At 40.4% G+C, this 107,283-nt stretch overlaps 2 protein-coding genes across 8 annotated transcripts in view; both read right to left on the bottom strand.

Annotated features, from left to right (window-relative positions):
• The window catches only part of LOC148351124 (uncharacterized), a 7,776-nt gene extending 724 nt beyond the window's left edge, over positions 1-7,052 (bottom strand). The window contains exons 1-2 of the mRNA XM_088320189.1: positions 6,844-7,052; positions 1-3,475 (exon numbers count right to left, since the gene is read on the bottom strand). The exon at positions 1-3,475 is cut by the window's left edge and continues 724 nt beyond it. Of these exons, the coding sequence (XP_088176315.1) occupies positions 2,472-3,475; positions 6,844-6,973 (1,134 nt within the window). The 5' untranslated portion in view covers positions 6,974-7,052 and the 3' untranslated portion in view covers positions 1-2,471. The remainder of the gene's footprint in view (positions 3,476-6,843) is intronic.
• Positions 7,053-19,473: 12,421 nt separating this feature from the next.
• On the bottom strand, positions 19,474-105,484 carry LOC148351123 (uncharacterized). Of its 7 annotated transcripts, none has more exons than XM_088320192.1 (4): positions 105,255-105,484; positions 97,993-98,301; positions 19,821-19,879; positions 19,474-19,738 (listed from the first exon to the last, which is right to left on the bottom strand). In XM_088320192.1, exons 1-4 carry the CDS (start codon positions 105,370-105,372, stop codon positions 19,697-19,699), a joined length of 528 nt encoding a protein of 175 aa, XP_088176318.1. In that variant the 5' UTR covers positions 105,373-105,484; the 3' UTR covers positions 19,474-19,696. The 7 variants fall into 7 exon arrangements, 5 of the variants coding, with proteins under 5 accessions (XP_088176318.1, XP_088176317.1, XP_088176319.1 ...); XM_088320191.1 differs by lacking the exons at positions 19,474-19,738; positions 19,821-19,879 and adding exons at positions 52,000-52,516; positions 56,035-56,093; XR_015847120.1 differs by lacking the exons at positions 97,993-98,301; positions 105,255-105,484 and adding an exon at positions 22,594-22,717.
• Positions 105,485-107,283: the final 1,799 nt, after the last annotated feature.

The raw sequence follows: 107,283 nt of genomic DNA, 5'->3' as shown, positions 1-107,283 counted from the left end.
GGTTGACATCCTTGAAGATACTCTTGGCAGACGATTAAGTTTCCTTGAAGATACTCTTGGAGACGATTAAGTTTCCTTGAAGATAGCGTGCAAGGGACGGGACGCTCTGAACTTGATACGTGATACAGGACCGCCTTTTGGGGTGTAATCGAAGCGTAATCGTCGCTACCAGCTTTAAAAACATTGTCATGTTCCCAGCTCTCGGAGAAACTTCATTGATGCATCAATAAAAGTTGTATCTCCCTCCGACGAGGCTGGCTCCTGTCCATTTTCCTTATCCACATATGAGAAGACTTTTCTCTCGATTATCGAACCTGCAATTTCTCCAACAGTTATGTGTCAATGTTGGGAAGAGTAAGGTGATGAAGTGTTCACGTGATGGAGTGGGCATGGCGTTAGAAATAAGGCTGCATGGACAGGTGCTGGAAGAAGTTGAAAGGTTTAGGTACTTGGGTTGTGATGTGGCTGCAGTTGGTGGAATAGTGTGCGAGGTATTGCACAGAGTGAATCAAGGTAGCAAGGTTTTGGGTGATCTAAGGAGAGTGATGAGCAACAAGAGTATGAGTATGGATTTTAAGAGGGGACTGTATGAGAGTGTGATTGTGCCGACTATGTTGTATGGTGCAGAGACTTGGAGCCTGAACGCAGATTTGAGAAGGAAACTAAATGTTTTTGAGATGAAGTGTTTGAGGAGTATGTTAGGAGTGTCAAGGGAGGGAGGCTGGTAGGTAGGTAGGTAGATGTTACATTGTGTGAAGAGGAACAGACAGTCATCAAAAGACATTGTGTTTCATGATCTGCTTTTAATGCACAGGGAGTAACTCACCAGGTTGTAACGCCAAGTAAGTTACAAAATATAGTTGATAATGCGTTACAGCACTCGTTACTGAGGAAAGTAATTGCGTTCCCAGATCACGTCCTTTTGCAACATCACACTACAAAGAACAGCAGGATGATTGTTAAACTGTGACAATAATTGGTTGATATTTTTCTTTTTCGTCTCTCTACATCAAATATAAAGTTACATTGAATTCTTACTCAACAACTTTAATAGACGATTGAGAAAACAAAGGAAAAAAAGGGCTGACGGGAAAAAAAAGAACAAGAACTCAATAATATTCAAAATAATACCTGGGGCATTATAAGAATGTGTTTAATCATCAGAAAAAGACAGCCTGAGGCGGAGTCGTCTCTCGCGTGAGTGTGCAAACAAGACAGGATAATTATAGTGACCGTTTTAGATAGGGCAGACTTATTCCTCGTCATCCTGAAGAAAGCTGTGTACCCCATCCAATAAATGGTTAATGAGGATAGGCCGTCTCCTGGTTCCTATTTATGTGTAGAGTGGTTACTGCGTGTGCGGCACAGTTCTGAGGTCATGCGATCAAACTTCCTGTGTGGAGTTTGAATGTTTTTCCTGTGCTTGCGTGGGTTCCTTCGGGCACTCCAGTTTCCTCCCATATTCCACAAACATGTCAGGATAATTGGCTGGTCCAAATTGTCCCTAGGTGTGAATGGGTGAGCTTATTGTCTGTCCCTGTGTGCCCTGTGACTGTGCTGGCAACCACTTCAGGGTGTCCCCTGCCCACTGCCTGAAGATAGCTGGGATGGGCTCCAGCACCCCCGCGACCCTACTGAGGATAAGCGGTGCAGATAATGGATGTATGTGGAGGCTGTTCTAAAGAAAAAAGGCTGAGGTCCACAAATAACCACTATGTGTATGAAGCCGATGATGAGCCATTCAATGATGCTTTTAAAAAGTTACAAATAAAATTATTCAATATTGTTGTTAATGCAGCCACATCAGCCATGCACGAGAGGTTTTCCACACTGTAAAATGTGGGCGCTTGGGAAGATCTTAATTTAGTGTAGAACCGCTTGCTGCGTGGGTTAGGTTTACCTGCTGTCGTGGACAGAGTGTGTTCTTTTTATGCCTTCACCTTCTTTTGAATTCTTTTCCTTTTGTGTTTTTTGCTGCGTTTATTACAATTAATATAATACTGTCCAGATAGCTGCCCGTTAGCATGCGGGCTCCAAAGCTTCCAGGTTAGCCCCCTTAGAAATAGCCTAGCTGGCTAGCCTGCCATTCTAATTTCCCCAGCTGTGTTTGTGTTTGTTGACGTAATTGTTTTTTTGTTGTTAGCTCCAAGTTAGCCTGGCTACTTACTGCATAATTTTGGTTGGCCAGCCTCCCGTTTTTCCGCCTATCGGTCCAGGTTCGTCCTCTCTGGCAGTCGGCTAGCCTGCTGTGTTGCTGCTGGTTTAGCCCATGTTTGCTCTCTGTGTGTTATTCTTGCAAGTTTGCCATTTGTTGTACCATTGCATTTTTTTCACATTTGTACGTTTTAGAATTTGGGTATCCCTTTAACATGACTTTAGAATCTTTAACTGCAAACTGAACAAAAAAACGGTTTCTCAACATTTTACAATTTTTGAGTCTCCAACATGATGCTCCCAGTTATTTCTTAACCTCAAACTGAGCAGAAAAAATGATTTTCCCCAGTGTGAGTTGTTGTGTGGCTTTTAAGATTCCCTTTCCTGCTGAATTTTTGACCGCAAATTGAACAGGCAAAAGGTTTCTCACCAGTGTGGGTTCTTGTGTGTCTTTTCAAAGTCCCGTTGTGGGTGAATTTTTTACAACAAACTGGGCAGGAAAAAGGTTTTTCACCAGTGTGGATTTTCGTGTGGCTTTTCAGATTCCCTTTCCTGCTGAATTTTTGACCGCAAATTAAGCAGGAAAAAGGTTTTTCACCAGTGTGGGTTTGAGTGTGGAATTTTAAGTTTTCATTCAAAGTAAACCTTTGACCGCAAACTGAGCAGGAAAAGGGTTTCTCACCTGTGTGGGTTCTCGTGTGGCTATTTAAATGTGCTTCTCTGCTGAATTTTTTACCGCAAATGGAACAGACGAATGGTTTCTCCCCGGAGTGGGTTCTTGTGTGGCTTTTCAAGTGTCCTTTTTCGCTGAATTGTTTACTACAAACTGAGCACGAAAATGGTTTCTCACCAGTGTGAGTTCTTGTGTGTCTTTTTAAATGTCCTTTATGGCTGAATTTTTGACCGCAAACTGAGCACGAAAATGGTCTCTTACCAGCATGGACAATTAGATGAATTTTTAAATGAGACTTGTATCGAAACATTTTCCCACATTGTGAACATGTTTGATCACCTTCCGAATGTACGTCGCCATCAGTATGAACAGAGTTGTATGTGTCATCATCATCTGTAATCTCGTGTTGACACGAGCTGCTTGGAGGCTCCTTTTTGTTGTTCTCTACATATTGACTTCCACTTTTGGAGCTTAAACCGGTCACAGTGACTGGCAACTCTGTGGAATAATCTTCCTTTTTAATGTGAACAGGCTCCAAATCCTCCTCCTCCCATTTAACTTGAACAGGCTCCAAATCATTCTCCTCATTTTTAACACCAGGAAACTTTGGCTCCTGTTGCCAAGGAAGAAGATACTTTTCACAGACGTCTGCAAGACACAAGACACACATTATTGTGTAAAATCACCGTTTTAGATTTTTATGATTTCTTAGTTTCTTAAAGACTATCAAATTAATGAATTGACCTAGTAACAATGCAAATTAGGACTTTACTTCTCATTAACATATTTTCCAATGACTTGATTTTTAAACAGAAGTTTGAAACTGACTATTTGGCTCCTGGGTTATTGTTGGTGATCAGTTAGAATGCATTATCATTTATTGATTTTATGTCGGGGTTTTTTTTGTAAGTCAAAATATTTTATAGTTAAGGATTTAATCTAATTTTTGAATTTCAAATGAGCTTTAAATATTTTCTGTTACAGTTGATAAAACTGTTTATTGTTGCAAATTTGTCCGTGTTTCTTTCTTTTCTTTTTCTCTTATATGTTAATAAGGCCCCGCGACCCCAGTGAGGATAAGCGGCGCAAATAATGGATGGATTGGTAAAAGTGGGTACTGTACTGTATTTTTGACTTTGTATCCGTAAACGCCTTAGTAACTAGAGGGCAATATTTTCCCGTTCGGGTACTTTGTAACCTGCAATTTTTGTATGTAGAGACAATCCTAAGTAGAGGTACCACTGTATGATGAATTAAATTTACGAAAGCCAATGCATTTTTTCGCGTTTGATCCACTTGCACAAGATGTGTTTCATTGTGTATTTGTTTATAATGGAACATTTCATCCAATTGGTTTTAAAATGCACAAAATATACAAATAGTTACATTAATTTACAAATAAAAACTTTCATTAACAGTAAGAGCAAAGTAATATCTCTCTTTTTCATTTGCATTGAAAAACTCAATGCAATAAAGCTACTTCGGAAGTGTTTAATTGCATGCTTGGTGACCTCCTGCGGACAAATTAAAAACTGCAGGTCATTTTTTGACTAGAAGAGGCATATTTTTTCTTATGCTTCTCTCAGAATTGTCCATGGGCTGGGTTAAATCTGTTGGCAGGGCTGAAACAGCTTGGAGATTGTACTTTAGCGACCCCTGCTGTAAACTTGAAACTGTGCCCCATATTTTCTGGACCAAATTTATACGTAACAGGTGTTGTGCCCAAATCCGACTCCTGTGCAAATTCCTCTCCCCCTTGCGTGAACACGCATTCTGCTGCGCTTCCAAAAAAAGCGATCGTATTCTATATAAAACGCTTATTAAAACAATAAAGCGAGCTAATTATAACAATTGGGAGATCCTAGTCTATATAACGCGTTTATCTAAACAATAAAGCGCGATCTTATTCTACAAAATGCGTTTGTTAACGCGGATGAAAAAGTCACCAACGTCAATGTACGCTTCTGACAAAAGCGATCGTATTCTATATAATACGCTTTTTAAAAAAATAAAGCAAGCTAATTATAACAATTGGGAGATCCTTGTCTATACTGTATAACGTGTTTATTTAAACAATAAAGCGCGATCGTATTCTACAAATTGCGTTTGTTAACGCGGATGCAAAAGTCACCAATGTCAATGTACGCTTCCGACAAAAGCGACCGTATTCCATATAATACGCTTTTTAAAAAAATAAAGCGATCTAATTATAATAATTGAGAGATCCTAGTCTATACAACGCGTTTATTTAAACAATAAAGTGCGATCGTATTCTACAAAATGCGTTTGTTAGCGCGGATGAAAAATTCACCAACGTCAATGTACGCTATGATTTCCGCAATCACAACTAATTGTACACAAATAGTATTTATTTGATTTACTATAATATCCGTATGTAATGTCTTTTTTATTGTGAATGAAACCCTGGTTGCATTGGATCCCGCGGTGTAAACAAATTGTTGTTGTTTTTTTTTCATTTAAAATCGGACTTCCCTGCCTATACTGTTTGCAAAGTAAGACACGCTTTAAACCTTACTATGTTTTTTGGTTTTGGGATCCAACTACAGAGGACTACCTCCACTTTGCCATGTGTTACTGAATAGGTGTTCGACCAATCTAGTTCGTGTTTATTACTACTATCAATAATAATAATAGTAGTATTATGAGAAACGTCTGAAAGTTTTCAAATTCACTGTGCTGACATATTGATGCCACAGAAGGTTACTCTACAAGTTACAAGTCTGTATCTCCAACAGAGTCTGTTTTAGCAGGGTAGTCAGATTTTTCTGCCTGCCCAAATCCTCCCCCCCTGCTAACTCCTGAATTAAAAACTCCAAATGACCCTAAATTCACTGCACTGACTTATTAATGCCACAGAAGGTTACTCTAGAAGTTACAAGTCTGTATCTCCAACAGAGTCTGTTTTAGCAGGGTAGTCAGATTTTTCTGCCTGCCCAAATCCTCCCCCCCTGCTAACTCCTGAATAAAAACTCCAAATGACCCTAAATTCACTGCACTGACTTATTAATGCCACAGAAGGTTACTCTAGAAGTTACAAGTCTGTATCTCCAACAGAGTCTGTTTTAGCAGGGTAGTCAGATTTTTCTGCCTGCCCAAATCCTCCCCCCCTGCTAACTCCTGAATAAAAACTCCAAATGAACCTAAATTCACTGCACTGACTTATTAATGCCACAGAAGGTTACTCTAGAAGTTACAAGTCTGTATCTCCAACAGAGTCTGTTTTAGCAGGGTAGTCAGATTTTTCTGCCTGCCCAAATCCTCCCCCCCTGCTAACTCCTGAATAAAAACTCCAAGTGACCCCAAATTCACTGCGCTGACTTATTAATGCCACGGAAGGTTACTCTAGAAGTTACAAGTCTGAACTGCTTTGGGTTCACATGTACATTTCAGCTTTACACATACTAAAATTGAAACGACGCAAAGAAGATTTGCATGGGGCCGTACATTATCTCTGAGCCAGATGTACTCGTGATAGAGTCATATCTGGCTCGCGAGCCATACGTTTCCAAACAAGCGTAGCCCATTTGTTAGCGAGCTCCACACCGACCAACATGAAAGCTGACTGAGGTAATCGAATGACATACAGATTCAATTTGGGTTTCAATTGAATCGTATAATGTGTACGTTTAAAGATGTACAGATAATTGAACAACAAACTGCAGTTTACTGTCCAGCATTGGCAACTACTTCTGCCATTAAATATATTTTTCTGGAAAAAGTTCATACGGAAAAACCGAAGAGATACCAACTGAGAGACTCACATATTTTTAATTACCGTTGGATTTTATTTAACTGCAGTGTTAATTTATATTTTGGACATATAGGCGTATTTTATTTTGTCTCGACGCCAATTGAATGGATTCACCCCTATCCCTCTTAGCAGGTCCAAAAAGAATAATAATTATTAATATTCCAGATGAAACATATATCATGCAATGGACTTCCGGAATCGAAAATAAAATGTCAAATATGTTATCAAAGGTGAAGTGACCAACCTGCTCTGTTCAACAGAACTCGAAGCTGCTTGCTAACACCGTCTGAGCGTCGATGTTCTCGCTTTGTCTCTTGAGCTCCCCATAGATTGTCTTTGAAAATGTTGTTCTCTCTCTCGCATATTTTAGCCATCTTTAAAGCGCACGATTGTTTTTTTACAATAATAAATAATAAATGGAGACTATCCACACGGCTGGAGCAGAAACAAAAAAACAAATAAAGTGGGCGGGGCTACAACGAAGGAACCTCCGGGTCACAAAATAGATCACCTAAACTGCTGTCGTGTTAGGTTGGTATGTTTATAAAACATTTTTTATGACAGCATTATGATAATTTTCCAACAGAATTTTCACATTGTATTTAAAAGGACTGCAAACTGTAAATAGACCCTGGAGGAGTAAAAGCCCACATTAAACCACACACCAACATTGCATATTACCGTATTTTATTACAGCGTGTATTTTATATAGCACTATCTAAATATTCGATATCATCACGTTACATTGGGTATTTTTGTATTATATTCCTTTTACTTTATTATTGTTTTATGTTCAACACAATAATACTGCTGGAAGTGTGAATTCCCCTACGGGGATGAATAAAGTATCTATCTATCTATCTATCTATCTATCGGATTTCTTTTCTAAATGGGGTCGTGTGTGACACCTCGACTGTCAACTGTTGTGGGTAATGTATGTGGTGCAACAAGGTCTGCTGACTAGTATAAATGTTATATTTTGGGATTCATGTTGTGTAATCCGTATTTGACTGTTGGGGAAAGTTTATTATTTTTAGGGTATTACGTTTTGTGCAGCAGAAAGGGTAAGAGAAGTACCAGTAGATCACCACTAGATGGCAAAGTCTCACAAGTCAGAGAAGAGTCCTTGGGCCAAGTCTCACGGGACCTCACGTGATTTCGTGATACTTGCTCAATAAATGAACCTTAATGTCCGCTATTAAACTGTGTCCAAATAAGAGGAGAGTTGTTTTGGAAGGTACAGTTATGTTACAGACCAGAACGGACACAGGACTCAATTGCATGAGTTTCTCTGATTTTATTGATAGAGTGAGAGTAAGGCTATCTTGATTGCTTGATCCGAAGACTGGCGGAGAGCGGGAACGAGCAAGGCGGGAGTGACACTTCCGTGTCGGAAGAAGGCAAGCGGGAATGGCAAGTCGTTTGACTATGGCTGGAGATCGGAGGCGATGTAGAGTTCGTAATAGTGGTCGTAGGCAGGTGGCAGGCAAAATAGGCGTAGTCAGGTTCAGAAACGGGTCGAAAAAACGGGAATCAGGCAGGAAACACGTTTTAACAGGGACGGAGTCGGACGGGAACGCTCACTGAGTGAAACACAACAGTTCGCGACGATCTGACAACATTTGAATTGCAGTCGGGGCCTTAAGAAGGGTGTGGCCACCAATCAGCTTGTTGGCGCCAATCAAGCTGCCACAGGTGTTCCAAATAGGGCAATCATGACAAGTTATGGTGACGAACTGATTCCTGAAAAGTACCAATTGATGGCAATGTTATTTTGTAAATTTTAAAGGCATCTCACTTGATTGAGTGTGACTTGCTCAATAAATGAAGCTTAATGCCAACAATAATATTGTGTCGTGTGAGACTGACATCTATAATCTATTTTGCGGATGATGTAAAACAATAAAAACAAATATATAAAACAAATGTGTAACACCAGCCTGAGCTAGCCCGTCCACCTGGGTCCCGTTACATGTGCTCTTTATATACTGGACCAAACCGTTTATAGCAATAGTGTTATGTCGGCTGTGCGCGCACTAGACTATACTCTGTGTGTATTATAATTGAAAGGCTTTACAATAAATCTGCGCAATCAGAATTTTATCTCTGAGCTATATGTTGGCTACTCATGAAGAGAGTCATTTCTGGGACGGGAACCATAAATTCCCCCCACAGATGATGCAACAGTGCTCAATCGCCACATGGTAATATTGTACTTAGAACTCGGGGAAACGGAAAGAAGCAGCAGATGAAGAAAACGGAAAGGAAGCACATGGAGAAGGAGAACAATGAAGCAGAAAAGACCTGCAAAGTAAAAAGAAAAAGAAACAGGGGTGCGGGGAAAAGAAAAGAAGGGACAGGACCATGAGGAAAATACAAGGCAAAACGTCGGACGAAGACTGAATTTTGGACTAGCAAAAAAAGCTGTGAACTTTACCTGTGACATCCCAATATATTTGTTCACAGGGAACCATTCGGTCTCTGTCTGCTCCACCTCATAAAACGTTTGTCCTTTACCCCATTTTTTTCTATAAGACACATGTCTGTTATTTTCTATTTGTAAATAATAAAATATTTTTTCATCAAACATTCAAAGACTGCGAGTGTTTCTTTTTACTTTTGGGGAAATTCAATTTAAAAAAACATATAGATAGATAGATAGATAGATAGATACTTTGTTCATCCCCGAAGGGAAATTCACATTTCCAGCAGCATCCCTGAGCTGAGAACAATCGAGAACAATCGAAAATAACACGGGAGCTGCTGGAGTGGCTGCCATTCGTGACGGCGCCGGAAGAAAAGATTCAATTTGAATCATGTACAAACAAACAAACAATTGAATCATGTACAAACAAACAAACAAAATATTCATGTTTCAATAAGTGGAGTGTTAATAAAATGGGGGGAAAATAATTTCTGATACTGATATAACCAGGTAAAACTAATTTTAAGTTACCTGACCAGATGAATGTTGTGCCATCTCACCTTTCCCTCTCTCTCTCCTCTCACCTTTCCCACTCTCTCTCCTGCAGTTGACTTGCTGCTCCTGAAACTAATACTTACCTCTTTGTGTATTGTGTCATTAAGGACACAGCGTGATGTCAACATTGTATTTGACACATTTTCGTGTACTTGTTTAGGGTGATGTTGGCCCTGCCATTCCAGCTATATGCCGGTGAAGCAAGGCAAGAATCACACACTTTGCATGCCAGATGTAAAACTAGCAATACAATTTGTTCACGGTGAAACAAACCAAAATAACCATGCTATCTGGAAAACCAAGTTGGCAAACTCGCATTGCAAGAATTGCAACAGTTACCGAAAGTAAGTTAATTGTATGTGATTCCATTGGCTCGGGTTTCAAATATAAAAAAAGGAGCCTTCTTCCTTTATGCACCAACACATTAACTGTTAACCTTTAATGAGTACATGTTTGAAAACAAATGGAACAGCCGGAGTGTTATGACATTTCTATGAGGAAAAAACGTCAAAGTACTGAACTAATAGAACAATTATATTGAATTCAACCGCTGATGAATTTACTAAACTTCAACCTAAAGTACTTAAATAGAAAATTCATCACGAACATGTAAACGCTGTCAGTTATACGAACAAAAAAAACAACCTCACGATAGGGCTTCTTGCGCAACCGCACCATCTTGTGGACTAAAGGAGGGGGAACATGCATCCAAAAATGGAGGCCTGTCGCTTTCGAGGAGAATAAATGATCACCCATCCATTTACAGGACTTTTAAAAAATGAATTGCTGTTAACCCTCCACATATTTTTTCTTCAGTATTTCGGAAATACCGAGTCATGCCAAGCATTGTTGTTACAAATGAATAACAACAATATCCTTAAAGCATCACGTGTCAGAAAGTCATAGACAGCAGGGAAAATAATGCAAAAATACAAACAGGAAACGAAGTACATGGACATTTCTGTAGAAACTAAAATAATACACCAGACACGATTTTAATTAAAGACGTCATTAATTTATTACTTAAAACAACCGTCCATTTTCTTTTATTGATAATGTATTGGCCAACGTGGCCAAATGAAAAAAATGAGAATAGTCACATGAGACATTCAGCACAAAATACAAATTTGTGCAGCTTTGATATAGTTTTGGCAGTTAGTTGGTTGGTTGGTTAGTCAGTCGGTCGGTCAGTCGGCTGGATCCCTTAACCATTTGGGTCGTAGGTGCACGATTTTGAACAAAAAAATAATCTCAGGACAGGGCTTCTTGCGCAACCGCACTAACTAGTTGACTAAAGGAGTAACATGCATCCATAAATGGAGACCTGTCGTTTTTGAAGAAAAAAAGATTGTCTGTATGCATCGTCTTTAAAAATAAGAATTGCTGTAAGTCTTTGAATTTGAATCCACATATTATTTCCATCATTTTTTTTTAAATACTGAGTCATGCTACCCATTGACGTTAGAAATCTAAATCAAATCATTTACATTCTGACTTAGTTGCAATTTGTTAAGATTTGTCAATTTAATAGCACTCTCACTCGTGATATTGCAGTAAGACGTTTGTCATTGTGTGACGTAATTACGCACACACCATATTTCGTTTTGCTATTGTTGATTGCACTTATAAACATCCATACTTCTACACCCCACTTTACCCCCACCCACATCAATCTGGAAGATATCTCGTTCCACTCCACCAGTTTTTCATTTGCTTTCTCACTCACAAGCACAGCCACTCCTTTTCTAACATGTCCACCTGTAACTCCAGACTTTCTACCAGACATGCCTCCAAAATGTAATTCACACTTTCCTTTCATCTTTGTTTCGCCCAAGGCGAACACATAAACCTTCCTTTTAGTCATCATCCTTCCGATCTCCTCTTTCGTCCACTCAGTCGCTTTACTTCCACATCCTCACCCATTTAGTGACCCTATAACTAGGGTTTGCGAGACCTTTCGGTCTCCCGCCCCCTTTCTTTGCCTTGCTGTCTCTTAGGGAGTAGAGATAGAGAGGAGAAAATCCCCAGTCCTCTCGCTCCCTCCACTTAAATCGCCTCTTACGACACGCAGCGGACCACGATGGGAGAATTCTCTTACCTCTCACGAGGAGAGGGCCCCTCACCACAATGTAACATACAACCCTGAAATGGCCAGCTACATTAAAGAAGGGTGGGTGTGTATAAAATGACTTGCAAAATACAGCTGAATAGATTTGGTGGTAAATGGAAGGGGGACCAAGAGGAAGGCCGCGATTGACGTGGATGGACGGTGTTATGAGTGCACTGCACAAAAGAGGTCTAAATCTAGTGGAAGCTGGAGCTCTTGTTGGTGATAGGAACGAGTGGAGAGGTGTTGTAAAAGGTTAGCATCCCACTAACCTTTTGGACGCGTTCTAAGGGATGGGCAGGGCACCTGTATGACGCGGTAGGGGTAAACCAGTGAACAAGAGTGTGTTGTGTCACCCTGACTTGAGTGACATGGCCGCTTTCTTGTGTCGCATTTCATCTGGAGGGACGAAAGCATGACCAACGTAGGTGCCGAGGTGCCTAACTTGTTTGGGTGTTTGGGCATTTGGGTTGCCATGGTCCAAAACTGCATGTGCGTGTTTTTTGCTATTTTTTCCCATTTTTTATTTTTTTATTTTTATTGTTTATGTTTGTCTTGCTGTCAGTCACCTCTATTGAATGGAGTCGTGTTCTTGTTTGCTTGCTGTTGAGGAATAAATGTGCTTAAAGGCTGAACCACTGATTATCTTCTCATGTATAAGGAAACTGCACACTCTGACATATCCTTACCTTCTTTAAGATATGAAATAACCATTTGATGAAGACTAAATGAAATCAACAACAAATACAAAAATAAGTGTTGTGTTCAAGAAGGTTTTTAAAATCAATATTTGTTCAACAGTGAAACCAACTCTGAACAACATTGTAACTGAAAGGGATATCCCAGTTAGCAGATGGTTCTGCCGACTTCCACATTTTTAAAGACTGTTCGTTGCAATTTATGTATTTTATTATTATTATTATTATTATTATTATTATTATTAGGAGGGAGCAGGTTCGCCACAATACACAAGGGCGATCCCATTGTGCGGCCAGAACATTCAGGCAGACTCTCGCCGTTACTTTAATCAGTAGCCTAGATGGTAGTGTGCCCGCTTTGAGACTGGGAGGTCGCTGGTTCGCGCCTCGACCGAGACATACCTAATTGGTATAATGGCGGCGCCCTCTGTTGGCTGCGGCTGCATCGACTCGCTACAACGGGTCAGGTGTATCGACATTTCGTTCTGTGTACATTGTTACAAAGAATGACAATACAAAGGAAATTATTATTATTATTATTAATATATATTCTCAGGCGGACTCAGTTAGTGTTATGGGCATAAGGGTGAAGCCAAGCCACTGGTGAAATGGAAACCGTTTTCCCGCCTGAGATTTGCTTCAATGTTTTGTGCCGCCTGGAAGGTGATAAAAATGAAGGAAAAACAACTTAAAGGAGCTGTGGAGGACATGTTCCAAAGACTGCGGCAAGTGGAAGGATTATTATTTATCGCTTAATATGTGTGAGTTTAAAGTTCTCATCTCATCTCATTAGCTGCACCGCTTATCCTCAGTATGGTCGCGGGGGTGCTGGAGTCCATCCCAGCAATCATCGGGCAGTGGGCAGGGGACACCCTGAACTGGTTGCCTGCCAATCGCAGGGCACACAGGGACAGACAACTCGCTCAAAAAGACCACTATTCACGTCCACAATGAAGACAGTAGCAAATTTTTGAAACCCTTTATTTCTATAAATGAGATGCCGTCACACGATTTGGTGTTTGCGTGTGTTAAATGCTATGTGCAGGGAAGCTATAATACAAGCAATTATTTATTTCTAACATATTTTTCAGTGTGGTAACATCAGGGATCAGAATGGAGAATTTCCTTTTCAGCTGAAATCGCCAGGGTCCAGGGCAGAGCCTGGTGGGGGGCGAAGCCCCCCTGAAGCCAACAGCATTTATCTTATTTGCTATGTGAAAATTGCACTAGAATGAATTAAATCCAACAAAACAGAAACCATGTATTATATATATATATATATATATAAATTTAAAAAAATAATAATATATTGACATTAAAATCATTTGTAATATTGAACATGATCATGATGATACAAAATAATTTATTTTAATCATGTTTATAACAAAATTTAAATTTTGTTTATCCTGTTCTAAATATTGTATAAACACAAAAGATAAAATCATTTCATAAATCAATAGATTTATAAATACCTCAGATTGGGATTTTCTGTCACACAGGGGAACCAGTGGTTGACTGCTGCTAGTATTTGAAGTGGAAGGATTTGGAACGGCCAATAATGTTGAACCGGTGGTGTTACTGTTAGTTTCACTGCCGATTTTAAATGCGGATCTGAGTGCATAATTTGATCACCGGCAAGCAATTTTTGCTTTGTGCTTGTTCATTTTAGCATGATCGATCAGTGCCACACAACCTCGCGTACCATAATTGATCAGATCGACACAGTATAGACACTTTGCTTTCCCTGGAACATCACACTTTGCGATGAACTGGCTCAAAGTTTCTGTAACTTCCTAAATCTTTGCGCCGATTTTAACGCTTACTGTGACAGTCTTCTCCAGCCATGACCACTTAAATTTATTCTTGATTCCTTTATCAATCTCGTTGACAAAACCCTCGTCTTCTTTTCTTTGTATTTTCATATTTACTTTTTCAAACACTCATTCCACCGTTTGAAAAGACCGGAAGGAGCGCCATGTTTGAGAAAGCCAATGCTCTGAACAAAAGCTCCGCTGATTGGTTATCAGCGAACCTATCGACCAACGGTAGGAGTCGATCTATTTATTTGCTAAACCACGTTGTGTGATGAAACAGTCACGTATCATACCTCACCCCCCCGCCCAAAAAAAAAGGTTTTCTCATCGAATTTAGACAATTTACGGAAATGACCTTTGGGGTTCAAAAACAGCAGAAATCCGCGGATCTGCGGAAAATTCTGATCCCTGTAACATGTCAAATATACATTCTAAATCTAGCTAGCTCGCTAGCTAGCTAGCTAAATTGTATGGGGAAAATATTTAAAGTTAAAAAACTATCATTGGGGACTCAATTCTAACTCCAAACTTAAATTAACTGTTTGTTAATGATATAGTACAACAGTTTTTGTGCAAATAATGACACAAATTGACATCAAGTGAGTGATGTTATGAGCCGTTAACAATGTATGGATTGTGGCCCGTTGCATTGGCTTACATTGAGTGAGTATGTATGATTTTTCAACAAGGAATTGTTTTATGGGGGCCTCGCCTTGTGAGAGGTAAGAGAATTCTCCCACCATGGTCCGCTGTGTGTCGTAAGAGGCGACTAAAGTGGAGGGAGCAAGGGGACTGGGGATCCTCTCCTCTCTATCTCTACTCCCTAAGAGACAGCAAGGCAAATAAAGGGGGGCGGGGGACCGAAAGGTCTCGCAAACCCTAGTTATAGGGTCATTAAATGTGAGAGGATGTGGAAGTAAAGCGACTGAGTGGAAGAAAGAGGAGATCGGAAGGATGGTGACTAAAAGGAAGGTTGATGTGTTAGCCTTGAGTGAAACAAAGATGAAAGGAAAGGGTGAATTACAGCTTGGAGGTATGTATGGTAGAAGGCCTGGAGTTACGGGTGGACATGCTAGAGAAAGAGTGGCTGTGCTTGTGGGTGAGAAAGCAAAGGAAAAACTGGTGGAGTGGAAAGAGATATCTTCCAGATTGATGTGGGTGAGGTTGAAGTGGGGTGTAGAAGTATGGATGTTTACAAGTGCATATGGACCTGGTTCAGAAAGAAGCGCTGAGGAGAGAGGAGTTCTCGAAGGACTTGTCCAAATGTGGGGCAAGTGCAAAAGATGGGTGGAAAGTTGTGATACTAGGTGACCTGAATGCTAGAGTGGGTGATGAGACAGTTGAAAATGTGATTGGTAGATATGGAGTACCAGGAAGAAATGAGAGTGGGAGGAAATTGATTGAGTTATGTGTGTAAAATGAGTTTGTTATTGGAAACACATTGTTTAAAAGAGGGATGTGAATAAGTATACCTTTGTCAGAGTGGATAGTGGCAAGATTTTGGACAGAGCACTGATGGATTATGTAGTGATTAGGAAAGGGATGTTAAGTAGATTGTTGGATGTGCATGTTTACAAAGGTGAAATGAGTGGTATGTCTGATCATTTTTATGTGGAAGGAAAACTGAGAATAGATGGATCGTGGAGGGCTAGTTATAGGAAGAGTGTGAGCGAAGAGGTGAAAATGTCAGAGTTGAAAAAGGCAGAAAAGGAAAAAGAGTTTAAAGAGAGGATAAGGGAAGAGTATGAACGGATTAGTAGAAGAGAAATGGAGAGTGTGGAAATTGAATGGAAGTGGTTTAAAGAGGCAGTGTTGAGGAGTGCAAAAGAAGTGTGTGGAATGAGAAAAGTTGGTCGAGGTGTTAGAAAAGGAAGTGAACGGTGGAATGATGAGGTATCAGAGGCTGTGACAGAAAAGAGACGTGCCTTTGAGGAGTGGATGCAAGATAAGAGTGGCGATGCGTATGAAGGATATAAAGTGAAGAAAAGGTTGGTAAAAGCGGCAGTAGAAACAGCGAAAAGGAAAGCAAATGATGTCGAAAGATAGGAGTGACCTTTAAAGAAAGAGAGTATGAACGGATTAGTAGAAGAGAAATGGAGAGTGTGGAAATTGAATGGAAGTGGTTTAAAGAGGCAGTGTTGAGGAGTGCAAAAGAAGTGTGTGGAATGAGAAAAGTTGGTCGAGGTGTTAGAAAAGGAAGTGAACGGTGGAATGATGAGGTATCAGAGGCTGTGACAGAAAAGAGACGTGCCTTTGAGGAGTGGATGCAAGATAAGAGTGGCGATGCGTATGAAGGATATAAAGTGAAGAAAAGGTTGGTAAAAGCGGCAGTAGAAACAGCGAAAAGGAAAGCAAATGATGTCGAAAGATAGGAGTGAACTTTAAAGAAAGGAGAAAAGTGTTCTGGAAAGAAGTGAAAAGAGTAAGAAACAGTGAGTCTGGAAAGGAGGAGAAAGTGAAAGATAAGGATGGTAGATTGCTGGTTAAGAGTAGTGCAGCTAGGATGAGATGGGCAGAGTATTTGCTTAATGTGGAGGATGGGAGAGAAGTGAGAGTCGAGGCGATCGATGGTATGGAGAGAATGCCCGTGTTGGGTGATTTAAATGTGAAGCCTGTGGAAACATGGGAGGTGCAAGAGGCAGTGAAAGAAATGAAAGGGGGTAAGGCACCTGGGTTGGATGGTTGTACTGCTGAATGCCTGAAAAAAGGTGGCACAGCTATGATTGACTGATTAGTACGTTTGTTGAATGTATGCTTTTTAAGTGGTGTGGTTCCTGTTGATTGGTGTAGTGCATTTGTGGTGCCATTGTATAAGGGTAAAGATGATAATTATGAATGTAGCAATTCGAGAAGTATCAGTTTGTTGTCTGTAAGCTGTATGGAAGAGTTTTGATTAAGAGAGTGAGAGAAAAGATCAAATGAGGTAGTGATGGAGGAGCAGAGTGGTTTTAGGAAAGGAAGAGGATGTGTGGAGTGTTTGCAGTACGACAGGTGTGTGAGAAATATTTTGCAAAAGGTAAGGATGTTTATTTGGCATTCATGGACTTGGAGAAGGCGTATGACAGAGTTGATAGAGAGGCGTTGTGGCAAGTGATGGTGATGTATGGAGTGGGTGGAAAGTTGTTGGAAGCATTGAAGACTTTTTATATGAACAGCAGAGCATGTGTAAGAATAGGGAGTGAGACAAGTGAGTGGTTCCCTGTGTTGACTGGTGTGAGACAGGGGTGTGTGATGTCACCATGGCTGTTTAATGTGTACATGGATGGCTTGGTGAGAGAGGTGAATGCAAGAGTATTTGGCAGAGGTGTAGAGATGATGGACAACAGTGGAACAGTGTGGCAGGTAGGTCAGTTGTTGTTTGCAGATCACAGCGCTTGTGGCTGATTCTGAGAAAACATTGAGAAGCTTGGTAAAGGAGTTTGGAACAGTATGTGATAGGCGTAAGTTATGTGTCAATGTTGGGAAAAGTAAGGTGATGAAGTGTTCACGTGATTGCGTGGGCATGACGTTAGAAATCAGGTTGCATGGACAGGTGCTTGAAGTTGGAAGCTTTAGGTACTTGGGTTGTGATGTGGCTGCAGTTGGTGGAATGGAGTGCAGGCAGGCAGGCAGGCAGGCAGGCAGGCAGGCAGGCAGGCAGGCAGGCAGGCAGGCAGGCAGACAGAAATATGAGCTAGTTCTCAATACGACTTTGCACTCGTTTATGATTCCTATTAATAATGTGCTTGGTACAAATATTTTTATGCGAATAATGACACAAATTTGACATGAAGTGAGTGATGTTATGAGCCATTAACGAAACATGGATTGTGGACCGTTGCATTGGCTTACAATGAGTATGTATGATTCGTCGACAGGGAATTCAAAGTTTGTTTTACGGGGCTTAGAAAGATGAGCTAGTTTTCAATATGAAACGAATTTGCACTCGTTTATGATTCCCATTGATAATGTGCTTGGTTGCAACTTTGTTAAAAAAACAAAACTAAAGTTTCAAATTGTTGCTTGAAAATAAAAATGAGAGAAAAACCAGAACATGTGATTTTTGTGGGGCAAGATGTACCTGTACTTTTTTCTCAGGTATTCTGTGTCACTTGTCATTCCTCTAAAGTTCGAATCAACAATGCTTCGCTTGACTCGGCATTTCCAAAATACTGAAGAAAAAATATGTGGAGGGCCAAAAGCATTTCTTATTTTTAAAGACGGTGTATAATGTTGTCTATTATTAGGATATTTTATATTGACGTAATCCAGAAGTAATTGAAAGTAATCAAATTACAATAATATTATGGTAAAGGGATTACACTGCTGATAACATTTTCCAACAGGTAACTAGTAACTGTATCAGATTACATTCATAAATATTTTGTTTGTTTGTACATGATTCAAATTGAATCGTTTCTTCCGGCGCCGTCACGAATGGCAGCCCATCCAGCAGCTCCCGTGTTATTTTCGAATGTTCTCGATTGTTCTCAGCTCAGGGAGGCTGCTGGAAATGTGAATTTCCCTTCGGGGATGAACAAAGTATCTATCTATCTATCTATCAATCTATCTATCTAATACATAGAATGGATGACTTTATTTTCCCCGAAAGTGGCAGGCCGCCATTTGTGGATGTATGTTCCCCTATCTTTAGTCCACTAGATGTGCGGTTGGGAAAGAAGCCCAATCGTGTGGTTGTTTTTTTTCATATAACTGACAACATTTACATGTTTGTGATGCATTTTCTATTCAGGTATTTAAGGTTGAAGTTTAGTAAATTTATCAGCGGTTGAACTCAATCCAACTGCTCTGTTAGTTTATTTTTAGACGTTTCTTTCTCATAGAAATGTCATATATTTTTTCAATTGAATTTCCCACTTTCCCACACTTGCAGGCTTTGAAGGGTTTGATGAAAAAATATTTTATTTTATACAAATAGAAAAGAATGGGGGTAAGTGGAGCGGACAGAGACCGAATCGTTCCCTGTGAACAAATTTATTGGGATGTCACAGGTAAAGTTCACAGCTTTTTTTGCTAGTCCAAAATTCAGTCTTCGTCCGACCTTTTGCCTTGTATTTTCCTCATTGTCCTGTCCCTTCTTTTCTTTTCCCCGCACCCCTGTTTCGTTTTCTCTTCAATTAAAAAAAAATCAAAAATCACTGACATCTCACAATTTCTCTGTGAGGAGTCCTTGCTCGTATCGGAATTTTCTGGAACCACAGGTTTTAGTTAACTTGGAATAAATAACATTTTAAGAGGAAAAACATATTTTTGTCCTAACAAATGGATTAAAAAGTCCCACACAATATTTTTATTCAACCATAGTATGTGCACGCAGTTAAGTCCGTTTTTTTCATATTGGCAAGGGCATTTTGGAACCTTCTATTTTTTTAATTTAGTCATCTCGTGTGTTCTGCATTTACAAAATGAGATTGAAATTATTATTGAGGAATTCAGGTGACACAAAAAGCCTACAAAAAAGTACATCTTTCTCCACAAAAACACAAGTTCTGTTTTTTTTATCTTTCCCTGAATTCCATTTGAACTCCGAAACTTTGAACCTAGAAAACATACAGAATTCATCCAACTAACCAGGTAAATACACAATAATAGTTAAATCAACTATATTCAATGAACACTCACGGGCATCAATTTGTTGAGGCGGCAAACTTGGGACTCCTTGTGCGTTCCCTGGATGGCCTCTGCACACAAAATAGAAAAAGTTTCATGAATAGCATCATATGTTGGAAAATGTGGTGGAAACAAGTCTTCATGAGAGCATTTTTGTTTTCGAGTAACAATTTGCATTCTTAGTTATTTTAACAAAGATGCAACTAAACCCATAATGAATAAGAATCACCAAACAAGTACAGTACTCCCTGTAAGCTAACGCAACGGGTCACCGCCATACATTCTTAACGGCCCAAATAATCACTCATTTGACATAAGATTTGTGTCATTATTTGCACAAAAATATTTGTACTGGATCATTAACAAAAACTTATTATAAGTTGACTTTCATTATTTTCCCCCATACAAGTTAGCTAGCTAGCTCGATAGATTTAGAATGTAAATTTGACACGTTACCGAAGTGAAAAATATAATAGAAATATAGAAACACTTGCCTTCTAACTTTGCTGTACATTGCATTTAACACACAAAAGCAAAATTTAGCTACCGTCCTAATTGTGGACGTGAATAGTATTCTTTTGGAATCTTTTGTCACAATCACATGTATTGAGATCACCTGTGCTCAGGTTTTGGCGTTAACAGCCAGGACAGCTGATTGGCGCACCCTGTACATTTAAATCCCCAGCTTCCGGTAACCCTTTGTCTGATTGTACTCATGCTACCTGTTGCCTTCAGCTCAGTAAGCCCGTACCTCTGACTTTTTGCCTGTTCCCTGTTTTCTTCTGATTGATCTCCGTTGCCGACCCCTTTCTGTAATCTGCCCTGCCTGTCTGACTCCTGAACTCTTTTCCGAACACTACGATTACGCCTATCCGCGATCATTCCAGCTAAGCCTTCACCCGCCTGTCAAGTTCCGTCAATCCGCCAACCAACGGATCGAAGAATCCCACCTTGTAATTTCCTTCCTTTCAATAAAACCAAGAAACGAGTGCAAGCTATCTCAGTCTTCTTTTTGTCCTTTCTGACATCTTTGTTTTATTTTTTGGTAAAGTGGTCTATAGAATGAAACCGCCTGAGAGTGAATTTCCCGAAAAAAACTTTGAACTCACACATATAAAGACATATAAAAGTTTAATAGCGTGTCCTTCACAGCTTTCAAAAGTTGATTTTTCTCCATGATTATCAACTTCCAGTCGGAGAAATTGTTCCCCTTGAGCTTCACCTTTTATGCTTAGAACACAAACCTGATGCAGCAAGCATTCGGCCCAACTATTCTGGCCCCACAATGGGATTATGATTGTGTAATGTAGCTAAACTGTTGCCCCCTACCAATAATAATAATTTACAATAATAGTGATAAAAATAATAATTATAATAATAATTATAAAATGTTAGTGATAAATACATAAATTGCAATCAACAGCTTACTGGGTTATTCGTTTCGGTTACAATTTTGTTTCAGAGTTGGTTTCACCCTTAAGCAAAAATTGATTTTCAAAACATTCTTAAACACAACACTTAATCTTTATTAAACTATGGTATGTGCACACAGTTGAGTCTGGTTTTTTCATATTGGCAAGGTCATGTCTGATCTTTCTAAACTTTAATTTAGTCCTCTGGCACCCTCACGTGTTCTGCATTTACAAAATGTGTTTGGAATCATTATTGAGGAATTCAAGTAACACAGAAAAACCTAAAAAAAGTACATCTTTCTCAATAAAAACACAAGTTCTGTTTTTTTTCTCTTTCCCTGAATTCCATATGAACTCCAAAACTGAACCTAGAAACACTCGGAATTCCTTTAAATAATCAGGTAATACACAGTGATAGTTAACTCAACCATATTCCCTGGATGGACTCTGCACACAAAAACAGAAAAAGTTTGGTTCCTACCAAAACTTACACTTCCATCATGAATAGCCTCTTATGTTGGAAAATGTGTTGGAAATAACTCTTGATGAGAGCATTTTCTTTTTTTGAGTAACAATTTGCATTCTTAGCTATTTTAACAAAGTTGCAACTAAACCCATAATGAATAAGAATCACCAAACAAGTACAGTACTCCCTGGAAGCTGACGCCACAGGTCACAGCCATACATTCTTAACGGCCCTAATAATCACTCATTTGACATCAAATTTGTGTCATATTTGCACAAAAATATTCGTACCAAGCACATTATTAATAGAGATCATAAACAATTGCAAAGTCGTTTCATATTGAGAGCTAGCTCATCTTTCTAAGCCCCGTAAAACAAACATTGAATTCCCTGTTAACAAATCATACACACTCACTCGCCAATACAACGGGCCACAAGCCATACATCGTTAACGGCTCATAACATCACAAACTTGATGTCAAATTTGTGTCATTATTCGCACAAAACATTTGTACTATATCATTAACAGACAGTTCATTTACACCTGCCGACATGAAGCAGTTATAATTGAGTCCGCAATTATAGTTTTTTTAACTTTAAATTTTTTCCCCATACAAGTTAGCTAACTAGCTAGCTAGATTTAGAATATACTAGTGACATGTTACCGCACAGAAAAATATGTTAGAAATAAATAATCACTTGCCTTGTAGCTTTCCTGCACATTGCATTTAACACGAGCAAACAACAAATAGTGTGACAGTATCTCATTTTTAGAAATAAACGGCTTTGAAAATTAGCTACTGTCTTTATTGTGGACGTGAATAGTATTATTTTTGATTTTTTGTTTTATTCTTTGATAAAGTGATCCAGACCGAGAGTTTATTTAACGAACATAACTTTAAACTCACCTAAATAAATACATGAGTTATATTCATTCCACTTGCCGCAGTCTCCCGAGCGTGTCCTCCAAGTTGACTGTTCTGGCCCCACAATGGGATCATGCTTGGGTAATGTGGCAAACCTGCTCCGCCCTAATAGTAGTAGTAGTAGTAGTAGTAGTAGTAGTAATAATAATAATAATAATAATAATAATAATAATAATAATAATAATAATAATAATAATAATAATAATAATAATAATAATAATAATGATGATGATGATAATAATAGTAATAATAATAATAATAATAATAATAGAAATAATAATAATGATAACAATAATAGATAAATAGATAGATAGATAGATAGATAGATAGATAGATAGATAGATAGATAGATAGATAGATAGATACTTTATTCATCCCCGTAGGGAAATTCACACTTCAGGAGCAGTAATAATAATAATAATAATAATTATTATTATTATTATTATTATTATTATTATCATTATTATTATAATGGTTTAAAAAATAATAATAATAATAATACAGCCACTAAAAAAGTGAAAGTCGGCAGAACCAACCGCTTACTAGGTTATTCATTTCGGTTACAATTTTGTTTCAGAGTTGGTTTCACCGTTAAGCAAAAATTGATTTTTTAAACATTCTTGAACACAACACTTAGTTTTATATTTGTAGTCGATTTTTTCATTTAATCTTCAGTAATTGGTGATTTCGTATCTCAAAGTGTTAGCAGTGATAGCAGCGCTTGAGCACTTTACTGCCACGCCCCTTGGCAACGGTGACAGACGTCATAGCCGTCGCTAGGCCCGATCAAGGAGGCTCTTTGATGTTTCCCAATATATATTGGAGAGTTTGCAGGCCTTCCCTCCAAATTTTGCTCAGACACTTCAGCAGTTGACACGACAAGGAACACAATCAACACCCGTCCAACTGCCATGTCGTTTACGACTAACAACATGGTAAGTTAATTTTTGACACTCACATCGAACAAACTCTGCCATTTTTTGTTTTTGTTTGAGTAGCATAACTGCAGGTTGAATTGAATTGAACTGGGATGTGTGAACTTTTTGACGTCTTTCCTCACCCAAAGCCGTCAGAGAGAGGCTTTTGCTCACCGTTGACTCTAAACACGACTAGAAAATGAAAGTTTAACGAACTGATGTCTCTTTCTTTTTTCATTCAAGAGCTCGAGCGATTCAGAGGATTTCATGGAACAGTGCTCGATCACCGCATGGCGACACCTAGAACTGATTGTGGCCCTCGGGGAAAAGGAAAAGAAGGAGCAGATGACAAAAACGGAAAGGAAGCACATGGAGAAGGAGTACAAGGAAAGGAAGAAGCGTGAAAAGAGAGAACAGAAAGACCTGCAAAGGAAAGAGAAAAGGAGGCAGGAGTGCGAGGAAAAAGAAAGTAAGAGGCAAGACAATGAAGAAAAAGCAAGGAAAAAGCTTGGACAAAAACTGAATTTCAGATTAACAAAAAAAGCTGTGAACTTTACCTGTGACATCCGAATATATATGTTCACGGGGAACCATTCGGTCTCTGTCCTCCCCAGTCCCTAAAACGTTTGTCCCTTTACCCCATTTTTTCTATTTGTATATAATAAAAATATTTTGCCATGAAACCATTCAAACCCTGCAAGTGTTTTCTTTTCTTCCCTGGGAAATTCAATTAAAAAACACTATAATATAACATAACATTTCTATGAGAAAAACACATCTAAAACTAAACTAATAAAACAATTGGATTGAGTTCAACCGCCGATGAATTTACAAAACTTCAACCTTAAGTACTTAAATAGAGAACCTGTAAATGCTGTCAGTTATAAGAGCAAAAAAACTCACGATAGGGCTTCTTCCTCAACCGCACCATCTTGTGGACTAAAGGAGGGGGGACATGCATCTAAAAATCTTTCGAGGAAAATAAATAGTCATCCAATCTATGTATTTTACACCGCATTTATAAATAAGAATTACTGCCAGCCCTCACATATTTTTTCTGTTGTATTTCGGAAATGCCGAGTCAAGCGAAGCATTGTTGTTTAGAACTTTAGAGGATGACAAGTGACACCGAATACCTAAGAAAAAAGTACATCTTGCCCCACAAAAATCACATGTTTTTGTTTTTGAGCAACAATATGCATTCTTAGTTTTGTTATTGAACAATTGCAACCAAGCACATTATTTATGGGAATCAAACGAGTACAAAGTCGTTTCATATTGAGAACTAGCACATCTTTCTAAGCCCCGTAAAACAAACTTTGAATTTCCTGTTGACAAATCAAACATGCTCCCTGTAAGCCACATATGTCAAAGTCAAGGCCCGCGGGCCACATCAGGCCCGCGAGAGGGTTTTACCTGGCCCGCGTGACGATATCAATATATTATTAGATCCGGCCCGCAGGCCGCTGCAAGCAGCAGCCCACAGTACGCATGAATACTACATTTCCCACAATGCAACGGGGACGCGCCGAGCGGGAGCAAAGCGGGGGGCGGTTTGATTTATTCAGCAGTGGATCAGCAGCAGTCATTAGCAAACAGCAAAAATCAAAAATGGCTAAACGGAAGGTGGACAATGAAAACCGGGGCTTTCAAACAAGGTGGGAGTTGGAGTACATGTTCACGGAGGTAGCTGGAAAACCTGTGTGTCTGCTATGTGGAGAAAGTGTGGCGGTGATGAAAGAGTATAATATTAGACGGCATCATGAAACAAAACACACGGAGAAAACCAAGATTCTGGACATAGAACAAAGGCTACAGAGGGTCGAGGAATTTAAACGAGGTCTCAAATCTCGACAGGGTCTGTTCAGAAAAGCCCAGTCACAAAGCGAGGCTGCTGTCAAGGCCAGTTTTATTTTAGCAGAGGAGATCGCCAAATCAGCCCGGCCATTTACCGAGGGGGATTTCATCAAAAACTGTATGCTTAAAGTCTGTGACGAACTTTGCCCAGGCAAAAGACAACTTTTTTCAAACACCAGCCTGAGCAGAAATACCATTCCTGATCGCGTAGACCTGTTGTCTAACAATCTAAAAGAGCAACTTGTGCAAAAGATGAAGCACTGCCAAGTATCAGCGTCAGCCTCAAACAAGTAATGTAGAGTTGTAGTAATACAGTACTGTATATAAATGTATGTAAATACAGTAATAATACAGTAATGTTTCCTGTGCAATTACACATTTGAAGTTTTTACTCCGTTCAAGTTTAAAAGTTAAATATGCACATAAAGAAGGTCTTGTTTTTTGTTGTTCCCCTCGGGAATTTTAAAGCTTTATTGTCTATGTTGACTATGTTGTTTTTGTTTGCCGACTCTGTCCTGGGAGTGTTTCTTGTTTTTCGGCTTTTCATGGAAAATAGATCTTGATGTCTTTTGATAAAAAATGACTTTTGATTGTTATTATTTGTTAATCAGTAATTCCTTTTTTTCACACTAACCCAGAGAAAGCCCAGAAAGGAAAGTCAATGTACATTTGAGCAGGACAGATGAGGTCCAGTGTGTTGATTGCTATTGGTTTTAAGTAACAAGATATGTTTGCACTTTATTTTATTGTATTTCGAGGCAATATTTCTTTTTAATAATTTCAGATGATTGAATGATAGAAAATGGTTATGAGTTGTTGTTATGAGATATGTTATGAGTTTTTTATATAAAGGACATTTGTATTTTGTGCCTGCTGAAATTAAAAATGACTGACAGAGTCATAAGAAAATATTGCTTTATTTATCCAATCATATTGTAATATATTTGTTGAGTTTTCAGTAGGTTAAATCTTGGTTTCAATAAAGATTGGACAGTCCGGCCCTCGGCTTGTAGCCAAATGTTTTATTTGGCCCTCCGTCCATTTGACTTTGACACCCCTGCTGTAAGCCAATACAGCGGGCCACAATCCATACATCGTTAACGGCTCATAACATCACTCACTTGATGTCAAATTTGTGTCATTATTTGCACAGAAACATAATTTTTTTCTTTATCATTAACAGTTAATTTAAATTTGCCGATACAAAGCAGTTAAAACTGAGTCCCCAATGATAGTTGCTTTAACTTTAAATATTTTTCACCATACACACTAGCAAACTAGCTAATTTAGACCGTATATTTGACATGTTATCGCACTGAAAAATATATTGGAAACAAATAATTGCAAAACTAACATAAAATGCGACAGAAACAAAATAAAAATAAATCGAAACAGCTTGCCAACATCATTTTTGCTGTTCCGTGTATTCCGTCACTCCCCAAGCATGCACGAAATTTCGTAATTTTATTCATATTTAGTTTCTTTTGTATTTTATTAGCATATTTGGTATTGGAGTAATCCAAAAGTAACTGAAAGTAATCAAGTTAAAGTAACCCTACCCAACCCTGGTTATATTCATTCAACTTGCCGCAGTCTCCCGAGCGGGTCCTCCACAGCTCCCTTAAATTGTTGCTTATCAACTTTGAGTCGGTCCAAAACATTAAGCATCTCGTTTATAGAAATAAAAAATAAAATAAAATCGTTTACAGAAAAAAAGGGTTTTGAAAATCAGCTATTGTGTACATTGTAGACGTGAATAGTATTTTTGTGAAACATTATTTTATTCTTTGGTAAAGTGATCCATACCGAGAGTTTTGCATAAAAAAATCAAGGCCTGTCGCTTTCGAGGAAAATTAATGGTAATCCATCTACAGTGGGACCTCGCTACTTCGCAGTTCCACGTTTGCAGGTTCAGAGCTTCGCAGGTCTAAAAAAATAATGCTAATAAAATAAAATATATATATTTTTAAATATGTGTATATATATATATATATATATCTCATCTCTCATCTCATTAGCCGTACCGCTTATCCTCAGTAGGGTCGCGGGGGGCTGGAGCCCATCCCAGCATTCAGTGGGCAGGGGACACCCTGAACTGGTTGCCAGCCAATCGCAGGGCACACAGGGACAGACAACTCATTCGCTCATACACACCTAGGGACAATTTGGACCGGCCAATTCACCTGAAATGCATGTCTTTGGAATGTGGGAGGAAACCGGAGTGCCCGGAGGAGACCCACGCAAGCACGGGGAGAACATACAAACTCCGCACAGAAAGTCTGGAGCTGGATTTTGAACCCACGACAGGTTCCTATGAACAAGCGCTAACCACTGCGCTGCCGTGCTGCCACTATATGTATATATATATATATATATATATATATATATATATATATATATATATATATATATATGTAACCGCGGTGTACGTGTCCCACCAAAGATCCACATTCACGCTGGACTGGATGATGAGGTTTTTATTATTACAGTTTCTGCAAATGGATGAGTCACAACATTAGCTTTTTCTGCTGGGTCTGATCTCTTTGTAGTACTCTGGTAAAACTGACAACAGAGCATATCAAAGAGCTTTCTTTTCACTTTACAGAAAATACATTTTAGAATATCACAATACATTTCTAAATCTTTACATTTTAACAAGATACTTTTAACACGAGATCGTATAGTGGATTTTTAACGTTTACAATGAATTCAACATGTTTTTCTTTACTCTGAATTTTAACCAACATCATCCTTTTTTAATGTATATGAGAAAATTGGAATAAAAACAATAATGAGTATAAAAATTGGTACAATTTACCTGCAAATGGATGAGTCACAACATTAGCTTTTTCTGCTGGGTCTGATCTCTTTGATCTCTACAAGGGGAATTAATATTTAGTAAAACAGAAACAAAACGAAAATAAACCTAAACAGCTTGACAATATCAATCACATTACTATGCATGGTGAGAGATTCGTCAGCTGGGGTTATAAAGTTTAAAATTAACTTATTTTGTGGAGCACCAAAAGATATGTCTTACCTTTGTAGTACTCTGGTAAAACTGACAACAAACCCCGCCTCCTGGTCACATGTTAGAAGCCAAAACCAAACCCCACCCCATACCAGCAGATGGCACTGTTGGACTCAGCATTGCAGGACATTTACCAAAAACTATACACATATTTTAGCAGGAATTTCAATAAAATAAAAGTTATTATTACACCCGTTACATACACCCCCCTGAAATTCTGCTAAATATGGGAGTGCTACACTAAACGGAAAAAAAATCACATGCCAAAAAGGCAAATACTGATGAAAAAGAGGACACGAAAACTGGTACAGTATTACAAGGAACAAACTGAAGTGCATGTCAGTTCTAAAACTCTCCCAAAAAGGAGTGTGAAAAGAAAGGAGGCGATCAAACTCCTAACTAAGCACAGACTCAAAGATGCCTGTTACATCTCTGAAATATCAAACATTGTTCCTGTAGTTGTAAGTGCTCACATAGGCACAATTCTTGTTTCTTACTCAAGCTTTGTTACTCAAACTGAAAGTGCATCTCTACTGAACTTAAACTAGGAACTAGCAGATATTGCGGACAGAGGATTGTCACCTACCAACTGGTCATTCATCTGACAAATTAGACGACTAGGGGCCCTGATGGACTGGCGGACTCTAAGACCATAACGGTCAGGTTGCGCACAATTAACCTGAGCTTGAAGGTCTGGGACAGTCAAGTCTAAACAGTCAGTATCAGGGGAGTCTGCGTTCGGGTGGTCAGTGTTCAATGGGGTCTCGTCTGGGAGGCCCATACCCAAAGGGATCATGTTTTCAGAGCACTGTGATAGGTTTTCCGTATTGTCACTTGAAGTATGATCAACATCTTGTTCGGGGATGTGTTGACTTCCTCGACTGGATGTATCAGCGGTGAGAGAGTCGGACTGGGCATCAGATCTGCTGTTCAGTGAGTTATCCTCCACCCCTGGATGAACTTGCTCTTCATCTGCCTGTATCACCCAGTTTACTGTACGGACATCACTGTCTTCAACCGCATCAGGTAAATCAGGGCATACATCACTTCCATGCATAGCAGCGTCAGACCCTGAGTGCTCAGATTCGCTGGCCAGATCATCCTCAAAGGGCAAGAAGCTAACAGAGAGCAGCAAATTCCTGTGAACTACCTTCTCTTTGCCCGTCAGACAATCCTTGACTCTATAGACATTGAGATCAGGCTTGACTGATATGACTTCATACGGGGTCGACTCCCACTTATCTGCAACTTTGCGTTTCCCCGGGACACCTCTGTTGGCGATCAACACCCGGTCTCCCATGACGAGGGGTGATCCTTTGGCCCTACGGTTGTACAGCTTGGCATGGCGAGTCTGTTCTCTAAGAGTATTCCTCTGTACAATCTGAGCAGCTTCATGTAGATCTTTCTTCAGATGGCGTACAAAGTCAGAGTAGCTGACAACAGCATCATTGGTATTTGCATGTTGAAACATGACATCGACAGGGAGACGAGGGATCCTACCAAACACTAGGTAAAACCGTGCAAACCCTGTTGTCTCATGCTCTGTGCAGTTATAGCAGAATGTGAGCTGCTGCAGCATTTGTGGCCACTTTGCTTTGGGCTGAGGGGGACGGGTTCTGATCATATCTCCCAATGTTCGGTTGAATCGTTCTGCGATACCATTTCCCATGGGGTGGTACGGAGTCGTATGGGATTTCTGCACCCCTGCCATCTCTAGAAGCTCTTTGATCAGTTTGCTCTCAAAATTAGCTCCCCGATCAGAGTGGATACGCCGTGGGAAACCATAGACAAGGAAGAAATCCTGCCACAGACGGTGAGCAACTTGTTTGGCGGTTTGATTTCTGCAAGGGAAGGCATGCGCCATCTTGGAGAAATGATCAGTTACGACCAGGACATCTACAGACTTGTTCTCTTGCTCAGCAGTCCAAAAGTCTATACAGACCAACTCCATAGGCTCAGAGGTGACTATGTTCTTGAGTGGTGCACGGTTGTGTGGTTCCGGTGTTTTCCCTACTACACAGCGCTGACAGGATTTGACATAATTCACAACATCACGTTCACAACATCACGTTCCATGCCATTCCAGAAGAATCGTTGCCTCACCAGAGACAAAGTACGGTTCTGGCCTTGGTGACCTGCCGAGTCATGTAAACCTTGAAGGACTTTCTGTTTCAATGAATCAGGCACCACAAACTGGAAGATTTTCTTGGCCATGTGAGGATCTTTCCTTATTTTGTAGAGCATGCCATTCTGTATGGTGAGTCTGCTCCAATGCTTCAGTAGTTTCATCACACTAGGCGACTCGACAGCTCTCTCACGCCTGGTAGGTCTCTTGTGTCTATGCACAAAGTACATGGTTCTGCTTATTGTGTTGTCCTGTTCTTGTAAACCAACAAGCTGACTCTGTGGGAGTACCGTTGACTGATCTCCCTTCTGCAGAAGATTGAAGTTGGCATCTGTTCGCATCACTTGACCCACACCACCAGTGGACTGAGCACTGAAGACAGCAGCAACTTCTGCTGATGTCACAGAACCATTGGAGCCTAATTGCCCTTTTTACTGACTCGTCTGATGTCCCAGCACTCTCGTCTACAACAGCGTAAAAATTGTTGGACACTCTGAACACCTCTTGCACAGTACTGTTGTTCACCCCGTTGACTTGGTCCAAGAGCGAAGTATAGGGCTCGGTAACAAGGCGATGACCCACACATGACCGTACAAATGGCTCACGGCTCAGAGCGTCGGCTACGATGTTCTTTGGGCCGGGAATGTACTTCAGGTCAAAATTGTATGCAGCTAGCTTCGCTACCCACCGCTGTTCACACGCATCAAGTCTTGGTTTGGTCAAAATGTATGTCAGTGGGTTATTGTCGGTCCACGTGGTAAAGTGTCTTCCTTTCAACCAATGGCTGAATTTATCACATACCGCCCATTTCAAGGCAAGAAATTCGAGCCTGTGTGCAGGGTAGTTGAGCTGGGAGCGAGAGAGCGTCTTACTTGCAAAGGCGACTGGTCTGGCTACTTTTCCACCAGGTGGTAGCTGTGACAGGACTGCTCCAATCCCATCGAAGGATGCGTCGACAGCCAGAATAAATGGCGCATCAAAATCTGGGTGGGCCAGAGTGACACCTGTCACGAGGTCGTGCTTCAGTGTTTCAAAGGCGTTCTGGCATGCATCGGACCAATCTGCAGGCGTCAGCTTCACTTGACCTTTCTTGCGGGCTCTCTTGCGCTTATGCTTGTCACCAGATTCAGATGTGAGCCTGAACAGGGGTTTTGCCTTCGCAGAACATGCTTCAATGAAGCTTTGGAAATACATCACCATGCCTAGAAAAGATCTGATTTTACTAGGGCATGGCGTCTTGCCATCCGACTCCATTAGATCAGCGACTTGTACGTCATTTATCGCTCGCACTTTCTCGGGGTCAGTCCAAATTCCTTCCTCACTGATGACATGCCCAAGAAATTTCACAGTCCGTCTGAGAAAAAAACACTTTTTGGGTGCGAGCTTGAGGTTGTGTTCCTTAAGGCGAGTAAACACCATCTGCAGGCGTTGGAGTGCAACTTCCTCTGTGGGGGCAAACACCATCAGATCGTCGAGGTAACATAATAGGCTCATGAAATTCTGATCACCAAATATCGACATCATCATCCTCATAAATCTTGCTGGGCTGTTGCAAAGTCCCTGAGGGAGCCGGTTGTACTCGTGAAGCCCGAATGGTGAGGAGAATGCCGTGTACTTTTTGTCGTCAGGGTGCAAGGGGACATTGTAGTAGCCTGACGTCAGTTCCATTGTGGAGAAAAAGGCATTTCCCCCAAGTGCGGCCAAAGCATCAGCTTGATGCGGTAGTGGGTAGGCATCCTTTATGGTTCTTGCATTAAGCCTTCTGAAATCAGTACATACCCTTAGTTCTCCATTCCGCTTCCATATGAGAACAAGCGCAGATGCATAGTCGCTAGTCGACTTCTGAATAATTCCTTTCTCTTCCATCTCGTTCAGAGTCGTCCTCAGTTTTTCATACTGACTTGGTGGTATACGTCTGTAGGGTAGACGGAACGGCTTATCATCAACAAGGTGGATACGATGTACAAACTCTTTGGCCTCTCCACAGTCCATCTTATGGCGAGAAAAGATTGACTCGAATTGTTCGATGATATGAAGGAGCTTGTCTTTACACTGCAGCGAAACCTCACATGACTTCAGGTCAATGTCTTGCAGTCCCAGAGCTTCCAATGTACGCATCATGTCCTCTTCTGACCTAGGTCGGACCTCTTTGCTCTGTACACTCTGCACGTTGCACTTGACCTCCTCTGCATTGGGCAGGTCTTCCGCTGCGATACAAGGAGACACATCTGCAATTTTTCTGTTTCTCCTCAGCACCACAACTCTGTCCGTGGGATTAAAGACTTTAACAGGCACCCATCCATCTCCCCAGAGTGGAGTAACAACTCGTCCGACAAGGACTTGTCTGGGCCCAGCCTTTGATTGGGTTGGCTCAACGACCACTGTGCTGCCCGCAGACGTCCCGGCCAACTCAGGTAACTTGCCCCAAATAACGTACTCGGTCCGTGGATTCAGCGTCACGCAACTCTTGATTTTTACTGTCCCTACCTTGTCTGGAATGCAATCACCTCTCCATCTCTCTGTGTTGGAAAGCATTGACAGGAATTGACTGTGGTTATCGGACAGACCGTTGTCAGGAGTGGAAACTAATCTCCAATAGCCATCAGTACTTTTCAATTGAGTCAAAATATATTTGATGGCATTGGTGCCAAGGATCATCTGTTCTGTCTGGCCTGGCACCACCATTACTGGTATTATTATTTGGCACCCGTAAACTGTGACGTGAATGTCGTACATATCTCTGGGAGAAACTTGGTGTCCACCGCAGCCTACAATGACATAATCTTCGGCCGTGTAACTCATCATATCAGGGAATTGCTGCAGGAGGGACTTAGCCGTGTCCTCACTTACTGTACAAGCCATCGACCCGCTGTCCAACAGCGCTCTGAAAGTGGGGCCTTCTTGCACAAGTACAGGTGTGTAAAACAGTTCGTCAGTCTCCGCTATTCTCTGAAACCCCTGAAAGATCAGCTTCTTCGATGGAGGTATCTTGTTGCTATACAACTCATAAATTGATTTATTATCTTGCATGTCAGGCTTCACATTAGTGGTGGGAGGTATACTCAGTTGATCTGCACTGTTCTCCCCTAAGCGCAGATCAGTTAGTTTCCCTGAGGCAGCGGGACAACTTTCGTCACTGGACAATCACGTCGAGAATGCCCTGGGGCATGGCAGTGAAAGCAAAGGTTTTTGTCTCGGCAATGAGAGAGAGCACTGTGTTCGACTTCTTTGCAAATGATACATGGCTTGGCAGTGAAACCATTGATTCTGGCTCCAGGTCGCCTGGTTGGAGCTCCCCCTCTCTCTTGAAACTGGTTCGAGGTAGCACGTATCAGAACTTTCTCCAACATACTAATAACGTCCGTTAGAGAGACATGCTGTGGGCCCGAAGTCTGAAGTGGCTCGTGCACGAGGGTTGGACCATGGTTCACCTCAACTTTGTGTACGGCAATTTCCGCTCTATTCGCAGGTTGTTGTAGGGAATCTGCTTTGTAGCTCTTCTCAGCGTGGTATTCATTCAGCACCTCTAGTACCTCACATGCTGACCACTTTTCCATGGTTTTTGATCTGTAAGTGAGTGCCAGTTCCTTGCATGGGCAGTTCCTAATAAACATGCGAGTAATCTCTATTTCAGGGTTGTCAAATGTTTTGCCCTGCTCACTCAAGCACTCAGAGGCAAGGTCAGCTGCTCTGTTTAGTCTCAGCCAGTAGTCATAGGGGTCTTCCTGGTGTTTGGGCAAAGTTGAATAAAAGTCAGCTAAAGGGACAGCAGAGTACTTGGTGCAGCTAAAGTGTTTCCTGAGAAGACTATAAATCATGTCAGGGCGGGTATAGACGTCTATATTACTGTTTCTAATGCCAAACCTAACTACATCTTTCGCTTTTCCTCTCAAATGTATAAGGATTTCCTCTGCTTGCTCTTCGAGTCTCACATTACTCTTTTTAATAAATGTCCTCATTAGATCTTCCCACTCATGTATTTTAATTGAGTCTGAGCCTTCCCCAGTAAATGATGGTGGTTCTTTGAGCTTTCTCTGTGTAACCACCTGAACCTGTGATTCATCTGACACATGACCAGGCTTACTCAACATTTTTGCTACATCTTGTGTGGCAGCAGCGCTAGGAGCTACTATATTGTGTGACTGTATAAGTGAGAAAATGCTATCAGCCAATTTATGTCCTATCTCCTGAATAATATTTGTCATCTGATCAGTGACACCCTCAGAAACGTCACTTGTGCTCTGATTAAACATGTTTCAAAGATTTAAATAAGTCAAAATCGCCTGCGTAACACGTCACTGTATAGCAGTTTTAAATACTGTGAGCTGATGGCTTCATGAAATGATGTGGCAGGTAGGACAGTCCTCGGTTCGGAGAGCTTGATAGAAGTCACGGGTCACGGCACCAATGTAACCGCGGTGTACGTGTCCCACCAAAGATCCACATTCACGCTGGACTGGATGATGAGAGGCGTGTTCAGGAGAGTGGTCAGACATGTAGTCTCTTGTTAATTGCTTGCCGCGCACTGCTGAACAAGTTGTAATCGCTCACTGTGATTGCCTTACTGATCCAAAATGGCCGACGACAGTACAATGGATTTCGTTCTACAGCTTGCTTTGAGGGAGTTGGCTGATATGAGCGACAGTTCGCATATTGACACAGTTAAGGTTATCCTAAACGCAGTGGAAGGGTCATACCTGTCTTGCATTGTTCACAAACATTACCAGGCAATGTAAGACGATATATTACATCGCCAACAGCACTCGTCAGGGTGAGATCCTCCATCTTCTGCACTGTCGACGCCATGTTGGAAATCAGAGTAAGCGGTCTTTCTCCCGTGATTACTCGGGCACGCGAGCGCTCAATAATCACTGGCCGTTCAGAAGCTAGCGATAGCTCGCGATAGCAATCACCCACTCTCCTGAACACGCCTGAGGTTTTTATTATTACAGTTTCTGCAAATGGATGAGTCACAACATTAGCTTTTTCTGCTGGGTCTGATCTCTTTGTAGTACTCTGGTAAAACTGACAACAAAGCATATCAAAGAGCTTTCTTTTCACTTTACAGAAAATACATTTTAGAATATCACAATACATTTCTAAATCTTTACATTTTAACAAGATACTTTTAACACGAGATCGTATAGTGGATTTTTAACGTTTACAATGAATTCAACATGTTTTTCTTTACTCTGAATTTTAACCAACATCATCCTTTTTTAGTGTATATGAGAAAATTGGAATAAAAACAATAATGAGTATAAAAATTGGTACAATTTACCTGCAAATGGATGAGTCACAACATTAGCTTTTTCTGCTGGGTCTGATCTCTTTGATCTCTACAAGGGGTATTAATATTTAGTAAAACAGAAACAAAACGAAAATAAACCTAAACAGCTTGACAATATCAATCACATTACTATGCATGGTGAGAGATTCGTCAGCTGGGTTTATAAAGTTTAAAATTAACTTATTTTGTGGAGCACCAAAAGATATGTCTTACCTTTGTAGTACTCTGGTAAAACCGACAACAAACCCCGCCTCCTGGTCACATGTTAGAAGCCAAAACCAAACCCCACCCCATACCAGCAGATGGCACTGTTGGACTCAGCATTGCAGGACATTTACCAAAAACTATACACATATTTTAGCAGGAATTTCAATAAAATAAAAGTTATTATTACACCCGTTACATATATATATATATATATATATATATATATATATATATATATATATATATATATATATATATATATATATATATATATATATATATATATATATATATATATATATATATATATATATATATATATATATATATATATATATATATATATCCATCCATCCATCCATCCATTGTCTTCCGCTTATCCGAGGTCGGGTCGCGGGGGCAGCAGCGTTAAAAGGGAAGCCCAGACGTCCCTATCCCCAGCCACTTCCTCCAGCTCATCCGACGGGACCCCGAGGCGTTCCCAAGCCAGCCGAGAGACATAGTCTCTCCAACGTGTCCTGGGCCGTCCCCGGGGCCTCCTGCCGGTGGGACATGCCCAGCGTCCAGGAGGCATCCTTATTAGATGCCCGAGCCACCTCAACTGGCTCCTTTCAACGTGGAGGAGCAGTGGCTCTACTCCGAGTCCCTCCCGGATGACTGAGCTTCTCACCCTATCTCTAAGGGAGAACCCAGCCACCCTGCGGAGGAAACTCATTTTGACCGCTTGTATCCGGGATCGAGTTCTTTCGGTCATGACCCAAAGTTCATGACCATAGGTGAAGGTAGGAACGTAGATCGACCGGTAGATCGAGAGCTTTGCCTTTCGGCTCAGCTCCCTCTTCACCACGACAGACCGGTACAGGGTCCGAATGACGGCAGACGCTGCACCGACCCGTCTGTCGATCTCCCGTTCCATCCTACCCTCACTCGTGAACAAGACCCCAAGATACTTGAACTCCTCCACTTGGGGCAAGACCTCCTCCCTGACACGGAGGGAGCATACCACCCTTTTCCGACTGAGAACCATGGCCTCGGACTTGGAGGTGCTGATCCTCATCCCGGCCGCTTCACACTCGGTTGCGAATCGCTCCAGCGAGAGCTGAAGATCACGGGCTGAGGAAGCCAACAACACCACATCATCTGCAAAAAGCAGTGACGCAATGCTGAGGCCCCCAAACCGGACTCCACCCCCGCCAAGGCTGCGCCTAGAAATTCTGTCCATAAAAGTTATGAACAGAATCGGTGACAAAGGGCAGCCCTGGCGGAGCCCAACCCTCACCGGGAACGAATCCGACTTACTGCCAGCAATGCGGACCAGACTCTGGCACCGGGCATACAGGGACCGCACAGCCCGGATAAGACTGTGCGGTACCCCATACTCCCGAAGCACCCCCCACAGGGCCTCCCGAGGAACACAGTCGAATGCCTTCTCCAAGTCCACAAAACACATGTAGACCGGACAGGCAAACTCCCATGCACCCTCAAAGACCCTGAAGAGTGTACAGAGCTGGTCCAGTGTTCCACGGCCAGGACGAAAACCACACTGTTCCTCCTGAATCCGAGATTCGACTTCCTGGCGGACCCTCCTCTCCAGTACCCCTGAATAGACCTTACCAGGGAGGCTGAGAAGTGTGATTCCCCTGTAGTTGGAACACACTCTCCGGTCCCCCTTCTTAAAGACGGGAACCACCACCCTAGTCTGCCAGTCCAGAGGCACTGTCCCCGATGTCCACGCGATGTTGCAGAGGCGCGTCAACCATGACACGCCCACAACATCCAGAGCCTTAATATAGTCTGGGCGGATCTCATCGACCCCTGGGGCCCTGCCACCGAGGAGTTTTTTGACAACCTCGGTGACTTCAACCCCAGTGATACGAGAGCCCAACCCAGAGTCCTCAGGCTCTGCTTCCCCAGAGGAAGACGTGCCGGTGGAATTGAGGAGGTCTTCGAAGTACTCCGCCCACCGATTCACAACGTCCCGGGTCGAGGTCAGCAGCGCCCCATCGGCACTATACACAGTGTCGATGGCACACCGCTTCCTCCCCCTAAGACGTCGGATGGTGGACCAGAATTTCCTCGAAGCCGTTCGGAAGTCGGCTTCCATGGCCTCGCCAAACTCCTCCCATGCCCGAGTTTTTGCCTCGGCAACCGCCAAAGCCGCATTCCGCTTGGCCAGCCGATACCTGCATGCTGCTTCCAGAGTCCCACAGGCTAGGAAGGCCCGATAAGACTCCTTCTTCAGCTTGACGGCATCCCTCACCGCCGGTGACCACCAACGGGTCTGAGGGTTGCCGCCGCGGCAGGCACCGACTACCTTGCGGCCACAGCTCCGATCAGCCGCCTCGACAATGGAGGCGCGGAACATGGTCCACTCGGACTCAATGTCCCCCGCCTCCCTCGGGACATGGGCGAAGTTCTGCCGGAGGTGTGAATTGAAACTTCTTCTTACAGGAGATTCTGCCAGCCGTTCCCAACAGACCCTCACAACACGCTTGGGTCTGCCGGGTCGGGCCGGCATCTTCCCCCACCATCGAAGCCAACTCACCACCAGGTGGTGATCAGTTGACAGCTCCGCCCCTCTCTTCACCCGAGTGTCCAGAACATGCGGCCGCAGGTCCGACGAAACGATGACAAAGTCGATCATCGAACTACGGCCTAGGGTGTCCTGGTGCCAAGTGCACATATGGACACCCTTATGTCTGAACATGGTGTTCATTATGGACAGACCGTGACGAGCACAGAAGTCCAATAACGAAACACCACTCGGGTTAAGGTCAGGGGGGCCGTTCTTCCCAATCACGCCCCTCCAGGTCTCACTATCATTGCCCACGTGAGCGTTGAAGTCTCCCAGCAGTACGAGGGAGTCCCCAGGGGGCGCGCTCTCAAGCACACCCTCTAAGGACCCCAAGAAGGGTGGGTACTCCGAACTGCTATTTGGTGCATAAGCACAAACAACAGTCAGGTCCCGTCCCCCCACCCGAAGGCGGAGGGAGGCTACCATCTCGTCTACCGGGATGAACCCCAACGTACAGGCGCCGAGCCGTGGAGCAATTAATATGCCCACACCGGCTCTGCGCCTCTCACCACGGGCAACTCCAGAGTGGAAGAGAGTCCAACCCCTCTCGAAAGGACTGGTACTGTTGTGGCAAACAGACTTGCACTTGTAGAATAGAGTTGCATACATGTAGAAATGTAGAAAGATTGTGGTAAATAGACTTGCATTTGACGTCAGTAAAAAACTCAGTTCGGGAAGTTCTTGGCAGACAGTTGAGTCTCTGTATACACTGGGCAAGGAACGAAAGGTCTCTGTATACACTGGGCAAGGAACGAAGATCTCTGTATACACTGACGTCAGACTGTTTGGAGAAGCCATCTCCTTGTCTCCTAATAAGGATACAAGGAGATGGCTTGAACGAGAAAAACAAAATTCCTTTAAGTAATACGTGATACAGGACCGCCTTTTGGGTTGTACTCAATCGAAGCCTAATCGTCACTACCAGCTTTAAATACATTGTCATGTTCCTAGCTTTGTGAGATCTTCATTGACGAATCAATAAAGTTGTATCTCCCTCCACGCGGCTGGCTCCTTCTTTCTTATCCACTTATGAGAAGACTTTTCTCTCGATTATCGAACCTCCAAATTTCTCCAACATTTCGACAACATTTAAATGGCGCCCAAAAACGTGGATTTGGCACTTAAATAAACAGAAAAGGGAAAAGACTTCTCAGTGGAACGGTCTCAAATGAGCGAGTGAGGTAAGGAAAGCTTTTTCTCTCCTTATTTCGGTTTGCTTGTCGAGATTCGTGGAAGGACGGGAGCCTGTGGCGTCGGAGCTAAATTATGAAAATTCGTGCACGTGGGATTTTCCGTCTATAGTCAGGCCCAAGTTCGGACGGATGAGATATATAGACTGAGTTGTGATTTTATGTCCGACGGGAGTTCTGAGCTCAGAGAGTCCTGTCTGTTTTGGGACATAGGCTGCTTGAAAACGGAAAAAGGCTAATTTAACCTGGATAAGAGGTTGCAGCGGCGTCGGTATTTGTATATTTATGATTGTCTTGAGATCTGTGTAAAGCTGTGATAAGACGTCGTCATTTGCTGAAGTGACAGTTCGAGAGTAGACGATCTATATGTGGTTAATACGGGGCATGTTTTATGTGTTTCCCTAGTCGATTGATGATTTGGGAGGGAAATGTAACCTTGCACTTAAGAAAAAGTGTGGTGCATGGAACCTCACCATTTTCTACAATCTGAAAGGTTATACCGACGTTAGAAAAATGAGCAGTAATCAGATGTTGTATTATTAAGATATATTCGCATAGAAACAAGCGATACAAAGAATGTGTGAGAATTGCTGACATGTTTTCAGTCTGGGAGATGTCTCATTCGGGAATGTTGGTGTGTGTGCCAGCTGGCGATAATTGTGCGTGTGTCTCTCTGTCTGTGGATGTGTGTTCTGTTCGGTTCGGTTTCTCCCCCGGCCGCCTAAGTGAGAGTGCGCGGGTGATTTATACTTAACTGTTTTTTGTTTTTTTTGTTTTGTTTGGCGTTGGGAGAGGAGTTAAGGAAGCATGGATGAATGATGGAGTGACTGCTTATTCTACATTTTACGGTCTTGTATGTGCGTTGAAGTGTCTTGCTTTTTTGTGGGTTATTCTCGCCACCAAAGCTCACCCCCACCCAACCCCCGTCTTTCCCCCGTCTTTCGCTCTGTGTGAGTTGAGCTCAACCGTGTGTATTCCCCACCCCACCGCCGTCTTTCCCCCGTCTTTCGCTCCTTTGCTGTATGGAAAATAAATAAAAGTGGAGGGATTACTTAATTCGTCAAGTGCTCCGTTTGCGTGTGGCCTTTTGATTTGTGAGATCTTGTTCCGATAAACGTGATAAGTATAGTTTGGGTAAATTGAGGAAACAATTTGGCAAGCATTTTCAAAAGACAATGAGGAGCAGATTACTCGATCTTGAGGAAGACCATGAAAAATTTAAGAATTTAATTGCTAAGGTGATGTCTTCATGGTCATTAAACCTAGACTAAACATCCGAGTTTGTAAACATGACCGATTTAACAGGATTCAGAAGTCAGACGGACTGTTGAAAAGGGCTGAGGATGGAAAGAAAAACAAGCAAAGAACAAACAAAGACGTTCACTCATCCGTTGTCTGCGCCGCTTGTCTACAGCAGGGTCGTGGGGACACTGGAGCACATCCAGGCTGTCCTCAAACAGTGAGCAGGGGGCAATCTGAACTGATTGCAGCCAGTTTCGAGGAGAAAGTGGTAGACAACTGGGCACCAAGGTCAGTGTGGCACTGATAAAGCTCATGGCACATTCCTGCAGCGGATTGCGAGTGGAACGTCACGATGGACTGAGCCAGACGGCCAAGGCCGTCGACGAGGCGGTGATAACGAACAACACGAGTCTGCATTGAATCACGCTAGAATCTTGTTGATTGACGTAGTGTTTACAAATCTGAGGAATATTGATACGTTTGGATTGTGAATTATTTTATTTTTGACACAGAAATACTGCTAAAATTGTATTTTGAATCTGCTTTCCAGGAAAACGGTGATGTGTCTCCAGATGCAGGAGCATCAGGAGGATTATTAAGGAGAATAGGTAACAGGGGAATACCTTTGACTTTATATCAGATACAAGTGCACAATTTAAAAATATTATGCAAAGGGGGGGTGTGAAATAGCTGAAAAAACAAGGTTAGACGGAGAGAATAATAATGGAAAAGAGTAAATGGAATATTAAAATCAAAGATAAACACTTTGTGAGTACTAGGCTCAACTGAGGGGATGCGCTACAGTTAGCGCTGATGAGTTATCGCATGCAAACTCATTGGATCACGCATTTAACACCGCATGAAATGCTAACAGGCAGACCAGCACCGCATCTGGGAGGTCCCTATAAGGGGCCGCCACTTGAGCAACTACAAACTGAACTGAGAGACTGAATGGGACAATTGACGGCTGTCATCTACCGGCTGGTTAAGAGACAAGAGCCCAAGGTCGAACAACCATTTGAAAAGACGTCCCAGGGGATCTCATCTACAACAAGGTTTCAACGAAAGTGGAACCATCCGAGGCGTGAGGGACCGTACACCGTCGTGAGGGCAACGCTGGCCGCAGTCCAGGTCGAGGGTAGCTCAACATGGTACCATCTGAACCACGGTACCACGGCTCACGCTGCCACCGTCAACGAGACTAAGCAAGATCAACAGGGCAGTAACGTTAAAATTAGGAAAACAAAATGTGGATGACAAAGCTGTGTGTGATAATAAAATGTCTGATATGATTGTTACTAGGAGCAGAGCTCGAGAAATCGCAGCGGCGAATGGAAATTGCGGGTCCGGAAGTGCAGCCGGAGATCCGGAAAAGCGACGCTGCAGTTGCAGACCATGACGCATCCTAGAGACAGCGGCCCGGTTAAGTGTGACACTACTGTATAACATGCCAAAATGGTTGAGGATTTGGAAAGTACAAGTACATTTTACCTCATGAAGGGCTCAATGGCCCTGAGGTATGGAAGCTCGAAAGTACCAAAATTAAAAATATTACAGGAAAAGAGAAAAAATGTGAGATATGACGAAAATGTGTGAAATATAATTCTTAGAATATGGTTTCATAAGAAACATGCACTCGAAATCTTTTAAAGGGACAGTGTGTATAAATTGACCCCAAGATGTCTCTGCACTGTGGAGTGCAACCGAAATAAAAGTGCTTGACAGGATGAATAGGGGAGTCACAGTGCCCACATAAGCACTATTTTTCACTGCCTCTAGGTGATGCTCATGTTATGGAAAACTCCAGTAACTCTAGTTTACAGTCACGTAGTCACACCAGCAGTTCCTGTTTTGGATGTAAGTTGCTAAAAATACTTTATAAGAAAGCTAATTAAACGATTTAGGTTCACTATCAAGACATTTCTAATAAAAACTCGCAGGAAAAAACCTTAACCGAGAACGAACGTTTTATCCAGAAGCTGTAGCAAAGAAACTCAAACGTTTTGATTGGGTAAGTGTTAGGAACTATAAACAGGGCATGCGCACTTTTACTCCATTGCCCAGCGCCTGTGCTAAAAGTAAATACGTAAGTATCTTCAGTTGTAGGAATTTTTGACATTTTCACAAAATAACTTGGCTTGCATCAGGTTTGAATCAATAATTTGAGACAAATTGACAGACAAAATGAGCCTCAGCACTCATAAGTGACGGCGGGAGGGAGTCGAATTTTAAGTCACTCAACACTCAAAACGTCACACAGTGAAAATTAAAATCGCTGAATGAGAGTACCGTAGAAATACTACGACAGTAATACGGTAATAGAGAAATGCCCCTAGAGGTATACTAAACAATATCACAAAACTAACGATTCAATATAGTACTTTAAAACAAAGACATAGTACACTACATCAATTAAAAATAAATAAAAAATAAATAACTACAGAACTAAATACCAAGTTAAGTGCAAGAAGGGCATTTATGAGCTGGCTCTCTTCAATAAATTGAGAAAAAAGCAGTTTTGTCCAATGAAAAAGACTGACTTAACCAATTACCAACAACAATGACGTAATCTCGAGGCGACGAGATCTCATTAGCTAAGATCGGCGTGCAGAAAAATAAAATCTCATACAGCAAGACCAAAGTAACGATGATGTAATGCGTTGAATCTTTGTTAAAGAGGAATTAAATGATAATGACAATTTAAAGGAAAAGTTTGCGTCCCCAGCATGGATGATGCATCTGGGACACAGGAACATGGTGAAATGAGAACACTGAGTGTATACAAGATAATTATACAGAATAGTTTAAAAAGAAAGAATGTTTAAATAACAAAACTAATCATCTCTCGTTGAATATGCGAATGGCAAAAGGGTAAGAATTTTTAAGACGTGTAGTTATGCTCCTAATAAAGCAAGGGCGAGTAAAACAAAGAAGACGACTGGAAACCGTCCATAATTTTAGTGTCCATCTTTTCGTTGGTTATAAATGGACAAATTCAAAAGAGGCGTAATACATAAAAAGATTGTTTCCTTAGTTTTTCTCATGTTCAATAATAGATTACTAGTGGTATGAATGATTTCGAATTATCAAAAAATTGAAAGAAGTTTGAAAATGACGACATATTATCACAGGGAAGAAAATTCGAGACTAGAAATCATTAATAACGTAGCTGAAGCTATTTCAGTCACTGAATGAAATATTTCTTTTAACATAAGTTATTTAAATAAGGATAATTTGCTGAAAATTGGGTATGAAAAACTTGAGACAAAGGTATGAAAAACAACACATTAGGTAGTGTTTTTGGAGTTCCCCAGGGTCTTGAAAAGCACTATATAAATCCAGACCATTTATGATGGAATAGGACATATACCTTTACGGACATAGTTACAAAACGGGTTCACATATTGTAACTGACAATGAAAATTTGGCATGACACTCCATCTTCAGAGTTAGGTAAAGGAACGGAAAAGATAAGGTTATAGTTATAATTAATACAATATTTACACAAGAATGTGCATTTGAAATGTTACATACAGTTGAGGTTTGTGTAAATATGCATTTGGTGAAAAATAGTCATTGTAGTGCAAAAAAGGTTGTCAGCATTGTGCAAAACATAACAGTATTTTTATAGATAAGCTATGAAAATAAAAGGAAATTATTAAAAGGATCAATATCTAATTGAAGGCAAATAAACATAGACATAACATGTTGTTCTGCTTTAGAATAAGAAGATACGTACCACGCAATACATAAAATTTTGTTATAGAAAAAGATGCTGAGCACAGGGGTGAACGAATTAATCAGATAGATAGATAGATAGATACTTTACTCATCCCCTGAGGGAAATTCACATTTCCAGCAGCATCCCTGAGCTGAGAACAATACAATAATAAAGCCAAAGGAATACAATATACAAATACCCAGTGTGACGTGCAAATGTCCACTTTAGCATGTTATATAGAGTAACTAAATAGTGCTACACAGAATACATATTGCAGTAAGATTCGGTAATGTCCAATGTAGGTGGTGTTGTTTAGTGTACGTATTTTTGCGAGTTGAAACCCATATCCATAGGACAGAAAGTAATCCAAGTGTTGCAAGGCACTGATAAAGTAAGCAAAAATAAATAAACAAATAAATAAATCACAAAAGTAGCGAAAATAACATGGGAGCTGCTGGAGTGGCTGCCATTCGTGACGGCGCCGGAAGTAACATTATCAAATACATTTTTCCACAATTGGGTCAGAATTAAACCTCTAGGGTTTAATCCAGCCATTCATGTGCAGTAAACCAGAGGAGAACAAGAAATGGGATGGTAAAGTATTACAATAATGTAAATCCTACTACAGAAATTCTATGAAATTACTAGAAAACGGAATATAGAGCTTGAAAACCGGGACATAGTATATGGTACGGCTATAATTCTAAAAAGACCAACTACAGAAAATCTGCAAGAATACTGCTACAAAACTACAACAGCATTAATAATAGCGCTACTAAAGAAATCCTGCAAAAATATAGCCTCAGGTGTACTACAACCTACTTCGAAAATATTACAGAATCTTATTTAATCTTATTTTGTAAATATTATAAGATACTACTGCAGGAATGGTTGAGTTAAGTGCAGACCGGACCAGAACTCAATCGCTTAACGACCAGTTACTTCTATTCGGCAAAATTGTCCAACGCTTAGGGAATAAACGGGGCGGCAGCTGGCTTGCAGGCTTACAGGAACTCAGACTAGGAATACTCATAAAACAGGCTTTTACTCAGATTGGGCAAGCCCGTAAGAAGGACACTCGCAAATTAGACGGTCGCCACGGCGACCATGCTGGACATGACAGAAATACTACATACGTGCACAACTACAATAACACAGTTGTACCTCTACTTATAAGTTTAATTGGTTCTAGCAGTAAATATGGAATGATGAAACTATTGTAAATCGAAACACATTATCAATTTGAATCAATTGGATTGAAACGGGATTAGTCCGTTCCGAAAACAAACGAACCTTGTTGAATCAACTGCAATTGCCCTGAAGGTATGCTGGTGTTCAGTAGGGGTTCATACATATACACAAAATAGATAAACATGAAATAAATACAATGAAATATAACATCATAACTGTAAATGAGAAAAACTGGGTGTGTCCCCAGGCTCGTGACGCCAAAAGTTTGCCCACCCTTGACTTAGAACCATTGTTTTTGGGACGATGGACTGGTGGTTAATTGCGCTTTTAATGACGGATTTCTTTTTAGGTTCTTTTTAAGAAGCAGAATGTTGGAAAAACAAAAATTTTGAGCTGATTGTAGGCGATGATGAAATAGGTCGATAAATTCTCTATAGAGCGTGACGTCTCGTTTGGTTTCATGTTATAGTCATCATAGTTCCATTCCACTCCATTCAGTTATTAGTATCGATACGACGACACACACACACGCACACTGCTGTCGTCTTAATAAAACTGAATCGTCTCTGCACCGCACAACACAGCGGCCACGATCACACTCTCAGTCCGCTCTTGGCGCCCATACTCAGTCATCCCTCTCCTCAGAGCGCCCTAAACCTTGCTTCCTTGATTGAGTAGAAGGACGTGTATAACTAGTGCAATTGCGATAGAAGACAAGTTTGAATTACTGAAATTCCGAGTATTGTGGGATGAGTCAGACGAAAGAGAGACATAGATTGTGAACTTAGGTTTTAACTCAGGGGGGAAGTTGAGACATTCCGTAAAAATAAGTTAAAACCTATTTTTTTCCGAAATTGATGAAAAATTGTCTTCTGAATAAGCTCTCCATATAACTGTTTTTTGAGATTCAAATTACGAAATTTGGACGGATAGAAAAATATTACACAGAAGAAATGTTGTAATATTACAAAATTTACAATGTTTGTCAAATTGATTAACAAAAATCAATTAAGATAACCATTCACCATTAGCAAATCGCCCACATTGAGAACATTTTGGGATGGTATTTTTCATTTTTGGCAAAATCATTCACTTTGAGCGTGAATTACCTGCTTTCTTTGCAAAATACTGTTATTTTGAACAAGTTTACTTACTGAAGAGATCATATATAGGTTATGATTTTTATAAAAGGCAAAACAAAGAGTGAATCATAACAATAAAAACGTCTTTTCTTGGGTTAAATTGACAATTTAACAATCTATCCTGGTCATCTGCCTCGAGGGGAATGGCCAACAGCAAGATAACACGTTGAAAATCAAAAGAAAATGCAAATAAAAAGTGCATACAAATTTTTTCTCGGATGTGATCAATCTACAAAAGAGAACACTCAAACACTCAAATCAGGGTAAATGATTCTGACAAGGATAATGGTTAAACTGATCCAGTGACTGTATTTAGTGAAAAAGCAAAATTTGAAATTTAGAACTGACAATTTAAAAATAAATTGTTTATCTTCGAGTTAGAATTTTGGGATAGAATGCTCAAAATGGATAGGGCATCTTATAGTGGGGATTTTGATTTTCACTTAAAATAAATATAAAGACGTGCAACCAGTCGGAGTGCCGATGGACTACCAGAAACCAAATGTGTTAACGACAGTACAGACTAAAGTGACGGATAATATGCTAAACCTTAATGTGACGATACAGGCGAGAAGGGTACCGACACACCATAGTCCAGAAAAACCTACACCCACGGCGACAGCACTGAAGAGTGAGGTTACAACGCCGACAGCCAAAAATGAGTGCACGGCCAGTACGTAAAATTCGGGAAATTGTGTAGGAGAGGAAAACCATAACTGACTCGGTAGTTGTGTAGGCACATGGCCTCAATGTGCACTGACTGAATTTGACTAATTAACTTAAATTTTTGTGGGCCATCTGTCTTGTTTTATGTTTTATGTTTGTTCAATGTTGTAAGTGTTTGTATTCTTTCCTGTATTCTCATCTTTCTTGTCTATATGGTTGTCCAGCGTTTAAGCGGCCCACGTAACTGAAAGGATTAACGGAAAAATATCGAAGGAAAAGGGAAAAGGGAACAATACGGTGCTCATTGAGGCGAGGAAAACGTTTTTAAAGAGGAAGACGGTTTAAAATGTATTGTTTTAGATAGAACCGATAGCACGTCTCGTTAGGAATCGAAAACGTTCGTTTTTTTTTTAGAAATCGTTTTGACGCTAAGGGTGTGCAACGTAACGTCCAAGAGCCTATGGAGTTCCCAGAAAAATAAATGTTTTTTCAGTTGGAAAACGATGAATTTAGGGGTGAAAAGTCTAGAAAAATTATGTTTGGTTATTTTAGGTGCTTTAGATTATGTTAATGCCAGAATAACACCAAGAAAGGATAGAATAATATCAAAAAGGAAAAAGTTAACCTATTCCGGTTTTCAGTTCAAAATTGGAAAATTAAGGAATGTGAAGACGAGGAAAAATCCAATTGAGTGAGTTGGGATGGATTAATTTGAGATAGAAGCATTGTTGTACGAGAATAGTGGAAAAACGTGAGTAAATACTTTCTTTTCACAAATATATTGATTTCTAATTGTGATTCTTTTGTTGGTATGTCACACTGCCGGGGAGCAAGCTGCTGTCTGGGATGGTCAGGATGCATCGTCGCTTCCGGGTTTTTGGCTGCATGGAAACTGCGCGTGATGCCTGCTGGGATGGACACTCACTCCAACATCTGACTTCACGACACCCGTTGACGAATACGACATTGCATGGTCTTCAAAATGTTCGCGGGAGTCAGGCCAAAGGCCGATGTGTATGCTGTATCACTATCCAGTCATGCACTCATCTTGAAATGTATCGACGACTGTTACCAAAATTTGTTATCACTCACTTATCAGTTCATTTATTCATTTACCTTTATCACGTACCGATCAACCGTCGACGGTCCACGTGTATAATCCAGTGTGTACGGATAAAGATAAATGAAGGGGGGGTTAGTGCATGGGTCAGATGTTTGGAGTGTTGGGGGTTTTTGTAAATGAAACATGAACAATGAAAGTTAAAATGATCACAGCAGGCTGACCGCCAGAATTTTATTTTATTTTCGATTCGCGTCTATGATTTGTAATGCTTTAACACTACCCTGTATTCATTTTTGATTTTAATTTCTGTTCACAATGGGAGTATAAACTCCCAAAGGGGGGATTATGTTGTGGCAAACAGACTTGCACTTGTAGAATAGAGTTGCATACATGTAGAAATGTAGAAAGATTGTGGTAAATAGACTTGCATTTGACGTCAGTAAAAAACTCAGTTCGGGAAGTTCTTGGCAGACAGTTGAGTCTCTGTATACACTGGGCAAGGAACGAAAGGTCTCTGTATACACTGGGCAAGGAACGAAGATCTCTGTATACACTGACGTCAGACTGTTTGGAGAAGCCATCTCCTTGTCTCCTAATAAGGAGACAAGGAGATGGCTTGAACGAGAAAAACAAAATTCCTTTAAGTAATACGTGATACAGGACCGCCTTTTGGGTTGTACTCAATCGAAGCCTAATCGTCACTACCAGCTTTAAATACATTGTCATGTTCCTAGCTTTGTGAGATCTTCATTGACGAATCAATAAAGTTGTATCTCCCTCCACGCGGCTGGCTCCTTCTTTCTTATCCACTTATGAGAAGACTTTTCTCTCGATTATCGAACCTCCAAATTTCTCCAACATTTCGACAACAGTACCAGAGCCCAAGCCGTGCGTAGAGGTGAGTCCGACTATATCTAGTCGGAATTTCTCAACCTCACGCACCAACTCGGGCTCCTTCCCTGCCAGAGAGGTAACGTTCCGTGTCCCAAAAGCCAGTTTCTGTAGCCGGGGATTGTCGCGCCAAGGACCCCTCCCTTGGCTGCTACCCAGCTCTCTGTGCACCCGACCCCTTTGGCCCCTCCTACAGGTGGTGAACCCATGGGAAGAGGGTCCCACGTCGTCCCTTCGGGCTGTGCCCGGCCGGCCCCCGTGGGTAAGGGTCCGGCCACCAGGCGCTCGCCAGCGGACCCCACCTCCAGGCCTGGCTCCAGAAGGGGGCCCCGGTAACCCGCGTCCGGGCGAGGGAAATCGAGGACCAAAGTTTTCTCTCATCATTAGGGGTCTTCTGATCTGCGTTTTGTCTGGCCACTCACCTAGGACCTGTTTGCCATGGGTGACCCTACCAGGGGCTTAAAGCCCCCGACAACATAGCTCCTAGGATCATTGGGACACACAAACTCCTCCACCACGATAAGGTAGCAGATCAAGGAGGATATATATATATATATATATATATATATATATATATATATATATATATATATTCACACACACATATATAAATATATATATGCAGTGGTTAGCGCTTGTGCGGCACAGTTCATGTCATGGGAACCTGTCGTGGGTTCAAATCCAGCTCCGGACTTCCTGTGCGGAGTTTGAATGTTCTCCCTGTGCTTGCGTGGGTTTCCTCCGGGCACTCCGGTTTCTTCCCACATTCCAAAAACATGCATGTCAGGTTAATTGGCCGGTCCAAATTGTCCCTAGGTGTGAATGAGCAAATGAGTTGTCTGTCCCTGTGTGCCCTGCAACTGGCTGGCAACCAGTTCAGGGTGTCCCCTGCCCACTGCCCGGAAATGGCTGGGATGGGCTCCAGCCCCCCCGCGACCCTAGTGAGGATAAGCGGTGCGGCTAATGAGATGAGATGATATATATATATATATATATATATATATATATATATATATATATATATATATATATATATATATACGGGTGTAATAATAAATTTAATTGAAATTCCTGCTGAAATATGTGTATAGTTTTTGGTAAATGTCCAACAGTCCAACAGTGCCATCTGCTGGTATGGGGTGGGGTCTGGTTTTGGCTTCTAACATGTGACCAGGAGGCAGGGTTTGTTGTTAGTCTTACCAGAGAGAACTACAAAGGCAAGACATATCTTTTGGTGCTCCACAAAAGAAGTTAATTTTAAACATTATAACCCCAGCTGACAAATCTCTCACCATGCATAGTAATGTGATTGATATTGTCAAGCTGTTTAGGTTTATTTTCGTTTTGTTTTTGTTTTACTAAATATTAATTCCCCTTGTAGAGATCAAAGAGATCAGACCCAGCAGAAAAAGCTAATGTTGTGACTCATCCATTTGCAGGTAAATTGTACCCATTTTTATACTCATTATTGTTTTTATTCCTATTTTATCATATACATTAAAAAAGGATGATGTTGGTTAAAATTCAGACTAAGGAAAAACATGTTGAATTCATTGTAAACGTTAAAAATCCACCATACGATCTCTTGTTAAAAGTATCTTGTTAAAATGTAAAGATGTAAAAATGTATTGTGATATTCTAAAATGTATTTTCTGTAAAGTGAAAAGAAAGCTCTTTGATATGCTTTGTTGTTAGTCTTACCAGAGAGAACTAAAAAGAGATCAAAGAGATCAGACCCAGCAGAAAAAGCTAATGTTGTGACTCATCCATTTGCAGAAACTGTAATAATAAAAACCTCATCATGCAGTCCAGCGTGAATGTGGATCTTTGGTGGGACACGTACACCGCGGTTACGTATATATATATATATATATATATATATATTATATATATATGTTGTTTTTTTTTTTAAGCATTTTTGAAGGGGCGTCGCTACTTTGCAGATTTTCACTTTTCGCGGGTGGTTTTGGTCCCCATTAACCGCTATAACCGAGGGATTACTGTATGTATTATGCAAAGTCTTTAAAATTAAAATTGCTGTCAGCCTTCCACATATTTTTTTCTTCAGTATGTCGGAAATGCCGAGTCATGCCAGGCATTGTTGTTACGAATGTAAATCAAATCGTTTACATTCTGACTTAGCTGCAATTAATGGTCGATTTAGAAAAAAGATAAAAAGGGCATCACGTCACAGCAGAGAAAATAATGCAAAACTACAAAAGAGGAAACAGAAGTAAATTAGCATTTCTGTAAAAACTAAAATAATACACTAGACTCAAATTTAATTAGAGATGTTATTAATTTATTACTTGAAACAACAGTTCATTTTCATTTATTGATTATGTATTGGCCGACGTGGCCAGATGAAAAAACATGAGAATAGCCACATAAGACATACAGCACAATATACAAATGTGCACAGCGTGGATAATTATTTGGCAGTTGGTTGGTTGGTTGGTTGGTTGGATCACTTAACCACTAGCCTTGTAGGGGCGCCATTTCATGCATTGCGTCTTTGGCAATACTGTAATATATACTGGTGGTGCCCATCCCTCTCCAGGCCAATTTGTTTCCATCCTGTCTCAAACAGGGGACCTTCTTAATGTTAGGTGAATGTTCTGCCGTTAAAAAAAATCTACATTTTTGGACCCTCGAAAAAATTGCACTCCTTTTCATTTTAAACATTCAATTCATGCAAAAACAGAACAGGAAAAATGACAGAAAACTTGAGATAAGTCATTTTGAAAAACTGCTGGTCAGGTATTTTCTTCTGTTCGGATAAATTCACACCTTGGTTCTGAAAAACAAAAAGAAAGAATGCCCATTTCACCAACCTCACAAATCTGTCTTTTTGATTCTTCAGAGCTTCATTAAAATATTCTACTAACATTATAAACATCAAATAAAGCCAGTCCTAAGACGATACAACATGTTTAGGTTTTCACAATTGAACTTTTGATACACTTGAAACTGACACATTTTAAATGATCTGCATTTTGTATAGCGCTTTTCAAGTCAATGACTTCCCAAAGTGCTTTACAATGTGCTTCACATTTCCCAATAGCGGCCTTGTGTTGCAGCCATGTAAGACGCAAACCTGCTTATTGGAGGTATTAGGGGTTCAGTGTCTTACCCAAGGACACTGCGACATGTAACACGGACAAGCCGGGATTCGAATTCAAGACGAGCGCTCTACCTCCTGAGCTACTGCCGCCCCTAAATCAAACCAAATGTGATGTACATATTGTAGGCTTTAGCATGTCAAGTACTGATTTTCCAAAAATGCACCACTACCCATATTCATTTGTTTGGTGCTAAAACTGTTGTATGAAAAAAAGTTGGACTAGAAGATCTTCAACGGGGGTTAGATACCTCTGGGTTCGTGCAAGGGTTGCCTCTCTAAAACATTGTTGAAAACAAGCATTCATGTACTGTATATATATCATTTTTAAGTCATGATTTATTTACAGGGTTTGGACACCTTTCATCTCCAAATTCATGCGCTTTTGAAAGACTTTGGAGGCCAAATTACAAAAAAAAAGCAATCCGGTGTGAATCATGTATTCTGCATCTGCCAATGACATTTTAATTTTTGATCTTGCATGTGCATTAACCAAAACGAATGATTTTGAGTAAATCACAAACACATTTTAGGATGTGAACAATACATGTGTAAATATCCATCCATTATCTGTACCGCTTATCCTCAGTAGGGTCACAGGGGTGCCGGAGCCCATCCCAGCTATCTTCGGTTAGTGGGCAAGGGACACCCTGAACTGGTTGCCAGCCAGTCGCAGGGCACACAGGGACAGACAATTCGCCCGCTCATTCACACCTAGGGACAATTTGGACCGGCCAATTAACCTGACACGCATGTTTTTGGAATGTGGGAGGGAACCCGAGTGCCCGGAGGAAACAAAGCACGGGGTGAACAAGCAAACTCCACACAGAAGGTTCGATCTCATGACCTCAGAACTGTGCTGCACACGCGCCACCGTGCTGGCCATGAGTTAATATATTTGAGAAAATTTTTCCCCATATAGGTTTTGAATAAATTTAATGGTAACTTACAATTTCAGTTGCAGGTTGTTATTTCTTATACAATTACTAGAAAACGCTTCCTTCCTTTTTTGCACAGCCCAAATGTCCATAATTGATAATCATTGCACTCAGACAGCCGAGGAACATAGCAACAATTTCCAGCATTTACAAGCACTTTTCAAACCATAAAACACAATATTATAATTCAAGTATTTTCAAAGATTTCAAGTACCCGCACAAACCCTGTAATAATATCATTGTGGGAAAGAATAATTATTTGACAAAATAGGAAAGTCAACTGGGAGGATCCAATTTTGCAAAGAAGAATCGGCCAAAATTCCTCCACAGCGTTGTGAAATACTCATTACCAATAATCTTAAACGTTTGATTTCTGCCATAAATGGCCCAACTTGCCATTTACATTCTCTCAAATGGCCAGATAGCACAGCGGCGCAGTGGTTAGCGCTTGTGCGGCACAGATCATGTCATGGGAACCTGTCGTGGATTCAAATCCAGCTCCAGACTTCCTGTGCGGAGTTTGTATCTTCTCCCCGTGCTTGCGTGGGTTTCCTCCGGGCACTCCGGTTTCCTCCCACGTTCCAAAAACATGCATTTCTGGTGAATTGGCCGGTCCAAAATTGTCCCTAGGTGTGAATGAGCAAATGAGTTGTCTGTACCTGAGTGCCCTGCAACTGTGTCCCCTGCGTTCAGTGTTGTTCCCGTAAACATTGTAATGAAATCTTCTCAGAAATGTAATGGGTGTACTCCTTTCTGTGATATACTCTACTTTTAATTATGCTATAAAACAAAGTGATTATAAAAAGTATATGTTTTTTTGTCAGTGGTTCTCAACCATTTGTCCAAAAAAAGTGGAACTATAAACATAACACTACTGTACAAACAGCCCATTGATAAAGTTAGGGGGAAAACATTGTACAAACATTAATCTTACCAAGTAAAACGTTATTGTTGGCAGATAAATCAGCTGAATTTTATCATTTATTTTAAGGAAAGAAACATTATAAAACAAAATGACCAAATTGTTGTGCCAGTTGTCACACATTTTGATCATTTTTGTATTTTTACTGGGAAAACATTTAAAATTCACATTGCCGTGGAAAAAGCTCTTGCCCCCTTCCTGATTTATGTGCTTTTGCATATTTACCAATCAGGTTTAAGATCCTCACATCAATTTTAATATCATACAGAGACAAACCAAGGAAATACAAAATGAAGTTTTGAAATGTTAATGCAAATTAGGGCAGAAAAAAAATTGAAACCTATCTGGCCTTTTGTGAGAATGTAAATGGAAAGTTGGGCGATATATGGCAGAAATCAAACGTTTAAGATTATTGGTAATGAGTATTTCACAACGCTGTGGAGGAATTTTGGCCGATTCTTCTTTGCAAAATTGGATCCTCCCAGTTGACTTTGTCAAATAATTATTCTTTCCCACAATAATATTATTACAGGGTTTGTGCGGGAACTTGAAATCTTTGAAAATACTTGAATTATAATATTGTGTTTTATGGTTTGAAAAGTGCTTGTAAATGATGGAAATTGCACAGCACTATCTAAAGGATGTATAACGTACGGTACCCCCAGCCTCTAACTTAGCACCTTACATAAGGAAGAATTGTTGAAATACATCATTCATTGAAGGTGCACCTTATAATGCGGTGCGCCTTATAATCGTGAAAATACGGTGCACTCTGTCATACTAGTCACTGAAACACCCAACGAGGCACACCATGCTAGTGGCAGACTGAAGAATCACTTATATCTCACTTTTTGTTCGTGAACAGTCCTTGGGCGTATTGGCATGTCCTGGAACCACAAGTTTTGGTTACCTTGCATGAAAGAATTAACATTTTTTAGAGGAAAATAATCTTTTACTCATAATATTTGGATTAGGAAGTTATACCCAATATTTTATTAAACTAAGGTATGTGCGCACAGTTGAGTCTGTTTTTTTTTTCATATTGGCAAGGGCATGTCTGCTCTTTCTAAACTTTAATTTAGTCCTCTGGCACCCTCACGTGTTCTGCATTTACAAAATCAGTTTGGAATTATTATTGAGGAATTCAGGTGACACACAAAAACCTAAAAAAAGCCCATCTTTCTCAATAAAAACACAAGTTCTGTTTTTCTTTCTCTTTCCCTAAATTCCATTTGAATTTCAAAACTTTGAACCTAGAGACACTCGGAATTCCTTTGAATAACCGGGTAATACACAGTGCTAGTTAACTCAACCATATTCAAATGAACACTCACGGGCATCATTTTGTTGAGGCGGCAAACTTGGGACTCTTTGTGCGTTCCCTGGATGGACTCTGCACACAAAACAGAAAAAGTTTGGTTCCTACCAAAGCTTACACTTCCATCATGAATAGCCTCTTATGTTGGAAAATGTGCTGGAAATAACTCTTGAAGAGAGCATTTTCTTTTTTGAGTTACAATTTGCATTCTTAGTTATTTTAATAAAGTTGCAACTAAACCCATAATGAAAAAGAATCGCCAAACAAGTAGGGTACTCCCTGTAAGCTAACGCAACGGGTCACAGCCATACATTCTTAACGGCCCAAATAATCACTCATTTGACATAAGATTTGTGTCATTATTTTATTTACACAAAAATATTCGTACCAAGCACATTATTAATTTTATCATAAACAATCATAAATCATAAACAAGTGCCAAGTCGTTTCATATTGAGAACTAGCTCATCTTTCTAAGCCCCGTAAAACAAACATTGAATTCCCTGTTAACAAATCATACTCACTTACTCGCCAATACAACGGGCCACAAGCCATACATCGTTAACGGCTCATAACATCACTCACTTAAAGTCAAATTTGTGTCATTATTCGCACAAAAACATTTGTACTATATCATTAACAGACAGTTCATTTAAATCTGCCGACATGAAGTAGTTATAATTGAGTCCGCAATGATATTTTTTTTTAACTTTAAATTTTTCCCCATACAAGTTAGCTAGTTGGCTAGCTAGATTTAGAATATACATTTGACATGTTACTGCACTGAAAAATATGTTAAAAATAAATAATTGCTTGCCTTGTAGCTTCCCTGCACATTGCATTTAACACAAGCAAACACCAAATAGTGTGACATTATCTCATTTATCGAAATAAAGGGTTTTGAAAATTAGCTACTGTCTACATTGTGGACGTGAATAGTATTCTTTTTGAAATTTGGTTTTATTCTCTGGTAAAGTGATCCAGACCGAGAGTTAATTTACCGAACACAACTTTAAACTCACATACACAAATACATAAGTTATATTCATTCCACTTGCCGCAGTCTCCCGAGTGTGTCCTCCACAGCTCTCTTAAATTGTTTTTCCTCCATGCTTATCAATTTCCAGGCGGTGCAAATCATTGAAGCAAATCTCAGGCGGGAAAACGGTTTTCATTTCACCAAGTGGCTTCCCTTCACCCTTTATGCCCATAACACAAACTGAGTCTGCCTGACAATATATATTTTAAAGAAACGGCAAGAGTTCTGCCTGACTGTTCTGGCTCCACAATGGGATCATGCTTGGGTAATGTGGCGAACCTGCTCCGCCCTAGTAGTAGTAGTAGTAGTAGTAGTAGTAGTAGTAGTAGTAGTAGTAGTAGTAGAAGTAGTAGTAGTAGTAGTAGTAGTAATAACAATAATAATAATAATTGTAATAATAATAATTGTAATAATAATAATAACAACAGCAGCAGGAGCAATAATAATAGTAATAATAATGACAATAATAATAATAATAATAATAATAATAATAATAATAATAATAATAGTAGTAAAAAATAATAATAATAATAATAATAATACAGCCACTAAAAAAAGTGAAAGTTGTCAGAACCAACCGCTTACTGGGTTATTCATTTCGGTTACAATTTTGTTTCAGAGTTGGTTTCACCGATAAGCAAAAATTAATTTTTAAAACATTCTTGAACACAACACTTAGTTTTATATTTGTAGTCGATTTTTTCATTTAATCTTCTGCAATTGGTGATTTCGTATCTCAAAGCGTTAGCAATGATAGCAGCGCTTGAGCACTTTACTGCCACGCCCCTTGGCAACGGTGACAGACGTCATAGCCGTCGCTAGGCCAGATCAAAGAGGCTCTTTGATGTTTCCCAATATATATTGGAGAGTTTGCAGGCCTCCCTCCAAATTTTGCTCAGACACTTCAACAGTTGACACGGCAAGGAACACAATCAACAACCGTCCAACTGCCATGTCGTTTACGACTAACAACATGGTAAGTTAATTTTTGACATGCATATTGAACAAACTCTGCCATTATTTGTTTTTGTTTGAGCAGCATAACTGCAGGTTGAATTGAATTGAACTGGGATGTGTAAACGTATTGACGTCTTTCCTCACCCAAAGCCATCAGAGAGAGGCTTTTGCTCACCGTTGACTCTAAACACGACTAGAAAATGAAAGTTTAACGAACTGATGTTTTTCTTTTTTTCATTCAAGAGCTCGAGCGACTCAGAGGATTTCATGGAACAGTGCTCGATCGCCGCATGGCGACACCTCGAACTGATTGTGGCCCTCGGTGAAAAGGAAAAGAAGGAGCAGATGACAAAAACGGAAAGGAAGCGCATGGAGAAGGAGTACAAGGAAAGGAAGAAGCGTGAAAAGAGAGAACAGAAAGACCTGCAAAGGAAAGAGAAAAAGAGGCAGGAGTGCGAGGAAAAAGAAAGGAAGAGGCAAGACAATGAGGAAAAAGCAAGGAAAAAGCTTGGACAAAAACTGAATTTCAGACCAACAAAAAAAGCTGTGAACTTTACCTGTGACATCCGAATAGATTTGTTCACGGGGAACCATTCGGTCTCTGTTCGCCCCAGTCCCTAAAACGTTTGCCCCTTTCCCCCATTCTTTTCTATTTGTATATAATAAAATATTTTGCCATGAAACCATTCAAACCCTGCAATGTTTTCTTTTCTTCCCTGGGAAATTCAATTAAAAACACTATAATATAATAAAACATTTCTATAAGAAAAACACGTCTAAAACTAAACTAATAAAACAATTGGATTGAGTTCAACCGCCGATGAATTTACTAAACTTCAACCTTAAGTACTTAAATAGAGAACATGTACATGCTGTCAGTTATAAGAGCAAAAAAAAACTCACGATAGTGCTTCTTCCTCAACCGTACCATCTCGTGGACTAAAGGAGGGGGGACGTGCATCCAAAAATCTTTCGACGAAAATAAATAGTCATCCAATCTATGTATTATACACTGTCTTTATAAATTAGAATTACTGCCAGTCCTCACATAATTTTTCTGCTGTATTTCGGAAATGCCGAGTCAAGCGAAACAGTGTTGTTTAGAACTTTAGAGGAATGACAAGTGACACCGAATACCTAAGAAAAAAGTACATCTTGCCCCACAAAAATCACATGTTTTGGTTTTTCCCTCATTTTTGTGTTTGAGCAACAATTTGCATTCATAGTTTTGTTATTGAACAATTGCAACCAAGCACATTATTTGGGGGAATCAAACGAGTGCAAAGTCGTTTCATATTGAGAACTAGCTGATCTTTCTAAGCCCCGTAAAACAAACTTTGAATTTCCTGTTAACAAATCAAACATGCTCCCTGTAGGCCAATACAACGGGTCACGATCCATACATCATTAACGGCTAATAACATCACTCACTTGATGTCAAATTTGTGTCATTATTTGCACAAAAAGTTGTTCTTTATCATTAACAAACAGTTCATACACTGCGACAGGCCGGAAACAAGTTCAGGGTGTCCCCTGCCCACTGCCCGAAGATGGCTGGGATAGGCTCCCGCACCCCCGTGACCCTACTGAGGATATGCAGTACAGATAATGAATGGATTTATGGACGGATGGATATCCTAAAGCGTTAGTCGTGTAGCAACACAAGCACACTTTACTACCACGCCCCTAAGCAACGGTGACAGACGTCATAGCTGTCAGTTGGCCCGATCAAGGAGGCTCTTCGATGTTTCCCCATTATTATTGGAGAGTTTGCAGACCTTCTTCCAACTTCTGCTCGGACACTCCAGCAGTTGACACGGCAAAGAACAATATCAACACCCGTCCAACTCCCACGTTGTTTACGACTAACAACAAGGTGAGTTATTTTTTTTACATGCATATCTAACAAACTATGCAATTTTTTGTTTTTGTTTGAGCAGCATAACTGCAGTGTAACAATTGAATTGAGCTGGGATGTGTACACTTTTTGACGCCTTTCCTCACCCAAAGCCATCACTTTTGCTCACCGTTGACTCTAAACATGAAATGAAAGTTTAACGAACTGATATATCTTTCTTTTTTTTCGTTCAAGAGCTCGAACGACTCAGAGGATTTCATGGAACAGTGCTCTATCGCTGCATGGCGACACCTAGAACTGATTGTGGCCCTCGGTGAAAAGGAAAAGAAGCAGCAGATGACGAAAATGGAAAGGAAGCGCATGGAGAAGGAGAACAAGGAAAGGAAGAGGCATGAAAAGAGAGAACAGAAATACCTGCAAAGGAAAGAGAAAAAGAGGCAGGAGTGCGGGGAAAAAGAAAAGGAGAGGCAAGACAACGAAGAAAAAGAAAGGAAGAGGCAAGACAATGAGGAAAAAGAAAACAAGAGGCAAGACAATGAGGAAAAAGAAAGGAAAAAGCTTGGACAAAAACGGAATTTCAGACTAACAAAAAAGCTGTGAACTTTACTTGTGACATCCCAATGTATTTGTTCACATGGAACCATTCGGTCTTTGTCCGCTCCACGTCCTAAAACATTTGTCCCTTTCCCCCATTGCTTCTACAAGACACATGTCTGTTAATTTCTATTTGTAAATAAAAGCATTTTTTATCAAACCATTCAAAGACTGAAAGTGTTTCATTTTATTTTTTTTGTGAAATTCAATTAAAAAATATAAGGCATTTGTTGAGAAAAACGTCTAAAAAACTTAACTGATAAAACAATTGGTTTGAGTTCAACCGCTGATGAATTTACTTCACTTAAACCTTAAGTACTTAAATAGAAAATGGATCACAACATGTAAATGCTGTCAGTGACATGAAAAAAAACTCTCACGATAGGTTTTCTTGCGCAACCGCACCACCTAGTGGACCAAGGAAGGGGGACCATACATCAAAAATTGAGGCCTGTCGCTTTCGAGGAAAATAGATTGTCATCCATCTATGAATTATGCACCGTCTTTAAAATAACAATTGCTGTTAGCCCTTGAATTTTAATCCACATATTAGTTTCAGAAATGCTGACTCATGCTACACAGTGATGTTACAAATCTAAATCTAATCACTTACATTCTGACTTGGTTGCAATTAATGACTAATTTAGAAAAAACATAAAAGGGCTATAAAATCGCATGTAGTAGAATACTATCAATATGTTTAAAACATCTCGTCTCTGAAAACCATAAACAGCAGAAAAAAATAATGCGAAAATCCAAACAGGAAACAGAAGTATATGGCCATTTCTGTCAAAACTATATGAATAATGAAATGAAATGATCTGCATTTGTATAGCGCTATTCAAGTCAATGACTTCCCAAAGCGCTTTACAGTGTGCTTCACATTTCCCAATAGCGGCCTTGTAATGCAGCCATGTAAGACGCTAACCTGCTTATTGGGGGTATTGGGGTTTCAGTGTCTTACCCAAGGACACTTCGACATGTAACACGGACAAGCTGGGATTCCTTGATCCCAAGACGAGCGCTCTACCTCCTGAGCTACTGCCGCCCCGAATACACTAGACTTTAATTTTAATCACAAATGTTATTAATTTATAACTTAAAACAACAACATTTCATGTTCATGTATTGATTATTTATACATCGGCTAACGTGGCCAGATGAAAAAAAAAGAGAATAACCCCATAAGACATTCAGCACAATATACAGGGTGTCTCAAAAAATGTACTCACTCTTAGAATGACGAGAAAACCTTTATTTATGCACATAGAGTGAAGTGAAATAGCATGAATACATGAGACAAATGTAATTGAAGAATCATTTACGCAAATGTTCAAAATGATGACTATTATTGTCCAGACAACGCTGAAAACGCGCACCAAGGCATTCGCAAACGTCGCCAAACATGTCATTAGGAATATCACGACATTGTCTTTCAATTTCCAATTTCAATGCAATTCCAATAGTATTTCAGGACAAATTTTCTCTCTTCCAAACTAAGTTGATTTCCTGCCATGGCTTCAGTAATTCAGGATATCTGCAACACATAAAAAGAGTGAGTACATTTTTTGAGACACCCTGTACAAATATTGCAGCGTCGATATATATTTGGCAGTTGGTTGGTTGGTTCTGGGTAAATATAATGGTAACTTACATTTTCAGTTGCAGGAAGTTCTACAATTTACTATTAGAAAACGCTTCTTTAGTTTTTGGCTTGGCCCGTTATAAATGTCCATAAATGACCATCATCGCACTCATACACATCTTCATTTAATGCATGGTCTATTGAGTCAGAATGCCGAGAAACATAGCAACAATTTTAAGCATTTAGAAGCATTTTTCAACCATGGAAACACATTAGAAATCAAGCATTTTCAAATATTTCAAACACCCATACAAACCCAGTAATTATATTTTTTGGGGGAAGTATAATTATTTTTTTTAAAAAAGAAACGTTAATTTGGAAGATGTAATACGGCAGATTTGAAACCATTTTGCAAAGAAGAGTGGGCCCAAATTCCTCCACAGGAGTGTGACTCATTACAAATTATCTTCAACCTTTTCTGTCATGATTACTGATGTGAGGCACCTGTGCCCGTTCCTTTGGCGCCAAGAGCCCTGGTCGCTGATTGGCTCCCTGCCTCTTTTTAAACTCATATGTGGTCCACAGCATCAAAAGCAGCACTGAGATCCAGCAGCAGTGGCATTGACGAGGCACCGAAATGTATTGCTAAGAGGAGACCTTTGGTTACTTTAGCCAGGGCTGTCTCAGTAGAGTGATTTGCTCTGAATGCTGACTAGACAGATTCAAATAGATTATTTTCAGACGTCAAGTCGTTTTCATAAGTGAAGCCGGATACGGGTCAAGAAGGCAAGTAGTACGTTTGGCCCTACTGACCATCCGTGTAAGACTTTCAAGGGAAAACTCACAAAAACTGGAAAACATTTCTGAACAGCCGCCGACACGGACATCACCCAAAACGTCTGCGCTTTTAAGGTAGGGCGAGGTGGCAGACTTTTCGTTTATAATTTCATTCCAGATTAGCTGAATCGTTTATTAAAAACAAAGTCATTAGCAGAATAGGCAGAACTATTCGGATTAAGCTGCTGTCCAGTAAATTTCATCATTGTGTCAAACAAAAATTTCGGATTATTTTTCGGGAGAGCAATAATCCTAGAGAAACTCCCTATATGACACACCATGTTGAGGAGCTCTCTGTGGACCTTAAAAAATGAATTGTGGCACACCATAAGGCTGCCCAAGTCTACAAGATGACTGCTAACACCCTAAAGTTGAGCTGCAGTACAGACGCCAAGATCCTCCAGCGTTTAATAAAAATCCAGATGCACTCACAACACGGCTTGTGTTGGATGTCCAAAGAAGCTGAGAGAACTTGCACAGCGTCACATACAAATACTGTCTAAGAAAGATAGGGGCAGTAGTGCTGTCAGTGTTGCTGCAGGGATTGAAATGGTTGGGGGGAGGGGGGTAGTAGCCTGCAAGTGACTTAGACCATACACTTCAGGAACTTTCACTTTAGGGTGTACCCACTTTTGTTGCAAAGGGATTTAGTTATTGACGGCTATTCTCTGAGGTTTTTATTTATGTATTTATTTTCTCACACACACTTAGACAGAGGATTGGGTCACCATTCATACAGCAACACGAACAAAAATATATACAATTGACATACCCATAAATAACCAAAAAAAAAAAAACAACAACAAAAAATGTTAATAAAAGAATTAAAATAAAAGGTGAGGTGTTTAGGCATCAAGTAAAAATTGTGTGATACGCGTCCATCTTTTCTCGAACTTATCTAGTTTCAGTTGAAGTCTTGCAGTGATTTTTTTTCCATAATGTACATTTGCTTTATTTTTCTCTCCATTGTTTTAAGTTAGGAGGTTGTGGTTTCAGCCAGGAAGCTGTGATCATTTTCATTGCTACCAGAAATATCACCCTTAGTAATATATGTATTGGCCAGTCAATAACTCTCCTGGCAAAATTCCTAATACATAGGTCACTGGGTCCAACCTCGTCTCCCAACCAATAATTAATCTTATTTCTGTCTGAATACTTCTCCAGAAATTTAATACCACAGGGCAATTCCAGAAAATATGCGTGAAATATCCGACCTTCCCACAGTTGCGCCAACATAAATTGGATGTATTTTTATATTTTGAAGTGATAGAGGATATATGGAAGTATCTCATTTTTACTTTCCATTTAAATTCCTTCCATGTCGGACTGCTGGTTATTTTATGTCCCTCTTTCAAAGTTTTCACCCATTCATCGTCTTTTATCACTACATTAGCTTCTTGTTCCCATTTTTCCTTAACCACCATCTCATCATTACTGAGATCCTTTTGCAGAGCTTTATAAAATTTCGAGATAACCCCCTTTATTTATAGTCCTTTTGAGTATGATATCAACAATTCCTCAACCTTAGTTGTCTCCTTACATATTTTCCCCATTCATTGTTTCTTGGGGTAATGCCTTAGTTGCAAATATTTGTAAAAATCATTACTAGGTAGGTCAAATTCTTGTTGAAGTCGTTCAAAATATTTCATTTCCTGTCATTCTAACACTTGGGTAATCAACATCAATCCTTTTTGGGCCCATTTTAAAAATCCTACATCCATAACCCCAGGTTTAAAATCTGGGTTTTTCGCTATTTTTATAGCCCTATTCACAGACCTTGACCTTTTTAGGTTTTTTTTTGTGTTGTTGACCATGTTTTAATAGTTCCCTTAATCCATTCATTCTGGAGATTTAACTTCTTCCACATCAATACTGATATGAATGGTAACAATTCCATAGGCACATTTGGACAAGACCGCTGCTCCATGTCCACCCATATTGTATCTTGGTCTCCACAGAATAAGAGCTTTAATTTGAGCTGCCCAATAATAATATCTAATATTGGGTAGGTCCAAATGTCTGCATTTATATAGCACTTTTCAGGTCAATGAAGACCTCCCAAAGCACTTTACAATGTGCTTCACCGATAACCGATAGCAGCGTCAGCCATGCAATCGGGGGCACTAGGGGTTCAGTGTGTTGCCCAAGAACACTTCGACATATAACACAGAGGAGCCGGGAATCAAAGCTGCGACCTCTTTATCCCAAGACGCTTGCTCTGTCTCCTGAGCTAATGCCTTTTTTGGAAGCTAAAAGAGTTTTGTAATTAATGTTAGGTTTCTTCTTTTCCAATAGAAATGTTCATATCAATTTATTTACCACTTTAAATGTGGATTCTGGGAATAGGAGGAGACTGAAATACAAATAATAGTCTTGGTGATATGTTCATTCTAATTGTTTCTACCCTTCCAGTAAGCCTTTAGACCCAAATTTCCCATCTTTCCAAATCCTTCTTTATTTCTTTCATCGACTTTCCACCATTTGCATCAAACAGCTGTGTGGAATCTGGTGTAATATTCACCCCCAAATATTTAAACCCTTTATCCGTCCATTCTAAATCAAATCTGTATATCACCTCAGTTGGACATTTTCCTGATATAATCATTGCTACTGATTTGCTCTCACTATTTAAATACCCAGCTACTTCTCCATACGTATATTTTAAGGTTCTCCAACAGTGGTAGTATTGATAAGGAGGGCCCTTTCAGCATTACCAACAAGTCATCAGCAAACAAAGATATTTTATGCTCTTCTCCTCCCTCATCTAGTATTTCCCTTATTTGCTCATTTTGTCTTATCGATTCCACGAGTGGTTCTATGCTTACTGCAAACAAGAGTGGACTTAAACAGTCCCCTTGCCGGACTCCTCTTTTAAGATGAAAGAAGTCTGAACAGTGACTATTAACTCTAAGCCTAGATTTAGGATTTTTATAGATAATTTTTACCCACTCTACAAAGTTTTGAGGGAAGCCAAAAGCCATAGGTGTTAGGATGTTTTCCGGCACTATGTTTTTGTTGACCTTAAATATAGCAGTTGTGCAGTGAAAAATTTTACTAAATAAATAAAATAATAGTATGATGTTCTGTCGGTTCGGAGAAATACTGAGACAATTTGCTGACCACAAAAGTGATGTCTGGTCTTGTACATGTGGATAAATAAATTGTACTTCCTTGGATCTTTTATTCTCTCAGCGTCTTCTCTGTACTCTAGTTTTGCCTTGCATGGGGTCTCTCTGGACTTACAATTTCGCATTTCAAATCTTTCCAATATTTTGATAACGTATTTGTTTTGAGACATTTTGACCTGACCATATGTTTGGCTGAAATCAATTCCCATGAAATGTTTTAATTTATCCCAGATCTTTCATTTTGAATTTTTCTGTCAACATCATCTTTACACTGTTAAGTACACTCTCATTACTGGCTGCAATGATGAGACCAATAAGCTCATTTTTCATTTTCTTTCTCCCTTGTATACACACAGTGGTCTGCTGGATTCTGAACAAAACCTTTTTCAGTGACACATGTATGTAACATGACATTGCAGTTACGACCTGATTGTTTAAACCGTTAAAGAGATTTGTTCAGTTGACATAAAAGTGTCTCACCATTTTCTGATCTTTTCTCGTAACCTTGTGGTTGCTCTATATAGAGTTCACAGTCAATTGGTGCATGTAAATATGCTGTTTTCACATCCATCTGGTGCAGGATTAAGTTTTCCTGTGCCGCCTTTTGCATTATCACCCTAAAACTTAAACCCATCTGCCCCCACTGTCTGTTGGCCTGGTGGTAATTTGGTGAGGCTGAAGGTATCATTTTCTTCCAAAGATTGTATCTCCTCATCCATGGCCTTTTCCCACTGCCTTGACTCGGTAGATCATATGGCGTCTTGGTAAGACTGGGGAATGTCACATATTGCTCTATAACAAGAGTCTATACAGGTCTGTAACCTGTCCCCTGCATCCTCACTTTCAAAGTCAGTTTCGAAGTCCTGCAGATATGCTGGTTTCTTTCTGCTCCTCGGTGGGTTCTTTCTCTTCACACTCACTGTGTACACACCTGCTTGTAAACTCTCTCTTTTCAGGTGAAAACCCTGAAGTAATACTCTGTACTTCTTGACCTAATACATTTTGCATTTTGACATCAGCATCATTTATTTTACTGTCATAAATCTCTTGTTGTATCTTTCTCTCGCCCATCTCCGGGCAGTGGGCAGGGGACACCCTGAACTGGTTGCCAGCCAATCGCAGGGCACACGGGGACAGACAACTCACTCGCTCAGTCACACCTAGGGACAATTTGGACCTAGAATCTAATTTCCCTTTTTCTTGCTTATAGGCAAAACGGATTGATCCAAATTTGTGAAGTTTGGATATGTTAGGCATTTTTCCTGTAAACATCTCATATGGTTTTTTTCTTCGTGCGTCTGCTGTAGCACCTGTTCCTCACATAGGCTGCTGTTTGTACAGTATAGCTCCATAGCTCATTTTGTAATTTACTGTCAAACAGTAAACATCTACCCATGCTGTAGAGAGTTTGCCAACCTCTCTCTGCTGTCCCGTTTTGATGGGGTGAATAGGGTGCAGACGTCTCATGTCTAATCTTTTTCTTGCTTTGTAGAGCCTGGAAATCTCTGCTTGTAAATTCAGAGCCGTTATCTGAGCGAATACACTTTACTTCTCCATGAGGTGCAACATCTGCTAAGAATCTTTCTGTAGCTTGTACAACGTCACCTTTTGTTTTGAGAAAATACACAAATATGTACCTGAGTAATGGTCTGTAAAATACTATGGATATTTGTGACCTTCTATGCTTAGTTTTCATTGGACCAGCTAGATCAGTATGGACCAGATGTAAGGGTTTCTTAGCTTTTGTGTCTGGTTCTCTATTTCTTGTCTGAGTGAATTTTCCTTGTGTACATACTTCACAAAACTGATCTGGCTTGACTGTACATCTTGTAATTTCCTTACCTTTCACTACACCTTGTAACTTCTGCACATTTTCATGATTACAGTGACCCAATATCTCATGCCAGGTTTGAATGTCTTGACATTGTTTACATTGATCAACTGCATTCCACTGAACAGTTGGCAAGTATAACAAATTTCCACTTTCATGAATATCAAACCTACTGCCGTCTTTAGTGACCATGCAGCTGTCTCCTCGCTTGAAGATGATTGTGGCTCCCCCATTGGTTGCTCTTGCCACCGAGAAGATGTCATGTGGGTATGAAGGCATGTAGAGTGCATCACGTAAATGTGCTCTGTGTTCTTGTCCAGCGTTGTCTAGTAGATTTATCATCGCTGTCCTGGTGCACTTTGTGCCGTCAGCTAATTCAACAGAATGGCTCCCTGGCGTAAAGTTGTCATCAAACTTGTCAAAAATTTTGATGTCGTTGACGATGAGGGATGTCGCTACTCCATCCACCATGATGTCTTTCATGTCAACGTTGTCAGTTTCTCCTTCTTTGTGTGTTCGGCCTTAAAGTATTGATCCTGGTCATCATCCGTTTCCTCCAAGACCTTTCTGGCACCATCTTGTCCATTCTTCTTTTTGCATAAGGATTTATGGTGTGTATTATTTTTACAGTAATTACACCATACCTTCCTGTAGCATCTTTCTGATATGTGACCTTTTAGTCCACACTTGTAGTGTAGTAAATAGACATTATGGCGCCCTAAAACGTGGTTTTGGCACAGGAAAAGTGGTCCGTCTCGGATGAGCAGTCGAGGTAAGAGAAGTTTTTTTCCTCTCTTATTTCGGTTTGCTCGTGTGAGACTGGGAGCCGGCGACGTGGGAGCTAAATTATGAAAATTCGTGCACGTGAATTCCGTCTATAGTCAGGCCCAAGTTCGGACGGATGAGATACATAGACTGAGTTGTGATTTTTATGTCCGACGGGAGTTCTGAGCTCAGAGAGTCCTGTTTGTTTTGGGACATAGGCTGCTTGAAAACAGAAAAAAGGCTAATTTAACCTGGATAAGAGGTTGCAGCGGCGTCGGTATTTGTATATTTATGATTGTCTTGAGATCTGTGTAATAGCGGTGATGAGACGTCGTCATTTGCTGAAGTGTCAGTTCGAGAGTAGACGATCTATATATGGTTAATACGGGGCATGTTTTATGTGTTTCCCTAGTCGATTTAGGATTTGTGAGGCTGCCGTGCAAGGTACGCTTAAAAAGAAGTGTGGTGCATAGTAACTCGCAATTTTCTAGAATCTGAGAGGTTATACCGGCGTTAGAAAAATGAGCAGTTAATCAGATGTTGTATTATTAAGATATATTCGCATAGAACAAGCGATACAAAGAATGTGTGTGTGACATGAGTCAGGCTTGCGCTAACAGGTGTGTTCTTTTACATTTTACGGTCTTGTATGTGCGTTAGTGTCTTGCTTTTTGTGGGTTATTCTCGTGTGTGAGTTGAGCACGCGCTCCGATCACCCCCCACCCCACCACCGTCTTTCCCCCGTCTTTCTGTCCTTTACTTTGTGTAACGTTATGTTTGAGTTGTTTGACTTACGGAGGGGGTCTTGGAAAGATAAATGAAGAGTGGAGTGATTACTTTTCCTCGCCCGCGAGGACGTAGTGGTGAAAGGGGAACTTAAGAGCGCAGAATGGGCTTATTAGTGCGTGAGAACAGGAAATAAGAGTACTGCGCGATTGGTGTATGAGATAGATATGAAAAACTTACGGTACTGGGATATAAATTAAGGTGAAAGACTCATTGAGCGCTCCGTCTACGTGTGGCTGTGAATTTGAGATCTGTTTCCGTTGAACACTCTGACGCTCTGAAGTTGAAGATTCGTGTGCGAAGAGGGCCACTCGAGTGGGAGGAGCTGGGTCCGCCCTAAGATGAATATTCATGAAAGGGGTTGAGCTGGAATGAACTGTTTGTGTCTGAGCAGAAGCAGACGTGCGAGCAGAAGAGGCCCCCCCCGCCCATTCTGAGCCTGAACAGCGCCCTCGTTCGGAAAAATCAGGACACGCGTCCAAATCAGCCTAAGTTTGCAAAAGCAAGGTCAGTGACATTAATTGAATAATTATGAACATTCTTGTGCCAGTGAAGCTTTTGGGATTGCGCCATCCGGACAAGGCCGAGCAGATTGAAAAGGTGTCACAAAAGTGGGAGAAGAGGACGAAGGATCTTCAACCTGCATGGCCGAAAGGTGGTACGTTCGATACATACTCTTGTGATGTCATGGAAGTCAGGATTATGGACTACAAATCTGGAAAAAATAACAAGAAACGACAGGAGAAGAGGAACACAGAAAAGGAGATTTTGAAGCTGTTTAAGACTGAAGGTGCGCATTACAGAGAGAAAATTAGGGAAGGACTGATTCGACTAAAAGATAAATCATTGAATGCTGAAAAGACAACTGGATCAGCTGGGTTGTATCCAACTTTGGTCGGAACAATGAAAATAAATGGGGATTTCAAGTATGATGGAGAAGGAGACGAGATGAAATTGCCAACAAAAAACTTAGGGGACGCACCAACAAGTCCTCAACATCCTCCTATCCCAAAGCATTGTAGCACGGAGAGAAAGTTCGACGCAGTGGAATGCAGGGAACCGCTCGACTGCTATGCGGAAAGAAATGAAACGGTCAAGGGAAAGTCAGGTGAATTTTTTTGGGTCGACATGGGAACCGGAGGTGTCCGTCAAACAAGCCAGAACATGGAACAAGAACAACAGCGTGCGGTCCGAGCTACCATCAGAGAATTGGAAGAAGAAATAGACAATCTTCACGCAAGAGCTGAGACAAGGGAGGACGGTGAAAGACCTGGACCGTCAATGGTTGCGACTGGAAATTACGACCTAAGATATAGGCCTAATATCCGGCCGCCAGAGAGGTATACAGACCCTGGTCAGTTTCCAATTCTAATCAAGGGAAACAAAGGTCAGTACATCCCTTGGCAGACGCTCGACCTCACGGGTCTGATTTCCCGATTGCCAGACATACATGAAGGTGCTGGGAAGTGGATTCGACGGTTTGAAGAAGAGACTATTGGCAAGCTGCTAGCCATCGGCGATATCAAGTCAGTATTGGCACAATGTGTAGGTGCCTCAACGATGCAGAGTATTTTGCGCCATAGCAACAATGGATGGATGATCGATGTGATGGCGGATGGAACTGAATTTAACGCCTACCGTGCAGTGGTGTGGAAAGCATTACGGGATGAATACCCTGCCAAGATTGATCCAAAGGCATTAAAAGGTGAGACTCTCGGCGAAACTGAGAATCCAGCTTCATACATCGGCAGACAGCTCAAACGATGGAAACAGGAGACAGAGGAAGAAGTGGAGAACAGCCCTATACTTTCGACTCTGTTTCGCAATGCAGTCATTGGAGCCCTGCCAATACAAGTTCAGAGTAAGCTGGAAGATGCCGTAGGGTTAACCTCAATGCCATACAGGGAGTTCCGTGACCATGTTGTCCACGCCATTGAGAGATTCAGAAAGGATCAGCAAAGACAGCAGGACTTAGAAAAAGCTGAACAACGGAAACTCACTCAGATGCAGCTCTCTGACCTGCAGAATAAAGTTAAACTGAAGACTCAAGCACCTGTACTGGACCAAACCATCCAGGCAAGCGTGACGGCGCCGCCCATCGCTCCATCAACCCAGCAACCACTTCCGGTTGTTAATGTTTATCAGCAACAGCCATTTGGCCGGCAACCCTACGGAGCAGTACAGGGCCAGATGCCTGCCTGGGGTCGAGGTGCCCCAAGAAGGAACGGGCACGCGCCCACAGGCCAAGTGCTCGTGTGCTGGAAATGTCAGGGTCCTGGTCACTTTGCACGAAACTGTTCAGCAGCCGGTCCAGGGGGATGGAGAGGAACAAAGGGGGGCCCGTCAAGACAAGGAAGAGGATCTCCAGGTTCAGGTCCAAGATATTGGCATTAGGGGGGCCCAGAGAATCCTGTGGGGGAGGCCCAATTCACAATTCATGCAGGGGAAACTGGCAGGGAACCAATAATCCAGGTCAAAATTGAAGGCAACAAAATCCCAATGCTAGTTGACACCGGAGCTACATATACCTGCATAAGTTCAGAGTATGCCTCGAACCTCCCCATGTCCGGCAAATTCATAAGAACAATAGGATTCTCGGGATCAAAACAAACCATTCCAATGACAGACCCAGTGAAAATCTCTACTGAAGAGGGTGAAATTATGATACCCATTCTTGTGTCAGAAGAAACGCCAGTAAATTTGCTGGGAAGAGACGCTTTGTGTAAGCTTGGAGTCAAATTGTGGTGCACTCCTGACGGGGTGTATCTGGACAGGATTGGACTCAAGAATCAAATGCTACAACAAAGCAAAGGCGCAAAGGTCTATTGGTTGGGAAATCTACAAGAACCTGTAAATAAAATTATGGAAGTATGGGAACCTGTCATCAAAATACAGCTACCAGAGGCATTCAAACCAACGACGGAGTATCATTGCACTATGTATTATGACTCGTCCTGCAGTATGGTCTACGAGGAAATATGGGACAAACAGACAAAGAACATCACAGTAGAAGTTTTGGTCGACTGCCTCCTGATTGGCCATCAGGGTGCAGCTCTGAACATCAAACCAAATGACTTCACGTCGCAGTGGTTCGGAGTGCCGGAATCGGAACCACATATTGCATTACTAGTCAACAAAGGATTCAAATCTAAAGACCTAGGTCCCATGGTGAAAGCAGCAAAGAGCGTGAGATGGATTGAGACTGAAGATTCGGAAATGACAATCTCAGACGAAGATGGTATGGTGAAAATACCATGTGAAATGAAAATGGATGCGAAACCTTGGGTGGTTACCATACCAGAGGCGACACAAGCTGTTCAAGATGAAGAAAAACAAGAGGACGTATTGAGACAAGACATGCTGAACCATGTTCCGAAGGAGGTGTGGTCAAATCATGACACCGATGTGGGATTGGTGAAATCAGCAAATCCAGCTGAAATACAACTGAAACGGGGAACGAAATTGCCGTTTCGACCGCAATATCCGCTGAAGCCGGAAGCGGAAGCAGGGATACAAAAGACGATCGACGGGCTGCTCAAGGCTGGAGTACTAATTGAGATGCAAAGTCCATGCAACACTCCGATTTTTCCAGTTCTCAAATCGGACAAGTCTAAATATAGATTGGTACATGATTTGAGAGCGGTAAATGAAGTTGTCCAAGATTGGGCAGCTGAAGTTCCAAATCCAAGTACTATCCTCACAAATGTGCCTCCAAACGCAAAGTACTTCACAGTAATTGATCTTTGTTCAGCATTCTTCAGCATTCCGTTATCTGAAGACTCATGGTATCTCTTTGCATTCACATACCGAAGGAAACAATACAGTTACACACGGTTGCCACAGGGCTTCAAGCATAGTCCTCATATGTTCAACCAAGTACTGCGTAATGACCTGGAAGGCCAAGACATCGAGAGTACACTGATACAATATGTTGACGACCTGCTAATCTGCTCAGCAACGCTCGAAGAATGTCATAGAGACTCGATCAGAGTCCTACAAAGACTGGCTGAAACAGGACACAAGGCTTCAGAAGCCAAACTACAATACTGTCAGCCGCAAGTGGAATATCTGGGAAGACTCATTTCACAAGGGAGCATTGCAATGACACCAGAGCAGCTCGAGGGAGTCAGCAAAGCTCCGAAACCTCAAACGGTCGGACAAATGATGACCTTCCTTGGAATGACGGGATTCAGTTCCGAGTGGATTGAGGACTACGCATGGAAGACCAACCCATTGAGGGACTTGATGAAAGAAGCAGGAACGACGATGCTACGAGCAAAATTGCAATGGACAGACACTGCAATGGATGCTTTCGAAAATATCAAACAAGAAATGCAACGAGCGCCTTCTCTGGCAACACCGGACTACACAAGACCATTTCTGCTGTACGTAGCGAATCGACACAATATGTATGCTTCAGCTGTGTTAATGCAAGAGACGTGCAGTGGCAGACAAAAACAGCCAATTGCCTACTACAGCACCAAACTTGACAATGTGGTGCAAGGATGGCCGCCATGTTACCAAGGCTTGGCTGCAGTTCATTATGCATATGAGAAGGCCACAACAGTAACTATGGGCTATCCAGTGATAATTTACACCCATCACAAGATTTCAGGACTGATAAATCAAGGCAAGTTTGTTGTCACTCAGGCCAGATGTCTACAGTTCATGCCACTGTTGACGTATCCGGACATTACATTGAAAAGATGTAATACAACAAATCCAGCTAACACCATACCGTTTGAATTTGAGGGTGAAGCACACGAATGCGTTGCGGACACAATGAAGTACACCAGGTTGCGACCGGATTTGGAATCCATTCCGCTACTGGGTGCAGACCTGACGTATTTCGTTGATGGATCATGCTTCCGAGATTACCGGGGAAATCATGCTGGGTACGCAGTTGTCAGGCAAGAAGCTGAGCAATATGTGACGCAGAAAGCAGAGAAATGTGAACAGCCATGTTCGGCTCAGTGTGCAGAACTAAAAGCCTTGACAGAAGCGTGTAAGCTAGCAAGAGGAAAAACTGCAAACATATACACCGACTCGGCATATGCGCATGGAGTTTGCCATCATTTTGGAACCGTTTGGAAGCAGAGAGGATTTAAAAAATCAGATGGGAGCCCAATTCATCATAATCAACAAATTACGGAACTAATGTCTGCTATGATGTTACCATCGAAATTGGCCATCATCAAGTGCCAGGCACACAGAAGAGGAAATGATGCAGTGATACGTGGGAACAATGCAGCGGATGAGGCAGCCAAAGAAGTGTCAAAAAGCAAAGTTGCTGTCCTCGCTCCTATGGTTTCACTAGAACCAATGGCAACGCCAGACGATATAATCCTGATTCAAGGTGAAGCGAGCCTGAGCGAAAAGACACTGTGGAGAGAAAGGGGTGCTACCTGTGATGATAAGGGACTTTGGCGATCGCATGAAGGACTGATTATTGCTCCAGTGTCACTGCTGACTATGTTGATATCAGACGTGCACACGATCGACCATTGTGCAAGGGGAGAAGTTGTGAAGAAGCTGAAAAAACAAGGTTACTGGTCTCCGTATTTGCAGGCCACGGTAGACGAAGTGCTCAACCAGTGCGAAATCTGTGCTGAAAGAAACATCAGGAAGTGTGTACGGGCACCGATTGGCTTTGTGCCAGTCCCACAGGGACCATTTAAGCATTTAGTAATTGATTATGTAGACATGATAAAGACAGTCCAAGGAAAACGATATATGCTCGTCGTGATCGACCGATTTAGTCGTTGGGTGGAAGCAGTGCCATCAAAAGATCTAGGTGCGGAAACAGTAATTAAGTTTTTGATTAGAGAAGTTATTCCGCGATTTGGCATACCGTCAGAAATAAGCTCGGATAACGGTGCGGCATTTGTTCAAAAAGTCGTGAAGGGCATCTTACAAAAACTACGCATTAAACAACGGTTGGGTGCGGTGTATCACCCACAAAGTCAAGGAATGGTGGAAAGAGTAAATGGCACATTAAAATCAAAGATAAACAAGATCTGTGCAAGTACTAAGCTAAACTGGGTAGATGCGCTACCATTGGCGTTGATGAGTTATCGTATGCAAACTCATCGGATCACACATTTAACACCGCATGAAATGCTAACAGGCAGACCAATGCCAGCGCCGCATTTGAGAGGTCCCTATAAAGGGCCGCCGCTTGAGCAACTACAAACTGAACTGAGAGACTATATGAGACAATTGACGGCTATCCAGAAGGCCATCTACCTGCAGGTGAAGAGGCAAGAGTCCAAGGTCGAACAACCATTCGAGAGGACGGTGGTCCCAGGAGATCTCGTGTACATCAAGGTGTTTCGACGAAAGTGGAACCAACCGAGGCGTGAGGGACCGTACACCGTCGTAAGGGCAACGCCGACCGCTGTCCAGGTCGAGGGCAGCTCAACCTGGTACCATCTAAACCACTGTACCAAGGCTCGCGCTGCCACCGTCGACGAGACCAAGCAAGATCAACAGGGCAGTAACGTTAAATTAGGAAAACAAAATGTGGATGACAAAGCTGTGTGTGATAATAAATTGTCTAATATGGTTGTTACTAGGAGCAGAGCTCGAGAAATCGCAGCGGCAAATGGAAATTGCGGATCCAGAAGTGCAGCCGGAAATCCCGACAGCGGCGATGCAGTTGCAGACCATGACCCATCAAAGAGACAGCGGCCCGGTTAAGTGTGACACTACTATACAACATGCTGAAACAATTGAAAATTTGGAAAGTACAATTCGTAATAGAAAGCATATTGGAAGTACTAAAATCCCGAGTACGATGGGATTAATCCGACAAAAGAGAGACGTGGAACCAACCGAAGTGCCGACTGTATACCGAAAACCAGATATGTTAACAACAGTACAGACTAACGTAACGGATAACAAGCCAAGCTTTAACAGCTGGTGGTCTAGTTTGTGGGTCACTCCAGCACCTAAAGAGATGATACCGACGGTAACAACACACCCAAAATCAGAGAAATCTACACCCGAGGCAACAACACCAAAGGGTGAGGTTACAACACGCCAACTGCCGAAAATGAGTACACTAGTAGTTCGTAAAATACAGGAAAATGTTACAGAGGGTAAACGGCCAGAGCAATCACATTTAAACGAGGGGGTAACCGTGACTCCTACAATAAAACGACCAATTGAAGTAGAAACTCAAAATGATACAGTGGGTAAGCCAATTGAAGTTAATCCTCAAAACAGTATGGCCTACGAAGACTATTGTGCGGATGGTGGAGTTGGCAGTCAGGACAGTCGCCTAGTCATGAGTGACTATAGGCCAAAAAGTTTTAACCCAACGGACGAACTTGGGTGGGAAACCGCGAAGTACAACACATGGTATAGATGGTTATGGTATACTGCGAGAGTCATGACAGATGAAGAATGTATAGCATGCTCGACGGCGCCACCAGGCGTTTTAATTGTAATTCCAGAAAAACATAATATGAAGACGTGTGCAGAGGAGCAGCGACGGATTTGCAAAGACCCAAGATTTGCTTCACAAATAGTTATAGTTAAGCCAGTTCCGCTGCCAATGTGTACGATAGAATGTAGATTTATTTCTGGTGCAAAAGGTGGACATTATTATCCAAGGCTATCGGGGACACCTGAGAAAATTAGGTATAGGATGTTTAGAGAATTTCAACGATCAACGGACCACAAAGTCCCTCCAAAAAGATATCGGGTAGATAGAACTGCTGAGTATGAATGTTATGCAAGTGGTGGATATAGCTACAAGGGCATAGATGGACACGAGGTAGGAAACACGACAGTGAAGTGTAAGACAACTTGGGTTATATCCTGGTTTCCACACGCAAATATGTATCCTTTATTTCCAGATAAACCAGTATGGTTTGAAAATCCGGGTGAGCAAGATCAGACATGCGAAAACGTAACAATGACAATTCCAGACATACGTTATTTGAGGGATCAATCAGTCGCAATAGCAGACAGTTACTGGATGTGCGGAGGTGACTATTTAAGGAGCAAGCTTCCACGAAATTGGGCAGGATTGTGTACACTTGTGAGAATGAAAGTACCGGTCCATATAATGTATAAAGGGGTTTATGAGCTACTAAGAGTTTCTAGGGAAGCCAGAGTTAAGAGAGCATATCTTCCGGATGGACGAGTATATCTAGATGCCATCGGACAACCGAGAGGAATTCCAGAGGAATTTAAAGCTAGGAATGAAATTAAGTCTGGATTAGAATCGATATTTATCTGGATAACTCCGAATAAGAACGCAGAATGGATTAATTACATTTATTACAACCAACAACGTTTTATTAATTACACTAACGAGGCCTTTAGTGCAATAGGAGAACAATTACATGAGACATCTAGGATGGCCTGGCAGAATCGTCAGGCCCTCGATTTTCTCTTAGCCAGTAAAGGAGGCGTGTGTCATATGATAAAGGAGGAATGCTGTACTTATATACCTTTAAATACAGCCGCAGCAGGAAGCTTCACAAAGGCGCTGTCAAAGATTCGTGAGTTGAGCAATGAAGTGACAGTAAATACTGAAAAGAACAGTATCTCTTTTGATTGGTTCTCGTCTACATTTGGGTACTGGGGTGGTCTGTTAGCAAAAGGGGGAATTCTTGTACTAACTGTCGTAATAATTATGTGTTTGTTGTGTTTCTGTGCCATACCTATTCTTAAAAGAGGAATGCTTAAGACTTTTGGAGAACAGATGACAGTAGTTGCTAATACTAGGGTGGCAGAAGCTCAATTAGCACAGTTAGTGATTGAATACCCAAGCTTATTCCTTAGTGAGGAGGAGCAGATGACTCAACTAAATTCAACGCCTTGAAGTTTATCTGGCAACATTAACAGTGAGTCTATATTACTTTAAATAATGGAGCATCTGCGGAAAGAGACACATATGATGATCTGGACCAAATACAATATCAAGTACCACTATTGTTAAACACGCAACACACTATATAGCGCTAGGAATAACGGCTACAAATATATATTGGTTTCTGATTGTGTTTCTTTTGTTGGTATGTCACACTGCCGGGGAGCGAGCTGCTGACTGAGATGGTCGGGATGCGTCGTCGCGTCCGGGTTTTGGGCTGCATGGAAACTGAGCGTGATGCCTGCTGGGATGATCCCCCACTCCGACATCTGACTTCACGACACCCGCTGACGAATACGGCGAAGCACGTTCTTCGAAGTGTTTACGGGGATCAGGCCTAAGGCCAATATGTATACTGTATCACTATCTAATCATGCACGTATATATTGGAATATATCAACAACTATAACCGGGAGTTTGCACTGTTGTGATCACTTTTATCACTTATCGGTTCATATATACATATATCTTATCATGTACTGAACGACTATTCTACGTGTATGATCCAGTATGTACGGATAAAGATAAAATGCGTAGGGAGACTGGTGCATGGGTTGAAATGTTCAAATCAGGTGTTTGGAGTGTCGGAGGTTTTTGTAATTGAAACATGAACAATGAAAGTTAGAATAATCACAGCAGGCTGACCGCCAGAATTTTATTTTATTTTTGATACGCATAAACTCTGTCCGTGTATTGATATCTATGATTTGTAATACTTTGCCACTACTCTGTATTCATTTTCGATTTTAATTTCTGTTCTAAATGGGAGGTGGTCCTCCCAAAGGGGGGATTGTAGTAAATAGACTTGCATTTGTGCATACACTGAAGTCTATTGACGTCAGTGAAAAACTCAGTTCGGGAAGTTCTTGGCAGACAGTTGAGTTTGCTTGAAGATAGACTGCGAGTCCCTGTATACACTGGGCAAGGAACGAAGATCTCTGTATGCACTGACGTCAGTCTGTTTGGAGGAGCCATCTCCTTGTCTCCTAATAAGGAGACAAGGAGATGGCTTGAACGAGAAAAACAAAATTCCTTTAAGTAATACGTGATATCGGACCGCCTTTTGGGGTGTACAAATAGCGATGTTATGCCTGGAGCTTTTTCGAGATCTTCATTGAGGCATCAATAAAGTCATCTCCCTCCCATGTCGCGCTGGCTTTTTGTCCATTTCCCTTATCCACATAGGAGAAGGTTTCTCTCAGATCATAACCTACGTTTTCTCTACAACAGTAGCATTTTATCTGTTCATCATTTCTGCCTTCAGCATGTTTTTATGTGACCTGGTTTCACATACGTTTTCATCACATTATCTGTGGAGTCAGACGTATTCATTTTCTCTGCATCCTCAAAGACTTGCAATCTTCTTTTGAACTCTGCCAGCGTGACATTATCTTTATTTTGTGTAACATGGACAGCTAGGGGTTTAAATGATTCTGGAAGTCCACCTAGTATCATTGCAACAGTTAGTCCATCACTCATGACTTCTTCTGCGTCTCTAAGAATCCTAATTATGTTTTCTGCTTTTATGAGATAGTCAGTGACTTTTTCTTCTTTTATCATCCGCAGATTAGTTAGTGATGTATACAAATGTATAATTCTTGGCTTACTTTTTCCGGAATAATGTTCGTTCAAAATTTTCGGGGCCTTTCTGCCTTCATCAGGTGCTTCATGCCTTACGAGCGAAAGGCTTTTGTCGTCTATTAGTCTTATTAGCTCAACATAGCAGTCAGCATTTTTCCTTCATGCTTCATTCTGTTCTTCTTTTAACTTCAGAATGTGCAAGTGACCTAAGAACCTGGTCTCCCATGGGTCAAACTTATCTTCAGTCCCGTTGTCATCGTTCCTGCTGCTCCGTTCGCCATTTTCCCAGTGGCACCAAAATTTCGAAATGGATTTTGTCTTGCCGCTTTAAATTCGTTTATTTACGCGTAAAACTTATTCCGAGTCTTGCTGCTTTAACTTTGTTTAAATTTGCGTAATACGTCACGTTAAACTTCTTACAATGTCCACTTAACTCCAAGCTGGTTCACTCACGTCGAAACTCTGTGTAATACATCACGTCCACGTTGTTGTGAGTGCAACTTTGACTGCCTGGGCCCATAACCTGTTAAGGATGTCAGAGTGTGCGGTTTCCTCATGCGTGCGAAGATAAGCAGGACATTGTGGTTCAGTCTTGAAGTATATTTATTCTTAACAGCAAGCAAACAAGAACACGGCTTCATCCAATCCAACATGGCAATCTACAATCAGCAGAACGAAATATAGTGCGTGCATAATGACGTCCCTCAAAAGAAAACAATTTCACGAGTAAGAGCGCTATAAAATTGATAAATCTTAACACAAGTTCAGTTTTTTTCTCTCTTTCCCTGAATTCCATTTGAACTCCAAAACTTTGAACCTAGAAACACTCAGAATTCCTCTTAATAACCAGGTAATACACAGTGATAGTTAACTCAACCATCTTCAATGAACACTCACGGGCATCACTTTGTTTGTGCGGTCCCTGGATGGCACACAAAACAAAAAAAGTTTTGTTCCTACCAAAAATTACACTTCTATCATGAATAGCATCTTATGTTAGAAAATGTGTTGTAAACAACCCTTCATGAGAGCATTTTCTTTTTTTGAGTTAAAATTCTTAGTTATTTTAACAAAGTTGCAACTAAACCCATTACTAATAAGAATCACCAAACAAGTACACTACTCCCTGAAAGCCAACGCAACGGGCCACAGCCATACATTCTTAACAGCCCAAATCATCACTCACTTACATCAAATTTTTGTAATTATTTGCAAAAAAATATTTGTGCCAAGCACATTATTAATAGGAATCATAAACGAGTGCAAAGTAATTTCATATTGTGAACTAGCTCATCTTTCTAGGCCCCATAAAACAAACATTGAATTCCCTGTTATCAAATCATACTTACTCCCTGTAAGCCAATACAACGGGCCACAACAATACATCGTTCACGACTCATAACATCACTCACTTGATAGATAGATACTTTATTCATCCCCGCAGGGAAATTCACATTTCTAGCAGCATCCCTGCGCTGAGAACAATACAATAATAAAGCAAAAAGAATACAATATACAAATACCCAATGTGACGTGCTAATAGCCACTGTAGCGTGTTACAAAGAGTATCTTTTTCACAGAATACACATTGCAATAAAATACGGTAAGATGCAATGTAGGGGGTGTGGTTTAATGTGGGCCTTTACTCTTTTTCAGTGCCCGTCTCTCAGCTACTGTTGTCAGGCTGTCCAGCTCTGTGCCCACAACAGAGCTCGCTTAACTCGCCAGTTTATTGAGACGAGAGGCATCCTTCTTCATGACGCTGCCTCCTCAACACGCTGCCGCATAGAAGAGGGCGAATTGCCACAACTGTCTCAGAGAATATTTTCAGGAGCTTTTTGCAGATGTTGAAGGAGGCCAGCCTTCTGAGGAGGTAAAGTCTGCTTTGACCTTTCCTACATAGAGCTTCTGTGTTGGCAGTCCAGTCCAGTTTGTTGTCCAGCTGCACACCCAGGTATTTGTAGGTCTGGACAAATTCTACACATTCTCCTTTGATGGTTACAGGTTCCTGGGAGAGTTCTAGTTCTCCTGTAGTCCACCACCATCTCCCTGGTCTTGGTGGTGTTTAGGTGCAGGTGGTTTGCGTCGCTCCATTGAACAAAGTCCTGAATCAATTTCCTGTACTCCTCCTCCTGCCCACTTCTGATACATCCCACAATCGCAGTGTCATCAGCAAACCTTTGCACGTGGCAGGACTCAAGAGTTGTACTGAGTGTCCGATGTACAGCCCCTCTCTTTCACATACTGGGGTCTGCCTGTCAGGTAGTCCGTAACCCATTCTACAAGGTGTGAGTTAACTCCCATCTCTGTCAGTTTCCTACTAAGTAGCAGAGGCTGTATGTTATTGAAGGCACTGGAGAAGTCCAAAAATGTAATCCTCACAGCCCCCTTAGCCCTATCCAGGTGAGCGAGGGATCTGTCTAGCATGTAGACTATAGCATCCTCCACTCCTACCTTCTCCTGGTAAGCAAATTGCTGAGGGTCGATGGCATGACGGACCTGTAGCCTCAGGTGGTGCAGCAGCAACCGCTCCATGGTTTTCATCACATGTTATGTCAGGGCGACCAGCCTGAAGTCGTTGAGTTCCTCAGGTCTTGATTTCTTTGGGACTGGGATGATGCAGGATGTTTTCCACAGCTGAGGGACCCTGCCCTGTTCAAGGCTCAGGTTGAAGATGCGCTGTAGAGGGTCTCCCAGCTCCAACGCACAGGCCTTCAGCAGTCGGGGGGGATACTCCATCTGGACCAGCTGCCCTGCTGGTTCGCAGCCTCCTCAGCTCTCCACACACCTGTGCTGCAGTTATCTTGAGTGGGGGGATGTCCTTCGTGCTAGGGTCCAGAGGGGGAGGGACAGCTGCAGTACTCTGGGGTGAGAATGAGTTGGGGTGGTCAAACCTTTTGAAAAAGTTTAACTGGTTGACTCTCCCCACATCTACGTCCACAGCCACACCCTGCTTGGTGCTGCAGCCAGTAATGGTTTTCATCCCTTCCCACACCTCCTTCATGCTGTTGTTCTGACTGATGTCAAATTTTGTGTCATTATTATCATTAACAAACAGTTCATTTAAGTTTGCCGACATGAAGCAGTTAGAATTAAGTCCCGAATTTGTCATGATTACTAATTCCCTTCGGGGATGAACAAAGTATCTATCTATCTATCTATCTATCTAATTCGGGGTACCTGTGGCTGTTGGTCTCTTTTTAAACTCCCGTCTTCCGAAAGGAACCCGTCAGACCGTCTGCGAACCTATGCTCTCAGCTAGGCAAGCTTTTGTACTCTCTGACATTATCCTGACCTGTTTTGCTGCCTGATACATGTTCCTGCTTTTGCTACTCCGTTCCGGCCATCGACCTGTTTTGCTCTGTTTCCTGCCTGATACCTGTTGCCGACCTCTTTTCTGGACCCATTTGTTTTGCTCCAGCGTCCTAGCCATCTACCTGTTTTTCGCTGTCAACGACTACCCTCGCTCAACACGGAGGTGCCACTTCTGCGTTCCTGCCATCTGCTACCCGTGACCGACAATCATCGGATCGTGGATCCAAGCACTGCTCTCTTTAATAAAAACTGAGTAAAACAAACGCTATTGGCTCCTGTCCCCGTTCCTGGTCTGTGACACAATTATAGTTTTTTTAACTTTATTTTTCCCCATACAGGTTAGCAAGCTATCTAGCTAGATTTAGAATGTACAGTTGACATGTTACCACACTGAAAAAATGTTAGAAATAAATAATCTCTTGCCTTATAACTTCCCTGCACATTGCATTTAACACAAGCAAACACTTAATAGTGTGACAGTATCTCATTTGTGGAAATAAAGGGTTTTGAAAATTAGCTACTGTCTTCATTGTGGACGTGAATAGTGTTCTTTTTAAATTTTTGTTTTATTCTTTGGTAAAGTGATCCAGACCGAGAGTGAATTTACCGAATATAACTTTAAACTCACACATATAAATACATAAGTTATATTCATTCCACTTGCCGCAGTCAACTTCCAGGCGGTACAAAACATTGAAGCAAATCTCAGGCGGGGAAACGGTTTCCATTTCACCAGTGGCTTGGCTTCACCTTTTATTCCCAAAACACAAACTGAGTCCGGCTGAGAATATTTTTTTCAAGTAACGGCAAGAGTTCTGCCTGACTGTTCTGGCCCCACAATTGGATCGTGCTTGTGTATTGTGGCGAACCAGCTCCCTCCCAATAGTAATAATAACAATAACACTAATACTACTCCTACTACTAAAAAATAATAATCTTAATAATATTGACAAATACATAAATGGAAACCAACAGCCACTAAATGAGTGAACATCGGCAGAACCAACTGCTAATGATGTGTATTTGCCAAGCGCCGTCTGCTGTATTATACCTTTGTTATTTTCACTTCGGGAAGTGTTAACTCTGTTGCCACACTCACGTAAAATCATTTCAATTCATCCGGCTATCTTGCCTGGTACAACTATAAATAAATACTCATTGGACTCCAGAAACATAATCAGCTGAGGGGATTTTTTTTAAATTTATTTTTGGGCCATTTAAAATGAAAACTTCTCACTAATAACACAGCCATCTTGGTGTTTTACTCCAATCACCCACCGGTTAGATTTCTTTCAGGGCTCCAAGAACAAATGATGGCAATAATATATAATAACATAAGAAAGGTGTTTATTACTTTAATATTCCAGTGTGAAAATCAATAGAAAGAATATGATGGCATTCGAGTGAGGAAAAAATACGTCTAAAAGACTAAACTAATAAAATAATTGAATTGACTTCAACCGCTGCAGAATTTTCTAAACTTCAACCTTGAATGGCTATTACAACACTAATGACACAACGCTGTCATTTATACAGTTGTGCCTCCTTTTACGAGCACCTCTAAACACGAGAATTTCGTGATATGAGATTTATTTAGAATAAAATTCTTACTCCGCCTACGACAGAAAATCCAGGTCACGAGAATTCCCTGAGGCAACGACTGAAGACCACCAGAGACCGCTTACCGATCGTGACAGCTCAGCGCCAGCATCATCTTGTTACAGTTGTGCATGCAAACTACTACAAGCAAAAAAAAAAGCCTTTATTTTTGTGTGTTTGTACATTTATGTAAAAAAATAATTTTAGTTTTAAGTGTAGTAAGTGCTCATGGATCTCATACCTGTCAATTTTAACCAACTGTTTTCTTATTAATGCTTGCAATTATTCTTGCTAAGACATGTAAAACGACACGAAAAGATGCTGTTTTTTTTTTAAATCTTATTTTTTTCAATCTAAAAAGTCTCTAATCATTTGATAAAACCAAGATGCATACAAGCAGGACTGATTGGTTAATACAATTTTTTTAATTCAAAATGTATTACTTTCAATAAATGCAGACAGTAAACTTCTAATTTAGAGCAACTTATTTAACTAAAATATTCCTGAAACAATATCTAAATTATATCCATCCATTATCTGCACCGCTTATCCACAGTCGAGCCGCGGGGATCTTAATTACATGTCATATGAGGATAAGCGGTGCAGATAATGGATGGATGGATGGATATATCATACTGGACTGTCTCAGAAAATTAGAATATTGTGATAAAGTTCTTTATTTTCTGTAATGCAATTAAAAAAACAAAAATGTCATACATTCTGGATTCATTACACATCAACTGAACTGAACCTTTTATTATTTGAATATTGCTGATTTTGGCTTACAGCTGAAAAAAAACTCAAAAATCCTATCTCAAAATATTAGAATACTTCCTCAGACCAAGTAAAAAAAATAATTTTATAACAGCAAAACTAAATCAAACATTTGAAAATGTCCATTGATGCACTCAGTACTTGGTTGGGAATCCTTTTGCACGGATTACTGCATCAATCCGGCGTGGCATGGAGGCAATCAGCCTGTGGCATTGCTGAGGTGTTATTGATGCCCAGGATGCTTCGATAGCGGCCTTCAGCTCATTTGCATTTGTAGGTCTGGTGTCTTTCATCTTCTTCTTAACTATACCCCACAAATTCTCGATGGGGTATCAAGGACAGTGATGCCATGGTCCGTGCACCAGTTACTGGTGGTTTTGGCCCTGTGGGCAGGTGCCAGATCATGCTGGAAAATGAAATCCTCATCTCCATTGAGCTTTTTAGCAGATGGAAGCATGTAGTGCTCTAAAATCTCTTGGTACACAGTTGCATTTACTCTGGACTTGATGAAACACAGTGGACCAACACCAGCAGCTGACATGGCTTCCCAAACCATTGCTGACTGTGGGAACTTCACACTGGATTTCAAGCAACTTGGATTTTGCTCCCCTCCAGCCTTTCTCCAGACTCTGGCGCCTTGACTTCCAAATGAAATGCAAAACTTGCTTTCGTCTGAAAAGAGGACTTTGGACCACTCTGCAACTGTCCTGTGCTTCTTCTCCATAGCCCAAGTCAGACGCTTCTTCCGTTGTCTAAAGTTCAGAAGTGGCTTGACCATGGGTATACGGCTATTGTAGCCCATTTCCCGGACACGTCTGTGAACTGTGGCTTTTGATTCCTGGACTCCAGCTTCAGCCCACTGTCTTTGAAGCTCCCCCAAATTCTGGAAGCGGCTCTTCTTCACAATTTTGTTAAGGCTGCGGTCATCTCTCTTGGTTGTGCAGCATTTCCGGCCACATTTTTCCCTTCCAACAGACTTTTTGTGGATATGCTTTGAAACTGCACTCTGTGAACAGCCTGCTCTTTGAGAAATTTCTTTTTGTGTCTTACCCTCCTGATGGAGGGTATCAATGATGGTCCTCTGGACAGCAGACAGATCAGCAGTCTTCCCCATACTTGTGATTTAGTTTACTGAACCAAGCTGAGTGTTTTTAAGGCTCAGGAAACCCTCGCAAGGTGTTTCGAGTTAATTAGATGATTCAGGTGATTAGTTGAATAGCCTACTTGTATACTTTTTCATGATATTCTAATATTTTGAGATAGGATTTTTGAGTTTTTTTCAGGTGTAAGCCAAAATCAGCAATATTCAAATAATAAAAGGCTTGAAATAGTTCAGTTGATGTGTAATGAATCCAGAATGTATGACATTTTTGTTTTTTTAATTGCATTACAGAAAATAAAGAACTTTATCACAATATTCTAATTTTCTGAGACAGTCCAGTATATCTATCTATGAATCTTTCTATATAATCATGAAATATAGGCTATTTTAGTATAGATGACTCTTTTGAAATGTACAGTAATCCCTCTTGTTTGCGGGGGTTACATTCCAAAACTCTGTTCCTTTTCTAACTTCAAAATAATTGACAAATTTAAAACCATGTGATCAAAAACTATTTAAAATGAAACTTGTGGCAGCAAAAATTATAATGAAAGAAAAATGCAAGTTATTTTTTTCAACGTATGAAGGTCCTCAATTGTCTAATCATTGTAGAAGTGTACATACCAGCAGGCATTATGTTATAATTTTCTTTTAATGATTATTCGTTCATTTTAATAAATGCAGTCAGAAGATATGTATTTTGTAGTCATACTTTATTTACAAAAATACTTGGATATTTATTTTAAAAAGTACAAAAACAGCAAATGCAGAAAATATGTCTTTTTGTTATACATTATTTAAAATTAATGAAAAGTACTTGAATATTAATTTAAAAAAAACACACCCAAAAACATTGAAATCAGAAATGATGTCTTCCGTTGTAATATATTATTTACAATCAATAAAAATAATTGAGGAATCGAGGATATCGTAGAAAAAAGTACAAAAACATCAAATGCAGTATATATGCCTTTTGTTGTACTACATTTACAATCAATAAAAAAAATATACAGTAATGACAGAGATTGGTCACCTGTCAGAGGTGTAGACCTGAACTAGCGGAGAGAATGTCAGTTTTCTTGTATTTCTTCACAGCCTTCTCTTTGCTTTTGTTCTCTTTTCTTCACACACTTTTTTTGTCTTTTGTTTCATTTTTCCTTGCGCTCCTTCAGTTCCTTCTCTTCTTTATTCTCTAGCACCTTTCTTTCCTTTCTTTATCCTTGTGCTGCTTTTCTTTTTTTCTCTTGTAACTTCCATTTCTTTCACCTTCTTCCCAAGCTTCTTCCTTTCCTTCTCCATCCTCTTCTGCTCCTTTCTTTCCTTTTCCTCATTCTCAGTACACTCCCTCATCTTTTCCTTTGGTGCTAAGACCAAGTTCACCATATTTGTCTCAACTTGGCCGGTTTTGAAGAACGTCTGTTAAAAATGCATAAGAGACGAAAACACCTAATCAATCATTTCATCAATAATGTCGACATTTCTTCATTCAAAGTGACTGAAAAGAATGCACACTATGACCTCATAACATCCAATCATTTGTTGACAAAGGACTCAAACAAAATCGTTTTGCGATCGACGCAAGAGCAACCGCATAAAAGTGAGCCGCGTCGATGGCAAATTATGCCTTTAGGGCATTGCGACACCATTCTGTTAAAATATAATTAAATGTATGATGAAATCCAGATATAAAGTGTACATACAATATACAAACATTTCATTACAGGAAAAAAAACTGTCAAGATACAGTCACCAAAATCATGAAGTCGAGGCAAATGATATTGCTCCTGTTATGGAAAAAAAACTCATTGAATATAGGGAAAAACTATGCCTGCTGGTTGTTCTACTTATCTTGAAACTATGTCCTCATGTCTCCAAGATATGCAAATCTTTAGAAAACAATGACAATAGTAGAAATTGTCCTTTTTATTTGGGAAAAAATACACAAAAGAAACCAATTTGGTAGTTAATGAGACTGCCAAATCACTGTCCTGCACATAAATCAGTGGTTCTCAAACAGTAGGGCGGGCCCCCCTTGGGGGTCAGGGCTCGGTCATGAGGAGTGCAAGCATGTTTGACTTCAGGAAACTTTTTGGTTTAACTTTTACAGAACAGAGTGCAATTGAACCTCCACTGCACTAGGGAGCAATAGTGTTCTCATTGTTACACTGTTTAGTTCCCATTTAGCGTCCAAACAGTTAATACAGCAACTACAAAAATGTTAGGACCATCACCTTACAACTCTGATTAAAAAATACTATTAGAGACAAGAAACATTCATTTAGCTCATGAGGAGATGTGTCAGTTCGGGGCCTGAAAATGTTAGTGTTAGAAAATAGTTGAGAAGCACTGCCATGCACCAACCAATAAAAGAAAGTATCTTACCTGTGAGCATGACAGCATGCTCTGCCACAGTTTGCACATTCGACTGTCTTCGGCCAGTGAACACATCAGGTCTTCTTGAACACACCCAGAATACTCAGAAAACAATAAAATATACATTTACACTTTCTTCCCGTACGAGCAGTATAACCTGTGTCTTGAAATACAATCAACACATCATTAGACTATACAAAATCAATAAGTTAATACAGTACTGTATTGCAATCAATCATGAAGACGTAATACAGTTGCAGTTGAGTTTTTGCCTGTTTTTAACCTGATTATGAAAAATATATGATGAGAATTATTTTATATCGCCTGTAAAAGTATTTCTAGTTGCATTTGGGTTTGATTATATTTGCAAACTAAAGGATTGTTAGTCCCGGAACTTGCTGCTCATTTCCCCTTAGCATGGCCTCTCCAATTGTGTATTACACGGACGTTAAATTGGCACAAGATGCCTTGAAATTCGTTTTTTTCCAAAATTGTTTTCAGACATTAACCACAGGTGTCATGGAATACTAATATATAGCGTTTTTAAAAGGTCACAATCTATTTCGGTCACTCAACCCTTACCGCAAATAACGAGATGCATTCAGGGCACTTCACCAAGAGGGTGATTCCGTGGTTCTTGCGCGCAAACACAAGCTGTTGCCCGCCAGATTTGACTTTTTTTTTTATTTTAATTTATTTTTGAAGCGCAAGACAATCTTAAATCGAAATCAACAATATAGTTTGGATTATTTTCATTCAAATAGCCAAGAAAAAAAATTCCCCCCAAAATTTAAACGACTCATTTTCCGACCACAAACCGAAACAGTGTGATAAAATTATCAAAACAGACAAATGCGATTGCCAGTATCCCATCAATTTCACATTAACAATTAAAGATCCACGATGCATTATTACTCCTGTTTAAGCAACATGATGCGTTCATGCGTTTTCGTTTAAGTATGCATTTAGAACTAGTGTTGACTTGCCATGTTGACGTGTAGTCGGCATGTATTGCTAGTCTTGGTTTTTGCGTGGTGGCAGGAGTCAAAATGCGAGTATGAGGGGCCACACAGCAAACTACAGTGAAACCTTTTCGAACGCCCCTCAGTTCGAACAAATCGGAGTCCGAAAAAAAATTCGAGAAATTCTTGCTTCGCTATTCGGTCAAAAAAATCGGAGTTCGAACGCCGGTAATGCGTGAGTGCGTACGCTAGGGTGCGATGCTGAGCGGCGTACGGGTGTAGATCGCTCTATTCGTGACCAACCGTTATCGCGTGTGGACGTGCTTCATTTTGCTTTCGCTTTTAATATAGGTGTACAAAGTTTTTTAGCCCCTAATTATGCCTCCGAAGAAGGTCAGTGCAAGCAGCAAAGTTGCTACAGGTGAAAGAAGAAAAGTAGTGCGTACAACTATTGCATTTAAGAAAATAATAATAGCAAAATATGAAGGAGGTGTGCGAGTGTGATCCTCTCCCCACCGTCTACCTGCGCCTTCTGCTGACCACCACAAAGGTAAGAAATCCTATGCATAATTATTTTCTTTATCCATTTTTTTATTTTTACACGTTCATGTTAGCATAATCTTTCGTACGGAAGATTACGATAACACGAACGTACGATTAGCCTGGGTTAGCTTTATGTTTCCGTTAAACATTCACGTAAACATTCAGGGTGTTGGAACGGAGCCCAAAATTCAGGGTGTTGTAACGCAGCCCCCTTGCCAATGAACCGGTCACCACTTGTTGTGGAGACCCAGGTGCTAAATGACTTGTAAACGACCTGATTTTTTTATTTTTACATTTATGTTAGCGTAATCTTTCGTACGGAAGATTACGATAACGCGAACGTACGATTAGCCTGGGTTAGCTTTATGTTTCCGTTAAAATTCAAGGTAAACATTCAGGGTGTTGGAACGGATTAAAACGATTTACATTATTTTTAATGGGAAAAATGATTTCGGTGATCGATCAAATCGGTTTTTGAACAGGGTTCTGGAACGGATTATGGTCGAGAACCGAGGTTCCACTGTACATTTATATTAGTACAGAAGATCATGTGACATGAAAGAGCAGTAAACTCTTAGTGATGACAAGGGCACATGGTCAGGCTCTAATTGGCAGAATGTGTGACGTCATGTACGGTGGTCTGCCTAAAGAACCTACCTAGGGGCCTCCAACTCTTCAAGCTTAGTGCTACATTTTTTTATTAATTTGCGCAAAAGGCACACAGTTTGAGATGCATTTCTGAAATAGCTGAGGCTATTACTATGTTGTTACCCAGTTAATTATTGGAAGCCGGGCCAGTGGGTGGGTTGGGTCCTCTCACAACTATTGTTACCCCCACCACTGTTTCCAGTGTTTTTCAGAGTTGTGTTTCACAAAGAGCCTTTTTTTTAAAAAATAGACCGTTTTTGTGTCATTCAGGGAATTCAGTTAAAAGTTGCTTAGTTGAAAAAAAGTTTAAATGAGTTAAATGTTCAAGCAGCACGGCGGGGCAGTGGTTAGAGGTTAAGAAGTATAAAAATAATAGACAACTACTAACATTTTTCAAATACTTACTAAAACAAAGCGGCTGAGTGCGTCAGGCGGTGCGGTCCACGGTGCAGCGGTCCACAGTGCAGAGGTTCATGGTTCAAGTCCCTTTAACAGCCTGCCTGTGCAAAGTTTGCATGGTCTACCGAATCCTTGCATGGGTTTCTTCTGTCAGGTATGAGTGAGCGTGTGAATGGTTAACTTTCTCTGTGTGCCCTGCAACTGGCTCACAACCAGATCAGTGATACCCCATGCCCATTGCCTGGTACCTGAATGAGGATAAGCGGTGCAGCAAAAGGATTTTAGAAAACAAAAAGTAGGGCTGCAACTATGTTTATTTGAACAATTGATGAATTGGTCAATTATTCTTTCGATTGATAAGATTTAAAAAAAAAACATTTTTGATTTCTTCCTGTATTTAAATATAGAATTTTTGGGCAGATAAATAGTGCACAAAGTAACAGAAAATTCGGTAACAATAAAAATCAAAATATTTGTCAACTAACAACAATGAACAAGATGCATAAAGATGTATGCTATACACCTGCAAATGCTTAAGATACACTTTTCCTACCACCTTAAACAAAGATCATACTACACGAAAACTTACAATGAAAACAAAAATGAAAAAAGGCAATAAATTAACATTTATGTGTATATTATTATCCGCAAAAACTACACTTTTCAAATTGTTGTCAACTAATTTGTTTTTGGGGGGTTAAATCTCTGAATATAACGTGCAGAGGACACATATTATGCTTAAGAATATATTACTTGCGTTGAGATAAACACTTCATTGTTATTATTTTTCTTTTTACTTTGTATTTTATATTAATTTCATATTTGGCTCATTCTGTATTTCTGCAGCACTTTCTGTCCCCGACAAAATTGTTAACTTTGTTGTGTTTGACTTTCATGCTAATGTTGTTTGTAATTTAAAAAAGATACTAAACACCAGGGCAGCACGGCGGCGCGGTGGTTAGCGCGTGTGCGGCACAGTTCTGAGGTCATGAGTTCAAACCCAGCTAACAACCTTCCTGTGTGGAGTTTGCATGTTCTCCCCGTGCTCGCGTGGGTTCCTCCGGGCACTCCGGTTTCCTCCCACATTCCAAAAACATGCATGTCAGGTTAATTGGCCGGTCAAAAATTGTCCCTGAGCGACTTGTCTGTCCCTGTGTGCCCTGCGACTGGCTGGCAACCAGTTCAGGGTGTCCCCTGCCCACTGCCCGGAGATAGCTGGGATGGGCTCTAGCACCCCCACGACTCTATTGAGGATAAGCGGTGCAGATAATGGATGGATGGAAGATACTAAACGTTCCTAGAGCGCCCCTTGTCGGACTTAAGTGGTACTACAACATAACGTGATCCGATGCACTTATTTGCATTGATATAACGTGTTGGCTCATAAAACACGCAACACGACAAATCAAGGAGGTAATTAGTTGCCAATGTTTTTAATAATAGATTTTAATCGATTTAATCAATCTGTTGTTGCAGCCCTAACAAAAGGTATTCTTACTTATGTAGAAAAGGGAATAGATCACTTCAGCACGTTACATTTTATAACATGATTTGGGCAATTTATTTTTCCTTCATTCATTTCAGTAACATGGTTGTAGTCAAATAAACACACAAAAAGGTGATGACACAATTGAAAAGAGGGAAAAGCTCAATTTTACAAAATAATATCACTCAAATCCAACACATTTGATCTTTAGTCAAATTCAAATGAATGAAGTTGTTACTTCACATCAAGTCATCGTGATTTGAATATAGGTCAAAAAAGTACTTTTTAGGTTCATCTAATTACAATCAGTTTTGGGAAAAAAATGTGCAAAGAGGTCATCTGGATTAGGTCAATTGAGAAAATTATAACATATATACATGTGTCCACAGGAGACTTTCAGAAAGTACTTCAGAAGAAAAGTCAATAATTGAACATACTCAGTAATGTCGTAGTAATTACTGCCATTCATCAATTAACTTCATATAATTATTCATTAAAAGTCCCCAACCCACAACATGAGCATTTTTAAAGAAACATTTTCAAACTCACACATTTTTTCAAACCAAAAATAGTTGGCAGAGTAAAGTCTTGACCGGTTTCTCATTGAGAGTTGAGTCCAAATCCGTTCATTCAGCGGTAGCTGCGTTTTCTTGAATGCAAATGCAAACTACGAGCGCATATCAAGGAGAGTGACCACTGCTATTCTCACCAGTACACTTGAGAACCTGAGTTTTAACTTGACGTGAGAATCTTTGACCACAAACTGAGCATAAAGTATTTTTCATCAGTGTGGGTTCTTGAGTGGCTTTTAAAGGTCCCAGCCTCAGATATTTTTTTGCCGAAAACAGGCAGCGTCATGAGGAACGATGCCTCCAGTCTCAATAAACTGGCGAGGAAAGCAAGCTCTGTTGTGGGCACAGAGCTCGACAGCCTGACAACAGTAGCTGAGAGACGGACACTGAAAAAGCTGCGATCAATCATGGACAATTCATCACATCCACTACACAGCATTATATCCAGACAGAAGAGCAGCTTCAGCGACAGACTGCTGTCACTGTCTTGTACCACTGACAGACTGAAGAGATCTTTTCTTCCTCGTGCCATGAGGCTCTTTAACTCCACCCGGCGGAGTAAAGGCCCACATTAAACCACACACCCTACATTGCATATTACCATACTTTTATTGCAGTGTGTATTTTATGTAGCACTATTTAAATACTCTATACAACACGCTACAGTGGGTATTAGCACGTTACATTGGGTATTTGTATATTGTATTCCTTTTACTTTATTATTGTATTGTTCTCAGCGAAGGGATGCTGCTGGAAATGTGAACTTCCCTGCGGGGATGAATAAAGTATCTATCTATCTGAGCAGGGGAATGTCTTTTCACCTGTATGGGTTTTGGTGGGTCTAGGGCTCATTTGTGGCTGAATGTTTGAACACAAACTGATCAGGTAAAAGGTTTCTCACCATTGTGGGTTCTTGTTTGACTTATGTCAAAGTCAAGGCCGGAAGTGGGGAGGGTCTTCTGAAGCCCCTTAGATGATCTAGATCAGGGGTCAGCAACCTTTTCGGTGTGGAGTGCGACTCTCAAAAGTCCTTGTAAATCAGTGTGCCACACCAAGATCAATGACTCGCACATTTTTTTACTATCCAACAAAGCTGTAATTTTGAACTACCTTGTGTATGAATTGTGCTATACAAATAAACTTGCCTTGGCTTATTTTACACCAGTCCAAATATACAATACAACATTGATATACATTTTAATCGTATAACTCAGTGTTTTTCAACTCTTTTTGAACCAAGGTACACTTTTATTGATAAAAAAAGTTCAGAGGCACCCAGTCTGTCGAAAATGAAGTTATGTCAAATATTTCACTGTACTACCTCATAAGCAAATAGAAAATTAGTATATAAAAAGAAGAAAATACTTGAATTATGTGCTTTGTTTTATTTTTTACAGTGCAATCTTAAACCGCTTTGTTAAACAAATTAAATTATTACATGTACTGTGCTACCTCAAGAGCAGATAATTAGTACATAAAAGTATATAAAAATCTACTGTCACCTACTGATATTGATGACTATTACAGTTCCTCGTCTGAAGATTGCAAAAATACTGAATAATGGCCTGATTTTTTGAAAAGATAAAATTGGGCAAATTCCAGCGGCACACCAGACAAGGTCTCACGGCACACTAGTGTGCCCCGACACACTGGTTGAAAAACACTGGTATAACTGACAAATTTATCTTCCACTATTCTTGTTCATCAATCAACTAAAAAATGAATGTGAATAACAAGTGGAAAGGCCTATAGCCATCCATGACTTCAACTTTTTGCCACAAGAATTAACCAGAAACAACCATTCTTCATTAAAAATGAACAACAATCAAAAAACAAGTGCTATTGACAGCTACCATACCATTCATCAATAATATCAAAACTTGAAATAACAGCAGCAAAGCAGAAGGCACGCGCGCACACACACGCACTTCTTAAAAATATTCACCATCAGTAAATGGTTTTCTGTGCTTTGCTATGCAGTGAGTAATATGATAGTTTTGTTGTTTTAGCGGTAAAAAAGGTTTTCAGGGTCTTGTCAGACTCATCCTTGAATTCAGGTTCATGTTTCGTCTCGTAACGACGTTTAACACTTGCTGTGCGAGGTACAACGCTCTCAAGGCATAATGCACAAAAAAGCACGGTCATTTTTTGCACAAAGCCTCATTCTTCTGTCCACGCTGGCTGAAAGGAACGAGATCTTTTCGCCCGAAAAGCCGTCATGATTTATTCATTTATCGCGCGCGTGTGTGTGTTTCGTTGGCTACGTTAAAACACGGAGCTCTCCTCTGCGAGGCGCAGCGCTGACACGCGCTCACACACGAAACAGAAAAGGAGGGGCGCTAAACACGGCGCACAACTGAAAATGTCTAAATTTCAGGAAAAAATGCGCTTTAAAAAAAATCTGTATTATTTAGCCGTGCGGTCGCGTGCCACAGGTTAACCCCTCGCGTGCCACACGTGTCATAGGTTGCCGACCCCTGATCTAGATTAAGTATTGTATAATCGGAATTGTTTTGTACCGTTTTCACGATACATTACTTCTTAAAGAAAGTGCAATTTTGACAATTATTTCATTATATTTCAAACAAATTGTACTTTTTAGATTTCAGATGAGAATGATAGAAAATTGCTATTCATTTTTGTCTTTGAAGTATATTTTGCCCTCTTTTGCCAAAACAGAAGACGTGGTTTATTCATGGTGCCTGAATAATGTCGGCTTCTTTCATTTAATGTTCATTTTTTGGGCATTTTATTACGAAATAAATTTGTCATTTGTGTATTGTGTGCTGAAAATGAAAGATTACTGACAAAGCCATATAAAAATATTGCTTTATTTATCTAATTATTTTGGAGTATATTGGTTGGGTTTTAGTCCCCTCGACCACAGTAAGGACAGACGGCGCAGAAAATGGATGGAGGTTTTAAATAGGTTCAATTGGGTTCACCCGACTATATGCATCATTTTTAAATATTTCACATTCGATCAGTCCAGCAATCAGCGTGTAGCAATTTTTTCTCATTTGGCCCTCCGTCCATATGACTTTAAACATTTATGAAATAGATTAAGTCAAAACAAATTAACAATGTATGTTAAGGCTTTAATTTTGTTTACCTTTTTTTCAATTACCGTATTTATTTGAGTATAGGGCATAATGTGTACAACGTTCGCCCCTAATATTGAATTAAAAATCAAACATTTTGTTTCACTTTTTTGGCTCAAACTAAGCATTGTAAAAAATATGTGCTTTGCTATGCAGTGAGTAATATGATAGAGGCAGCCAAGTATTAGAGGGAATGACATCACATCTCTAGAGGATTTGAGCCAAATCGGTCAACTTTGAGACTAAATTTCTTGAGTCCCTGGCTCGTCGAATATTTTGCAACATATTTGCACAATTGTGGCGAGGAACACTACACATTCTGCGCCGGATTTGAAATAAAATAAAATATTTTTTTGTCCTTGTGATTTCCGGGGGGAAAAATTTGCAACGAGCTGACCAGGCAAAAGTTTTCTCACCAGTGTTGATTCTTTTGTATTTTTTTGTTTCCTTTGAGGTTAAAATTTTCACTGCAAATGTTTGTAGGAATAAGATTTCTCACCAGTGTGGGTTCTTGTGCGTGTGTTTTAAGGCCCTGCTCTCTGTATTTGTTTTTTTGCCTCAAACCAATCAGGCTAATAAGGATTATCACCAGTGTGACTTTTTGAGTGGTTTTTCAAATATCTCTTTTGGCTGAATTTCTGACCACAAGTTAAGCAAGCAAACGTTTTTTCACCAGTGTGGGTTCTTGTATGGCTTTTCAAGTTTACACTCAGACTAAATTTTTGCCCGCAAACTGAGCAGACAAAAGGTTTCTCACCAGTGTGGGTTCTTGTGTGGCCTTTCAAGGCTCTGTTCTCTCTGAATTGTTTACCACAAACTGTGCAAGCAAAAGGTTTTTCACCAGTGTGGATTCTTATGTGCCTTTCTAAGGTGCCACTTTGGGTAAAATTTTGCCCACAAAAAGAACAGGTAAATGGTTTTTCACCAGTGTGGGTTCTTGTGTGCCTTTTTAAGGTTCCACCCTGGGTAAAATGTTGTCCACAGATCGAGCAGACAAAAGGTTTTGCACCAGTGTGGGTTCTTGTGTGCCTTTTTAAGGTCCCACTCTGAGTAAAATTTTGCCCACAAATTGAGCAGGCAAAAGGTTTTTCACCAGTGTGGGTTCTTGTGTGACTATTTAAATGTGATTTCTGGGCAAATTTCTGACCGCAAACGGAGCAGGCAAAGGGTTTCTCTCCAGTGTGCGCTATCAAATGGGATTTTAAATGAGACTTGCGCCCAAACCTTTTCCCACAAAAAGAACATGTGTTGTCACCTTCCGATTGTTCGTCGCCGTCAGTGAATGCAGAGTCGGACGTGTCGTCATCATCTGTTCTCCCCTGTTGACAGGAGATGCTAGGAGAATCTTTCCCGTTGTTTTCGTCCCATTGACCTTGATCTTGAGAGGTTAAACCGGCCCTAGTCACAGGCAACTCTATGAAATGTTCCTCCTTTTTAACATCAACAGACTCCATGTTCTCTTCCTCCTTTTTGACATCAACAGGCTCCAAATCATCCTCCTCCTTTTTAATCTCAGGCGACTTTGGCTCCTCTTGCCAAGGAAGAAAATACTCCTCACTGACGTCTACGGTACACAAGACACATAGGCTTTTGGAAAATCTCTTCACATAAAAAAGGTATTTTTTTTACAGCAAAAGCATAGGGGGAGAAAAGAATTGCAGTAAATTGGAATATTTTATTTGTTCATTATATTACAGACAACTGAGGAAGACAGAGGACTTACATTGACCAGGTTGCCAACACAGGTGCCAATGTGAGTATACGCAACTTCCCACATAGCAAAACATTCAGCCAAACGTTCACACCACCCAAAAAACTAAAATAACTGATTATGGAAATGAAAAATATAAGAAAAGGGGAGATAGTTGTATGATAACATTAAGACGTATAAAGTCAATAAATTATAACAGTAATAATCAATTGATTTAGTATAGGAGGAATAAATAGAAGTAAAGGAAAAAATAATAAAAGGAAACGGAAAAAACAAGTTTTATACAGTGCAGCTCAAACCTCATCGTTGCTTAGTTTTTAAACTGTCTAGTGTAATAAAAAGGGTTGCCAGGTCTTGAAGAAGGCCTGTAGGAAATCTTTCTGGAAGAATCAGATTTTCTCAGGCTTTACATTTTGCAGTATTTTCTGAATCTATCTTGAATGTGTCCACTTACAGGGATACTCAAATTCTAAAACATACAAAATGTGAGAAAACAGTACATCCATCCATCCATTATCTGCACCGCTTATCCTCAGTAGAGTCGTGGGGGGTGCTGGAGCCCATCCCAGCCATCTCCGGGCAGTGGGCATGGGACGCCCTGAACTGGTTGCCAGCCAGTCGCAGGGCACGCAGGGCATTCGCTCGCTCATTCACACCTAGTGACAATTTGGACCAGCCAATTAACCTGACGTGCATGTTTTTGGAATGTGGGAGGAAACCGGAGTGCCCGGGGGAAACCTACGCAAGCACGGGGAGAACATGCAAACTCCGCACAGGAAGGTTGGTAGCTGGGTTTGAACCCATGACCTCAGAACTGTGCCGCACATGCGCTAACCACCGCAAGTATTGCATTGAAATCTGTTCCATGTCAACTTATTATTTGCACATTGAAAGGTATTTTGACATATATACAAGAAAAACAAATCAACTTTTTGTTTCATACATTGCAACACAGCATTGTCTCTGTGAATGCGCTGCTCAAAAATGTCTTCATTGGCAAAGATAACCAAGTCACACCATTTAAGTCCTGGAATCAGCAACTGCCCCTGGACTTGCCAATAATGGCAATGGCTTTCTTTCAGCGTATTCACACCATGATCGATTTTGAGGTACTTGCAATCAATGTAACTTTGTATATTTGGGCATTTAATTTCAACGAGCCCGACTGATGGTCTCTCGATAGGGTCATATACCATGCCCATCAGGTGATGCACCCAACCACAGTGCATCTGGATGAACCACTAGCCCGTTTTAAAAAAGTTCACATTTTTTAAAATGGCATAATTCTTTAAGGCATTTGATTCTATCTGCAGACCCCTATTCATGTGTTCAGTTTGTCGTGTTCCTCGGATGAGTCTTTCTGACAGGTTTTCTCTTTGCTTGGAGCAACATGACTGATTGACCTCCCTGAAATGTGACGCAGTTACTCTTGCTTTTTCAAGTTTGGTCTGTGGTGCTACACTCAGACAGTTCTCCGGACATCATTTACAGTGATCTTCGGGAACACCAACAAACAGCGTGTATAAGTTACCTCCGCCGTGACCTTATTTAGCGCTTTGTTTGTGCCGTTTACGAGAGACCGGAAATGACTAACTATCCTTACTCGAACACGGAAGTAAGTCGTGCATGGAGTCCATTTGCATTCTCGGCAGCCGATCAGAAGCCTGCATCGAATAACTTTGTGCTTTCGGACTTTCCCGAGCGTTATAAGGTTGTGCATTTGCATATCATTTTCCAAAGTAGATGCACAGAGAACACAAGAAAAATCGATAAGTGGTTAGGACTCAAGCCAAAACCTCAGCCCCAGAAGAAAGATTAGAAAGAAGCTAACAAAATTTATGACGCTACAAAACGTCAAACCTACATTAAAAGCATCGTGGAAAGAGGACTTCAAGTGGCTTGTAGTAGACAACGCAAACATGCATGAATGAAAATGAGTAAATACAGGTACATACTGATGGCAGATGGAAAACAGCGATGTCATATACATGCAATGAATGTTATAAGTAGATTTATAATAAACTGGATTTTAAAGTGTTGTTCTGTTATATATTCTGATTATATACACATATACATATATATATATACATACATATACACATACACATATATAATATATATATATATATATATATATATATATATATATATATATATATATATATATATATATATACATACATATACATGCACTATGATGACTTTGCACCAAATGCAATATTGCACAACCCTTACGATACCAACGGTATCACGACAACACTGTTTGTAACATCCCACATGCCGACATTTCTTGTGTAAATACCATGTAAATTATACTTATAGCCTTATCCCCCTTGTTTTATAACCTTATCTTCTCTGTTCCTTTATCTTCTTGGCTCATACCTCACTGTGAATGTGTAAAACTGGAGTGTTATGCCCAATTTCGTTGTCACAATATGTTAACCCATTTTGTAACGATGACAACAAAGGTATATTCTATTCTATTCTATTCTATACAGTTGCTTGCTAAACTATTTGGCCCCCTTGAACTTTGTGAACTTTTGCCACATTTCTGACTTCCAACATAAAAATATAAAACTATAATTTCCTGTGAAACATCAACAATAAGTGGGACACAATCATGAAGTGAAAAACACTTAATTGGATATTTTAAACTTTTTAAAGTTTTTTAACAAATAAAAACGAATAAGTGGGTGTCCAAAATTATTCAGCCCCATTGAGTTAATACTTTGTAGCGCCACCTTTTGCTGCGATTACAGCTGCAAGTCGCTTGGGGTATGTCTATCAGTTTTGCACATCGAGTAACTGATATTTTTGCCCATTCCTACTTGCAAAACAGCTCGAGCTCAGTGAGGTTGGGTGGAAAGCATTTGTGAACAGCAGTTCTCAGTTCTTTCCACAAATTCTCAATTGGATTGAGGTCTGGACTTTGACCTGGCCATTCTAACACTGTGATATGTTTTGGATGAACTATTCCATAGCAGCTTTTGCTTTATGTTTCCGATCATTGTGTTGTTTGAAGACAAATCTCTGTCTCAGTCTCAGGTCTTTTGCGTACTCCATCAGGTTTTCTTCCAGAACGGTCCTGTATTTGGCTCCATACATCTTCCCTATTTTAATCTTTTTTAACAATTAAAAAACAAAAAAGTGGGTGCGCAAAATTATTCAGCCCCTTTACGTTCAGTGCAGCAAACTCTGTCCAGAAGTTCAGTGAGGATCTCTGAATAATTCAATGTTGATCTCAATGACAACGATGATATATGGAATCCACCTGTGTGTAATCAAGTTTCTGTATAAATGCACCTGCACAGTGATAGTCTCAGAGGTCTTTTTAAAGCGCAGAGAGCATCATGAAGAACGAGGAACAAACCAGGCATGTCCAACTACTGTTGTGGAGAAGTTTAAAGCTGGATTTGGATACAAAACTATTTCCAAAGCTTTAAACATCCAATAAGCACTGTGCAAGCAATTATATTGTATCCGCAAAAATGTAAAACCCACTTTTAAACCTGTTGTTAACGATTGTTTTTTGGGGGTTGAATCTTTGAATATAATCAAAATTCCCAATCTGCAATTAATATACAATATGGTTAAAAGAATGCCCCTTGTGTTGAGATAAATATGTCATATTATTTTTCATTTATATATTTGAAATGTAAAAAGTGTGCATTTATATCGCGCTTTTCAAGTTAATGAAGACCTCCCAAAGCGCTTTACAATGTACTTCACATTTTATTTTATTTTTATTTTTTTAACTATTTCTGCAGCACTTTCTGCTCTCTTCTTAACTTTAAAGTATTTGAATGTCAATTTGGTTTGTAATGATGCAACGTTCAATAAAAATGATTTTTTGGAAAAGTAAGCTACTTTTATAAAACCGATCTTAAGGCGCCCTCTGTCGGACCAAGATAGCACTACAACTTCACAACGAGATCCAACGCACTTATTTGCATTGATTAACGTGCTTAGTGGCTTATAAATTGCGCAACACAATACATCGATGAGGTAGTTGTCAATGCTTTTATTAATCTATTTTATTTTATTTGATCGATTCGTTGTGGGAGCCCTACAGTATTCGTTAGTCAGTGTTGGGAATATTGCCGTTATTTTTTTCAGTGACGGGGGGATCCAATTATTTTTTTATGCCGTAACCATTACTGACGGTCAAAAGTGGTACGTTACTTTTAATAAATTTAAGAAACTACCAGCCATAGCGAATCTACTTTGCTTTGTTAATTTGTCACCTTCGAAAATAGCTCACATACCTCTTATGACTCCACTGGGGGTGGGTGTTTAGTATAAATCAGCATGTTGTTTCTTGTTAAGGCTATGTGCAGTCTTTTGTGTAAGCAAGATAAGAAGGACATCCTCAGTCAGCCTTTTAGCATATTTATTCACCAACAACAAGTTAACTTGAACACGGCTCTCATTCAACCTAACATAGCAGCAATCCACAACAACATAAAACGATGCGTGATAACGTCACACAATGGAGACCGTCCTACCATAACACAAAAAGTAAGAGCGCTATTAAATTCACAACACTAATATCTGATTTGATGAAATAAATGTAGAATTCTTTTTCAATGGTTCCTGCGTCTTTAAACACTAATTGTTCCAAAATCTTGTCCGCTTTCAAAGAAAATGAGACACAGAGATACAGACAGACACAGAGACAGACGCAGACAGAGAGAAAGACAGAGAGGGAGAGAGAGAGAGACATAGGGAGAGACAGAACAAGAGACAGACAGGGAGAGAAAGACAGAGAGAAAGATACAGAGAGACAGCAAGGGACAGAAGGATAGAGAGACAGAGGAATAGAGAGATAGAGAGATAGAGAGAGGAGGATAGAGACAGAGGGAGGGATGGGAGTGAGAAAGAGAACTAGTGAGAGGGACTGGACACTTTATATTGTTTTACTGTTGACTTTTTTGTGAACAAAATATTATCCAGGTTGTTAGGGTTTGATATATTTATTTTACACTGCAGTGTTAAACGCACTTTATATTGTTGAACTGTTTAGTTTTGTTGTGTAAAAATACTTGGAGTACAGCAACATATCTCTACTTGACATGTTGTCCGATTTGAGTTTGTGATTTATTCTATAAGTGAATTCCCTTTACATTGTTTTACAATTAAATGAAGAAAATACTTAAAGTACGGAAGGCTATGTTTACTTGACCAGGTGACTCAGGTTTCAAAAGTTGGATTTAATTTGTTAAACTCACTTTATATTGTTTACTGTTAATTATTATTTTATCATATTGTCTACTGTTTATTTTTATTGCACTTTGGTGTAGGATAAATCTGTTGCTGGTGAGGTCTAATAAATATTAAAAGGTTTGATAGGACAACTACCTGTCTGTTCTTTTACATTAAACTGAATCGAATAGTCAAGTCAAGGCGTGTTTTTGTAAAGCCCTGATTCACAAGTGTCAAAGGGATCACATTCCATAGATTATCATTACACCATCCCCTGATCTAAAACATACATGAGGGCAACGAAAAACTCAAAACATCAGCAAGCGGAAAATGAAGAAACCAAGCTGCAATGGATGTTGCCACAACAACAACAAACAATACACAGACACGTCAACATGAAACATAGGTCATCCATAAGCTATAGAATACAAGTGTGGTTTGAGCCTAGATGTTAACAGTTCCACTGAGGTTGCAGATCGAGTACTGCTCAGAACATTTCAACTTCTTTGATGTACGACAACTTATTTTAAAGATAACGGAAATAGTGACTTCCCCTGGTAACTAAATATTTTTACTTTAGAGTAAGTTACTGACTCAATGACTCACTACTCCTTCCAAAAAGTAACTAAACTTACTTTTTCAAAGTAATGTGCCCAACACTGGCTATAGTAGCCGTATTGTAAAAGAAAGAAAAAAAGAAAAAACCTGCAGTCGCAGGAATAAAATAGCCATTGTGGTAAAATTTAAAAAAGAAAATATTTCCTTCATTTATTTAATTCCATTGAGGAAAATTAACATCCAAAGTCACACATTTTCCGCAAATTAGTGGCAGGCGACACCGAACCGAATGTACGTGGTTGTTGGCAGTGGAATGGGCAAGGCTAATCTAGAATGCTCAGGATAAATATAATTTGGCGGGCCGCAAATCAAGAAATCCATTAAATGAAACAATGTGTGTTCTCTGTTAATACGATATATGGTTACAAGAATTCAGAGAACAAACTGAACACTCAAAAGTGACACAACAGCACCCAGAAAAATGTGACTGGGTGAGCAGTAGGGATGGGCGGAGATATACACACACAGCACGCTCAACACTCTCTCGCACGCCCCCTGCCCGAGAGGGAAATAAACTTCTTGTTTGCAGTTTTTTTGGACATTTTTTTCTTATTAGATTTCCCTGTAGAATCAAATGTTTGAATTCAATTTAAAATCTGACTCCTCTATCTGCTGTTTGCGAAGTAAGACACACAAACCTGTTAAGTTGTGTTATGTGGTTTTGGCGAATGCAGGGTATGAGAACACTCAACGTAAAGAAAGGAAGAAAAAAAGAAAGACTGGGATGGGCTCCAGCACCCCTGCGACCCTACTGAGGATAAGCGGTGCAGAGGATGGATAGAGATAGACAGAGAGATAGATAGATATAGAGAGATAGAGAGAGACGGATTTAAACACACCACCGGACGCCAACATAGCCGTGCTTGTCACACAATTCCCCAGTGAGTCTCTTCTGTCATAATTCAATAACTTACATATATAATACAATGTACTTCCGGAGCCAAGAATAAGGTATCAAAAATAGTGTGTAAACTAAAATGACCAACCTGCTCTCACAACTCGAAGCTGCTTGCTAACATCGGCTGGCTGTCTATATTCTCGCTTGGTCTCTTCTTGCGCTCTCCAGAGCTCTTCTTTAAACTTCCCTTTCGCTCTTGAGCACATTTGAGTTGAGTTTTAAGCTTACAGTAGGTTTTAAACAACATAAATGGAGCTTTTCTCCACGGTTGGAGCGGAACACAACGTGTCCAGAAACAACCTAGGACCGACTCGAAAGGACAAGGAAGGTGGGAGCAATCCCAAACCACTTCCGGATCACAAAATAGCTGCCACCTGGTGGCTATGTTGAGAAGTACCTTGAAGTCAAGTCAAGTAAATGGTAAATGGTCTGCATTTATATAGCGCTTTTAAAGTCAACGAAGACTTCCCAAAGTGCTTTACAATGTGCTTCACTCTTACCCATTCACACACACTGACACACACACACTCACAAACCAATAGCAGCTGTGCTGCCAAGGTGCCAACCTGCTTATTGGGGGCAGGAAACTATGAAAAATTCTAAGCAATTGTTTTATAAAATTTTCAATAGTAAAGGTACCGTTGTTTTTAAAAAAAAATCTCCAATGACTATTTGAAAAAAAAGTGTTTTTTTTTTTAATTCTCTTAGGAAAAAATCATTTTTCGAAAAAGATGTCATAATGACAGTGACATTTAGAACCATTTTAATTAACATGTCTTTTTTCCTTTATAACAAATGGGACAAGGACAGACATCTGCATAATAGCCTGACTGCACATTTTACAAGGAATAATATTGCATAAGCCATGTTGAATTAAAAAAATACAAATTAAATTGTGACGTGACTCACTCTTTCCTATCACTCACACCTACCTGCAAAGAAATGTTTCATATAAAAACTGAATGATGGCTATTTGCGGCTCATTAGGCTTTTTAATCCAGCCCCAAACTCTAAAATGATGACAAATATAATTATATTATCTATAAAAAGTTTTAATAAGGTAACACGAATAAAAATATCTATAAAATAAAATAATAAAATAATAATAAAATATCAGAAATAACAGCCTCTAAACACTTCCTATAGCTTCCAATGAGGGTCTGGATTCTGGTTGAAGTTATTTTTGACCATTCTTCTTTACAAAACATCTCCATTTCAGTCAGGTTTGATGGTTTCCGAGCACAGACAGCCCGCTTTAAATCACACCAAAGATTTTCATTTAAATTTAGGTCTGGGGGCTGAGATGGCCATTCCAGAACATTGCACTACTTCCTCTGCATGAATGCCTTAGTACAGGGGTGGCAAACACGTGGCTCTAGAGCCGCATGCGGCTCTTTACCTCATCATATTTTCTATATACTGTGGCTCTTTGCCTTGTTTCATGTTTATTTTATTTTTGTGTGTATTCAGGGTGGATACTTTCCTTGAAATAAACACAAACACAAGAACAATGCTTGTTGTATTTTAAGGAGTGGAGTGTGTTGTGGGAAATAATGTCTTTAATTGTGTGTGTTTGTGTGTGTCTGTCTGTCATGGCAGGTCAGTGCATGGTGTGGCTCTTTGACTCTTACAGTTAAAAATTTTGGCTCTTTGTGTCAAACTTGTTCGCCACCCCTGCCTTAGTAGAATTTGAGCAGTGTTTGGGGTTGTTGTCTTGTTGAAGCATCCAGGCCGGGCGCAACTTCAGCTTTGTCACTGATTCTAGAACATTGTTCGCAAGAATCTGCTGATACTGACTGGAATCCATGCGACCTTCACTTTAACAAGTTTGCCAGTACCTGCACTAGCCACACAGCCCCACAGCATGATGGAACCACCACCAAATTTTACTGTGGGTAGCAATTGTTTGTCTTGGAATGCTGTGTTCTTCCTCCACCATGCATACCGCTCCTTGTTATGTCCAAATAACTCAATTTTAGTTTCATCAGTCCACAGAGCACCTTATTCCAAAATGAAGCTGGCTTGTCCAAATGTGCTTTTGCATACCTCAAGCGACTCTGTTTGTGGCATGTCTGCAGAAAAGGCTCTTGCCGCATTACTCTCCCATAAAGCATCTC

Source organism: Urocampus carinirostris, chromosome 16 (assembly GCF_059441175.1).
Source record: "Urocampus carinirostris isolate Australia breed hairy pipefish chromosome 16, RoL_Ucar_1.0, whole genome shotgun sequence".
Taxonomy (NCBI): Eukaryota; Metazoa; Chordata; class Actinopteri; order Syngnathiformes; family Syngnathidae; genus Urocampus; species Urocampus carinirostris.
Note: the sequence above shows the minus strand (reverse complement) of the source record. Positions and strands in the feature narration are given on the sequence as shown.

Bases quoted from the DNA above. Each gene is read 5' to 3' on its own strand.
- LOC148351123 (XM_088320190.1), bottom strand. From the start codon at position 105,372: ATGTGCTCAAGAGCGAAAGGGAAGTTTAAAGAAGAGCTCTGGAGAGCG. The intron at 98,302-105,254 runs GTTGGTCATTTT...TGTGTACCGTAG, and splicing joins GCTTCGAGTTGTGAGAGCAG to ACGTCAGTGAGGAGTATTTT.